The sequence below is a fragment of the Echeneis naucrates genome, chromosome 3 (assembly GCF_900963305.1).
Source record: "Echeneis naucrates chromosome 3, fEcheNa1.1, whole genome shotgun sequence".
In the NCBI taxonomy this organism is placed as follows: Eukaryota; Metazoa; Chordata; class Actinopteri; order Carangiformes; family Echeneidae; genus Echeneis; species Echeneis naucrates.
In genome coordinates, this window is record NC_042513.1 from 24865607 (window position 1) to 25009785 (window position 144179).

The 144179-nt window shown below is 44.6% G+C and overlaps 1 protein-coding gene across 2 annotated transcripts; it reads right to left on the bottom strand.

Moving 5' to 3' along the window:
* Nucleotides 1–9539: 9539 nt before the first annotated feature.
* fto (FTO alpha-ketoglutarate dependent dioxygenase) lies at nt 9540–121378 on the bottom strand. 2 transcript variants are annotated; one of them, XM_029498862.1, is made up of 10 exons: nt 121322–121378; nt 101805–101882; nt 100666–101707; nt 97838–97963; nt 93178–93257; nt 92574–92717; nt 86629–86748; nt 70398–70522; nt 11360–11500; nt 9540–11049 (listed from the first exon to the last, which is right to left on the bottom strand). In XM_029498862.1, exons 1-10 carry the CDS (start codon nt 121361–121363, stop codon nt 11043–11045), a joined length of 1905 nt encoding a protein of 634 aa, XP_029354722.1. In that variant the 5' UTR covers nt 121364–121378; the 3' UTR covers nt 9540–11042. The 2 variants fall into 2 exon arrangements, with proteins under 2 accessions (XP_029354722.1, XP_029354723.1); XM_029498863.1 differs by lacking the exon at nt 121322–121378 and adding an exon at nt 103593–103642.
* Nucleotides 121379–144179: the final 22801 nt, after the last annotated feature.

A 144179-nucleotide genomic window follows, 5' to 3' on the forward strand; every position in this document is an offset into this window, starting at 1 on the left:
CGTTTCCCTTGAACAGAAACAAGGGCGGCTTTGGAGCTTTCGGGGGAGAAGATTTTAAAAAGATGAGGTGGGCCGGAGGTAAACGGTCAGTCAACAGTGTTGCAAAGAAAGGTGCAAAGAAACGGTTAAACAGCGATTAAGTTGAGTGCCGTGTAATCTGATGTCCATATCCGCACTTTCCAAGATTTTACATTTTCAATTTGTGGCCTCTCACCGCGTGTGCAGCTAAGTTCTACTCCACATTATACCGACTACATAGGAGCGTGTCCAGAGGAGTTTCACAGCTTATCCATATTTAAGGGCTGGAACTTAGTGGCAGGGCTTAGCCCCGGGCGCACGAGCAACTCAGCCATATATATACAGGAGACGGCAGTTGAAGAGGCCACTGTTGACCATTTATTTATGAATTCAAAGCTCTGTGGCAACAAGCTAGTCGCTCTGAAACAACTTAAAGTGCTTATATTGAGGCTGAATATTTCATCCGCCGATCGCGACTTCTTTCGAGTCTTTCTCAAGGTAAGAAGTGAGGAGAAGAACACAGGGCGAGCGAGAAAGAGAGAAAGAAAGAGAGGACACTGCAGGTGAGGCAAGACCCCTCTCTAACCCAGTCAAAGTAAACAGGTGGGACTGTTAAAGCAGGAGGAGGAGGGAGGGGGAGCGGGTGCCGCTCACAGACCTCTTCAAGGTCAGAAGAAGGAGAAGCTTAGTATTCTCTCTCTCTCTCGCTCTCTTTCTCTGTCTTGTCTTGAGCTTGCGCCAGCTCATTGTTTTGTCTCTTACGCCTTCTCTGTCGTCCTCCTTTTCCAGCACAACCATCTCGGAAACTAAACCAACACCTTTTATGTGCTGAGTGGAAGAAACAAACCCCCCCCCCCCCCCCCCCCCCGCAAAAAAAAAAAAGAAAAAAAAGATGGGGGGCGCTCAGAAAGCAAAACGTTGTTGGGCACAGATTTGACAACATCCAGGGAATCTCTCAGTCTTTTGAAAGGACTCGGTCTGTTATGAAGCCCAGATACAGAGCAGAGAGCCCAGGCTCACTGAAAATGTAAATGTACACAAGGCAGGCAGAGAGAGCAGACTTCTTCTCCCTCCTCCTCCTCCTTCACTTTGCTCTCTTTCATTTTGATCTGTCTATCCATGGTCTGTGTGCGAGAGGAGAAGCGGCTGGCAGGTGGCTGTGTGCAAAGGTATTGAGGCCTATGAAATATTTACCAAAGCAATAATGACTCCCTGGACAGAGAGAGTGGAGGAAGAAGGCGAGAAGAGGAGAGGGGAAAAAAGAGCAAGAAGAGAGCGATAGGAGAGTGAAGAGTGCCTGTCTTTTTTTTTTTGTCAGAAGCAGGGATGAACAAAGATGAAGAAGGAAAACCTGAGACTTTCAAACTTTAGCGAGTCCCTGAATCAAGTGGTGTCACACTAAAATGCTGAAAAATATTAGACAGCGGTGACAACAATTTCAAAACGGTGAAATTAATTTTTTTGTGACCTTTGCTAACAAAATCAAAATAACTTCAGATTCTTTAAAGAGGGCTAATCACTGGTTAGTGGTTTTATTCTTAGAATTAGATTAGATTCTTATTCTTCTGCACTTGCCAAGTTCACCTGTGTCAAGTGCGATAGCATCTTCTTCCTTCGGCTTGCTATTTTTCAGACAGCTGCCTTTTGCTTGGTGCTCAGCTCTTCTTTTTTGCTCACCATTCAATGGCCATTAGGGGGATTTCTTCCAGGAAACACCTACCCATCACCTTGTGTAATGACAAAAAGTGCTGTGACTCCATCTCACTTCTATCATATGAGGATAAATAGTTAAAAAAAAAAAAAAAATGACATGAATTATTTTTAAGTTATTAAAAAAGCTCTTTTGTAAATGAAATTAAAAACTGAAAACATACATGAACCCAAAATCAGGTGCATGCACACAGAAACTTTCCCTGTAACATTACCCTCTCCGGGGCTCTCGCAGAGTAATATTTCTAGGGCGAGAGCTCCTGTGGCGTGTCTTTAATGCGTGGGCCCCCTCTTGTTTGCAGACAGGACTCGGCGTCACACTGCGGGCCGGTTTGATCCGGACAGCCAGCAGAGCCCGCTTCAGATGAGACAGGGGAAGGAAACTCCACTGCGGTGCTGCTGTTTTCCCTTCATAGCACTACCAGGATGCTGGGGTGTCTCAGAACAACAGTGAGCTCCCCAACCCAAGACTCTGGATGAAGGATGGAAGGAAGGACTGCCTCAGCGCGGCGAGGTAGGGGGTCCAAATGAATGTGTCTACAGTTGGAGTGAGCCGCGGATAGAGAGCAAGGGTTGGGACAAACAAACATGAACCTTTGCACTGCTTAACTCTGCATGAAAGTGCCACAGATGGGCGAAAAAGTACTGGAATATTTATGAATGAAGATGTTTATGTATACGATGAGATTTTCTCAAGTTTATTTATATATTGAATTGGCCAAGGAATTGAAAGTAGAATAAAGATAAATCAAATTAGAGAAAAAATATTCGAAACTACATGTTTATAATTGCCTCCAAATCTGCTTAATTCATTAAAAATTACCAAATCAATCAGACTGCCAGGAGAGGTGGGAATTTATGTTAGTTATAAAACAGGTAAATCTTAAAATGTACATCAATTAGTAAATTTCCAACCACTTAACAGTCGTGTAGCAGCAAATTTCAGTGTCTCAGTGGCAATTACAATAACAACATAATCTGCAATTATGAGCCACAAACAACAGTCGGTCGCACGAGTCCAATAACCAGTTCTTGTACTGTTTCCTTGAGTAGTTGTTGCTGGCACCTTCTCACTGCTTTGCTGCAGTGCAATGACTTAACAGGGAGCTCCACTGCATGTAAGCATGGAAGATTTATGTCAGAGTGTGAGTATGTGTCCAAAACATGACACTCCCTGTGTACTCCCTGAAGCGAGAGGCTACACTTCCTGATCAGCAAGCCTGACACACTGGACAGCTGACCTTTGACCTCTAATTTCACCTGAGTCGCAGAGCGACCCCGCGGCCCATTCTCTGGCTCCTGCGGGGTCGCCGGGGTCACAGTTGACACAGCAGTACTGTGTTATGCTGAGCTCTGAGAGCCTCCACACGTCAGCACCACCCCTTCACTCAGGAAGTCCGTGTCAAGCCAAATGGACTCTGCAGTCGTGTGAGTGTGTGAAGTGTGTGAAGGCTTCTTTTGCTACTTCTTCAAAATTTCCGTCAAAGAACTGTTGCCATTGTTACAGCAATCATTGGGATACTAATAATACATTTAAGTCATCATTCAGCGGTTGTACTTGTGTGTGTTGATGTATATTGAACTTGTCTCACCCTCACATGAGGAATTCCTTCCTCTGCAAATATTGATTTTTTTTCCTTCCACAGACCTTTATTAATACGAACATTAATTTTTCCCTATGTAGATATTGCAAAACTAAGAGGGATGGGATGAGAGGGGGGTGTGGAAAAGATTGAACACCTTTTAGAATAAATGCATCATGGGGGCCATTGCAAACGAGTCCATCTGTATGATCTGTAATTGATCAGCGTGACAGAGTGCGGGGCAGCAGCGCTCGTGGGCCAAATCTGACAAACGAGCCAGCTCGACCTTAAGAGCTGACCTCGACACAACCAGGAGGGTGGAGAGGAAAAAACACTCCCACCCACCACAAAAAAAAACTAACGGAAAGAACGTACAAGCACGCCTAGGAGAAAAATCTATGCAGCTGAAGTGAAACTGCATTTGGTCTGATGAGCGATGTTAAACAACAACTGGACCGGCAGGCAATTACAATTATTGGAGTGCTGCGTCTTGTGAGAGCCGTCAAGATAGAAGTAGAGTATCCCCACCTACTCTCCCCTCCGTCGGCCACTGAGGTCCAGTGCTCATTAGCATGCATGCTTTTACAGGCCTGGCCATACCAGTCAATGCTCCCCACTTTATTTATTAGTAAATAGAGACAGATGGCGATGAGGAGGTGATATTGACTACCCATAGCCTTTTAAACAGGAATCAATAGCAGGGGTGGAGCGCTGAGACTGGGGGCATTAACTCACTAATATAGCCTTATGAAATGAGGCAGGGGGCTTCTGGTGCTCTCAACCTTCAAAGCCACCTTTATAGTTCAGGATATATCTTTTTTTGTTTTATCATGGTAGGCGGTCAAGATGACTTTAGAACAAATAGCCACACACAATGCACAATCCATCCGATTGATTAGCTGAGCAGTTGTGTTTGCCGGCTTTGTTTTCATGGGAGAAAAGCTGTAGCACCTAATCACGCACATGTTGTGGCTGGAGGTGACAAAGTGGGGAGCTGCATTTAAAAAACAGACTGATGCTTCAGAGAGGACCGCAGAAGGTGAGCTAGAGATAGATAGATAGATAGATAGATTGACTTGATTGATTGATTGATTGATTGAAGGATGGATGGATGGATGTGTGGAGCATGCAGAGATCATGTCTGCAACACGCTGTGGAGACTCGCTGCAGAGTTACTGTCAGAGGTCATCTCCGACATCTATATTAATAAGTCTTTATCATCTCCCAGCACTGTCAGCCAGCACACACCAGTCACAATCCAACACAGAACAACCCCCACCCCAATAACCCCACGTTTCCCTGCACAGGGACTGGCTGAGCTGCAGTGAGCCAGTGCCTTAAACCACCCACTGCTGAGGCAATTAAGAGTTTAACCTGGATGCAGCCCAGGGAATCCAGAGAGAGACTCCAGTCAAATAGTGCAAGGCTCTGTAGAGAGACAGGCAGGCTGCAGGAAGAGAAAAAGTCAGGTGAGAGATGGAGGAGAAGAGAGGAGAAGATGGAAAGTGATAGGAGGAAAAGGGAAGGTAACATGTCTGAGTAAACAGACAGATTGGAGAATGGCAGAGGCTGGCGGAGGCAGAGAAAGTGAATCTCGGCACAGTGTACACAGCCCTCTCCTCCAAGAGAATAAGGTCACCATATCTCTCTGAGGACTCCCTTAAATAAAGTCGCCCCCCCATCCTGCACTTTTCTGGGCAAACAACCTCCTCTACTCTTTATTAACTAAATATGAGGGGACTTTGACCGGGGGACAAAAATTCAATATTTTCCCCCCAACAAATATTTAAACCAAGCAAATAAACAGACAAATAAATAGATCTCCTCTGCCAGGGGAGAGGGGTCCAGCCGGTCCCCTGGATGTAATTTGACGGCCCACTTACTTGGAGGCCCTGAGCCCAGCGCTACTCAGACACTCATTTGAAGAGCTGTCAATCAAAGGGCAGCAGTGTTGTTGATGGGGACAAGTGTGTGTGTGTATTTGTGAGGCCTGGCCAGCAATTCATCCTCAAGGCGGGAGCAGATGTGCAAGGTTGAGTGTCTCTTCTGATGAAAACATCGCACCGTCCTGCTCTCCTTTCTGCTGCTTTTAAACTGAAGTGTCTCACCACCTCCCTTATATCCATCCATCACCTTGTCGTTGTTACGTATTTACTGTCACTTTGCACTCCTTCCTCTCATATTGTGCTAACCATACGCACGGACCGAGGGAAAAGATAGTGTGACGGTTTTTGTAGGGCAAAAGTACAACAAGGTCACGGGAAATAGTCAAATGGTCGCACAAGTGCTTTGTCTTACTTGACTGAACTGAAGTACTCTCATGTGTGTTATTGCACAAGCGGTGATGGCTACCTTTTTAAAAAGAAGTGATGCTAGCCTAAGCCTTTTTCTCTTGCCTGCTGGGTATTGGGGTGGGGTGGGGGGGGGGGGCAAGAGACTGGTGATATCAAAAAGTCCTTTCATCCATTTTAGATGAGATGCAGATGACTCAATTATACTTGGCCTGACATCAAGACCACTTGGCGGAGAAGCTGCGGACGCTGGAAAACGATCCATTTAATCCTCCTGATATGAATGGCAGGGCGCTAACAGGGCTCGCAATGGTAAAAGGGTGAGACAGGTACGAGTCGAGCTACTTCAGCGTCACTCGGAAGGAAGAGAGCTCAGTGTCTGTGAAGGGTGGGAAAAGTAAGGAGAGAGTGAGGCCTTGATAGCAGATAAGCAGCAAAGAGGATTTAAAGATACACCGCACCGTGTTTTGATGTCTCAAATTCGAAACCACAAAGCCAAAACTGTTTTTTCTAGCCTTTTGTTACTCTTCAGGCCTGTGAACTCAAAAAGCCGTAATTATAATAATGGCAGATTCATTGACTGGTTCATTGACTGGTAGAAGTGGCATATGTTAGTCTGCCAGATTTCTGTTGTCGGATCAAATGACAGGCAGTTTACATCATGACAGTTTCTTCTTGTTTACAGCAATTATGATTTCCACTTTTATTCCAAATGACATAGAAAGAGTCAAATTTTTACGCCACAAAGTGCCACAAATAGGACATAAGAGAGCCGCATTAGTTGAGACTGACAAAAAATGGAATGGACGACTCGAGAAAAAAACATCAGATGAAGATTAGGAGGGAATGAGAGAAATGGGTCAGCCACTTCAAATTGGAAATGCAAGCACCAGAGATAAAGAGAGTGAGGTCCTACAGGACAGATGATATCAGGGCCGCCGGTCACCAGAGCCAGGGCCACAGCAGTGACCCACAAGGATGCTCTACATTTGATCAGACCGCTGTTTGATCTGCAAGGCCTCTCTCCCGCAAGACCCACTCTACATTCTCCTATCGTACACAAACAACACACAAACACGCATGCACACATCACGCCATGCCCTCCGCTCATCAGAGCCGCTAAGCTGCCAAGATCTTGACAGCATCGGCATCAGCATCAAGACTTCACCATTGCTTTGCTCTCGGTCTAGTTCTAATGCTAACTGAACTGAGGGGCAGCGAGCCTGTCAGCGGTGATCACGCCGCTCACCGATGGAGCAGCTGAGCTGCTAGTTTGGAGGGCGCTTGAAATTTTAAGACTCAGCACCAAAAGCAGCTCCGGATGAGAAGAGAGCAGAAGAGATCTTTTGCATGGAGGGATACATCCGTACGGATTTTATTAATTTGATGGTTATCTCAGACACAGACCCAACTAATGGAATGAAGCAGTAACATCGGCTGCTGATGATGATGATGATGTCGATGCTCAGGCAGGCTACAGAGTTAAGTAATTCTGCGCATTTAGCTAAATCAGAAGGAGCTGTTTGTTTTCCTCAAAGCCAACATTGTGATTAATGCTGTTAGTTACCACTGGAAAAAAAAAACAAAAAACAAATGCTGCGAGTTCAGGATCAAAGTGATGTCTCTCATCTCCGGCACGTATTTTCTTCTTTTGAGGTTAGCATGCAGCTAACTCCTGCTCGACAGAGTCTCATCAATTTCTGATAGCGACTCTCTGTAGCCTCCAATCACGGCTTGATGACAACATTTCAATGATATTAAGATTTTTTTTTTTTTTTTTTAGACACATGCAAAGTCACATATGAAAATAAATGTCTCCCGCATTAAACCGAATCTGAATTTTTACATTCAATGTCTTCATGACCTTTAGCATCAAAACAGTTATATAGCTGCTGCCTTGTACTCCCACTGATGTCAAATTTGTCTGGCTTGGCTTTTTACGACCTTAAGTGTAATTAACAGTTGCAAAGCGTTCAGGCTGGCATTGCTTCACATGTGTTCAATCAAGTCGCTGTTTTTTTAGTGATGAGTGGTGTTTGTTTGCGTTAGTGACAAATGAGTGCAGCCCTTCCCACTGCTGACAGCCGCGCCTGAGCTGCGATGCTATCTTCAGCTCTTCACCCTGCTTCTACAATTACTACAGCCTCTCAGGCCCCAGGGCTTTTTACACCAGGCTGCACTGGAACTTAGGACACACACACAGACACACACGGATACTTTACACATACCTCTTCATTTGTACAACATACACATTGACAATTTTACACATGTATTCGATCTTAAAGACACAAAACACAAATACTGGAATGTGCATTATATGAGCACAGAAGAATGCATGGTCCTCAAAAAAAAAAAAAAGAAAAAAAAAAGGGCAGTTTACACAACCTGATAACATTAAGATTGAAGTCAGATGGCCTCAGTTCTAAATGTAAAATAAAATCATCCTTCACTCACATCGATGGGATCTTTATTCACCAAACATAATGTGATCATTCTAACGTTTTTTTTTTTTTTTAATGAATCAGATAAAAAAATTTGGATTCAGATCCCTTCTCCTATTTCATTAAACTGCCCTACAATCAACCCCTGTCTCAAAGCCGTATGCCGGAACATTTGACTGGGATATGACCTCGAACCGGTACCTTTCCCCACCACACACCTGGTTATTTTATCTCTCCTTGCACCTATTGTTGGCCTAATTGAGACTGGCTTGGCTGGATGGCTCGCGGCTGACCCCGGTCAAAACAATGCATAACTGTGGCACTCACCAGCACTGCATTATTGTCTCTTCAAGTGGGACCCTTTTCTAGTCGGCCCCTGAGGGGAGAGCGCTCCACACTTATCCATCACTCAGTCACTCCACCACTACAGGAAGTAGTTAACATGGGCGACCTCTGCGATGGCTGTCCACTGGGGGTGGGGGTGGGGGTGGGAGGGGGTGCAGTCGAGGTTTTGGAGAGACACAAAAAACATCACCCATCGCTTCATCACTGGTGGTGACATCAACCAGTCAATCAATCCATCAATCAATTTGTCGTTTGCAAAAGCAGTTTGTTCTGCTGGTCCAGTTCCTGGTTCCTTTGAAGTTTAAAGAAAACAGAAAGAAGCAGCTGTCAAAAGAAAAAATAACACAACAGTCTAGACCTGAAAAGGTTTACTTGATAAGTGTAAAACAGACGTACTCAACATGTCATTGTCTCGTACAAAGAAGTTCAAAAGTCAGTCAAACGGGTTGTTGGCTGCTGTGTGTTTTTTCAGAGGACGACAGACGTGTTAGTTCATTGATTCCATTACATTCATTGTTTCACTCAACACAGTGGAGGTCTGCCATGAAAATTACTCGAGCATGAATATTAGAACTACAGTTCAGTTCGTTTCAACATTTATTTGAACTTTGTTGGAAGACCAAATGTTTGGCCCACGGGAAATGACCAGAGATGTGTTTGTATGTCTCAGTGATTGACAGCTTTACTGTAAATTACCCAGATAGGGGACAACCTGACCCCTCCGGTACTCACAACATCATCGTTTAAATATTTGGAATTATTTCTTGGTGCACCGTGCATGTGGGCTCCATCTGGCCTTGACATGGAACGGAAATTCATTTTCATGTCAGTGAGCTGCATCACTCAATAAGGGATCTTTGTCCGTCGCCAGCCTGTTTATCTTGAGCTAGGCAGAGGTTTCGGGGGGGCGAGCCTGCTTCAAAGCAAAAAATAATTCACCGTGGTGTGAGAGTTAAGATACACGTGTATATCCTGGGCTGGCTAAGTTTAAGGTCAGGTCAAAGATAATGAGGAGGAATACAATCAAGCAACATTTAAAGAGAAACACACACACCCACATACACGTTCGACTTTTGTACCTGTCATATGTGCGGAGAAAATAATTCACAAAGGCACACAAATAACAGAGGGATGCAGGTTGTTGGATAAAACACTGTTTTTTTTTTTAATTACTGCCATTCCTATTGCTTCAGACAGACAAGCTGTGGCGCAGGGAGCACAGAGTGATTCAAACAAGTCAACGCTACTGCCGATCTACAAACAAATCTCTCCGACAACACCAAACAACAGAGGCGCAGCAAAAGAAGAAGCAAGAAGAACAGTGTTTGGCAACCATTAACATCTTGGAAAAAACTTCAGAAGTAAAAAAAGGAGTGCATTCTGCATTTTTAATAGTAAACAGCATCTCTACTTCATCATGAACTAGATAGAGAAAGAAATCAAACGAGGAGGGCTGCTACACTGCTTTGACGTCGGCCCCCTTTTCCACCCTTTTTAGCTTTTTTGAAAGTGGATATTGTCAGAAGTGCCGGATCTTTCTCTCGCTTTCTCGGATGGCCTGCAGCATTACAGGGGAATGTGGTGCTCAACACACTTTAAGAGTAATTAAAAGCGATTGAACAGCTGTAATTATGAGAAACGGCGGTTGTGTTTCGGGTCATTCTATCAGTGCTGCCTTTCATCAGAGCAGAGGCAGAGGGGGCCCCGCTGCTAGTCTCTGTTTTCTCCATATGCACATCTTCAAGAACAAACAACTGGCAGGCTGCCTACAGGCTCACACACACTATCACACTCTCACACACACACACACACACACACACTAGTCTTCACGTAGACAACGTGGGTGAGCGAACATGCACAGGCACAAACACACATGATTGCATCTATATTCATATGACTCAATGTACATATACAAACACGCGCACGCGCACGCACACTCTCGCACATCAATATGGGACAAACACGCCAAACAACACATTCTTCATGTTCTCCATTGGGTGACATTCATAACTTTTTTATCACAATCTTTCTTTGGTCTCTTCAGGCTCATTCCACTTCTTAACACAATAAAAGGGATTACACTATACACAAGTGAAAAATGCAATACCATGTGAGCAAACTGACGTTCTTTAGCCATTGTATACTGTATTATAGCACACCGTGTGTCGAGTAAAAAGCATATATGTATGTACTGTACTGGACTACTGAGAATGGGTCAATCTACTGATAAAAGCATGACTGGGTTATATGAGGTTAAGTAACAGAGTACACTGAAATGATAAATACTTGCACAATGTATGCCAACACTGAAATGTAGGTTTCACTTATGTTTCGTTAGACCGATGTGAAACTAATTGCTTGTCGCAAAAGCTCGCCTTGTTAGCATGTTACCGAAGCGCTACGCTGATTCTAATCGTGGTGTGTGGTTGTCTGGTTTCCTTCCAGCCAAATCCAAGCTAGAGTGAGCTGAGATGCTAGCATCAGTTGGGGAAGTGAAAAGTGGAGTAGAGGGAATGGAGATGCTCCAATCAAAAGAAAAAATCAATCTTGAAGTGATCAAAACGGAGCTGTCTTCAGTGGTCTGTCCCCTGGTTAACGTGGGGGGCCATTCAGAAAAGCTGGTGGGTTTTCTTCTTTCTCACTCCATTCACCCTTCACATCCTGTTTAAAAAGATAACAGGAGAGATAACTGATGATCAAAATACATCTGTGCTTTAATAAAAGACTGGACAGCCACTTTATTGCACATTATAGTTAACACTGGCTGAGATGAGGACCGAAATGCATTTTATCAGTGTTCATATCTGATTGTGTTAAACAGATTACACTTTAAATTACAATTTAGAGCAACTATGAAATCATGTAGAAGCAATGAACAAACTAGCGAGCCATCTGTGAATGAAAATATGCCGGATAGGCGATATATAAACGTCCATAAGCACATTTTTACACCTCAACATTTCGGGCCCACCTCCAGAGAAGCGACTCCACTCTGTTGATGATTTCAGAGAGATCAAACGGCAGCGGCATGTTAGGGTCATCCACGCCCCAGAAGGGCCGGTCCACCGGGGCCTCCTCAGGGGGTAATGTCTGGGCCAGACTCGAGTGGCACCTGAGGCGACAGGACGCAGGAAGCAAATGTGACCATTAACTCCTCCCTCCTGTCAAAACCAACTGGTGGACTCTCCACCAGCAAAGCTCACTCACAAGAACTTTCTGCTGGTGCTTTTAATATGCTGCATTTATATGAAGCTCAGGAAAGTTTAAAAAGAATTCATATCTTCAGATCATTCCAGATCAAATATATATATATATATATATATATATATACATATATATACATACCTGACATTGCCAATGTGTGTGTGTTTTAGCTTGTCCCTAAATACACAGTGGGTGTTTTGTGTTTGACCAGGAGGCAGTCAACTTGTGTCTTTCCTCTCCTTTTATGACTCCTAATAACACTGGGCCCTATTAAAACCTCCAGGATATGAAGGAGTAAGTGTGTCTGTGTGTGCAAAGGAGACGTAGTACAAATATGTCAAATAACGGTTTTCCTGCAGACGTTATTTAAGGATATTTGAATTATTGATTGCTGTGCAGCTTCTATTTTCTTACTTTAGCAACACGGTTACGAAACTTTCAAGTCAGTAAATCTGATGGAGCTGAACAGAGCAGAGGGAGCGGTAAAAATGATGTGTCAGTAAACTAAAACCATAAATGGCTGTGACAATGACACGCTGATGAGAAACCATGATTAAAACCCCATTCATCACACACACGTACACGCAGCGGGATGCTTTCCCAAGAACATCACTCTCTGTTGCAATCATGACAGTGCGGTGAGAGAAACCAGACCTTTTCATATCACTGCATGATTTTTATATGACTAATAATCTGAGGTTAGCTGCAATTTCTACAGTGTGGAGAACCCCCACAGACCTTAGCCACATCTTTTGTCAGACCAGTGTAAATATTTACTGCGGTGACTTGGTGTTGCTCTCTGCTGTCATTGTAAATCTGCCCTCCCTCTGCCTCTTGACAGATGAGTGACCCTTGACCTGGAGGTGCAAGAGGGAGAGGCGGAGGACGGCATTTGTATGTCACGTGTGCGCTTGTGAGTGGTGGCCCAAGAATTTCCTTGTAGAGCCGCGAGGCCGGTTATAGTCCCCACTCAGTCATTATGCCAGGGTCTGTCCTGTCATATCTCTTTACCTCATCCACACCAAAAACAAACCTCAAATACACCCCTCACACGCACACTCACAGACACGACCACCACCACCTTGTGGCCAGCAACTAAAGGAGAGGATGCAGAGGACACCGAGAGCCATAGAGAGGGATATGGGGGCCGGTTATAGATGAGATGAAGGGATGTTAAAGTTGTCTAGGGACAGCCGGGGGCTGCCACAATTTGTGGTTATATATTTTCACCGGAGCCACTTAATGTTCGACTGGCTCTCAGCCTAAGTGCTGCATTTTGGTGCGGTTAGCCCTTTATAGAGCTGCTGCATTACGGCGGTGAAGACCAGCATTAACAGCCACTGTTCCAATATATCTTCTGCACTCTGGATCAGGGCCTGATAATAGCATCTGTTAACATGCACTAAGTACCATTATGTAGCACATCACTTCATAAATAATACGATTAGGCGACCTTGGGGCTTTGCGACGAGCCGTGTGTTTAAATGTTCTCATCATTTATTTAGGGTGCGAATTAAAGGAAGCGCCACTTCAGAGGAGGAGGACCTGGCTGGCATACATATATACAGAGCATGTGTGAAAGAGACAGGGAGTGCAAACCGATCCAGACAGCACACGCTCACACAGAGTGTGTGGTTCCGCTGACATCAGCTCGAGGACACCGTAGGCTGAGGGAGCCAAGGCCTTTGATTTGGTCCGATTAAGTATTCATACAGTGCAGCTATGAGAGAAAACACTTGCCTCTTTTCTGCTGCCCTGACTCATAATGAAAGGCTACATAAAGCAAAAACCTGACCAGCTGCCTTCAACAGAGCTGCCGCGTTTATCTGACAAGAGATCTTGCAACATTAGCTTGCAAATAGAAGGCTCCTGGTTTACCAGAGATATAAAAGATATCAAGACTGGAAGACTATCAAAGATAATAAAGTGTAGGTAATTCAGCACACACTTTTACACAATCTACTACTGTTCACAGAGTAGCGTCCCTTGACTGCTAAAATGGAACCAAACAAAAAGTCAATACCGAGCGAGGTGCCTTAAGCTCTCCAGGGCTCTTGCTAGAAATTCAGTGTAAGCCACAGTGGCGTACAAACAAGGCTCACCAAAAGACTTTCCCATGGCAGAACAGCCCACCTTAAAGTTAAGGTCAAAGACAAAGAGGTGTGTGTGGGAGGCTGAGGAGGGAGAGAATGTGTTTGTGAGTGCTGGCTGTTCCAATGGATTAACCCCAGACAGATATGGGCCTAACTATCCCATCTGGCGCTCGGTCAAGAGAGATTGGCAATACAATCACTCATTTCAATTTGCCCTGAAACCTTATAGCCTGGAAGGCCCCCACTCAAATGGTATGCTAATGTGAAAGGTATCTAGGATTCTATCGCCTCTATTCCACAGAGGCCTTTCCCTCCATGCAGCACAGTGCACTTGAACTGCGGCTGGGGCGGCAGCTCCACGGCCCTCGCTGCAATAAGGGGCCGGAGCCCCCTTTGCGCTCAAACTAACCACTTTAGCTAAAGTGAGTGTTAATTATGGACAGGCAAAGCAGTCAATAAAAGGTTAATGTAAAAGTCAAAGGATAAATTCCTTTAAGCATTGCATCATTCCACCATCTCTGTGACCAACACACTGCTCACAGGTCTCCTAATCAATACGTTTTACTGTAATGCGCTCCGCATCGATTTCCTCCCCGCCCCTTTGCTCCGTGGTCAGAGCTCCATCACTTGGTAAAAGAACGGAAAGGGAGAGGGAGAGAGGGTGGCAGGGGAAGGAGAAAAACGAGTAAATAAAATGATTAACCTCGGTTTCACTTTGTTGTTTCACTCTTAGTCTCTCTCTGAAAGGGTTGTCGGACGAGCGTCTGATGGTCCGATATCGCCGCCGTCGCCACCGTCCCGACCATCACGATCATCGGCATCATCAGCCCACTCAATCTCAGGCCTGTGTGTAATTGTGCAGCAGTACACTCAAGCGGGGCCATACATTAAAAGGCCCTCTGCTCTTAACAGGATGGAAATCCGCCTAATAGACAACATCAGTGCTTCCGACTCATGCAATTACACTGATAAATGCACAATTGTGTCAGACCAAGTGAAAAAGAACCCAGCCAGCGTAGAGGGGGGGACAACATTTATTGCATTATTGCAACAGGAGGTCATATATAACCACATGGGATTAGTCAGGTCAGGCTGGGCTGTTCATCTTAGAACAATGGTGGAGTCAAGCCAGGATTTTGGAAGGGAATTAAATATATTTAATGAACATTACGTAATTTGATGATTCGATTTGGGATCTATTTCTGTTTGGTACGTGAACGTGCATGAGCATGTGTCTTTTAAAACTTCTGTCTAATTTTTTAGATCACAATGGTAGATGATTTTATGAAACCCGCATTACAAATCGCTCTATCTTCCCGACTAATTTACCTTAATCGTTTATATTTAATGGCTTCAAGAAACTGTGATGATCATAATTTGAGAATTATTGTTAAAATTACACTTCTATACAGTTACACTGCTCTTTGCCAATAAAACAGAGAGAAGATAAAAATATGTGATAAGGGATTTTATGAGACACTGTTGTTTGCCACTGTTAAGCCACAATGAGTCATGCCATCAATCAATCACTCATCCATGTTAGTTTTGAAACTGCGTTATGTTCCTGTGCTGATCAAGGGAAACAAAATACCTGAGATCACCTGCGCTCTCATGCTCTGGCTGTGCCTCATTTGACGCTCCTGCAGAGCTGTGCAGGTGTGAATTTTTATGGTTTTGGCAACCGAGGGCCTGATACTGAGAATGCAATCAAACACGTCATGAAAAAACTGGCCCGTGTCTCATAAATCAGCCTGACCCTGGAGGTAAGGCATCAGTCACGAATCAAGTTGAAAGAAAGAGGTAAATTATCTATGTACATTTTGTATCTGTGCAATGTTGAGTGAGAAATTAGCAATTGGTCACATCAGTCAGACAGACTGATAGCATTTATCCGAATACTTATCTTTTTACTTTGTTGTGCAAGACATACAAGTGATGTCACGCAGAGGGCTTTTCACGGGGGAGACATTCAGAACAAGGCCCAACCTGTGAGGTGTCGTACCCTGGATCTGAACCTATGCCACCCAAGACTCCAGAAATCCTGTGAGCTCTCGGGGCTGTCCTTTTTACAGCCTGAAGAGCGCGTCAGATCCCCAGCCCGCCATCCCAAATTCCTATTATCCCAATCGCTGCCACATTCAGCGTTAAATGTAAAGTGGTGCAGAATGTGAGCCAGCCAGCCAGCCAGAAAGCGTGGGCTGCGCCGCAACTTAAGCGTTTCCTTAGGATCAATCAAATGCTATTGTGTCTGCAGACAGCTGCTGACTGTACACTTTGTGAGTGTGTGAGGTGGGCAATTGTGGAGAAAGAAACAGAGAGAGAATGCGGGCTGCGGGGGTGGGGGCGGGGGCGGGGGGCGTCATCAAATGCATGACATATGTTCCTTTCATTTTGATTCCCTCTAAGGAGCCTAGCCTAATAAAACTAACATCTGATGCACTCTTTTCCCCTTTAATTAATGGTTGTGGAAACCACGCAAAAATGCATTAGCAAGAGAGGCAGCGTCGGCGGCGGCGGGTGGGGTGGGGGTGGGGGTGGGGTTGGGCGGCCGGGGACGAGGTGGGTGCTGCTTTGCTTTCAACACTCTTCCACGTGCCACCATGTAACTGCTCCTTCTGGGAACAATAATTCTGCTGGGGACCGTGGGTACCTTTGGGCGGGGCAACCCTTTCCTCAGACTCTGTGAGGTCTCCTCGCCATCTGCAGTCTGGCCTGTTCATTAAACCACATGAAACAAATAAGTCTCTTTATTGGCATCAGTCGGGAATGCAGGACCCTGAGTTTGGATGGGGTTCTGTGGACTGTGCATGGAGGTAGCTATACCTGAACAGGCCCTGCCGGCTTCCATCAGGAGTGCTTGATGTGGCCTGGCTGGCTGCCCCGTCTAGAGCACGGTGAACCAGTTGTAACAGAAAAACACACACAAAGCTAGGTAGCCTCTAAATAGCCTTCATAATTGGAGGCAATAAAACACTACTGCAGTCTGGAAGTGCAAAGGAGGCAAGCCCCTGAACTACAGCCTCTGCTCTCAAAAACCAGGTGGACATCCATTAGGTGCTTAACAGCGTAACAAATTACTGAACACCTTGGTCTGCTCCTTCTCCTCCTCAGGCTAGGGGATGGAATGTGGCCTAATGTCAACACTGGCGCAAAATTTACGAGCAGCCAACTATTGTTCAAATGCAATCAGGTTCTAATAATAATAAAAAAAAAAAAAAGAAGCGGCAGGAAAAGAACAAACAGATAGGTTCCTCCTGGTCATTTACTCTTCCGACAAGGGGTGGAGAGACACATCACCCCCCGAAGGCTCTGGGTCTCTGTGTGTTAATACGTGTGCGTCTGATGGAGAGAGAGAGACCACGTGTGTGTGTGTGTGTGTGTGTGTGTGTACGCTCCAGGCTGACTGGGGAGGAATGAGAGTAGCTGAGACTTTTGGCCTACTAGCCACCTGTGCCACGCTACGGGCTAGTTCAACAGAAGCAGCTGGCTTGAAGGAAAAGTAAAATAAAAAAACAAAAAACAAAAAACAAACATGTACTCCTGACCCTGCCAGTTGCACCCAAAGGACCACACTAAGCAGCGGTGGATGCCTAGCTCAACACAACAACCCTCTCCATCATCGTCCCAAATGATCCACACGTGGCCAAATACCAGAGTGAGACATTTTGATAAATATACAGGCAAAACTAATTAGAGTTGGTTCTGAAGAGACACTGAAGTTTTTCCTGATGACGCTGTTTATTTATAAAGCCCAGGAGAGAAGATGGAGCAATAAGAGAACTTGATGGCGAGGGGAAAGAGGTTACGAGCCTGCGAGTGATTGCACTTTTTTCACAGTGTGGCGTTTGGAGGCTGTAAATCTGCTGTTAGGGAATCAGGAAGAGGGTTACTGTGGCACTGGGAGCACTAACTCTTAGTTTTCCAGGGCAATGGCACGTCGTTGCTGTGAAAACTTGTTGTTCTGAGAATGTTCTTGTAAAACGATCATTTTTAACCCTCATTCCACCCCTTCATCATACACCCCCCGCCTCCCCACTCCCTCCTGGCCAAGCGTCAGTGCCTTGTGGGCATCATCTGAATGGTGCTATGAAGCCGGTGATGGATGACGCTCACCTCAACAGCTATGCAGCCAAGCCATTGGACGACACCTGACCCCGGTCACATGATAAGGGTGATCCAACGTGGGCACAATTCCCACCTGTCTTCAGGTGACAATGGCAGGGTCAAGCTGGGCCAGCTAATTATAGCCTATTGTAGCTTCAATTGCCTGGCTACAAGTTATCCCTCTAGCTCCAGGGGACACGGTGTTGGGTTCTGAAGCTTTTGTGTGGAGTTAAACTGTGAGATAGAAGCTTTAAACTGTTGCACAACAGATATTGGGTTTCAGAAACATGTATATTAAACTGCTTTACACACATGGACACAGTGACTTTTCTGTTCCCTTCGCACAAAGCACAGAAACAAACAGGAAATTCTTCAACGGTGAGGAACAGCAGCAGCTCTTCCGCGAGTTGATGTGAAACTGTGCTCAAACTACATGTAGCCACTTCGTTTTTGACATCGCTTGTTCCAATTAGATCACATGATGGGTACACACCCCACTGAGAGAGTCGTAAATCTTAAAGCTCATTACCTCGACAAAGAAAAGGCAGGCCTGTAAAAGAAAACTGTTCAAAAATTAAAATAAGCAATTCAACACTTGATATCAATCCAGAAAATGTCCTAATTTCTGTTATATGTAGTTTAAAGGGTGTTTAAAAACATCTACATTTGAAACAAATTGTAATAAGTCTCACATAGTTTTGCTGACCCCCCCCTCCGCCCCGCCCCGCCCCCTCCTTCTAAACCTCTGACCCCCACCTTGACCTTTCCTCTGGTGCCACCATCAGACAAAATTTAGCACCTTCAGACAAGAACTGCCAGATCATAAAATCTAACAGAAAGACTGTGATTTATGAGTTTTTTCGGGCAGTTCGTTTGGCCTAATTTCTAACTGCTTTCTTTCTTTCTGTTGTCAACCCCTGAATCGATAAACAAAGGAGCGGCACAGAGTAACTATGTGATGTTCACGTCCCCACGCTGGCAAACATGCCAACAGGTGCAACCACAATTACTCATTACGTTTACTGTTGTTTGAAAATGTCTGACTGGGCGCAACATAACTTCTGCGGATGCTTTCGTTATTATTATTATTGTTTTCTCTCCCTTTGCACAAAGTGAGGAAACTTTCCCAAGTGCGAGCGCGATCCCGAGGCGCACACGTGCACACTGTGTGTCCATGCCAGGGTAGAGCTTTCTGCCAGGTGTTTGAACTTCTGCATCACCTGGTGCTCCTGCTGCGTGAACATGAGTTCTGTTTCACCCTATTAAGTAAATAGTGTAATTAAAGGACCTCAGTGTTTAAAACGGTGGGAACAGCCAACAATTTGTTTGGAGGAACAGCCAGGCTGGGCCCTAGGGCGCTTTACCAAACAGGATGCAAAGAGTGCACACAGAGAGCTGGGGAGCGCCATATAATGGTATGTGTGTGTGTGTGCATAGATACATATAGTAAGTATCTACCTAACCGATGAGCTGGTGTGTGTTTGTGTAGGTGTGCGTAGCGTCTAAGTCATCAAAAGTTGACCAGTGTCAGATAAAAACTGTTTGTGTTCTAACAGGTATTTCATAATGTCAGTTTACAGTGACAACAATCAAGACTTGATGTAATAACTGTAATACCAGCATCACTAAAGGACCAACCCTTTGTCTATTGTGCCTGAGGCATTGTTCTTATTGATGCAGATGTCAATGAAGTACAGGGTGGGGTTCATTGTTTAGTTAAATTGAATAAAGTCAAAGTGACATACAGCTTTTTAGTCACATGGACAACATGAGCTGAGCTCGGTACTGTAAAAAGATTGAACTTAGATCAGTTCTCTGCATTTGCGCCTGTTCTAAATGTTTCTGGGGTTTTTTTTTTTTTTTTTGCTCCACAAACACTCCTGCTCTGCATTACCTATCCCAGCGAGGTTGCATCTTACTAAATTCTCTGCCATTACTTCTGATCCAGGGTCAGCTGTGGGGAGTAAGAGAGGGATAACCTCTTTCTGAGCCCCATAGAAGCCCAGATGGCTGCGTGGAAGCTCTGATCCAAAAACTAGATTACAACTCAATCACTTTGGCCACATCTCCAAGTCCACAGTTTAACCCCCTCCGATGTCAGCCAAGGTCACAGATGCACACTTGAGAGGCAAAACGAGCCAGGAGTGAAGTGCTGCCAGAGTCGGAGGAATTAGATCCGGGCTGAGTGGCCCTCATCTGGCTAAGCCTGGTAAGTAGCAAGACTAACAGGCTGAGGCACGGTGGTTTGGGTTTGTAGACACACACTTACACCCACACACACACACACACCCATGCTTGTTAGCTTGCACACAAATGTACACACACAAATAAGGAGGTAAACACACTTATATAGTCACACACACAGGCAAACGGAAGGACTCGGAGGGCTACAGATGGCGTGCCCTGGGCCTGGTGACTGGGGCTCTGAGTGAGCTAGTTTTAGATCCAGTGTGGCGGCTGCCGTGATGCACAGGGCTCAAGGGTTGGGGCGGAAGACAAAGAACAGCGGAAGGAGTTCACAAGGGGAAAAAGGGGAGCAGGCGGGGTGCAACTCCTCTCCCTGCAGAGGGGGCTCCAAACATTTTTTTAGTACAACATCAACGTGTCACTGTCCATTCGTCCCTTTGACCCAATGCCCATTTCCTATCCCCGCACCGCCGCCTACCAGTGCGAGTGCACCGCCGCACTCCCCCCACTGCAAATACACAAACGCTAACATTCAAACAGATTCTCTGGGAGCCAGTGGCCACTTCAGCCATAATTCTGCCTGACTTCCGCTGTCTGACTGGCAGGAGACAGGGAGGGTGAGGACAACAAGCTGTGAATACGGAAAGAGACAGAAAATCATTGAGAACCTTGCCTTTATGAATCTTTGATGAGAGAGAGGGTGGGGGTCGGTGAGGGCTTTGCCTCTAGTTAAATCAGAGCAGAGCGTGTATGGTGTGTGTATGACTGCCAACAGAAGTTCAGATAAACAGGTCCTGGACCCGGCCCAGACAACTGCAAACCCAGTAGTGGGGAACATTTGTCCCTGCAATTAGCCCCTGTCCTACTTGTTCACGTTGCAAGTGAATGGTATTGGTGACTTGCAGCTGTGAGTGATGAGGAGCCCGGGATGGGACGGAAGGTTTAAAAGTACTATGAGTTCCTGGTGCATGTGTAAACAGTGTGTTTTGAATTAAATTATGCAGCTCGCAACACCCAAACGGATTTGCTACATAATATATCAATTAATCAATACAATATCAAGGCAGATACAATGTCATCAGCACCGCATGGGTCACATAAGGCTACATGTCACACAAGTCACATCACGCTTCAGGCCATTTCATAAAATGTAACAGCTTCCCTGAAACTCCCATGTAATTGGCTTTGCTTTCTGTAAGCCGTTTTGCTTCTCATTCAGATTGTCTCAGTCATCATGTTTGGTGTTTTGTTTTTAATTACAGCATTCTTCAGTTATTAATTCCTTTGTCTTCTCTGACATATGCACCTGGATTTATCACACACATGACTGGCAGCCTTTGTTGTTTTTTGGAATTCATCCTGCCACGGCCCACATTTAAAGTTACAGCACTTCAGACACGTTCATGAAATGAATGAATTATATAGTGTATCAGCTATCACCATGGTGAATGGTCAGTAAATATATTTTAAGATTCTCCTGAAACCGTGAATGCGCACAGATTTTTTTTTTCGCTCTGGTACCATTTGACCTCAGCTTGGATTACTTCTCATAAGAACAGTTGATCATGGCCATAACTTAAAGTTTCACAACTTCACGTTACTGGATTTTCTGAACAGAACTCCACTCAGCCAGATTTTACAGGCACCCCGCAGCATCAAAAACAGTTTGCTTCTTGCGAATGACATTGGTGATGATAGCCTCCTTTTCTCATCATAGAGAATGCCACTTTGCTTGCTCTCAGCCATGATGAGTGACTATGCAAAAAAAAAAAAAAACGAAAACAATATGATGGACTGCAATTATTGTGTCCTACATAGTAGTTTTCTAATTAACAATGATAAAGCATGTTGCAATGCCTTGTAAAGACACACCGACTTCCAATTCAAGCGTGAGAAGTTGTTTTACACACACACCCAAGTGGTATTCCTTTTTTCCCTGCTCATTGTTTCAGCCTCACACCTGTTCTGACTTCGGACGTATGAAAAGCCGCCGATGACTCAGAGGAGGGTGTTTTAATTAAAAATACAAGACGTGTTACAACAACCTTCTCTCACATCTCAGAAACAGCTTTTTAATAGATGTCAAACAGGTGCCAATTTTTTTTTTTTTTTTTTTATCATAGGTTGGGTTATGTTACGAAACAAGCAGAGCCGCATTGTAGTTTTATCTCATCTGCCACCTGTGACAGCTCAGAATTCAGAGTCCTCTCGGAAGCTCGGCTCATGTTAATGTGTCACCGATGAGGCCTTTTGAAGGCTCGATTCATCTGTCTGTCTGTGAGCACTGAGGCACTGCTGACTTCCGAGCTTGGCAATGAGATGAACTGCCTGTCTTAAGCTGATCAAGAGTTTCCTTGGCTTCCATCTACATCTGTCAGGTTCAAGCTTTACACTTCACTACACGTGCTGATCACATATCGCAAAGTACGGGCAAAATTTCAAACTGGTGGTCGGACTAATCCATGTTAGACTTCAATTAACACAGGACTTTTTCAGGATCCTGAGATGAAGGATTGATAGACACCGAAAGCGCCTTTTCTCACAGTTTAGAGACCTGCCGTAGCTGTGAACTCATTGCTTCCTGCAATCTCTGGAAAAAGACAATGGAGAACTATGCCATCTTTGGGTTGGGTCGCTTACAGGGTGTAACAGTGAGTCTAACAGCGCCCCCTGATGGTTCATACAGGCTTTGTGCCAGCAAGAGAGGGCATCTGTGGGTCTGACGGTGTGACAAGAAAAACAAATGGAAAGGGAACCATGTCACCTGACATCAAATGGAGTCTGTGCCCAGCCTTTGTTTGCAGGCAGAGGGAGGTGAAAAGAGCAGTACTTAGCAGAGTAGCTAACCTGTAGTCTTATCTGCTGGACAAATCAATAGCAGTGTCTGAGAGCAGAACAGAGTGTGCTGGGGGGCAAGCTGGAGGGGCTACCCTTGGCCTGCTGCCCCCCGGGCCCCTCCTGGGTGGTACCTGCCTGTCTCCTCAATCTCCATCTCTTCTGCGTCAGTGCTCCCATCCTGCAACCGCTTGCTCACACACATACACACACTCTGTAAGGGACGCGGTGACATCTTGTAGCACCATCTATACCATGAGGTGCAACAGGAGCGCCGCATCATCGAAAATGTCTCGCTGCAGGTGCAGACTCGTGAAAGGTGCATAAGAGCATATACAAAAAAATTCAAACATGTGCATGCACAGACAGAAACACACACACAGAGATACACTTTTTAACATGTGCAAACTCTGTTGGTCCCTTGATACCCAATAGTACATGGACCACAATACGAGACGAGGTAAAAGCAGCTCCCCATTGTGGCGGTCTTTCATGAGGGCAAAGGAGTCCATACCTAATGCACGACAGAAAACCTGCCCCGATCTGACCCAAAAGCCCTGGAGAAAAGCAAGCAACAGTCAAAGTGGGACCGCTCCATAAGGTAGGAATCCACTTCTCTGAAAAGCACAGACCCTTTCCCTCAACACCCCTCCGTTTGCTGCTGCCTACTTACTTTCAATCACAGTTTACATCACAGAACAAGAAGTGGAGGGATGGGAGGAGGCGAAACACAAGCCTGCTACACAATGCGCTTGTCTGGCAGCTGCTTGCTCTGACATTTGAGGCCATAGGGACCTTGTTGAAAGAGCAGATGCTCACTGATGTAAAGGCACAGGAACATGGCAACTACACAAGTGGCTGAAGCAGAAAAAAAAAAAAAAAAAGAAGAGGTCTGCACAAACACATGACAGAAAAGTACAAGAGGAAAATGCCGAAGATGGCTGGCTCACGCGTTTGAGAGTAGAAACAAACTACACGCAGCAGAGCGAACGTGGCAGACTGATGTATGAACTGTATGCAACGATGTCGCCAGGAGCATCTTAACGAAAACCATCGAAAAAGATATTTGCCCACTAATGAAGAGAAATTACGTTCAAATTTGAATAAAGACAATCATATACTTACACATGAACAAAAACAAGACACATTTCTATACAAGGGGTACACAGAAGACTACAACAGTGACAAAAGGAGACACACAAGTAGCACAATGAATACAGATACAGTACAAAATAAACAGAGTCCCACTAGATAGGAGGAGAACAAGGTGCCCCTGTCTCCACGCACATTAAATATCCAAACATAAATCAACCTATGTGCGACTTACTGTATACAGAGCGCACCTTGTAAAGATTATCATGGGATGTCTTATTACAATGCCCATGACCTATTTTGGCTTGCTACCCCTTGAGTGACAATAGGCTCCTGAAACTGGCAACAATCACACATTTGAATCAACAGGAAAGGACAGACTTGAGTTGGGGCTGGAAGAATGCCAAGAAAAGATGAGAATAGAGGATGATAGAGGGGGGGAAAAAAAAAAAGAGAAACACCAAATAAAGGGTGATGGAAAGATGAGATGAGGGCAAAGCAGATGGAAACAAAAGAGAGGAACACAAGACGCTGAATGCAAAGTGAGAAGTGTACAGAACAGGCAGCATCATGGTGCATCTCCGGCAGAGAGAAATTAGTTTCCGCAGTGGTCCGCAGGCAGCGTTATGGAAATGGGTGGCTGGCAGCCTCTTTGGCTGACTGTAAACAGGATCTTGGTAAGGCATATAGCCTCTGGTGAAGCCCACAGAGCTTGGCATCATCGCAGTGCTGTGTTAGGCTGCAATACTCCCACGGTCCCTCCTTCTATCTGTCTGGTTCCTTTGCTCCAACCTGCCCGAACTCCACTCGTGAGTAATTTATGAAGCGGGTGGGGGTGGTTGCGGAAGCGGTACGCGCACATCCTGACACCAAATACACGACATGTTCCATATGTCTTCCCACGAAACTACAAAGAGCCCTTTTGTCTCTACAAAGAAAAAGAAACATTAAAAAGTAGTTGAGGCGTTCGTGGAGCTTGCACGTCGTGAACTACTGAGAACCAGGTAGTTAATGGCGACACGAGCCAAGACACTTAACTAAAATTAAAGCAGCATTCTGTACCAAGGTTTGGCCCTTATTTAAGTGGTCATTCAAGGGCTACGATACTATCTGGCAGCACTGTCGTCTGGTTATGCCAGGGCACAGACATTACACAGAGCCAAAGTTCGTGAAGAAAAGTAGGTCAAAAAACTGGTCAGGAGTTAAAGGACGTTAGCCTTAGGAAAGCAAATTAGTGCACAAGAGAATACCTAACAAGAAAGGTACCAGATCTCTGCAATTTACTTTATTAGGTCAAACAAGCGATCCTGCCAAATTTAAAATTACATATGTTGCCAGTGCAAGTTAAGAAACTCTTACTTCATTGCCAGCACATGCAAATCAATTCCTTTCTAAAAAGTCCAAAGTGTCCCTTAACGTGTGCATGTGAGGCTACTTGTCTACCCCTGCGTAGTGTCTGGTGCTGACCGCTCACTTTCCCGCTTCTTAACAGCTGTAGCTAGCACAATTAAGCCTGCATTGTCTTTTGCCATGCTGCAAAACAAAGTGTGTTAGTGTAATGCGAGGTCTCACACAAAAGTAAACAACTTCATCTTGTGTCTGAAATGTGTGTCACTGCAACTGTGCAAAGCTGCCCATCGACACAGCCGAGTCGGGTTGAAGGAGCGTCTCCTAATTAATGAGAGAGAGAGTCAAAAGAAAGAGAAACTCTCTCTTCCACAGTTCTCCTTCAAACACATACTTCCTGCGGGACCCCATTGTTTGGACTGAGGCATCATGGGTAGCCTTATTTACAGATTTTAATTGCTCTGGTGATCTGTGGGTAAAACACCCTGTCGTAATCACCCCACAATAGAATTGTTACTCTTTCTGACAATTGTAATAAAATGCTCTACAGCGTCCGGGGGAAAATGAAGAGAAAGGAAACAGAAGGGCAGAAATAGAGAGAAAAAAAAAAAAATAAAAATAAGGAAGGGAAAAAAAATATATTTTAGATGCAAATTTTTCTAGGGAGAGAGGAACTAATCCGAGCGGGCGGGAAGCAGGGATGAGGATGGGACTGTTGTCCAAGGAAATGATTGCTCTCCCACCTCAAAGTGACAACCATGAGAAGCTCACCATTCCTGGACCTCCAAAGCGTAACCGCAAAGAAGACATGCGCCGCAACCATCACACAACAAACACACACACACACCTACACACAGACAGATTGGGAATGTGGAGGTAGGTCACCTACAGGGAGAGATTAGTGTCACCAGGCAGAGGTACGAACATGGGACTGTCATATGCAGGTGTGCCTAAACTGGAAGGAGTTGGCACAGCCTGCTCTAGTGTGCTTTCACACTGCTTTCAGAGAGATGGTAAAACACAGTTTATGCCAGCGATAAGACAGAAGGATTCCCAATATCAGAAATGAAATGTCCTGAATGGGAATAACGCCTTAATTTTAAACAGACAACTACAACGAGCCGCATGTGAAAAGAAGCTGCTGTGTGTAATGTAATTTATTAGAATAGACTACAGCAGCAGTGCAATATAAACACATTGATTTTTAAATGTTTCTTTTTATATTAAGAGTACAGTTTGGGACTGTACTGCGTGGCTGAATCATACATTTGAGGCGGAGGAATATTTCAGCAGATTAATTTAATGAAAATGTGACAACATAATCTAATGAAATCCAGTCCGCTGGTAAATTTAAACTAAAATATTCAGCGCTCACTAAAACATGCCATGGTCACCTGCACAATGAAATATGAATCGTTTCCTTAAAGGGTACTTGGCTACAGAGGTGAGCATCTCAAACTGATGCACATCATTTGATAGCAGAGGCGCTAAGGTTCATTCACGCTGAGACGACGAGCAGAAGCTGCAGCTCCTCTTCTCTGTGGAAAAGCCTGTTTTACTTAAGTGTGTCAAACTTTATCCCATTATTATGCCTGCTGATAAAGGTAATACTAACACCCTGTGCATCAAAGGTCCATGAAAAATTAAACAGCCAATCAGCTGGCAATTATTCTCTTTAATCTCCTGGAGGCAGCCAATGGGGATATGCCTCCGGTGGTGGCGCCCTGGAAGGGATTCTTTGCCTTCAGTTCTGCACATTCCACAATCCAAACACTTACTTTGCATTATGCTCAGCTCAGGCTAAAATAAAGTACGGAGGAAAAGTTTTCTAAACTGCTTCACGTCTTCGTATTTGTGAAAATACACCATCTCGAGTATCGATACGTTAAAGCCAGATAATCCGCTTGGTCTTTGTCCCTCCCAGGCTATAGATCGGTTAAAGACATTTTGAGCGGACATGAAGACACCCTGTTCACTTTCCAGAGGAGCTGATCAATGGCTCATTTGAGGCCGCAGGATGCAGAGCCAAGATGTTTAGAAGAGGTGATGCTTTTGCTATTACTGTCGGCTGAAGTATTATGATATATATAAGAATCCACAGAAATGTGTTATTGCAGCCGAAACATTAAAAAAGAAAACTGATCATCATAACAATCTGACGCTGCCAGAAGCGATGCTACAACCATAAGGACAGAGGTGGTGTATTCACAAATTCTAATGCAACTGTATCTACCGTTTTTCACAAGTCACCTGCACCTGATTAAGACATTTCCTCCAAAGATAAAAGGAAAGACTGAAAACATAATGGTTTTCTGGACCATCTCACTGGATTCAGTGTCAGAGTGGCTCTGACTCTACCCACCCGCCCCCCCACCCTCAGCTTGATTCCTGTCACCCCTGTCCGCACTATCCTCACAAACACTGTCTCCCTCCCTGCCTCAATCGATGAGCATGTGGAGACACTCAATGCCAACGATTCTCCCCCTATCTTAATTAAAGAAACACATCAGATACAAATGACATCTCAAATCAATCGACAAGTACAGGGTGAGGCGACTGGAGCCTTTAGCTGAGACGAGTTTCAGCCTCCTTTCCCACAACACGAATTTAAAACTCCACATCCTAAATCCTGAATTTGAACTGAACAGCTTAAAAGGCCTCATTCAAAAAAAGGTAAACAGACCCCTCCTTGCCAAGACTTCTCCCCTGGATTAAATTAGTCAGAAACTTGCCCAGCATAATGACTAAACATGGTTCCTAAAGGTGCTAATGAAATATAAATGGAGAGAGATTCTATCCAATCCCTCTCTGACCCCACGTTCCTACATTTACTCCTCATCTCCATTTTCCACTCCATCTCTTCCCTGCTCCGTGGTGGATGGGAGAATGGTGGCGCAGAGTTCAGAAAGAGGCTGACAGGCTCCTTAGACGCACGGCTGAGTGCATAACGAGCGGTATTGGTGAACACCTCCACCAAAAGAAACCCATCAAAGACGAGTGCGTTTAGTTTGGCTTCGAGAGAAACACACACATGTGCTGACGTGCACAAAAAGTGACACACCTGTGTGATGATTTTATTGGCGCATGCTTGTTTGCGCAGGGATATGTTGCAAAGGTACACGTACACACACACACATGCGTACCACTAAAAAAGTCAATAGTGCTGATTTTCCTTGTCAGCTCCTCGGCAGGCACTGGTTTAAAGAGACATCAATCTGTGATGTCAGCACTTACCTAATGAACCCGCTCAGATCGATGGAAGCACTGGTCCACTACACAGCCTGCCTTCATTGCTTTTATGTATACTCTGACTCTTTGGGGATCCATGCTGGGCCAGGCCACAACGTGTCCAGGTGCGTGTGTTCATGTGTGCATGCAGCCGTACAGACCTGGAAAAAAGGCGCTGATATACCCATTCGTCCTGTGCGTGTCTGTTCCTAAAGACAATGTATCGGCTCTGATAGCTGAAGTAAACAGCTGCTAATGCGAAAGCTGGCTATGTAGCTCGAGCAAAATGTACACGTATTGAAGAATACATCGTAGCACATCGTAGGTGTGAATGCAAAGCAAATCCATAGCTGTGTTTGTTTGGGCCAACATGAAATGAAGGCCTAAATTTTCACATGGAGAGAAAAAAAAAAAAAGCCTGGCTGTCTCTGCAGCAGCAAAACTGTGCCATCCCTTTGTTTTTCCCAAAATGGCAATGGCTGTGGCTGTAGAGGTGGCAGTAGTGTGAGATGGTGTACAATTAGATTAGTTCCATTTCCTTTGATCATCCTCACCCTGTCCCATCTTGCATGTGACACTTCAAATGCAGCAGCCTTCCTGTGCCACTTAATTGACCAGAATAAACATATTATATTGTGATAAGTGTCACGATTGTAACAAATTGTACGGCGTGACTGACACAAATCATGGCATTAGCCTTGCCTCTCTTATCGGCGGCCTCCTCGTGGCTTTTCAATAAACAATCTCGTAGACCGAAAGAGAAAAGCAGAGCCAGGGAGGGAGAGGAAAGGAGAGAGTGAGGGATTGATGGTGGGTGAGGAGAATGGGAGCTCTGTGGCCGTGATCTAACGTTTACCCACTTAACCATTCAAAAAGTCATCTTCTTCCATCAGCGCCTCACCCTGCGCTGCATGAGAAACATTATCTTTCCACAGGAGCTATCATTCACAGATGGCTTCCCCTTCTCAGCAGCCTGCCACCATGCATTTCCAACACTGGATGCTGTGTGTGTGTGTGTGTGTTTGTGTGTCTTTAGTGTGTAAATGCCGGTGGTTATGGGCAGGTGAACGGTGCAGGAAGTTCAGAGAACAAAAAAGAAGAAAGGTTAGAAAACAAGAGGGAAGGGATATGTGTGGATATGGATTTGCTTTTATACGTACGTGTCTATCTACGAGTGTGAAGGTTTGAAGGAAAAGAGGAAAGGGATGCAGAGAGCTGATGGAGGCATAGGAAGGGGAGGCGGGCAGAGGAGGTGTGCGAGGGAGGCTGACGTGTTAATCAGTGAATCAGCGTCCATCCACTAATGTCTGCCAGTGTAAATAAGGCCCTCATCTCCTGCCGTCACATACGCTGGCTTTCCAGCCCATTAGGCCCGAGCTGGCTGGCTGAGGCGGCCCACCACTCGCTGGAGACTCATTTACGTGTCTATAGGCATCTGTGACTGGTGATAGGGAGCCCACGTGAAATTAATGGGACTGTGGGTGCTGCCAGCCAGCCAGCCAGCTCTCCTGCACCCACACACACACACACAGACATATTCTTTACACACACCAATCAGCAGCATATACGCTTGAATGCATGAGCTTGCACACCTTCATGTGCGCACACACACACACACACACAGAGGGGCACTGACACACACACATGCAGTGGTTTTTATGCATGCTGGGTAAACTAACCTTTGCAGTAAAGATTTAGCAGCTTTATTAGTTTAGGAAATGGCTGTAATTAAGGATAATTCATAATGGCTGCTTCCCCCCTCTCTGCGGTATTAAAAGGGGGCCGGCCTAATTTAGCATGCTTGCGTTTGTGCACTAAGGCAGTAAAATGGGAGGGATGGGGGGGATACATAGTTGTCTAGAGTGAAAGGGAGGCCTTAGCAGGGCTCAGACATACTGTACGGTCAGCAGGGCAGCTGAGGGTTGGTCTTTACACATCCTTTATAAAATTCAACCTTTTGCACAGTAACATTTTATTTGTCCAACATTTTCCAAGAAATCCTTCATCTTTTACACGTGAATCGGAATGTAAAGTAAGAGAGGCTAAACATTTCCTCATCTCCAGAGTTCAAACCTCTCGGAGAGACCGTTTATAAGGCTCCGCACTTAAACACACACAGTATTGTTGGGAAAAATTGCGAACTGATATTTTTCCATTAACGCTGACAATGGAGAATAGATCTTTTGTCGTCACAAATGTTGAAACAGTCTCAAAAAAATGGCAAACCAGGGCACTCTTGGCACAATTCAAAACAATGAGACAGTAATGACTCAGTGCCAGGTGGCCAGCTAGCTGTGGTGGAGAGTCAGGGGGCTAGGCTTGCTCCCCAGGCTCCAGGGAAGAGGTGTGTCCGGGCTGTGCCCACCTCCCCTTCCTCACCTCCCCCACCGGAGGTGAGGCACGAAACCAGAGGAAAGGATCAATAAATCCACAGATGCTGCTGGTTTCTCTCACTCATTACCACTGATAAATAATAGAGGACAGGCCACAAGACGCTCAAGATTCTTGTCCTCTCTGAATGTGTGCACACACAGAGGCACACATTAAACCACACACACTGTAGAGGGAGGCTGATGCAGGAATAAGAGGACAAGAGGCAGATCCAGTTCAATCTCAGGTGTCAATGCATTTCATCAGCGACCTTCCACAGGTCAAGGACAACTACGTCAGCAGGAGCAATAAATGCTGTTGGAACATTAAGTTCACCATACCCAAACATACACAGAGAGTGAAAAGTAAATTCTGATCCCTCAAAATAAAAGAAACTCTGAGAGAAGAAAGCCTGAGCCAGGAAAAAGGGAAACTACAATTGGCCCAGTAAAAGTCAGAAAATCACTCCCTGAAGGCACCTCACTTTTGCCTTATCACCATCTTGCATTCCTTTTACATCTTTAGCCATCGAGGTATGAACCATAGCAAAACACTGGAAGTAAAACAAACAAACAAACCAAACCCCATACAAAGGGGCTGCTTAAAGCTACACCCAATCAATTAGGGAGTAGCAACCTGTCCAAAATGTGATTTCCACACTGTTAGCTGCATCTTTCACACCATTATTGATTACTTTCGCTTGTAACGTTTTCTGTTAATTCTGTTCTCCCACACAAAATCTATATGTGTGCATTTCAAAGCAAGCATCTGAGCATAGCAGAGGCTGCCTCAGCTCTGCAGGCCAGACAATCACTGTCAATCTACCTAATGACCAAGTGTCTGCTGATGCATGCTAGTGAAGTGGGGAGAGTCCCCAGGTGCAACATGAAGCAGAATGGAGAGCATCCCCCTGCTTTATAAAGTGTTGAAAGGGCATGTAAACTCCCCTGCTGGAGCCTTCCCAATGCTTCACACTTTCCTCTGTAACTTTAGTTAGATCAAAGAGAATAGGACCCTTAAGTAGAAGTAGTACAGATCAACTAGGTTTGGGGTAAGTCACATAAGGATGCACAGGGAAAGCCGAATGATAGCGTATTCTGTCAGAGTGCGACTCTTCGGCTAACGAAACTGTGTTTTAACAATGTATGGCGCAAGAAAATCCTCCCCGAAGGTTCAGGTTCAGAGAGCAGGAAGCCGTGAGACACGAAGGCCTGATGTTCCTGCTGTAAAACCCTGCCCCCCCCCCCACACTGTCTTCATGCCTGCCAGCACCATCGAAAGCGGCTCTGGCTCTGTCCGGTACATCAGCCTCAGGATGTAGGAGATTGAATCAGACCTGCAGGTTGGCTGGCTGTTTCAGCAGCAAAATAAATGACAAGGCAAGAGCTGGGGGAGAGAGGTGCGAGGGCAGCCAAAAGGTGTGACCCCACTGATGAGATGAGAGGCAGTTCAGACCTGCCAGACACACTATTAGAATCTGAGACAGAGATGGGAGACGGAGAGAGAGAGAGAGAGAGAGAGAGAGAGAGAAGGAGATAGTGGTGGAGGGGCAGTGTCACTTCATCAAATTCCTCCCTGGCACATGGTAACAGAGGTCAGGGGAAGAAAAGCATGGGGGCAGAGTGTAAAGCTGAGTGAAAACACAGTGCTGCTCTAATACCTTTCATAAAGAGAAAAGCCTCCTCATCTGCCAGCCATGATTAAATATAACCTGAGTGCTGAAAAACTAAGCCCCACCACCCCACCCAGGACTAAGTGTGTGTGTGTGTGAGTGTACACTCATGGGGTGACGAGGGTAAAAGCAATTTGAGGAGAACTTTTTGGGTGAGTGGAGAGTATGTTTTTGTGGCACTGGGGGTGGATGTGTGCATCCTGGCCTGCAGCTCTCTCGACACCAAAACCAACAGATAACATGTTGGACTGCTGCTCTCTTTAAATTAATGCTGTCATCCTGTAGCTGGAGGACGAGAACTAAAGTGAAACAGCGTCACTTTTGTCGAACAGCAGCCACTCCGCCCCGTCGTGGGAATTGACTTTCAATTATGTTTCACATGCTTTAAAGATAACATCAGGTAACTTGAGAGGCCCCGCAACAGTTTAACAACGTGCAAGTTTGGGAACTGTGACATGAGCGCATTCCCCCGATTCATCTCATCAGTAAATACCAGTCTGTTCTATAGGAGTCCTGCACTTACTTGCAGTGCTTGCACAACAATTTATTCATTCATTCATTCCTCTTCTGCTGCTTGTTGTGGGGGGAGGGGGGTGTTGGAGCTAATCCCAGCTCACACTCTGGACAGGTGGCCAGTCCATCATACGGCCACGTGCACAATGTGAAATGTGCCATTGCTACCTTTGCAATGGAAACCGTGCTCAGAAGTCATTTTTGAAAAACAAGCAAATGAGAGTGACAAATCTACATGATGCTGTCTAAATGTTGTGAAGCAAAAGGCAGCGACTGAAGGTTGTTTTCTTAACAGCTTCTGACTGCCATCCATCTACTGTTTGCTAACAAATGCTAACTACCATTAGCCACCATAAGCTATTGGTCATACCAGACCAAGTAAGCCTATAGGCCTACAACTGTGAATTTATTTACTTGTGAAGTCAACTTCTCCTAGATTGCATAGTTTATTTTTATTTTATTTTTTTCAGGAGTTCCATTGCCTAGCTTTGAAAACTTGCAGTCTCTGCGGAAAAATTTAAATATTATATCACACATTCATCTTCCGTAGAGCCAATGTACACATCAACCTCACCCGCCCATGAACGCCCCCTGACCTCATCAATGGCGTGTGTGTGTTTGAGACAGATGTGTGAATAATTAAGATTTTCTCTGCGAGCGCAAAGTCAGTAACAGAAGGGCAAATTCACAAAAGGAAGACAACACTGTCGACACTTAGATGTGAGGAGCCAATATATACAATAACCTTATTTTATATATGCCTATGTGGTCCTTGGGGATGGGGAGAAATTGGGCCATCAGTGTCACTCAGAGCCCCAGTGTGGAGGCTTGTTTTCTTGATCTAATAGAAGGTAATGATCCAGAGAGTGGGGCTAGGCTTCCTCTACCATGGAGCAGGCCTCCGGGGGCTACTCCACCCCTGACAGCGGCAGTGGTCGTGGCAGTGCAATAAGAATAAACACATGCAGGCGGGGAGTCTATTTGGCTGAGAGTGATGGCTAGCTTGTTGCTTATCCCAGCCCAATAAATCTCCATATAGGGCCAAGAGATGAGCGCCGCTTATCTCATCAGGCTCACGTCTGATGCCTCCGACCGAGCGCCGCTGCTCAGACCCCTGATTTATCATGAACAGGGAAGGGGAGAAGTTCTTCGCCGCAGTGAAGCTAAAATAGAGGGGGAGAGGGATACGGCGGGAGATGTGAAGGCAGGGGAGGGGGGGGGGGGAGAAAATGAAATAAAAAGGGGGAGAAAAAAGACATATTGAAAAGCAGAGGGCAGAGGCAGATAATGCAGAAATATAGAGAGCAAACAGAAAGGTTTTCACAGGAAAACATGGAGGCTTTGGCGTGAGGCGACGCAATAAACTAAAAATAAAAACTCCCAAACCTGGGGAGGAGGAGGAGAGGGGGGTGTGGGGGTAAATGTCACCATCTCCGTGTCAGGGAGTGGTGGTGAGGGGAATTGCACTTGACGGCTGGATTCTGTGGGATTCAGCAGTTTTTTTTTCCCCAATGCAGTGAAAAAGGATATTGAGGGACACTGAGCTGTTATATTTCAGGGGAACCAAACGCAGTCCGTCTTATAGGAAAACATGCCCTTTCTTGACTGATGCTGGTAAAACACACGCTGTGCCGCGCTCTCAAGGGCGCTCATTATATAAAAGAAAGACTCGGGCAAAGAGAAGCTGGCTGTTCAAGGTACAGTACGCATACGACTTCTAGTCTACTTGTTACAGTAAATGTCATTAAACAAATTAGTTCACTCTTGATATTTGAGATTTGTGATCATTAATCACAACAATAGAAAGAAACAGTAATGCCTTCACTCGGCCTCCTTAAAGAGGAGTTTTGATGTGATGAAATTTCTCCATTCGGGGTGACACTGTGACCCACCGCCTCTCCAGTCTGGCATCACCAGCAGATTAACCCAATTAAGATCTTTTTAGCGGTGTCCGTGTGTGTGCGCGTGTAGGTTGGGGGCTGGCATTGGTATTAATGTTGCTTTAGAGCGGGAGGGACAATAAAGCGGAGTGAGTGGGACCCACCGAAATTATGTCAGTGTGGAAAAGACGGCAAGCTTGAGGGCCAGCCTGTGTCCTGCTGCCTCGCTTTCATTTTACCTCGCTCTCTCTGTCTCTCTCTCTATCTTGTGGCCATATGAATTAGTGTGGTGAGAGGAGAGAATGAAGAAGGTGGGAGGGGAGGATGGGGAGTGACGGGAAACAGACGGGTATAATATTCTCATCACTCTTCGCTCGGCAGTTGTTGGTGAGGAGCGTGGCCCAGGGCACTCAGCGGCCCAGCCAGCCGCCTCGCAGACCCTGCAAATATTCCTAAACCTCAATTTTTCATATTTCCCTGTATGCATAAGGAGATGAAAAATCATCCGATCATTTGTATTGTCTGACTGAGGTTATACACAAATATTAGTTTATCTACCGCACCTAAGATTGCCTCCCTAAGCAAGACGGATTGGTCTTTTGGAGAGGGCAATATTCCCTGGGAACATATTCAGTCCATCTTTTATGTGCTGCAATTCACAGAGCAGCAGGTATGAGTTCTATCTCCAGACAGGCTCGATAAAGCTAAACACCCAATAGAGACACTGCTTATTATACACTATACGCTTTAATTGCCAGACAATTTGCAGCAGGGAAAAATTTATACTTCTCAAAACTGATCTCACGCGCAGAGGCTTGGGACCTAATATTCATATTCATTCCCTGCACATTTACTGAACACTTACCTAAAATGAATATTAAAACAAAACAAGCAAGGGAATCAATTTGACTTTAGAGGGGTGAAAAAGAGGGGAGAAACAAAACAAACAAACAAACAAAAAAAAAAACCAACAACAACAACAACAAAAAAAAAAAAAACCTCTTCAAATCACAGTCTCAATTGATTTCCGTTACCTCTTCTGTGAACCGCCGAGCGTCTGGTCCTCGGCTCCAAGAGAGCGAGAATGGGCGAAAGTGAGAAAAATGAGAGAAGGAGGGGTGCGAAGAAGAGTTCTGGGTCAGAAATCACTGGGTGATTATTCACCACTCAGCCATGTGTAAAACTCATTAGACAATGCGTAATGCCTTTAATCAAATCAATGACACAAGCAACACCAAACTGATAGCTCCCATCAAAACTTACATAAAGCATGGCTAATTTCTCATTTACTTATAAAAATAAGTGAAGGCGAGGGAATTATCCCCAAAATGGGCCTAATTGTACTCTGTCTTCGAATCAATACTATGGTGGAAAGTGAAACAAGAAAACAGATAAATAACAAAAGTTAGGAAGAAGGATGAGCAGGAGAGAAGAGAGAAGGAGCACTGACTTTATTTTAAAGTGTTTTCTGATCAGTGAGACATATCGTCCCGGGTCAAAGTGATAGAACTGCCATGTAAAACAGTTACACTCTAGAAAACCGGTGCGGTACAACAAAGCTTTCAGGACTAATCATCTCTAAGGCTGGAAAAATTAAGCCAGGGAAAAATGAATTATCTGATGAGAAAGACCTGGTAAAGGGTAACACTCTTCTCACCTTCCCCGCTTCCTTCTCCTCTCCAGTGAGCTTTGAGGTGGTGACAGACTAGGAAGCGGTTGGGCAGGGGTGTTGTGGGTAATTAGGCGGGTGGAGGTACAGATGTTGAGCTGTGGAGGACCCTTACCGGGACACTGAGAAGCACTGGAGCACAAATAACCCTGCATCTGCCTCCCTCTGCCAGCTCTAAGTACCTTTCTTTGTTAGGGTGTGGGTCTTCATTTTTTACTGTTGACAGGCAATGTTATTTCAGTTATTTGGTGGCATCTGGTTAGGCTGGGTGTGAAAGAAGGGGAGGAAGGGAAAAAAAAAGAAAACTGCTAACACACCCGCACACACACACAGAGGATGCACTTTAATTAATTGCAGGGAGATTACATGGTCTTCCAACCGTGTAGTTTGTCATCAGAGCCCATTACACACTCCTATTAGATGTTTCTTCACAGTGTCAAGTGTAATTTGAAGGACAGTCTTGGTGGAGAATCTCTGAGCACAGTGAAAGGCCTAATCGGGGGCCGAGTGAGGATGATTTCAACTGAGCCCAAAATAACAAACTTGGCCAAACCTCAATTAGCTGAAAGCAATGTGTAAACAAATAAGTCTTGTTGGAGCGGTACCTATTTCACGGTGCGTCATTCACTCATGCTGTTGACACTGGGCTGTGGTTGTCTCCAGGCCTGGCGCTGGTCCGCCTCTGTTGCCCTGGTGCAATTGCTCTTCATTTCAGCGGGAGAAGCTTTATTTTCATTGCCAAGCAATGAAGTGTCTTTGTATGACTGTGGAACACACCACAATCAATCTTACACCAGCGGAGTTAACAGGACAGAAACCAATGCAGCCGTTACTCGGCACAGAACATTACCAGTGTATGGACTCATTATTCATCACAGGCTCCATTAGACACCGCTCACTACACTGCCACACTGGATAGGAGACAGACAGACAGCAAGTCAATGCTGTGTCACACACAACACTGCCCAGAGTGGAAAAACACAGCACGGGATACTATTGTATCTGCTGCAGCTTTTACGCCGACAATCTTGCACGTTCACGTTACTTTCGGTTTTGTGCGGTCCTGTGCAAAGTTCAAGCAAGCACCTTTTTTCGTAATAGATATTTTCAAAATGTAAGAGGTCAATTTGTGTAGTTGCCTTTTTCTTTTAATTAGATGGCAGCCACATAATGCGTTCTTGGTTTACTCTACTAAAACTCCCCAGAATACTGTCAGCGTTTTGCAGGCGCATTCCTGTGTCTCATGCCATGTGCCCACAGAGAAATGTGTATGACAGACTGTGTGCCTTCCTGTGCCGCTACCACATTTGGTAAAGTAACTAATGACACAGCAGTTAATGGTCACCAATCAGGGGAAGAAGGAATAATAGACTATAATCCATACATCAGCCTCATAACCCCAGCTCTAATTGGCCACACATACTGAGTAAACTGGAAGGAACACACAAAACTTCAGTCGCAGCGTCACATACGAGGTTTTTACGACATCAGACGGCAGTTAAAAAGTGGCGAGGAGACAGACAGGGGGAGCAAGCTGCTGAGCAGGACCAAGGTGGCAGCACACAGCACATGAGGAGTCCCCTATAAGCCTGTCTGCTTCTTCCTCCTCCTCGCTGTCACCGTAACTATCTCCTGCCATCACTGCCAGTGGGGCCTGGGACAGCTGCTCGCCAGAACAACCTCAGCAAACGCACGCACACACACACACACACACGCACACACACAGCACACAGCACGTAGTACACAGCCCTACTACAACTGTAACCAGGCACTGGGACCCATGGTAATTGGGCTTTCTCACTCCAGCAGCCAACAACAAGCAATGGCACATTCCTGTCTTGCCACAATGGTGGTTAAAAAAAAAAAAAAAAAAAAAAAAAAAAAGGCACAATAAAAGACAGCACAAACAAACATCCCAGAGGACCTCGGCTGCAACATTCAGATGGTTGCAAACCAGGCGATAAACACCAGCCCGGGAACAGACGACCAGAAGAACATGGTCAGGAAAACAGGAAGCGCTCCCACAAACAGGAAGTGACACGGCCCCCGCTCATCAGGATCCTCTCGCTCAATAAACGTGTGGGGGGAAAGCTAATGAGAACAGAAAAGACATAGGTACGGCTGTTTACAAGTGTCTGCCTTCAATTTGAGAGGGAACTGAAATGGAAATTGAGGACAAACAATCATTGCCTCATTATAATCTCACATCATGTACACAGGCTTGTTTTTATACCCCCTGTCAGTTTATTGTAAGAGACTAATTTTGGCTTGTGTTTGTTGTGCTACCGCTATTACAGGCTGATGTGTCCTCATTCTTAATTTCTGTCCCAGTTACTTTTTTTTTGCTATCTTGTTTATCTTCAGCTTGGATGTTTACTTTGAGTCAATGGTACATCTTCAGCAGGATCCATGTGAGTCCCCCCAACAGTGAAATAGTTAAAGTGGATGAAATACCTCTCTCATGATTTATCTGCAACTAAATTATCTTTTTATTCTTGTTTTCTTTGCTATGAAGGGGGTTTCGCTGATGTCTGCTTACTCAACTCCTACTATCAGTGGAAACCTGCAATTACTGCCATGTCTATCTCTACCTTAAACATTGCTTAACAAGAAAAATATGCCAATGCGCCACAAACGCTTTAATTTGGGCTCTGAAATTAAGCAATCTGCGCAGAGCCATGTTGTAAATTACCCTGAGGAATGTGCGACTGGGTGCAGACACAAAGAGCACATCGTGCAGACTCCCACAGTGGATGAGCACTTATAATTTGTAACATTTTAGAGATATTTATTATTCTTGAACCTGTTCTTTTGTCTCAGTGGCCCTCTCTGGCCTTGGGGTTTGGCTCTTATCTGATTAGTATGTCATGTCGGAGATTTGTCACAAAGCCATAACATATACTTCGGCTTTCCGGGGGAGCAGAGGCACTTCCTTGGCATGTGAAGACACGGCCACGGTGTTGCTGTTTAGTGTCTGTCTCTCAGCAGCACTGTACAGGAGCATCATTAGTATCACTCCAGCTTACGTGAGTAATATGGGCATGAGGTTTAAATCTTGCCAACGTTTGCACAAAAACATTTTAAACAATCTACGAATGTAACTTACCTAATTGAATACAACCTGAAAACTACTCAAGTAAATGAAATTTGTTCAATTTTCTGTGCTGATGTGCTGAAACTTATATTCAGTTTAAGCTTCATACCTTGAGACACGTCCAATGTATGCTCCCCACATTTCCCACAGGATGAATTTGCTTGGACGCTGCTTGAGCACATGATTTGGCACTTTGTGCAGGACACTGCAATTATATTCAGCCGCTGCTAGCTTGGCCACATTACTCGCCACAATTAATTTTAACCTGCCGCTTTGGTTGGCTGGTGGGCGTTAATTTTAAGTCCCGTTCACTCATGACCACTAGCACCCGAGGGCAGGACTGGGGCCTAAACAGGCTTTAATACCTGGCTCAGTGTCCTGCCCGAGGGCGCTGTCAGCGCGTGATGGATCAGACACACCTGATGGCTCTGTCTCTAACAAACATCTCTGAATCCTCATCACAGCACTTACTGAAACGTGATTAATTCCATCCAACACTGCTGACAGACAAGGTGCTTCATCTGTCGCTGTTCACTTGCCTGGTTGGGCCCCGAGCTAAAACAGACAGGCGGAGATGGAACGATACAGACGGAGAGAAAAAGACGGTGTAATGCAGTTTAGCTTCTGGTAAAACAAACAATATTGAGAGCAACGTACTGTAAAGGCGTAAGAACAAAGAGCATGATTGATCTATTGGCAAACCTTTCATTTAACAAAAGGAGTAGTGTGAGAACAGCAGAGGAGAGAGAATGATAAAGCGTAAAAGAGACAGAAAGATGGAGCAGAAAAGAAGAATGACAAGAACAGAGCAGCAGGCAAAATAAAGAAAATGGCAGGCAAACAACAAAGGGATTAGGGGAGAGACATGACGAAACGAGGAGATGTTTGTCGTGCGGAAAGCGGGGGAGACAAAGAAGATCAGCTCCTGACACCTTTACACTTTAATTGCCAAAATAAGAAATTAGTGCTGGCTCTTTGTGTTTCCTCTTGAGGAAGAGGGGGCAGACAATGAGCAGTCAGGGATGTCAAAGCGGAAGCCTCTATCTTAAGCCTTATGTGTCATACACATGTGAGCACTGTAAAGGAGCAACCTCTTCTCAGAAACTCTCGGAAGTCATAAATGCAAATCTGGGAAGTTTATATCCGCTGTTATGAAAGGAGCAAGAAAGAAACGCCCCGAATCAAAACAGAGGAGGACCCTTACTTAGCGCTTCATGCAGCCCTCAATATCTGCAGTGAGTTTGTACGTCAGAGGCCTTAACAGATTAATGTTTACTAATCGTTTCCAGGTAGTGACGAGTATGTTGCGCTCGATTAGCAGGGAGATCGGGAGTATCAGGTGCTTTGATGGTCGGTCTCCAAGGCTGAAATGGAGTAAGGCCGAATCAATGCTAGCTGCTTTACCCCTGTCATCACTGATATCATAAGAAAGTGATAATTAACTTACTGAAACCTCTGGAACAGCTCTGACCAGAGGGCTAATGTAGCCTAATCGCGTGTGGGGCCCTGTGCTTATTTCCCCACGACTTTCTCCCTTCCCAGTCGGAGTTAATCGATTGTAAACTGCAGCTGGGGTCATGAAAGCCCACAACTTCCCCTGGTGACCCCTCCACACCCCCGGGCAGGACCTTAATGGAGCCATGCTCCCTAGAAATCAATACTCAGACTGGCCATGGATCACTGTATGAGCCCTCTCCTGATGGGATCTGACAACGAGGCTAAGCTTTGTCTAAATACAAGAAGCAGTTACTAGAATTTATAGGCAGCTGCCTTGTATTTTTTCCCCTCTCTTAGCGACTTTGTAAAACCGCTGCAAAAAAACGAATAAGTGGAGCTGCGGAACATATGAGGAGTGAAAATTAGATGGCTCGTTTTCTCCTCTTACATTATTTTCCCCTTTTTTTTTCCCCCCGATTCTGGTGTCTTCTCCAACTTCTGTCTCAACACGGCTTGTGCAGAACATATGTCGGCTACCGGCCGGTCTCGTCTATCAAGAATCCTAAACTCAGGTGCCAAGCGAGGAACAGCCTAAAAGACAACAGCGGCATTAACCAAAACACAAGCAGCCGCGTTAATTCCCTCTCACCTTGGGAGGACCTGTTTGAGTGGTTCTGTCCTGTTAAGATTAATTCCCGCCTAATACTAATTGGTCCTTTGGCTGGGAGGGCCCAGGGGGAACGGTTCCCTTTGGTCCACTCTCACCGGGGCTCGCCATCATTGGAGAGGTGCTGATGAGCTGGCGTTTTTATCAGCTGCAGCATTCCGCCAGAGCTCCCCCAGGGCTCTGCAGAAGCTATAATTAAGTCTCACACAATCCATAATTGCTGTGTTTACAATTACTGTAGAAGAGGAAGAACACAGAGGCAGAGCAACAGAAAGATGGAGGAGCGTGCACAAGGAAACGGAATAAAAGAGAGAGGATGAAAGTGAGAAAAGAAATAGCCTGGTCCTGTATTTAAAGGTGCAAAATACATATTAAAACCTCTTTTTCTGCTGCCCCATCTCCCTTCACTTTGCCTTAATAAGCTCACAGGGCTGTTTGGCAGGGGCAAAGCCCATCACTTATTTATTTTTCCCAGATAGCCCTATTAATTTTCCTCAGGCCTGGAGTGCTCCGGCAGACAGAGATGTGGACTGGATCTGCTGTCCCTCGGGTGCTCCTCGAGGAAGAGCCGTAAATGACCCAAATAAAGGGTACTTTTGAAGGCTGCGGAGAGGCGCCGGCACCATTAAAACTAAATGAAGTGTTTATTAGCCGTGCCGACAGCACTCTAAACACTGCCAGATCAAGGGCAGTTACAGTTAATGTGTCTCTCCAAAGCATTCGCTGTTTGTTTAGCCTCACCAATGGGCCTGAAAGAACCAAAGGACGGGCTTTTTCATGCTATTTTTCATGCATTTCTTTTGCCCAGTCGCTCCCTTTCTCACACCTGCTCTTCGCTCCTCTGCCTTTTTCTATCTCTTACTTTTGTTCCATCACTTAGCAGCCAACCTCCCCAAGACAAAGTTCCCTTTGCTGTCTTTCCGGCAGGGCGACGTCTGTATATTGTGGATCTGGTTTTGGATCTGGGAGCCACACAATGTGAGGGAGGTGTGAAAGCAGCAAAGTTCACCCATTGAAGGTAGAATAAAAACAGAAAGATGTGTGTCTCTGTGGAGAGAGGGGGCCCGTTACGCTGTGTCCTGACACTGTCTGCGGCTGGGCAGGAGACTCTCTGATGAGGGAGGGGGCGGGCGGGGGGGACCAAAAGCTGCTTTTAAGGCTCTGATTCCTCGACATTCTGAAATTCCCCTTAAAAGTTTCCCTCCCCTCTAATTACATTTTTCGTTTCATTGCAGCTTTTAGACAAACTGCCAAGGAAGCTTTAGGACGACGCAACAAAAAAAAAAAAAAAAGGGAGAAGCTGGGCTCAATTTCACTGTTATATATATTTTTTTTTTATAAGGGTTGAGTTTGTAATGAAAAAAACGTGCTGAAATTGGATAAAATGGGGAATAAACTGTCCATTTATCTTCTTTATATTTTCCCTCTAATAGGCAGAGTTATTACGCACATGACATAAAACAGACATTTGCATTTACAGAAATACATTTCACAGGAAACGCTGCACCTGAAAAAGGCTCAGTGGAAGTTTTGATGAAGCCTAAAAATCAGTCGCTGAGTGTTATTTTCTCATTAACTCATATTTAACATTTTAATGTGATTTTTTTTTTTTTTTTTTTCCCAAGCGCTCATATATTTTACTCCACAATAATATCATGTGTGAGTGAGAGTAATGACACTCATTTAGGGCTGAATTAAAAGTTCAAACAATGAAAGCTGCAAAAAAAAAAAAAAAAAAAAAAAAAAAAAAAAACTTTCATATGCCACCTCAAAAACACATTTTTTCCCCCCTTCCACACTCATCTCTAATTATTTTTCATAACCTCAAGCGGTGTACAGTAATATCACGGCTTCCTGTTCTAACTTGCTTGTCTATGGCTGACAGCGTTGAAAGCAGCCCCCTTTTCTGCCCCGTCTCCTCCTTAACAATCCGCTCTTCTTAAAAATGAGCCAACTTGGAGACTCTTCCAACAGTTGCAAATGAACTTCTTCTCCAAATCGTATGAAGATTGATGCCGGGTAGACTCCACTTCTTAAGTCAGAGGCTTCCATTACAATCCAGACCGATTATCCTTGCCCATTAATAGCGGCAGATAGCATGTCACAATCAGGGATGTGCATAATTAATCAGCGGTTACTCCTTGCACCCCCCCCCCCTCTCTCCTCTTACCCCTTTTCCTCTGGGCTATTTTGAGTGTAAAACAGGGTTACGGACAATTCTCAGAAGTGTAACTAAATGCGCCCGCCAGAAGATTACAAGACGATGTGAGTCCTGCTATTGATAAAACATCACTAACTAGTAATGAACACAGAGAGGGCTCTAGTCGATTCTTTAATTTGTCATCCCGACACATTATCTCAAAACACATACTTGCAGGAAAGATCAGTTAACAATAGGGAAACACGCAGACTTCCACTGGAGCACAGCTTCCAAGAAGACTTTATTTATGTTCTCTCCCTTTGTTGATATATCTGTGCCCTTTTTAATGAGAGCAGCCTGATTTTGTAATCCAGCGTTATTTTTCTCATTTTCTTTTTGATATCAAAATAAAGCCCTTCAGGCAATGCAGGCAGGGAGGAAATTCACACAAATTCAGCTCCCTTTTATATTTTTTTTATAGCTTTACCTGTCCTGGTCTAACACACATTTTGTAGATCACTATCAAAGCTTTCCTTTCTCTTTACTTGACCTTCCTCCCCAGAAGAAAACCTCAGGCTGATTCCCTTCGCAACAAAACAACACTGTCAAACCCAAAGCCCGCTGACTTTCAAACTTTCCCTCAGCATACACAAGACTTTCTGCTCACCAGTCCTCTGGAGAACCAGGCCTTCCATCAATGCCAAGCCCGAACCGTGGCGCTCCAGCTCAGTCGCTGTGATTTATATAAGTTATTATAGCCCATTACAGAACAAAAAACAGGACAAAAACCCACTTCACAACAGAAGCCGGGCCAAACAATGGGACCACAGTGGTGAGTGCTGGCGTATAGACGGGTGAAGTCCAGCACATGCCTGAGCCGCCACTCACCACACATTGTCTTTAATCTAATTCTACACATGGTTTCGTTTCAATCCGAATCAAAAGCTCTCATGTTAACAAACCATAACAGATCTCCCCTAATCCGCCTGGCAACAAAAGATGGATGCAAGAGACACTCTGCCTCTCCGTCCCTGAAATCACACCTCATTTGCATACAAAACACTCGCTTGAGGTAAGGGTATATATTAAAGCCATTATTTTGCGTTGTTCTCGCTGAAGAAAAAAGTTTGCATAATTGTGTTTAGCATTATGTGGGATGGAGGATCAGCTATCCAAGAGCAACTTAGCAAATCCTTCCTGTTGCTGCTGGCCATCCATACTCCTGCAGTCTCTTGATAATGCAGGAGTAGACAAATAAGGACATGTCTCTCTTGCAGTAAACCAAATTGGAGACACCACAGCTTCAAAGGCTTGCATACTGCAATGTTACTACTCATGACCTTCTTAAGTGGGTGTCCTCCAAAAAAAATATTATAATAGCTGCACAGAAAGCCTTGTGAAAAAAAAAAAAGAAAGAAAGAAAAAAAAAACTGTTGACACAGAGCACATTTTCAAGTATGACAATGATGTATAAACATTTGTTGAAATTGAGATTACTCAATAAATACACAACTATCAAATGTGAGTCACATTTATTAGTGTAGACATTAGTGATTCCTCTCAACCATGAATGTTTGACATTATGCAAATGTTTCCCAAAAGTAATAGACAGACGATGAAAGATGCGTGCCCATTCCTTCCATATGCCACAAGTTTGAATGCTGGCCGTGTGATTGACAGCTTGGTGAGGGCATGTGCCCAACTGATTTGTCTCAAGAAAACCATACGGAAGAGGGGTAGGATTCAAAGACTTAGCACAACTATAACAATCAGACTGTGACAGCAGGCCTTAGGAACGTGTGCTGTTTCCAAAACCCACAGCCAGGGGAATTAGTCAGTGCTAATGTGGCCACTTTGCTAGATCAAACGGTGGAAAGGTTAGTCACTGGCAACGGGACTGGGTAATAAGCATCCAACGGCATGTCGGTGCAGGAGGTCTGCTTTGCACAATCTTCATACTCCAACACTAACAGCAGTGATGAGAACCTGACTTGTACATCTGTTCATGACAGCCACCTCAGGCGAAATATACGAGGGCTGAATCAAAACACAATTCATTATGTTGATATGATGCTCTTTTCTATTTTTACAATCTCCTCCACCTACCACACACACACACACACACACACTAACACACAAGTGGTTCTTCCAGTGATGTGACATTTGTGTTGATTTCTATCTCTGGGATACAGAGTAATCTACTCAGCCTGACTTGCTGGGCCATGTTTTGTCCCAGGAGCCTCCGGGGGTTTTACCGCACACCTGTGAGTCGAACAGGACTCGAGCTGTCCTGAGAGGCTTTTTTGTTTTTCCCCCCAGCGCTGTCCCTGCCTCCTGGTGGCTTGGAGCAGCAGCGCCGAGCATGAAAAAGCATAAGCCTCAGCTCTCTTCAAACATATACATAAAGGCCTTGGTGGATGCTTTTATCGTGTTGCATATTAGCCCTGCCCCATTCATACAAGCGAGTGCATTACCTCAAAGGTGTGCTCATATCGTGTGTGCACAGGCCTGTCATCTGCTTTGGAGCACACGCACAAAAACACATACACATTAGCATGTCGTCATGGGTGTGTGAGCGGCAGCTGGGTGTAAATTGCACATGGGTCTAGTGTAATGAGGACTGATGGCTTATGCCTGCTGTATATTCCAGGAGGGTGTCTTCTGACAGCTTTGGGAGCCGATAAAGTAATAACTAATAATGTGCAGATAGTGGCGCCACTGTGTGACAACTGTGCTGAGAGAGTGTGAGGTTGTGTTTGAGTGAGTGAGCGAGAAAGAAAGAGAAAGGGAAAAAGAGAGAGAGAGGGTGGCAGGATGAGAGAAATGGTGGAGTGGGGAGGGGGGGGGGTGGTGCTGCTGTGCTATGGGGGCTTCCTTTCAAGTTTCAAACAACCTCTGGTGATGGTTTCAAACCTAATTCACTACCTCCAATAAACACACAGGCAGAAAGAGAATACATAAACTGTTTAACAATCAGTCACTTTGAAAAGAAAAAAAAAGAGAAAAGAACAGAAAGGGGGAAAAAACAGAAGGTATCCATTCAGCATTGCTTTTTTATAATCTGTCAAAACTATAAACAGAAATTGAAATAAGAAGAGCTAAGATAGGTGTGTACGAGAAGCACTGGGGACAGAGGAGTCTCTCTCCCCCTCTTTCTTCCTGCAGAATCGAGTGATCCTGCTCAGGTTCTTACAACATGGAGACTCCTCCATATATCATAGTCCCCGCTGCAAGAAGACTGAAGAGTGTCTGGCGATGACAGAAGACTCTCTGTGCATACTGCTCTGTCTCTTCTTTTTTTTTTTCTTCTTCCATCCTCTCTCCTCGCTACAACTTTACAGGAGTCAAAGCCACCGTCTTACTGACAGGGTCTTGTGACTCAGTGCTGCAGAACAGAAAAACCTCCGCAGAACAAATATAGTGGAGTTCTGTGTACACTGGAGGGAGAACCGTGGAGAGCCACGGGGTTAGCAGAAGTTGGGACTGCAGCTGCCACACTGGAGCTTCTATACAACTCCGAAGATGCATTCATAATCAAAAACGCTTGCGCGAGGTTAATGATTGTGCACGTGTTTCTCGTGAGATTTAATGTGTTCACATTAATAGTGTAAAGGATTAGACCCAAGAGGGATTCAGACTGAAGTCAAGGTGAATTTTAGTGAGAGCAGGTTTTATTGACGACGGAAAAAAAAAAACAAAACAATATATATCCCAAAACTGCAGCGGCCTGAGTTTGAATCTAACCTGCAGGCCTTTGCTGCATGTCTTCACTTCTGTCTCCCCAACTTTCCTCTCTCTTCTAATAAAATGCCGTGAAAACTGTATGTCTCTACTTCATGACTTGTACGCCAACAAGGAAATTGTGAGTCTTTTGGAAAATAACAAAAATTAGTCAGGGCTGTAGCCTCGACTCTGTAAACAAACACTAATCTAACTGGAGCTAATATATGTTTTGTTACAGACTTCACAGTGGAGCTCAGTGATCCCATCATGTTTGTAAAATAGGTCATAGGTATCATAATTCATAGAAAAAATATTCTTATCATGGCAGAGCTGAGGACACAGGAAGGACAACATTTATCTTCTTTAATATATTTGTATATTGTAATGATATAACTTCTTCTATATTAAAAGAGCAATCTCAAAAACACTTGTGGTTGTTTAAAGGGGATTTAAAGGGGCTATTTCTAAGTCACTGCTGCCAGTGGATGCGCTGGGGGCGAATAACGGTGACATTTCTTGCCAAGTGCTTCAGGTAATATTGCGTTACCTATAATACACCTTCCGAGCTGCATTAGCTCTACAGGGAAGCCTGCCCACGACAGTAATTCCCTTTTGGAACGAGGGGACGGTCCAGCTTGGACCGGGGAAAGCTGGGTTCTCTTCAGTCAAAGAAAAGAGAGGCGATGGAGAAAGCAACAAAATAAAAGTTGAATCCCGATTCATTGTCCGTTAATATCGGAGAAGGAATGAACCTTGAAGTTGAACTTGTGCTATTTTTTTTTCAGACTGACAGTTGACAGCTGATGATGTAAATGCTGCCTATGTAGTCGGTATAATGAGAAGTTGATAATTACACCTATAAATACTCTACTTTATTTGGATGCCATTAAATTGCTATTTCGCAGAGTCACCGTCTGCGGTTTAAAAGGAGAGAGAAAACGCTCTCTACCCGTATGAATGAAGCTACGTATTGCAGCACCATTCATGTAATCCATGTGAGCTGTCAGACCAGTCTTTCGCTCTGGCATTAATGTATTTATTTGCAGACACGTGTGGAACAGCGCAGCTGCACAATCAACTTTGGCCACGTTTGGTTATAAAAGAGAAGATTCATGACAGGAGGTGGAGGGAACGACAGAGTGGAAGAAGAAGAGGAGGGGAAAAGAGAGAGCAAAGGAGTGTGGTTATGTTTCAAGAGGTAAACCACAGGTTGGGTCTGGTCTAGCAGGACTGATCCGTCTTTTCCCTCTGTGTGATTGGGTCTCTCATTAGGAGCCAGGCCCTGAAACCGGAGCCTGGCCTAATGCCTTGCCGTGTTTAGAGAAGCACAGAAACCATTTGGCTATAATAGCAACCTTTTCAAAAACAAACCTCTGAAATGAAAGGCGGCCAGACTTGCAAAAACCGACAGCCGATTATTTTGAAAAGGAGGTAGGGGAGACATGACCATGAAAAATCGTAAACTGCAATTGAAAATAAAGCCAGGCGCACTGTACGCACCACCCACTCCCCTCCTACCTTCTCTTCCATTTTCCTCTCCGCCTCTCTGCTTTTCACGGTTATTCATTTGTGGCTCTGCGTTTCACTCACCTTCACCCTCACCGTGGGATGTGTCAAAGGGTTAACGCACTCTCACACACAGACACACACCAGGCCTTCATTCCACACTGATGCTGTCACACGATAAGCTGCTGTTTCTGTCACTTATTAGTAATTTACTGCTACTTTTTTCCCCTCTTTCTTTCTTTCTGTCTTTCACACTAAATGAGCTTGTTTCGCCCGAAGCCATTACCCAGGAATTTTCCATACGTATGAACACAGTTAGGATGAGTGCTCAAACGCACCAATGTAGTCGTGCCTTAACTTGCAACAATCAACATAAGCACAAAGCTGTATGACCTGTGTTTTGATGCTAATCACCAATCATACTTATGTTGGACGTGTCTGTTCCGATGACTGAGGTAAAAGCAAAGCCAAGGGGTAAGTGGGTTTTAGGGCAGGGGTGCCGGGTGCAAATTCATTTTAAGTTCAGAGCGCCACGCTTCGGGCGACAGGCCATCAAAGAAAGAAGGCCACCCTGTTCTGAACAGCAACCTGGGCCTTAGGGGCCCCGCCAGTGACAGCTCCCATGACACAGCCAGCCCTGTGGAACACAGGTAATGCACCCTGGGGGCCTGCTGAGAGATAAAAAAAAAAAAAATCACCAGGACACCTGTGTCTGAAGCTGTAATTTGTCTTCTCACATGTTCAAGGTGTTTTATGAGAGCAAAAGGACAAGGTGAAACAGCGAGCAAAACAAGCGAGCCAAAGTGCTCCTCTGGAAATCCTCCGCCTCTGTTTTTGCAAGCTGCTCAGAGCATGTCCTTAAATAAGCTTAAGCACAAATAGAAAGATGCACGCACAGCATGCAGTTCATCAAGCTGAGTGAGTGCTTCAATGATACGTAGAACTCCGCTCGGCAGCGTTTTTGGGAGGGTAACATAGTTCTTGCACCATCTCGCTTGAGTCATTTACTGATCCATCAACTTGTAGGCAACACGAGCAAAAGTCAAAAAGTTCACTGGAAATACTTTTCTGTTGTTGTTTAAGTAAAGGGGTGTGTGTGCGTGTGTGTGTGTGTATGGCTTGGGGTGACTGGTGATCCTTGCCTCTTGCCATATATCTTATTGCTGCGGTATTAGTGAGGGTCCCTCCCAGAGGCAGTGACTACACAGGCTCTTCTGAGAAGGCGCTCATCAACGCCCCTGCTTTCAAAGGCAGCTTTAGCCAATGCCACTCAAAGCAATCAGCCCAGTCAGGGTCTGCCCATCCAGCCCAAATCCCTTCATGGCTATCAGAAGAACTCTGAGCTGGGCCTGCTGGGGGCAAGGCAGGGATGGGGGTGGGATTTGCTCATAAGGGATTGTGAAAAGGCCGTGACACACGCTTATTCATGCCCCAATAACCCCCAACAAATATATATACTGTTCATGAAATAAATAATAAAAAAAAAAAAGATACCCTGCTGCAGAAGTAATGGAGCCCATCTTGAGAATTGCATACACTTATGTTACACGGGCATGTACGCAAACCGGCATGTACACACACGCGTGCAGTCGAGCTGCTATCTGCCTCGGCGGATGAGCCAACCCTCTACGTTACTCAGATGCAATGGGACGTTGGTTTGGAGTTAGGGAGTGATAGCATGGCACGGGGTGAGTGCCAGAGAGGAGACTACTGACAAGCCAGCAAAGTGCATGTGTGTATCAAAGTTAGCAGAGAGAGCTTTCCTCCTACTTAAACCACTGATTAGCCAAGGCTGATAACTTCTATGTCTAAACCTGATACCTCACCACATATGACCTTGGTCACCATTTGCACTCCCAAGCTACTTATCGAGTTTGCAATTAACAACAACTTTCTTCAAACTGAGTTGTTTACCGCAATGAATGCGTCTGCAGCTAAATCACTTTCAGAATTATTTCAGAAAAACGCTACGACAACTTGACAGTCTTTACCGTTTGTGGCAGCAATTTTAAAGATGGACGTACTGCGAGATAATGAAAGCAAAGGAAAAAAGTTATGAAAGTAGCATGTTGTTTGAAACTACTGTCTTAGATTATAAAAGTGAGCACAGACCTAAAAATGGTCCCATCTGTAATCTTTTAGAATGTATTTATTACAAAATAGTTGACGCGTGTGAAGGAAAATTGCAACGCTCGAGTCTGTGTTTGTGAGTGTTTGTGTGTGGAGGGGGTTCACAGGGAATAACACTGGCCAGAATTTACCCAGGAGAAACAACAAAAGATGCCTCAGAAGTATGTCAGCGTGCCCTCATATCTCCACGGTGGGGGCAGAGAGTCTATCGAGTGCAGGGAAGAATCAGCCAATTTTAGAGAGTGCCTTGTTTTCTATCTGCATCTAAAACCAGAGGTTCTCTTTGGGCAGCTGCAGTGAAATACATAACAAAAGATCTTCTTGAGAAACACTGAGCCAATCAAAGCAGGCATCAGAAGCTAAATGCAGCAAATATGAGCCAGATATTTAAAGTTTGAGGTTTTCTCCAACCAAACAAGCTCATTTACTTTTCAAGCTTCAAGGTTTATGGCAATTTCCCATAAAAGAGCAGAAAAATTGTTGCACAAAACAATTGTTTGGGTTTTGGACTCAGATCATAATACATTTCAAGTATGTATGAAAAACAAACATGTGACAAAGACTTCAACAGATGCAGGACAGCTAAGCTCCAGCTAAGTAGAAATGCAAACTGAGATGGTTGACGGAAATTGGTTTATTAGTGTGAGCAACACTGATGTGTGAAATTAAGCTATCAACACAATAGAGTTTTGCCAATAATGAGTCTTTGATTTGATTTTTAGTATGTTTGGTGTTTTTCAACATCTTGGTCAGGCAGAAAAGTGCCTGACAGCAAACCAAAAATGTGATTCCTTACCACTGATGAATCCCTCATTTTGTGAAAAAAAAAAAAAAAAACTTGAACAGAGAATTGACCAAAAAATGTACCATCAATCTGCAGTGTTTAGAACAACCTGTGTCTAGTCCTGGTGTCTTTGCAAAGTTAAATAGTTAATGATGACTTCACATATATATAGACAAAATAATTCCTCCTTCAATGGAGAGGCAGAGAAACTTCCCAGTCTTTGCACACATCTACAAAATATCCAGAGTTCTACGACCTGATAGATGGCACTGATGATGGGGGCTCTGTGTGGGCTAAGACCATGGATGCTTTCCGCAATTAGCTGCAGCTTTTCCAAGGTTGATCCACCAGTATGGAACCAAGGCCCCAGCCTCATCCTGCATTTGGCAACCCACAACTTTCAGCGTAATTACCCCAGCAACTGTGCTCCTCCTCAGAGATTTGCTAATCTGCGGAGGCTGTGGCGCTCTCTGCCGTCACTGCCACTCGGTCACTGAGAAAGAGGGAAGGAGGGGCGGCACTGCATCACGTACACCCTCGCTACTCTGAATCATAATGTATAAACAAAGCAAAAGAACAGAGGACATCTTGACCTAAAACAGGATGAGAGACAAGGGAAAGGGCACAGACAGGAAGGAGGCTATTGGCCCAAACTTTGAAAACAACTATCTGCAGAGGAGTCGAAAGAGGAGGACTCCAAATTCACCTACTGGAAGCTGAGCACACTTTTGCTTTCAAGCCCAGGACAGTGGGGATGTTAGGAAGGTAAAGGGCCTATTGAGTGCTGAGCTATCTTGCCCTGGCACTTAATCAAAGGGATTAAAGCATGGGAAGCCAAGCCCACAGGTTATCCTCCAGGAAGCATACCAAGTAGTTATCAAAAACACCAAAGTTCAAAGAAGCTCAATTTTCCTATATTAGAAGTGTTTTGGTCACAGCCCTCAGGCTTGTTTCTAGGTAAAAGAACTGTGTTAGAAATGTTTGTGCTTGCATGCTCGGAGGAGTAGTGGGCGGGTGCGTGCAATTAAGTGATGGCTGAATGCAGCGTGATCAATCCCTCTCAGTCCAAAGAAAAACCTGATCCAACTGTCTCATATTCACATTAGCGTCTCCCACAGACGGAATAAGGCTGGGCAGTGCATATTTTACAATTAACCTTAACACTTTGGGTAGGTGCCAGTTGGGGATATTACAGTGTCAGCCCTTTCATTAGGCTGTGCAGCTTTGGGTAGCCACAGTAGCAAGTCCAGGAGCAATCACATCTAAAAGCGCTAAAAAGGCTGCACTGTTGCTGCCCAGGAAGGACCAGGATCAGACAGGAAGTAAGAAGACTATCCCGTAACAGCATACAGGAGTGTGGCCAAGCTGTTTACACAAATGCGCTAAGCATAAGGGATCAGCATGATGCGTTTTGTGAGATTTCCTTTGACATTTATAATTGGACAGGCATAGGGTCAGCGGTTTGAAGCTTAATGTGAGGAATCCAAAAGTGAAAGCATGTGACAAATCCCATGACTCTTCAAAAGTTGCAGCAGTCTCTCCGTAGCGCTTTGTTGCCTCTACAGTGGCCCTGCACAGCGAAACCAAAATTAGGATTGCATGTCCCTCAAAATACTAACTAACAATGTTGAGTTTAGTGGTTGGAGGCCCAATCAGGACCGGGTCTCTTCATGCTGAAAACATGTGCCTTCAGAGTACTCTGAGGTGCTAAAAAACATGACAATATTAGGATAAACACTACTGCAGATGGATGCATAATAATCACTGTCACTGTGGAATACCAGACAAATTTCTTTTGGTCATGTACATTCCAGATGGTGGTTTGTCAACAATAAAACCATGACTGAACCAGTCTCTGGAGATTTAAGCACTGGGGTGAATGAAATGGGCCCAAAAGGCAACCTGAAACTTACACCGTGAGCGACAGATACCTCAAAGCAAGCGTACCTATTCTGGTTTATCACCAAAGCTAAAGCATGACAGCTTAGCTTTGTGACAAAGAATATTTAGCCATTATGGCCCAAACAGGCCTTGTTATGATGAAATCAGCCCACTCGCATGCTTAGCATGTTCATTACTGAAGCCTCTAACCTGCCAGGGTCCTGGTATGGCTTCAATAGACAGATCCCATCTGTCTGATGTTAGGACCATTGGAAACAGATGGACCTTTAATTGTATTTTTGCCCAAATTGCAAAATAGCTACTTGGGAAAGAAGCTAAAATAACATACAAACAACAGCAACTATGATAACAACTGCATCTGGAATGAAATGAGTACAGTACGGGATCAAAAACAGAAGGCATACAAATTCAGCTCAGCTCTTTGAAAGGGGATCCCCCTAACATTACTCGACCAGTATTGATTTACTCTGCAATTTCGCGTTTCTCTCCCCATTCCAGCTACACAATCTCTGTTGAGCAGGAGGTCCAGCAAATAGCACTCATCAGATTTTTCCAAAACATAAAAGATTGATGCCTTGCTTCTTCTCAGACAAAAGAATAATTGAGGAAAGGTTGAAATTGGTATTTGGAGAAAGAAGCACTGAAACCAAAAGTAGATACTCAGGCCCCAGAGGTAGTTTAATAAACCATAATGGGAAAATGCTGTATAAGGGCACTTGTGTGATGAAAAATCTGTACCTTGTAAAAAGCCCATTCTTACCTTTAGATCCTTCAAATAAAATACCGGTGCAATGGCACTTGTGCAAGACAAAAGTACTAAAATCAGTTATGGGCACTCATGAATGATGACACCGAAAATGGATATGGAGAATATGTCATTAAAACTTTTACAATAATATTTGTTAGATAACTTTCCACCGGATTTAGACACTAAAACTAAAGACGATATTTCTTTTCCTCCAATCCTTGCCAGCAGTGCACTGTATCTGAATAGCTTTCCTTTCCTAAGCCCTGCAATTTTCAGACATGGACAAGAGGGAGAGAACAGATAAACAGGCTTTTTTTACATTTCAGTCCAAATCACATCAAGGTATAAACAGTGAGCCCAGAGCACATTGCCTATTCTTTTTCAAAGTAAGTTCTGCTGTTCCATTTCAAATACCTCGGGGTTATGGGTCATAATGCTGCTTTTCAGCTTCTGAACACGTTTATTCAGGCATCCTACTGTAAATAGGGGGAGATTCAACATCAAATACCTCTATTCCCCATGCTGGCCCTTTCGTCTGTTCTGAGTGGATGTGAGCTTTTGGCTAACAAAGTAATGGTTCCTCCTCTTCTCGCACCAGACTCTGAATACCAAGTGGCAAAATAATTGAGGCAAGTGAATATAGTTCTCTTTGGTGTCGCAATGTATTAAGCAAAGCCCTAAATACAACCAGGTATGAAATCAATCAAGTTGGCAAAATAACCAAAACTTAAAGATGACATGAAGCCAATATGTGTCAGGAAATTAAATTAGTGTTAGGTTATGTTATGGCTCACAGCTCTTCAGCCATTAAAGAGGTAATAAATGTGTTATAAAGCTCTTACAAGCCCCTAAGGCCATTAAGGGCTGAGCTGCAGAACTGTTTACGAGATTGTTTATTACAGGCTAGGCTTATCATCATTTACCACGCAGAGGTGGCTAAAACGAACTCCATAAATAGCAGATTCACTGGTACTAAGCCAAGCTCAACAGGGTTGCTATAACGGGAATGTATGAATTGTCACAAATGCATCCATTGGCAAGGTGAGGAGAAAGGAAGAGGAGAGGAGAACGGTAGTAGAAGAGAGCCGAGGAGCAGAGCAGAGCAGAGCAGAGGGCAGAGTGACTAGCAGGTGGCTTCATATTGTCTCTATCCACCACATATGTCCCGTCCACTGTTGAACTGGCAGGCAGGGACACAATGTGTTGACCTGAGAGCCTGTTAGAGACCTGGAAGTGGGTAAATATAGAGCAGTGGGAGAGCAGAGGTGTCTTAAATGACATATCTAATGATGCTCGTCCTGTGCAGTCTATTCCCTCGGTCCAGAGGAGGACTGCAGGAATATGAGAGCCCAACTGCTGTGTGCTGGCAAAGCCACAGCCATAAAGGCTTGCTCTTTAAAGTAAACACCGGTAGCAGCACAATTGTGTCTTTTATTATATCTTTCATGTGATTTGACCGACACCCATCCTTTCTCTTCCAGCAGTCGCATGCACAATATAAACATAAACAGCCCTATGCCTCATTTGGATTTGCAGTGAATGGGAGAGATTCGTATTAAGCCTTTGCAGCCGTGTGTGTTCCCTTTTGCATATGAGAGAACAGTTTCAAAAGGCTTGTCTATAATGCATAAGAGCCTTTTAGGCTGTGTTTACTGCAACACTCAATTCCTCCCACTGACAATCCATGCACGGGTTTGCATCATTTTGTGAGACATGCCAGTTTTGAATTATTCAGTCACTCATCTCATCTTCCACAGCACCTCATTTAACAAACACATATGCACATTCACAAATAAAAAGACGGAGTGGTCTACAAGGGTACTACAACAGCACCTCAGTCAGTCCCTTTGGAGAGGCGGGAATCCTATTACCTCGCCATCAGAACCTGTCGGATGCCTCTCCTCATGCCAAACCCCCTTTTGTTCAAGGGGAATACAATGTACACCATCAGTCCATTTAGATGCTGTCTGCTCTGTGTACTTTAATGGGCCTTGGGCCTTGAGCGTCATGAGCAGAAGAAAAACCCAGTTCAATTTCCCTTCACAAGCGCACAGAACAAGCCCCTGCACTGTACCAGCTCCATGCATAATTCACTGCCGGTGATGTGCGTCTTAAACGCTGCTGAAATATACATGGCGGCATATGCAAATTTGGCAGGGCTCTCACATGCTGTACTCGCTAAACAGACAACAAGAGAATATAGCATGCCATGCAGACAGCCCTTCTGGACACAGACAGTATGTAGTACAGAATGTAACTGTAGGTGTGCGTGTTGAGGGGGTGTTAACTGCAGGTCTTGAATGTGTAGAGAAATGCGACAATACTTGCCGTGCTCTCCTTCAACTTCGCTGCGGTGCTTAAATCACGTGGAAGGATTTGCACGCTGATGTGGAAAAACAAAGACATAGCAGCTACGAAACTGTAAGTAAGACACTCAAGGTTTCTGAAAGGACATTTTGAAACTAGTGCAGCTTTACCATTTCAGCTAAGTTTGTGTTTCCTGCCGCCACAAATCCAAAAGTATACAGATGGATACACCTCTCCATCACAACCAATTTAGCCGTAAAATAATATGTAAAGAAAAAAGATTAATTCGTTTAAGATTGTCACGGCTAATATATATATATATATTTATTTTTTTATTTTTTTATTTTTTTCCTTAACGAAGGCATCTAGTGGGTACTGGGGGAACTGCAGACTGCAGCTTGGATTCCTGCTGTATCTGCACCAGCGTGTGTGTGTGTGTGTCTGATCTTTGTGGAGGGATGTTGATGAGGGAGGAGGAGAGGGCAGACTGGTGGTGTCAGATTTTATAAATGAGGGAGGAAATGTCTTTATCCCGGGTTTGGACACCCCCACCATTTTTCCTTACCAATCCTTCACAGAGTGTGTGTGTGTGTGTGTGTGTGTGTGTGTGTGTGTGTGTGTGTACATAGTTCGGGCCAGGCACTGGCTCAGTCCGATTCCCAGCAGTATATCTTTAACAGGGCCTTCCCGCCGGGCTGCCAGCCTGTTCCCCCCTGACGGGACAACAGCCCAGCTGACGCCACTGCAGCCCTGCCAACACAACCCACGCCTTCGACCCACAATCTGCTCCCCTGATCCTGATGAAGGGGAGGGTGGGAAGTGATTAAAAAGAAGACAACAGCAAACACAATATAGTAAGTGCTAAAATATAATATATAAATAAAGGTAGTCAATCTTTACAAAGCACACAAATAGCAGGACTACGGGGGAGCATGTCATACACAAAAGATACTCACATTTTAATGGTTTAGTAGAGCAGACTTTGACGGTAGAGCCACATAAATGTTTGGTACTGGTAAGGTTAAACTGCTAAATTAATCTGATCAGAAAGTGAATATAAAAACCAAACCATGAGGAGGAAAGAGCCTCCTCCAGGGCTCAGAAATCTGAAACACTTAAGTGGTTTCCATTGTATGGAAATTAAAGAATAATCAGGATTTGGCACTCCAAATAAACTGAGAGGAGACCAAGAACCTGATGGTCACCCCAGCTGAGCTTCACAAAAATCACTTTGAAAAATGCTTGACATTTGCAAACCAGCTTAAGGACTCTCCAACTGTGAGAAATGAGATTCTCTGATCTGATGACACGAATATCAAACTATATATCTGCATGAAAACAATCACTACTGATCATTACTGTCCAAACAGTGAAGCATAACAACAACAAGAGCAATGACATTCACTAGATTCACATATGGGGAGAGAACATGCAAACGCAACACAGAGGATCCAATTAGAGCAAGGAATAATGGAATGACCAATAAAAAATAAGCAATAATCAAAGATTTTATAACATACAAAACATAATATCGACCCAAACAAATCGTGGATGTGGAGCCGCAGCTGTGCAGTCATTAAAGTTGAAGTTGAGGAACACTGAGCTGTTAATGTGCTGTGGATATGCTTTGATTTGACATTTATACTGAGGTGGCTTAAGTTTTCATAAGAAATATTTTCTCTTGTTTTGATGTGAATCCATGTTTTTTTCCATTTTCTCATGAGTTTATTTAGTGACTCCTACTTCAACCTTTCTATAAATGAGAGCAATTACTGCAATTGCATTAACGGGCATCACTGTAGTTGATTTCTACTCTGAAATCCCAACACAGAGGTGAAGAGTGCTTCATTCTCAGAATGTGATGCCAGACATCGATATATGCATACAGCCCTCTGCTTTGGTACGTCACACTCAGACGTACATGCATATTGCATGCATAAACAGAATGAAAGTCGGAGTGCATATGTTCGTTTGTTCAATCACATACATACAATAAATCTGGCCCATGGTGACCGTGTGCAGCTGCCAAAGCTGTGGTGTCGCTAGTGTTCACTGGTGTCGAACGGTGTGTTAACAGGATGTGTAATGCGGTGTGCTGGTCCTGTGCTGCAGCCAGGGCTGGGTGGCAGCAGCACTGTAGGCTACAGTAGGGCAGTTATCATGAAGCAGTCATGTAGCTGCTCTGCCGGGCCAGTCTAATTACAGGAGAACAGCGTGCACCAGCCTGGGCCTCCAAATGGCACCATATGTTTTCCCAGACTAACCAGCTGAATAAATGCCATTTACCCATTCAGGATGCACTGTGCTCTGTGTCTGGGAATCAGTCACTCACACTCATATAACCCACCCCCATCCCCCGCCTTCCCCAAAACACTCTACCACCCACCCTTGCCATATAAAACTCAGCTGTCGGGGATTTACCCTGCTCACCCCACCATGTAGCCTCACACAGCTTCCTGTTCGGTTTAACCATTTACAAATCCTATTGTCGGTTTGTCTGTGGCTCTCTAACAGACACAGACCTGCGTAACGACGTCGCTGATTGTGCTGTAACCAGTTTAGTTAGCCAAAGGAGGTTTGGTTAATCAGAAACAGTGTTTTCAAAAGGCGAGCAACAGTGTTAGGGTGTGGTCGGATCCATTCATCTCTTCTTTGTCGGCGTGAGCCGCACCCCACGCAGAGTCGTTAGTTAGTCAGTGACCTGAGATGGAGCAGAGGTGGATTATTTTCCATCTGAGTTATTCAACTTCGAACTCACACATCATGTGTATCGATCGCATCCGCCTGCTACTTCGTTGTTGCAGCTAATCGTGCTGTTAGCAGTTTGTGGTGCTGACACAAAAGTTCACAAACTATTCAGCCAGTGGCTCTTGAACATTTTGATTTGAGGTGATATGATATAAAGTAATCTCATACTTCTTTGAACAGAGAAATTTACATTCTCAGATTTTATTTCAGTGACGCTCAATGCTTTTTTGCCAAGGACGTAATAATAAAATAGCATTTTGTCCTTTCTTTCTTACAAATCCTCTTACATCCCGACTGAGTTAGGAACCTGTCACTTAGCTTATCATGGAGAGATGCTACAATTTAATAAGGTTCTAACACAAGCTAATGGTGATGCTGTTTTTTTTTTTTTACTTGGCTTTGATTTGAACATAGAGCACTTCCCCACCAACACTTGCTGGCAAATTTACAATCGCAGCGTCACTGATAACAACAACATAATTCTTTGTGGTTGCAGAAAGCTGACAACATTTGTATCGTGACCTCTTTCTTTGGAAAAGCTCCCTGTATCATCACTTGATAGACCTATCACACATCATCAGTCTGTTAATGAGAACAGCCGAGGCAGAGGCACTCACAGATGCCTATCGAGGGCAGAAAACAAAAAGAGAATGTAAGTAAATATGGACTGTAATTAGGATGACAAGGTTGAAAAAACAGATAACACACCGTGGCAGCCTGAAGGCCTACTCTTTCACACATGCACGGGACATACACAGGCACTCGCCTGTATGCTCTCGCACACACACACACACACACACACACACACACAGGGAACAAATCAAATGTTTTAATCAGCTTGCTACAGCACATAATGAGGATCCACTAAGCCCCAGCTATCGGCTGCCATCGGCCACTCACTTGTGCCTTCAAAGAACTGATTTTTCACTTCTAATACAGCAGCTATCGAGACTGAACACAGTCTGGCGTGAGCAATAAAACCTGAAAAGTGCAAATTGTGTTTCACCAAGTGAAATATATGCAGTGACGCAAGGAAGCAATTATCTGCAAGTGGACAAGACAGTACAGCCTACGGGGAAACGTGTAGCGGCCGAACACACCCTATTTGTCACTGCTATGATTTACATCACTGAAATAGTACAGAATGGCGGTCTAAGATCTTCGCTGCACTCGGTAGGAAAAGTGAATGAGAAGGTCACAGCTCATAAATCTAACATCACATGCTACGGCCTTACATATGCACACAACCCGACTCCCTCCTAGACTAAAAGATACTGTGTCAGGTTTACCTCTCGCCTTGAGAGTTCACTCCTTGTGATGCTGCGTAGCGTGCACCTGGCTCGGCCACACCTGCTGCATAGCACAAGGAAATCACATGAATCAGTCAAATCAGTTACTGCCAGTCTAGTTTCCACAGAACTGCAGAAGTATGTGAGAATTCTTTCTCAACCATCCAGGTGTGGGCGTGTGTGTGTGTGTGTGTGTGTGTGTGTGTGATTGACAGTGTGTGAGTATGCGTAAAGTGTACGTGTGGAGATACAGGGTATGTGCAGGTGGGCCTCCTGGTGCAGTTTCTGGCCTCCTGGCATAGCCCTGACCTCTGTGAGGAGGACTCACAGCTCCAATCCTCCAGCTGGAGAAGAGATGACCTGAGAACTGCACAAACTACGAGTCCTTCTGTCCTTGTCTTCTTTCTGCCCACCTAGTGTGCCTTGATTGGGGGACATGCATCTAATTTAGTCCTGATTTCATATACTGACTTTTTTTTCCTTTTTTTTTTTTTACTGTTGCTATTTTCATATATTGTCTGCATTCAATTTTTAGACTATATGCGTTTGAATTCATTTCATCACCATAATCAATATCATTCCTCAGAATTAGTAAGGAAAATTATAGAAACAACGTACGCTCTGGCGAAGTCTGGCTCAAAAAGATCTCTGAAAAGCTGTCCTGTCTTTGACAGAGGTTGCCATACATGTCAAACCTAAGGTGAGCTAACTCGAGCCTCTGTAGCAACATCCGGTGCAGCCTGCTGTAAAATAAATGACGTTGTTAGCTGCAGTCTCACAGGTGAAATGTGCTGCTGCTACAATTATTCTAATGCCAGCATGCCAGAATGCCAGTGCTACCAAATGCTGCTGTCAGCCCAGGGGTTTAATTAGTTTGGCACGTGTGCCACTTATAATCACCTGCCATTACCAGTTCTGGCTGCATCTGCTTACACGTCTGTCAGTGCCGAGCCGGCTCGCTGTGTGTGTGTATAGGCTTGTGGGTGCGTTGGATGGTGAGCGTATATTTTTGCCGACAGAAAAGACGCCCGAACCAGCACGAAATCTGGTCAAAAAAGGAATCATTGGCACTATTTTTCTGTTATACCTATGAAATTTAAGGCGTATATCCAAACTGACTACAGCCAGGACAATTGTATTAGTGGTACAGACTTGTCAACAGTCCATCTGTACAGATGCATTGTCAAAACAGAGGGGAGCAGGGCTTCATAGTGTCAGACTGCACTGCGAATAGAGCTACACCTCAGGCTGAATACATCACATTGTGATTTCATGAGAGCTGGAAGAGGTGAAAGATGAAAAAAAACTTCAGGGCGGCTGCTGAATCTCAACCCAAAACAGGAGAAATGGAAGTTAAAAGTGAATCGTTCACTCCCCCTGGCGTAGCATTGGCTACCTTTAGGGTTGGAGTAGGAGGAGGAGGCACAGGAGGAAAAGAGAAGCCCCCTGGCTCTCACAGTCATGTGACCGCTGAGCTCAATATCTGAAGGATGGACCTCAAGCTGTGTATTCAGCTATCAGGCCATGAGCTGTTGTGTGTGTGTGTAGGTTCGACACCATAGAGACACTCCCACAGACAGAGCAGCAACTCCGTGCTTCACAGTCACCTATGCCTGTCACAATACAATAGCTCCAACTATCCCTATTATTTTCAGAAAGTTCCCATTTAGCACTTAACCGAGGCTTCAATATTGTGCTGCCTCAAAAACATCTGTTGGGACTTGTGTGGCTACACTAATTACAAATATCTGCAGTAATCCGGCGCCGATAAGAGAGTCATTACTCCATCAGACATTTATCACTATGGGATTGATGACCCATTTCAGAGGCAGCCTTTGTACGGGGAAGGGAAATCGCTGATATCCCTTTTATCCTACATCGCTGCTGAAGCCATCCATTTGTCAGGAGGCAAGCTAGTTAGAATTGTAATTAACAGCTATGGACTTTAGCCCTAATAGAATTTTTGCAGGAAACAGCAGATTGACGTTGGAGAGAATGATGGGTGAGTTTTCCTGGGGGGGTTTTTTCCTTACTAATTGCCACTTGGAGTTGCTGTCTGTCAAAAGGAGCTGCTCTACGCTCTGCCAATAAAGTACCGACAAATTTTAGCTGCCGAGGTGCTTCAGTGCATTAGTGTGTAACAAACACAAATGCATATTCATGGGTCAAACGCGAAAGATGTACTTTCCTGTTCGAGCTCATAAGTTCCGGTTTTCCTCTGACTCTTTTTCACTCTGAAGCTCGCTTTCACACCCACAGACACACACACACAGAGCGGAGCAGCAGATGATCACAGTGGGTAAGGACTAAAGGTCTGGCCACCTGCTGGCCACGTCCCGTCTCTGTAGCGGTAATGAACAGAGACAGCTTGGGGACCGCCCTGCGTGCTTGTCCCCTTCCCAGTCGCCCTGCTTCGGGGCAGAGCTGGGGGCCCCGGGGTGACAGAGACGCCAGAGATGTTCCCCATACTGACAGGCTGGGTCTTACCTGGCCAACCCACTGTACGCACAAACACACACACAGACACGGGTACAGGCACACACATACACACAAGGAGGGGAGGGGGGGGGGGGGGCAAATGTGGTGATACACAAAGACGTGCATGTGTGAGTGCTGTATACATGTGCACAATGTAACTATTCGCACATGTTTATGCATCTACACATACGCACGTACACCCACACTCTCACACACACACACACACTCTGACCCGGTGTAATTCCTCCAGCACACGGCTGGTGACAGGAGCAGCTGCGGCCACTACGGCAGACAGATGAAATTTTCATAACTATCTCCTCCAACTTCCATCCTCACCTTCAGGATAATTTATGACCTGCCTGCCAGCCTTGAAGAGACAATATGCTAGCTATGAAATGAAGTGTTCAAGTGGTGTAGGTTATAATTAACAGAGAAGGATGTGTGTATGTGGGGTGGTGGGGGGGCTGCCCAGGTGGGGTGGTGGTGGTGGGTGGAAAAAAAAAAAAAGCAAAGGATGGAGGAGTGGCGTGTGCGTCTGCACATGTATAATGTGCACTCGTGTGTTTAATCACAACATAACATATCTGATATGACTTTTGTGATATCAGCATTAGCGTCAGAGTAGCAGAGAGAAGAACTACGATGAGAAACATTACAAGCACAGTACAGCAGCCTACAGTTCCAATAACTCCCTGTAAAGTTTCAACTGCTGCTCATTAGCTCACTTTCTACAAACAAGCACAAGTACATTTAGTGTCGTATGATATTTTTCAGGAGAATTCCCATCAAAGAGTAAAAAGGAACGCAACAAGAGTGTTTTTGGTGAGCACAACCTCCTGGGACGCCACGTTCCTGCAGTTTGTTTGTTTCACAGTCCCTGCCACACATCCTCACCCAATCATGCCCTATCAGCTCTCTGGGATGTTGGGTTTGACCAGAAAAAATGTCCTGGTTTTCCTGACTACCAGTAAAACACATTCCCACCCACCTTCTCCTCACCACATTGTCTTTTCCAAACACAAATTTTATTTGCATATTAAAAAAGGCAGCATTTAATGGGTGACTGTCTATGCAACAAGTGTGTTTAAATGTCTGTGGGACTTTTAATGACATCTCCAACCCTCTCCTTCTCCGTTTCTGTGCCGCACTGCATTGCCAAGCTCTGACTGTGAAATGCATAATTATGAAATGACTGTTTCCATTAAAACCTGTCAGCAATTTAATGCCGTTGTGACTCAGGCGAGGACATGTGAAGAAACTTAACAAAGAAAGTGTGATACTGATGCCTGCCAGCTGTGAGCGTTTCATTCCCAAACCCAACCACAGATTGAGAGAAAGCACGAGCCTCAGCAGCTAATTACTAACGCAGGCAAGATCGACATACATGCACATTTACACAGGTACGACATGTTTGTACAGTAAGCAGAAGGTAAAGAAATAGCATCGTCAGCCATCTTGTTCACGGCATATTCCTGCAAGAGTAAGACACTGAAGTACTTTCCAGTACATAGGATGAGAGGACGATTACGACGGCAGCAGCAGCAGCAGCAGCTGTGAGGTTCTGCTGAGGTCAGGACATGTCATGCATAACTGAGTGATTGCTAAACAGGGGTGGGTGCATGAGAGAGGAATTCATAATTTACAATCCAGCACACACAAACATACACCTCACAAACACCCAGGCCACAGGCGATCTAGCTGCACGCATGTAACTCGTCTCAGGGACCACACAGACATGTTTTAGATAAAGACAGACAAATTAGACGACAGCGTCTCAGGCTAACCACTGCGCTTGCGCTAATTACAGGCTGGCCGGCGATGAAAGAGACAGATGACATGTCCTTATTTGTTTTCTCCTCCAGTGCCCCGAACCGAGTAAACACAGCGATGCATGACGGCAAAAGTAGATGGTACAAAAGAAAAAACAAAAGAGACGCACGGACAACGGAGATGAAGAACACGTCTGTGGGTTGAGAGTCCCACTCACCACACACACAGGTGTTCGCCCACCATCACAGTAAACAAGCCCCCGAGGTAAAAAGAAACAAGGGCACAGCCAGCAAAACTTTTGGCTGGCAAGCACTGCCAAGGAAAACAGACTGAGCTAGCCCTGTCTGATCTGCTTGCAAAACAGGACTGCTGTTGTGGGGGTGATGTCGAGGCAAATGTGGGGATGCTGTCTGGGAGATCTGATTAACCTGTCACCTCCAGTTGCAACTTACATCACACAGGCCTGGTTGACAACATGCCCGGACTGACCTGCCGCCAACCAGAACGTTGTTTTGTGATGCCAGCTCAACCTTACTAATTAAACCTACTTTATTAACAGCTTGATGCCATTTTACTGTACTCCACAAACCCTGTTACCCAGACCCATCCATGTGGGCCGGTTGAAATAGTGGGAGGAGGTCATGAAATAACAAAACTGCCTACAATGCAAAATTTCAGAAACTTCTCCCAGGCACAGTTGAACAGTTGAACAGATGATGGCTTAAGTGGTGAAAGGCGTCGGCAGCTCCATTTCTAACTCTTAGAGTGCCACATTAGACAAGGCTGTCTGTCCATCTTTATTGTGGACGAGACACTGACAATATTTCCAACTCCCATCTGGGACAGGGGGCCTCCATTGTCTCCCAACTCCCTGCCCTACCCCAGAGCAGGAATTGGGGCGGGGTACGTCAGTGAAAGCACAAAAGACATGTCACATGTAGTTGGAATGAAGTGCCAGCCAATGAAGGTCTCTCTCCTCTTTTATCTGTGTCACTATGCGCCTACACAGGGGTGCAACTGGTAGCTCATAACACTTGCGGGGTCATTCCTGGTTGGGCACAGCTTCAACCTCGGCTCTGTGGCCTCTGCTGGCCCCCGTTGACCCTTGGTTTTGATGACAGACTGGGCTTTTTGTGTGGCAGAGCTCTGTCCAGGTGAGGACAAGAGAGGACGACAATGGCAGGAAACATAAAGCTGATGGAGGCTTGGAGACGGTCCTACGGGGTCATGGGTCAAGCTGGACAGCTGAGTGATGAGTGCAGCTGCGGGCACGTGGACCCCCTTCCCTCTCTTCTTTAGCTCGGCTTGCCATGTCAGCTGACGTTGCCTTTGTCTTGATATAAAGACTCACTAACGCACAACAGGCCGAAGAAAAGTAATCAACACAGGCAACAGATGTACTACGCCACAAATTCTGAGTGTATGGCTATTATACTGACAACATAACTCTGTGCAGTCAGGGTCAACTACTTATCTTTCCAAAGGTTGGCAGGAATTGAACTCGATAATGAAATGTCATTTCCGAACAAATGATTAATAATATTAAATGGCTGAATGGGTGAAATAAAATTTTTAGAATAAAACAAGAGATAGACAGTTCTAAGTTCCCTCCTTGAATTTGAACAGCCAGTCTGCTTTTCTGCCGTTTTATTTGTGCCACCGTCACCAGAACTTGCTGGCATTTCATTGTCAGGAAAATTGCTGCAGCTGAACAAATTGGCCAGTACCACGAGGAGGATTATTTTGAACCTTGTTATGTATCACCATCTAAGTCTATTAGAAAATAAATGCATAATTTGTTCCAAACTATCCTGAGCTGTCCAACTGTTTCTGGTGCCAAAGGTCAATGGCTGCCGACTCTCCAAACGGCCCTCACAGAAATGGGTGGATAGGGATTGCCAAGTCAGGCACAAACGCTGCTTTGGGTCATAAACACCTCCGCCTGTCTCTCCTCCACAGAGGTGAGTTGGGATTGCACTCTGTTAATCTTTCACTACGGGCCTGCTCGTTTTTACACTGGCCCGCCGCAGAACAGAGGAGGGGAATGAAAGAGGGGTAGTAAAGGACAAGAGTGGATAAAAGAGCAGGAAGAAAAAGCCATAGAGAGGGCCAGATGGGCACCTTCACAGTCCATTTATCAAACCCAATGTGGCCCTCCCCTCCCCTCCCCGCTGCTCTCATGTCCTAAACCCCCATGTAATTCTGTAATGATTTTCATTATCATATAATGACCTTACAAAGCCTACAGCAGTTTGCATGGTCAGTACAAAACTCACAGCTGTTCAATTCAGACTTTGTTCGCTGGCTGTGACAAAGCTTTTTTTTTTTTTATTTTCTCCCCCTGTTGGTCAGAACAGTGACCTCTAGGCTCCAGAAGGTCAGCATGAGGTCACCCCATCCAGCAACCGGGAGGTTCAAAGGTAGCCGTTAGCATACACACGCAAGGTAGCGTCACACTAAGTAGCTACTGTGCATCTGTTGAAATGCAGCACTTTCGGAAACAAAACAAGGGAAGATGATAGTGTAGATGTGAAACAAGATATATGCATTTTCAAAACCTAACCACGCCGCCATCCGGATCCCATCCTGAAAGGCTTGTTCCCCTGGGGTTTGTGCCTTGCTCTTCAGTCTCCACTTCCTATGTGGCATACTCAGCCTCTCTACTACAGTACATTCACATAACAATCCATCTATTTCCAGGGTACTCACGGGACATTTACCAGCGGGACACGGAGGGCAGCATCTATCAAAGAATTCACCGTGTGCATCGGGAAAACCCAGTTACCAGAAAAGCTCATAAGAATAAAAAACCCCACATAACTTTGTTGGCTCAGAGTGAATGAATGGACTGCATCTGCTAGCAGGGCGAGCAGCGGCATCACTCACTCTGAGCGCCCATAAGTCACTTGTGAAGAACCGCTGGTCACTGGGTCCAATTCCTCTTTCTTTCCTTCCACCTAGTGCTAAAAATGCCCCGGAGGCAGAAAATGGCAGCTAGCAGGTCCGTGTTCCTGCACAGAGTGCTCCTTTAACTGGTATTTGAGAAACAAAAGTCAGCGAGAAACTTAATCAATCAACGCTGGTTGTTTATGTTTATGTGCCTCTTGCAAGAGTCATCAATCATGCTTTTTTTTTTTTTCCCCACTTTTTTCTGCCCTTTTGCAAGCAATATGTGCTGGATGGAAACCATGGAAACAAAAGGCAGCATTATGATAAAAGCCTTCCTGTTGCATATTGTGTGGAAACCTAATTAGGATGCCCCATGAAAAAGAAAGCAGCAAAATGGATCAGCAAATTAATTTCAGAAGTCCTATTTTGGTGCATGCTTTTATGAAAATAAACAAAGGTTTGAATACATCTGACTGAAGTGAACTAAATTCACTCACTGTGTGTCTGATTCTTTAATATACTATATCTTTAATTCAAAACAATGACTCCGCTTCGGAGTAATACGCATGAAGGAATACTAAGTTTTCCTTTCTTCACAAAGAACAACCAAAGAAACCCTTAACTGACATCAAACACAGATCTCTGATCTCTGCCAGTACGTTCCACTTAACATTGCACACAGCCATGTGTTTGTGTAAAAGCTATCTGTTGACAGCCACTTGACAGGGTGACCTCTGTCTTTTTCCTAAGTGAGGGAGGGGCATACGTTTAATGTGTGCAGCCCTTCCAGATTAAATGTGTGTAAATGTGAGGGTGGGTATCAGGAGCAGCTGGAGTTCAAACATATTGTGTGGGATGCTTGGCCTTTACCAAAACTAATCTAATCAGTCTTTCACTGCTGATCGAGTAAACGTCATGTCTGCCGACGAGGACTGAGCATTTCCCGTCCTGGTCGGAGATACTAGTTGTCGTGATTTTCAGGGTGGGCCGAGCAGAGTCTGGGCTTAGACGTGGCTGGTAGGAGCTAACTGTGCATTGTGGGTGGTGGGGGAAAAGGGATGGCAGATAGTGCTGATGTGTGTGTTTGCGGCGAGATGGTTTCTAGCTTTCAGCACCAGCAGCTGGAATGCACTATCAGCGCTGTGAGTCGGTGGTCGTCAACACAGCAAAGCAAGGTGTGTGGAAACAGCCTGTTTACAAGGCTCATCTGGATGGGGCACGGGCAAAAGGTCAACCAGATTGGACAACTCATTACAGAGGGCCGCTGGGAGGATAGGAGGGTGGCAACGCTGCTGCAAGTTCACACATATTTTGCAAAAGGAAAGATGCTTTCAGGAATTCCTTGCCTACAGATTCTGCCTGTGGCGCTTCGGCTTTCTCTTGGCTCTGGATCGTGTCTGGTCCGCAGTGTGTGCGTTTGCGGGTGACACTGAGGTCAAATGTGTCAATAGAGACAATAAACAGGGGGACATATGCAAGTCTAGTGTTTACATGCACGTGTGTGTCTGTGTGTGTTCTTGCTGGTGCTGAAGGGCTGAATGATGAAGAGAATGAGCAGCTAAAATAACACTGACTTGTGTGTGTGAGGCCCTTCGTTATCTGAATGAATGGTCAGCAGTCAAATCCCTGTGCTCTCCACTCTTATCTGAAAGGAAGGAAGTTACTGGGCTTATCCAAGACACACGTGTCATTCTGATAGTGGTGATATCTGCCAGGCCCAAGAACCACAAACGAACACCAACCCAAACGGCTCTATATTTGCTCACTGTCGAATTCCTCTTAATGAAACTACGACTCAAATGACTGTCCCTGATCATTTTTGGCTCTTGGAGCTCCATCAAACATTGGTATTTCACTCAGGCTTGTACATGACAGTGTAAAGGGAAGATTAAGCTCCTGTTGTTTATTGAGGCTTGGGATTGACCCTTCATCCTAACGGGATCAATGAGGTCAGTCATATGGTTTAAAAAATGCAAGTCAAATCTACACGGAGCATATATCTCATGTATTTTTCTAGTTTTAAATGGTAGTTTATAAACTTGTTTCTCGCTGGAATGAAGCTTTATTCATGTGTGATGGTGTTTCCATTTTGACTAGAAGACCTTGCTTGTGTTTCGGAGAGTCTTACTTGGCCTGTCCCACACATCTGTTTGAGATTTATCTTTCCAATACAGGGAACAAAGTTGGTGCTGCGTTGTGTTACCTGTCTCTCCAAGTCTGTCTTTGCTGGTGTCTGTCTGTCAAGGCAGACAGCAGAGTTTCTGCCATCTCCCTCCGTCCTTCCCCTGCTCTGCCCTCCTCCTCCACTGTAGCCAAGAAGAGCATGGTCTGGGGAAAAAAAAAAAAGAGAGAGAGAGAGAGAAGTAGAAGTAGAGTACAGATACATACGAATGTTGCTGCAATAACACTATGACCTGGGCCATCAGAAAAAACATGATACCCCCCCAAAAAAGGTCAACGCTGTCTTCATCTACTTCAAACAGGGGTTAAAATGAATTCGGCTTTTCTGTCTCCCACTACATACCTAAGACACATCGATACTACTTGGCTCTAAGAAGTCTTCCTCCTCACTATTAAAGTGTGTGGAACTGAGGAGAAAGACTACCTGAAGCGATTCCCTCTATCGTTGAGCTTCTATGCTCAGTGTAGAAATTACACAGCTCTGAGGCAAGGCTCCATTGTAACATCCCTAGGACGGCAACATACAGTAAGTCTAGTATAAAGCCAGTTTCACATCAGAGGATGGGCAAATTACACCCAATATTAGAGTGTGAGTCAATTAATCACGTCCTGCACAGCACAGTGTAATGTGTGAGTATCCCCCTGTTGAACATGAATTACAGGCCGGCTTAAAGTGTGACGTGGCACATCAGCGCTAATCTGAGACATCCTGGCAAACCTTCGCCTCCAAGTCCTCCGCAGCCTCTAAGCTGGTTGAGAGGGAGTCAAATGAAAAAGGATCTGGCAGCCCAAATTAAATGCAATGCTGTCAGCCACAGTCAAATCCCTCTTTCCCCTTACCATCTCCCTCCTCTTCTCTACCCTTCACAAACTCACTCCCTCTCTGAATATCCTTATATGCCCCCCCCACCTCCCCTGTGATGGATCTGTAACTCTGACTGACTCTGACGTCTTGTTAAGAACAGTCTCTTCCTGTCACATCCGCCAGTCAAGCGTGTTCATTTCTTCCCATTAACAGTCGCTCGCCTCCGCAGTCATCCACCCCTCTTAAAAAAAAAAAAAAAAAGAAACCCACAATGTAAAGAAACCTTCATTCCTTTTCCTCTCCCTCTTTTTTTTTTAATCCCTTACTGACAATCCACCTGTCTGTCTTAATTCATGTGAAGATAGGTTTGATTGTCTGTGTGCGTGTGTTCCTGACAGAGAGGAGTGTGATTTGCCGACAGAGTAATATGCTTACTTCCTCCACACCACACAGGACAGGTGTCAAAACACGTGGCGTTGTGTGACTGATTACACCTGACTCAGAGGAGACACCAAATATTACGTTGACCAAGAGGAAGCAGGGTCGGCTGTACTGCCTATGGAAACTGTACGTTTTGGTTTGGATCAAACTCTGCCTTCCCGGGATGAGTGACGGGCTAAGAAAGTGCCAGAAAGTGCATTCAGACTGTATCCCCATCTCAGCCAGTAGCCATCGTATTGCCACGTCGTCCGTGACGCTGAAGAGCAAATGATTTGTAGTAGATCTGAAACCTGCTCTGATGTTCGTTTGTGTGCACTCTTCCCAGAGCTGGCCCGGGAACAGAAACAAGTGGCGAGGAAAGAGAACGGGCGAATGGCGAAATTAAAAAGCAAACAATGAAATAATAACTCGCTAAATAAATAAAAATAAACATTCATCATCACGTCATCACCTTGCTTTGTTTTGGAGCCAATAAAAAACGGATGATCAAACCGCATCAACCAGGCTTTTGTCCCGACTCAGTGATGATGATGGAAGTCACCGAAATAGACCCCCCCACCTCCAAACGCACTGAAGTCTGCACACCTCCTCTTCCGTGAAACACACAGATGACAGCTTGTGCTTTGCTGGAGTGTGCGTGCGTTTGTTCGTTTGTAAGCATGCAAAAGCCTCTTTTTTGTGTTTGTTCTCAGCTAATTTTTGTGAGGATAGGTGTGCCTCTGATAATGAATGCACGGTGCAGTGAATGCCCGATAGCGCGGCTCTCTCCATGAAAACGTGTACGTGTGTTTGTGTGCCAGAGCGCCTGTGATGCTGTTTAGGCGATACGGTGCTGAGAGAGGCCTTCAGGTTTAGCCCCAGGCTGATCCCCGGGCCCTTTAGACACCCCACTTGTTGTTTACTGGTCAAGCCCAGCCTCAGTCAGCTGCGGCCACACCACAGCTCTTTGTCTTTGTTCCTGCGTTCGCACTCATCAGCCCCCTCATTCTTCCTATTTACTGTTTGGTGACAGTAGCTGTCCTCAGCCTCCTGATGCTGACCACAGATGTCCCCCTGACCCAGGGCAAATCCTGAGGTGAACAAGAGGACATGCAGGACTTGGGTACCCTCATCCCCGGTCCCATGGACCCCAAAAGCAACCTTGTCTATTTTCCCACTGATAGGCATAAACACTTCCGGCCTTGTGCAGAAGCAGGGAAGGTAAACAAATACACGGTGATAGTTTGGTCGGTGATGATAGCCTTCCAAGTGAAGGCTGGCTGGAGGGCAGCCTGGGGGGTGCTCACTAACACCTCAAGCCAGGACTGTATCTTAAAACCAACAAGCATCTGTCTATTCTATCACACAACAACATGTCACTCATTCAACACAGAGAAACTGAATGGGAAGACAGTTGCAGAAAACAGTTCAACATGGCTGGTATCCCTCATAACTTCCCATAATAGCTGTCACAGGTCGCATAATGGCTGAGGAGCAGAGAACTCAAGGGGAGGAAGGTTAAAAAAAGATGCAGAACTGAAGGTTTACACTTCATAAAACAGAGCTACTTGCTGACCACCAGAGCATCTGAGAAACTGTTAACACCCCATGAAATGTCTTAGCTGACTTTAGACCGGTACTTTCAGGGGACCCAGAGCACTCTTAAGCTCACTGGCACCGGCTTATATGGGAAACCTTTTACATCTGCAGGCCACAAACGCTTACAAATTTACCTCCCTTCTTAACTATTTCAGCTGACAGGGGCGGATTTCCAGACCGGAATAGACCGAATGATTGACGGTTACCTAAAAAAGAGCAGCTGGTAAACAAACCCACCAGTAACACCAAACAGGTTTTGGCTGGTGGCTGATGTTACACTAATTTGGCACCACGATGCCTGCCCTGCTACAGTAAGTGCACCTCTGTCTGTCACACTGGCAACCTCCACAACTGTCTCCCTGCCACTAGCATGTGTAACGGGCCGAGCTACAGGCCAGCAGACTCCCCTGTCTATCTGTGTGCCAACACGTCTGTGTGGCCATATGGAGGCAGGCGTGGCCTGAACTACTAATTCATTCTACTGTTTGGGACTGTTGGGGCCTTTAACTCACAGAAACAGCCTGCGAAACGTAGAAGCTAGTTTGGTGTTTTGTTAATCAACTGCACAATAGAGCAGATGTAACCAGGTCTGACTTAGTCTGAAGTGAGTGTGCTTTTGGGGGAAACTGTGGGGAATGCTAGTAATTACCAGACAGTGGCTGAAGTCCTCATGATTTGACTTTAATTTGGTCAGCAGGACAAAAGCTAAACGACACATTAATACGCGACAAAAACAGCAGCTGAATGATTCTAAGAAATCCCCAAACATCCCGGACAGAGAAGCACTTGCTCCGACCATGGCGATTATGTGAGAAATGAATGATGAATAACGTGTAAGCCCCCCCCGCCCCAAACTGAGTAACTGGCAAGCACTTCAACAAGACATCTCAAGCTTTAAGTTTGGACTTTTTCTCCACATCTCCAGACATTCCACTGCTGTTTGCCACAGCTAAAGCTCAGCTGCTCTGACATCTGATTTCATAGGCCTTACGAGTTGGAGTTTGGCAGACTCTGTCTCCACTTGCCCCCCCCATTCTTCCTCCCCCCCCTCTAATACGAGAAACCAATATCACTTTGACCGCTGGTGGAAAAAGGCATCAGGCACCTTGCTCGAGGTAATGGATAGCTTCTGCTCACTGATATAAACAACTGGGGAGCTGTGATCCTGCCAGGGCCAGTTCCAGTCAGGACAAGGGATGTGTGTGCGTTTGCTGCATGCCACCGCTGAGTTACTTTGCTCTTGGGGGGTTGGGGGGGGACTCTCCACCGGTGGAAAAATTATATTAGCCCAGGAAGAAATAAGCCCAGACCACATTCACTTTTCTGTGACATCACACTTTAAGTCATAAAGTGCACGTGTGTGTGTGTGGGGTCGGGGGGGTTTCTCGCCGTCTGCCTGCTGTCACATGATTATAGATGGCTCAAAATTGTGGCATATCTGAAATTAAATTTGCTCAGTTTCCATTACGTAAGATTGGTTGATAACATGTATGTGTCTGTGTGTGCGTGTAGTCGAAGAGTGATGATTGTCAACATTGCTATTCAAGAGTCGTCTTTCACTCGTCAAAGAAGCATGACCTTTGACATTATTAGAGGAAATATGGAAGACAATGTTTCCATTAAAATAACAAAATCAAAATCTTTCTTTCTCTTTTATGTGTTTGTCTTCTGAATTATTTGTCACATTTAAAGCGGCACTGACTGCGAGGGACTTTTCAAATGGTTTGTTGTAATGCTTCTTTTTTTTTATTATTATATATATTTATTTTAATTCTGTTCACACAAATAAACAAAATATATTACACTTTTCTTTGAATATAGTTTCATTTGTACAATCAGTAATGGATGATAAAAGTGTTGTGAATTTGAAGTAGAAATATTTGCAAAGAAGATTTTTTTTTTTAACATCTGGAAAGATCTAGTCTAGATGTCTCCGAGATGATAAAAGTTCTTTATTGAAACGTCACCCAAAGATTTTGGCTTACCATGTGTGTGTGGCTGTGCATTTGTGTTTGTGTGCTAATGTGTTCTCGCGATCTCCGCGGCGATAGAAACCTTTTCTGCCAGTTTGACCCTTGCAAGGTTGCGGGCACCATCAATTATGTCAGCCAGTAAAATGGGCTTTGCTACGCACAGCAGATTATATGGAGTGTAAAACATTAGAAAAATGTGTCTGCAACATCAGAGTAACATGGTTGAAGACACAAAGGTTTGGGGGTGGAGGGAAACCTCCCAAAACGGGAAGACCCTTGACAAGTGATTTTGTTTGAAGGCATTGTAACACACTCAAGTGGGCAGGGTTGTTTTCTATGGCCCCAACGGCACTCCATCTTCTGGACAGAATGCGAGCGGGATGGAAGGACATATGCTTTCCACGGGGTCAAATGAAGCAGAACTCAAAGGCTTTTGTGATGCCTCTTTTTGGTGGCTAGAAGAAAAGGAAAATCTGTTGTTGGGTCTTAGTCCAGTGGGCTCACAAGTATCACATAAAAATTCACCGGCCTGTTTCTCTCAGGGCTTTTGTCTCCGTCTCATGATAAGGAGTGCGGATCCAGTTGGCCTTAATCGCTAAACCACATAGTTTATAGTTTGAATGAGCTTTGCAGCAGGAAGGGACAGAGTGCTCATACACACACAATCTACTGGCTCCTCACTGGCCTTGCAAAAAAAAAAAAAAAAAAAAAAAAAAAAAAGCACCATCCATCCATCACAAGAAAGCTTCGAGAGGTGCTTTGACTAATTCAGGACAATGAAGACAGAGCTGGACAAAGGCATTTGCGATGAGCGTGACACTAAAGCACCTTCTGCTCTGTTAAAACTCGCTTACTCTATTCCTTTCTGTATGAAAACTGAGTCTAGATTCGAGCTTGATAGCAGATTGTGATCAGCACATCGCTCTCCTGCCAGTAAAAAGCTTTTTGCTGATTGGGGCCAAAGCCAGCTTCTTTAAGCCCCGGAGTTAAACCGTTACACACACTGCACCATACTTAAGGTCCTCAAAAATGCTAAACCAATAAAAAGGGTTTCCATCCATCTAGATATGCTCACATAGAACGGTTTTGTTTTAGTGAGGAGGGGGCATGCCTGCAGGGGCTTAAATGTGCTACGAACAAAGTTTTGATTGACTACAAAAAGTCTGAAGTGTAGTGATTCTCTCAATCTTTGCATCTGGCTGAAGGCTACTGGAGTGAAAACTAAACAAGCCCTGTTGTGCGTCTAGTCTGACATCAAATGTGAATTAGCTACAGTGGAAGACTATGTCTAAAGTAGGAAAGATTGGATTTCTAAATCTGCAGGTTCACCACCGTGAAAATACTTCAGTCAAGTCCACAAGGTCCATGTAGTATCAGAGAGACAAGCTGAATACACGAGCTGACATTCTTACATCAGTTGTGTTTGTTTGCTGATTGCACAGTTCAATTGTGAGAGCTTTTTTTTTTTTTTTTTTTTTGCTAAAAAAAACAAAACAAAACAAAAAAACAAAAACACAAAGGTTTTGGGGATATTGACACAAAGACAGGCCTTTCATACAGTTCTCTCCACACCAAATGGCCATGCAGCAGCAAACAAGGTCCAAGCATCCAAGCGTGCTGCAAGATCATTGGCTCACTTACAGCAAGCAGATTTACTCATTCACTCATTTAAATTTCACACTTTGGACAGTTTTCAATCCTCAACAAGAAGTCTGTCCATAAATGTTTTTACCCTCAATTTGCACATGGCACCTGAGGATTTTTCAAACAGCCATACATTAAGACATCTTCCCGGTCTGAAGGGAACAAAACATATGAACTAAATCATGTATAATCTCAGCATTGCTGAGTATCAATTTAGGCTAAATGGGAAAATCTGATACAGCTATGGATGACGGCTAAGCCTTTTATCACACAAAGCTGATATGGTTTTATTATTATGAAAAGTCCAAAAAGGAGACATTTTAAAGTTATTAAAGTCTGCAAGTGTTCCTAAACATACATGAAGACTCCCTCCCCTGAGGGATGTTGATGAGAGCGGCTAAAGGGTGTTTATGAGACTGTTAGCCAGGAGAGGATGCCGCCCTGCAGCTCTCACCCAAATAAAAGAGCCATTTATTACATCCAACATGACCCTCTCATTACACACAAATAGGAATTAATGAGCGCTATATCGGGCGCTCCCAGCGGAGCGAGGCGGGGCTCGCTAAAGGACCAGCGTTAATCACACTGTCCTACATCTCACCCATTTAACACCGCCCATCAGATCGCTCTATGCATGGGGAGGATGGGGGGAAGGATCACTACCTGCAAAGGTGGCCACTCTCAGGTGTCCTCCTGTCTGAAAACAAAATAACTAAATGTGAGAAATTTTATGCCGCATGTTTTTCTACTCTTGTAATCGTCTGGGATTCCAGTTCACCAGTTCGCTCGCCATTCATGTTGTTATGGAACATTTTTCCATCAACTTTATTGATTCAGTGTGAGGACAAACAAACAGTGTCAACAGAGCTGCTATTTCCATTAGTGGTCAGACGGGTTTTAAGCAACTCCAGTAAAAAGGAAAATGTCAGCTGTAAAAGTCAATTAGATGTGGCACAGTAACTTCTTGGTTCTTCTGAGTTAACATAATCTTTGTAATAAGTTGTGCATGTAAAACCTTAATGTTGAATGTGCGTAGCTCTAGCTTTTTGCTTTTCTAAGCCCTATGTTTTTCTGCCCTGTTGTATTCGATTTCCAATGTTGGGATCACTGGTGGGAAAACTGCATGCAAAAAAGGTTGTTTAAAAAAAAAAAAGATGGGATTTTCCTTTTGAGCTCCACATGGGAAAATATCAGCTTTAGCAGAAAACACACACGTCAGGTTTGATCTGTGTTGGGTGAGCCTCATTTTACTGTACTTGTCTTGTTTTGAAAGGTGCACAGACCAAGAAAAGCAGGCAGGTAAGTGTAAATTCCCTGAATGCTCCCTGGACTTGTACTCTACAGCCTCAGCTGTTCATTTCTTTCGGGTTTACTGAACTTAAATCTTTACTGTTCTTTACAACCCCCCCCCCCCGACCCCCACATATCTTTTCTCCCTCTGCACCCCACCCACCTCCCCAAAGAAGTGATACAATTATCATCAGCAATCTTTTCCCATATATCTCCCCTTTCTTTGCGTCTCTTCAAGCGAATCAAACAATTTTACACTGTCTTCCCATTAGTATCTCCCCCTTCTCCCCACTCATTGTGTTTGAGGAAAGCTCTTTGTACGTCTAAAACCCCAACATGATGGCCGCTCCGCTGATTTTGAAGCATTAGAGAGCTTCTGGGGTATTAAGCCGGCTGCTATTTTTCTGCATTTGGTGCAACAGTTGAGCAAAAAGCTGATTATTGATCAGCTCTTCGCCACAAGACCTCCCGCCTTTGCCTTTCTCCGAGACATGTGAAGTCAAATTTGGTGTCATAGTGCGATTTGGCTATGTAGCTTTTGGGGCCTTTTGTGGGCTTTTGTCGGCTTTTTGTTGTGTTTTGATTGTCTGTTTTCTATTTAGCATATGCCGTTTTTACACTTTTGGCCACATCTGTGTGCAATATTTTCTGGGAATTGATGCCCTTTTTTCCTTTGTTAGAACCTTAGGTGGATGTGTTCTATTTTAGTCCCTAATTAGGTCTAGGGTGGGATTTTTTATTGTTCACTTTGAGGATCTATAGTTGGAGTTGGCTTTCATTTTCATTAATCAGTTTAATTTATTGTTTCACCATGTGTGGGCGATACGAAGCCCCTTGGAGACTTTGGCTGTGATCGGCGGCTGTACAAATAGATGTGAAATTAATTTCACCTGATATGTGAATAAACAATAATAAGGATATCAGCCAGGATGTGATGAAGATCTAGAGTCAGATTTAAATGATTTCATTAAAAAATGCGCAGACAGGGCTCAGAGCATGAGGGCTCTGTTTTTATTCACTTCGGTTTACACAGCTCAGTACAACTCAGCGTAAATATTACTATGTGTGAACATGAGCCATATTGAACCAATCGCTCCATATTCAATAAGAGTCATACTGCACTGAAACAACAGAAATTTTACTTTGCTGAAGTTACTTTCTTTGTTTTTTAGTGACAAATCAATGTATCTTCTTGTGTCTGTGGGGATTTCACTCCACCGTTTTGACATGATTACCTGCAAAAGTAAACAATTACACCCGGATCAAAGTGGTGGAATAATTATATGTCGAGTTCTGGTTAGTAGTAATGTCACCAGTCAGCTATAAGAGGGGCGGGCTTTGCTGTGAGATGCTGTGAAATCTCTCTTTCATCTTTTTATACTTTCTCCACCATCAAGGCGCTTCTCAACACAAACACACACTCCCTTGCATCTCTCTTTCTCCATTGGTATGACACGGGAAGAAGCCGGGCCCTGCAGCCAACCCCACCATCCGCACTGAATGCGATTAAGCTGAGCAGTGATTAATCTGGGCTGCCCCATAATTCCTCTTTACCACTTTAATGGATGTTATCTCCCCTCCTCTGAAGGCTTATCTTGCTGATCAGGGCCAGGGATGAAGAGCGAGCGAGGAAGAGGAGGGGGGTGGCGGCCGCGAGTACACGGAGAGAAATCAAACCAAATCCATACAGGGGTAAATAAATGAATGAGTAAGTAAATAAGTAAGTAAATAAATAAATGCAGGGATTGAAGGAGCCGCTAAGCGGATAAGGCAGATCAGTCTCTGTAAAGTGCTCATTTGTTTTCTAAGAAGACGAGACAAGCCGCCCGCAAAGCCTGCTGATACAGTAAAAATGCTGTCAACATCACAATTCACAGACAAACAAAATAAATTATCCAAACCGCTGTCAATAAAACTCCCCACAGCTTTACTGTGAAGATGAGGTGTGCTCCAATCACGGGTACAAAGACACACACACACACACACAAGAAAAAGATTTTTTCTTTGATTAGCTATTCCTCTTTCACAAATGTCAGTCAGTAAAACCATGACATAGTTGAATTAAAAGTTTCCACCTTGCCTCATCCAGTCGATAATGACTAACTTCCTCTGATACATTCCTGCTTCAGTCATCCGCAGCCTGAGAAAAGACTGCACTGGTCTGCATTTATTGGGGGAACTCAGCTGTTGTCCCCACCTAAGGTTGCAAGAAAATGAGCTACATCCTGTCATTAAGAAACAATTACGCACTTAGATGATTAAGCTTTTAAATCATTTTAAATGAGAAATCACTTCACAAGCAATTGTACTCAAGAGGAAGAAATGAGCTGGTACATTATGAACTATGACAACGCGAGCAGTATGATTGGCAGCTCAGCACGCATCACGCACGCCCGTGTGCATGCCTGTACGTGTCTAATAAAAGTGGCAATTTTATTCTACTTAGAATTTAAAAGTAACTAGATATTGCAGCATTGCAATCTAGCTTCAAAATAAATCCACGAAAAGGAGACCAAAGAAATCTCATTTTCAACAGCAGCGATGCTCTCCACTTCAAGCCGTTACGCCCCTGTGTTCGCAGAAGACACCAGAAAGTTTCTTTTAAACTTTCCCTTGTATTCGGAAGTGCGCGTGTTTACTAGTGTGTCTCTGCCAGTGTTTTTTTTTTTTTTTTTTTTTTTTTTTTTTTGGTCCTTTCTCGTCTTTGTTCACATATACATGCACGTGTGAGACGCCAGCCGAGGAGTGACAGGGTTAAACCTGTTCGGGGCTCTTTTTTTTCCCCCGCTCTGGCTTACAGCGATGTTGCAGCGAGATTCTGTCATAGACAAACCTCTGTGGGATTCCATTCACTACTAGAGTACATCTTTAGGTACAAAGCTGCGGGCTGCATTGGCTCCAGGTAACATAAACGCTCCCTTCAAGCCACCGCGTATCTGCCCATGAAAATTCTCTAAAGGGCTTTAAGCATTTACGCCGAACACTATCAGGCAGTGCTGAAAATTCAGCTTACCCTGTTGAATAGGGACTTCAAAGAGAATTGCAAATACCTTTGCACTGCTACATTTTCTCCCTTCTCTCTTTCTCCTTCTCTCCGTCTCTCTTCCTGCTTCTTTTCATTTTATATTTCCAAACACAAGCTGCCGTGTGGTGTAAAATGTATTATCGGCCATATATTTCCTCTTTAAATGAATAATAACAATAATCTTTGAGTAATTTCTTTTTTATACAGCTCCGTCTAAATAGGGCAAAGCAAGCAAGCTAATATAGAGCCGCAGGTAAACAAGGGCCATGCAATAATGAACGTCTGGATTAGGCCTCTAGTCTATGTCGTGTGATAAGGAAAAACAGCTGCTACTACCCAGGTAACAGCACGTATTGACTGTCAATGAAGGATAAACTACTGTGCAGCTGCACATTTACTTCCTTACAGTCACAGTATGGACACGCTGTGGACATGCACACCAAGATGCGCAGACACAAACAAACCTGCGGACACAGAAACACACTGTACACAAGCATGAGAACCGCAAAGAACTGGGATATAATAAATGTTTAAGCCTATTTGCACAGTATAGAGCCTGAAATGCAAAACAATGTGTTGCATAAACACAGTGTGATTTAATGTAAGAGATAATAAATGGCTTCATAATGAACAATAAAAATGGTCTTTAAACAGTTTACTGCTTAGTTCACACTTATAATTAATCTGGGTTCCATGTGTGCATATAAAGTGGGTATAAAGCTCTGCCTGACTGTGAGAGTAAAACGGCAAGCAACAGAGAAAAATGACTGGCGGTAAACATCTGCAGCATGGTTCAGCCACCGGCCCGGCTTTTCAAATACGCAGTCTCCTTCCCTCAGTCGGGCCGGCACGGCAGGCTCTCCAAATAATACATTACAAAAAATTGCTCCCTCAAATTATTTACGGTGAAACGCACAACAGAAACCATAACATTTATAATGTTTTACAAAGCCATCAAATAAGTGGAGAGGGGATTAATTGCCCCAGGCCGACCTTAAAATAATTATTTTGAGCGGTGCAACTCTAAACTCCAATGAAATTGATACACTTTGATAATTAGATTCTTGGCACTGACCCGCTGAAGTCAATAAAGGTTATTAAGGCCAATTGCTGTCTAAACGCATTACGGGCAGGGTAAACTGTCCGTCGGAGGCCCCTGCTATTCCAGCGCCAATATGATAATCCATTCTCCGTCCTGGGGGTTTCTTCCCCAGCGCCTGTGTCTCCACTCTGCCATACAAAACCAGATTGGATTCGCTTAACCTTTCCAGGACTTTGATCAAATGAGCTCACACAGCAATAACATTTACATTGACCCCCCAACCCTCCTACCCCCAACACACACACACACACACACACAACCCCACTCTCTGTCTCTATCGTTTTCTCCTGCCCGCCCCCCCCCCCCCCCCCCCCCCCCCCCAACATGCTGCCTCTGTCTGTCCCTACAGACTCTCCCTACAGCTCACTCCCTCCTCGGCCACCTCCTGAACACCCAACCCTCCAGACGCTGGACCAATAACCTAATCAGCTATTGATGGCGACCGGGCCAGACTGTGTACAATTGCAGCATGAACCCCCCCCCCCCCTCCTCAGCAGCCCAGATTGTTTCCTAAGACTGTTATGAAAGTGAGGAGGAGAAGATGAAATGGTCACTGAGCACATCCCACACACACACACAGGTATGCATACAAAACAAAAAGGCAGCCTCTGTTATAAATCAGTGGAGGATAATTTTGTCACACAATGAAGAAATAAAAGAGCTTCATATTTATATTTGTGTGACCAAACCAGTGGAAAACAGGGAGTGACAGGCTGGGTGAACTGAGTAGAGGAAGACATGGCCCCGATACCACTTCCTGTTTTGTACATCTTGAAGTATACAAATGTATTCAACTCAGTGGATCCCATTTATTATGAAAGTAGATTAATTTCCTTGATATGTGTTGAAAAGATTTCCATCTACAAGGCTCGTTTTCCTGTCAAATAACGTGGAAAGTGTGAGAAAGAGACAGAGATGTGGCGAGATAGCGGGAGAGAGAGAGAGAGAGAGGACGAGAACAAGAGAAAGAAAGAACACAGTGAGAGAGAGACAGAGAGAGACGGAGTGCACTGAAATCTCTTTGCATCTGCGGTGGCTTTTGAAGTTGCGAGATGAGCAGCCACAGAAGTCAGGAAAGTGACAAATTAGGGAAAAAGCTGTACTGTGCAAGCAGAGCTAAATCAATTAAAGTCATGCCGAGTGCATACATTAACATCAGTGGTGCGCACACACACACATAAAAACATAGGACAGGGGAAAAATAAATAAATAAAGAGGTAGATGTGCTCATGGGCTCGTCGCTGTCGCTTCTCCCCCACAGTGAAAAGAGGAAAGATAAAAAATAAAATATAAAAAATAAATAAACCACGGCGGTATTTAAAATATTCTGCATAAAGCCGAGACTCTGCGTCTATTGTCAGTCAGACGGAAGCTATTCATTGTTGCCTGTTTAAGGAAATGTCACTATTGTACGATAGCCACGATAGCAGAGTCCTGAGGGAGCGTGAGGCTGCGAGCCTGGGAGGTCTAAACGGACTTCAGCACCCTGGATCACAGGGGAATGAAACACCTTCAAGGTAATGTCATTTTTCCGCCCTCCAGAAACAACCTTTACCTTAAATACATTCTAAATAGCCCCCCCGCCGATTCCACTGGTACGTTCACACGTATACGTAGACTTGAAGTTTATTCAGATGCCCGTCTCTTTGTTTCTATCAGGGAGCCACGTGAATTCACGAGGTACCAAAAGAGGCGAGCAGGCGAGTGGACTTGTTTTGTTTCGATTCTTTATAGATTTATTTATTTATGTATTTTTTTATCAGAATGTCATTCAAATGGAAGGATAAGCATTTGCATGACAACGGGGCTGAGGAGCAGAGAGAGAGAGCCCCAGGGAGAGACAGTATCCATAAACAGGAGCCAGTCCCACCACATTGCAATATTCCTCATACAGACTAACAAACGCATACACAGCCCTGCACATCCCACAACACCGTGTGCTAAATATGACAATAAAGAGAGGAAGACTGGCTGTTTGTATTGCTATTTTAACAGGATAAAACAATAGGCTGCTTTATTGCTACAGCACCATGTATAAAACAACAGTGTCATTTTATAAGCTCTATTTAAAGAGATGTATATTTGTTATTCTTAAAAAAAATGGTGATATCAAATTTGACAAAAATAATCTTATATTAAAACATACTCTGCAGGCAAGAGCAGAAAAATGTAAAATAAATAAATGACATACAGCGTCTGCACACAGTAGGTCACTTGCATTTCACTGAATTACACCATGCTGTCAATTGCCAGATTCATAATGTAAAATATATGCAATAAAGGAATGTACAGGGGGAACCCACATAATTTAAATAACTCAAGAGTAATTTAGAGAAATGTGTTTTAATCTAACTGCAGGAAAGCCACAGCTATCAAATCCTCCAAAAGCAAAATCTATAAGTCACATCTATAAAGTGCTTTTCGTCAGCATATCCCAGGTCGATGCATAAATGTAAATATTGCTTGCTGGAGCAATAATGTTGTCTTTCATCACAATAGTGAATCACTACACTTACGCGCTCACCACTGTATTACTTCTGCAGACGTTCAATAAGCATTTCTGCAGAATACATACTTGCTTTTGTGCGATTTGACACAAATAAAATTAACGATCCGGTCAAGGAATCTTGATTTTGAAATAAATATTGTCATAAACACACAACAGCATAATTTGATATGTAAAATCTAAAATTATCAGGTATAATTTCATTAGGATAATTACATTATTAGATATATTTGCGTACTAATTGTTGTATTTATCTGATATTGATTTAACGTTTTTATTCCTTAAAAAAAAAAATGCTAAGCGTAACAGAAATCCACATGTGGACACACACACTCACACTCACACACACACACACACACACACACACACACACACACACACACACACAGTGGATATGGTTTACTTGTCCATTAGAGTGAGATGGAGACAGAGCAACAGAGATAGAGAGAGAGACCTCACATTTCACTGATGCCCTTTTCTAAATACAGGTCCAAATCACACACTTCATCGGTGCCCGGAGGTGGAGCTCTAGATGAGTTTAGACCCTGTCTACTAACTCCCCCACACCCACACACACCCACCCACCCACCCACCCACCTTCTGCCAGGCTGTTTGACTGTGAGTGAGAGAGGGAGAAGGAAAGGGGGAGAGAGAGAGAGAGACTAGGACTAGAGCCGGGCAGCGTCAGCAGCAGCAGTGCTGTTCTCCTCCAGCCCCTGTCTTTATCCCCGCCTGAGCATTAGATGTGATTACTGCTCAGCACTCGACACTGACAGAGACAGAGAGCTCCCAGAGACAGAGGGAGTGGGTGAGAGACATAAAGAGACAGAGCGGGAGAGAGAGAGGGAGAAGGAGCAGCGAGGAAAAAAACCAGAGCACAGCTCTTTCGTTTCCGTCGCTCCTGCTACAGTGATACAAGAGTGCCCCCTGCTGCTTCCAGCGTCTGGGTGTGAAATACACGCACACATGCACGCACACGGACACACACACGGTGAAATTTAGCTATAAGAGAAGGTCTGTGTAGAACCTGCAGGGAGAGAGAGAGAAGGCAACACATGTAACTGTGTGTGTTTGTGAGCTTAATAGTAATAATGTGTGTGTGTGTGTGTGTGTGTGTGGCACGTATGTACAGAACAGAGCTGAGTAAAGTGACTTAATTATGACTCTGACATTACTAAGTGATTCATTTCTAACTAATAACTGCGTGCCCACACTGCTGCACAATAAAACTACAAACACATGACCCATCTTTAATAACGCACCACGGTGAGAAGTCAAGACAATCCATCATGGAACTTTTAAACACACCCTCCCTTTTTGTGGTGTACTATTGGACAGCATATCAATTATTTCATTTGTATAAAAGGCACAAGCAAAGGCATGTTGAGCATTTAGAAATCTGAAAGCCCTTATTAAATAACAAAGTGAAAACGAGCCAGTAAAGTTGCTCAGATTTATAGGAAGTCGTAAAACGCCTGATCATTACTATTATTATTATTATTATGATTTACATTTTGATGGTTGATGTGGTTTACTTTCAGAGTATAACATTTAGTATGGTCTTCGGATTTTTAATTTCTTTTTTTTTTTTTTTTTTAAATCAGGGTAATTTTTTTTCTGTCTACAGAGTTTTTATCTATAGCTTTGGACTATAAAAAGGTAAATATTGGCTTCATGAATTTTCTAAAAAAGAAAATCATCAACCTGAAGCCGAAATGATCGTTTACAAAGTCATCCCCAGTAGAGAAATTAAATTTGAGCTAAAACTACATGCACCTATTTCACAAAACACTCCTCGTGTCACCACTAAGGGATGAGTAAGATAGAGTGTCCGGCACTGAGGTAAGGACATCCAGCTAAAGACAGCAGACATCGCTGAGCGGCCTCACCATGGTCTCCATCAGCCTCCAGTCCTTTTCCAGCTGCTCCATCGGTCTGGTCCACCAGCTGCAGAAGCGGGTGTAGCGCTGGCCCTGAAACCAGTACTGCCGCAGCCACTCGAACTCCACCTGCACACACACACACACACACACACACACGCTACTTTAGACAGACAATTTTTACAAAACCTCATTTTACATATATATGTTTGTGTATAAACAAACACACAAAAAAGTAAAACACAAGGTACTTAGCCTTCTCTAGAAATGAATTGACATGTTGCAAAATGTTGCAGTGAGTCTTGAGTCTTTTATTTCAACAAGTAAATATTTCATTTTTTTAAAGAGCCATACTTTACAGAGTATTACAAAGTAAACAGAGTATTGGCCTTTTTCAATTTGTAATAAAAATGATTCTGAAGTTTATAAATTCTATGAAAAGAAAATAAATGTTGCTGTCAGAAACATATTCATTGGTTTGAATTGATGCATATGTTATATGCCAGAAATCATTTTAAAGTGCATTAAATGTTTTTTATGAGGTCTCTGAGAGGATCGATAGAGCAAAGGCACATTTTTTAAATTACGTGCATGAAAAATAGTCCAACAACACACACTAGAAACACTCAGTTTGCCTGCAACCGCATTAACACCTTGACTAAACAGACAGATGGACAGCATTGGCACACATTGTGCATTCACAAACAAACATAAATAAGTCTATGCACACGCACGTAGACAGACACACACACCTTCCAGTCAGTACACCTGAAACTCCACCCTCTTCCTCTTCTCCTCCCTCCTATCCCTCGTCTCCGCTCCCTCGCTCCGTCTAAAGATGACAGTCTCGGCTGCCGAACTGCTCCCCTCTCCTCCGCTGGGAGTGTTTTTCTTTCCTGCTCTTTTGAAGTGCTGATTTAATCCTCACAAGGATGCTTCATGTAGCCAGGTGTAGCCTATCTATTTCTAAGTATGTCTTTCTGTGTGCGTTTGTGTGTTTGTACCTGCATGAGGATCAGTGGCGTTTGAGCCCTTGCGTGTCTACATACGTGTGTTAGTGGCTTTGTTAGCGCCTGTGCAAATGTGAGTGTGTGTGTCAAAGATTGCCCCAATTGCCGCCAACGTAAAATTCGAGATGCTGCAAAAGGTTCCTCCCCCAAAATGTCCTACAAAGCATCATCCACCCAAAACAATACAGGCTCTATTACATGTTGACGCAGACAACTGTACAACATAAAATGTAGTTGCATACAAAGGGGTTGCATATCAGATGGGACTGAGAGAGCTTTTGTTCTCTTTGTCGAAACTGTTTTTGTTTGGGGTTGTTTTTTTTCTTTAGTGTTCTTCTGAAAGAGCATTAGCTTATGTGTACAGCATCCACGCTTTAGAGCTGCGGGCTCACGAACAGCCGCTGTGAACTCGGAGAAAATTTGCTTTATTAGATATTAGATATTAAAAACTATCAGGAGAAAAAGGACAACGTAGATATTTTCCTGTGTCCGATCATTCTGCTCATGTAGCACAATTTTTTTTGATGCATCTCATCTAACCTTGTCTCCTACAAATTATGTTCATCTACAACAAATTTGTACTGGCTAACAAGTTCTGATCAATTTTAACACAGCATTACAAAAAAGGATCCCTCTCATTCAGTTCAATAAGGCCAGCCCATTGGTGCTGTTGGTTGCCAACTGAGGTGACAAGGTTCAAAAAGGTCACATTCATCTTGCAAGTCCAAAGTGGATTACTTAGTATAGAAAGGCTGCAGCATTTGTGTTACAGTTTACCTCACAACCAATGCAAGTGATCATTTTCCAGGGCAGCAGAATCCTGTTTCGCAGCATTATAAATCACATGCTGGTGATGAAGCAAAATGCTCATACAGTTAGAACGTCCGTTTCAAACTCAATATCCTTAAACATGCTACTTCAACAACTTTGGAAAACTAAGTCCACATAAGTAGTATTATAACATGACAGTCAAACATTTCTAGTGGTCACTGCTTTTTATTTTGTTGTAGGTCGCATCTAACATCCAGCCCCCCGAGGAGGTTAAAACAAAGGCTAAGAAATAATATTTGAACGAGCAACTTGAGTCAGCTCTGCTTTGTGCAGAAGCTGCACACAGAATCATCCTGCCATTTGCTTCCAAAAGGCATTGATCACAGCGGGGATGACATGCAAGGACTGAGGCATGTCAGGGAGAATACACAGCCAGTGGCACTGCTCAGCAGCCTCTCAGTAACTCCATACAACCCACCCTTCAAAGAAATGTCATCCTTTATGGTCCCCTCAACACCCTCCAAATCCACTCCCCTTCGATCACTACAGCTCAAACACACAACAAAGCCTCTGAACGCTGATATCGGACGTCCTTTCCTCTCTGTCTGTCCCTCCTTCCATCTCTCTGATTGTCTGCCTGTCCTTTAGTGTGAAGAAACCAACCTGTGTCTACACTTTGAGCTGACATGGCTGCCTGTCCCCCACTGCGTAGGCCAGGGGCAGCCACAAAGCCGGCCATCTAAAGCGACCGAGGAGTGCTGCCCAATGTGGCATTTGGAGTCCGGCAACCCAGCTGAGAGTTACCAAGAGGGGAACTCCGACTAAATGCCACCTATCCGGGCAGACAGATCGAAAGTGTGTGCAAAAGAGAGACCGGGTGTTAGGGCTAGTTTTTCTCTGAGCTGTCGTCAGGGGTGTGAGAGGGGAGCTCGCGGCTCCCCTGAGGCAGTCGCTGTCATCTCCCCAGGTGATGGACACAATAACTACACATTAGCCCCACGTTAGCTGACCGACCACCCACCCAGCCTGGCAACTCCGGAGTTAAATCCAACCAGCAACTACTTTTGTTTTTTTTTCTCTATCCATTTAATGAGACGTGATTTTTTCCACACCTTCTCCACGGTATTCCCTGAGCGGGTCCAATCAATTTCCAGGCCAGGGCCCTGAGGTTGGAGCTGATGAGAGTGGGATCGATCCCACTCCGCCGCCCTCTGTTTACCTTCCTCAGCCTCCTCGCACATCAGCCAGGAGAACTGGTCCACCCAGCTCTCTGCGAATGACCAGGCACACAATTTACTGTAATCACACAATTGCCAGAGTGGTCATACAAAGGTTGAGTGATACTGTAAATCCACACATTGCTGTATGCATTTATAGGCCACAGAGGTAGGTAAAAGTGGCCCTGTTTGTGCTGCAGCTGGAGAGAAACACTTTCACATCAATGTGACTAATAACATTAAAATGGAATCGCACCAGTTCATTAAATCTAAAAGCAAATATCTGGCTAAATTGTGATGCAGAACTCAGAGCAGGGGTAGATCTTTATTTGTTTAGCACTTTCAAAACAAACTTACAGAGTGCAAAGATATTAAGAAACCCAATAAACCTGCAGGATGAACAATAAAAATGCCTCAAATGGATTAAAAACCCTGTTAAATGCTAATAAAACCGGCAAATACAAGAGGAATAACAAGCGCAGACTACTACTGGGGTGATCTATAAGCTCACCATAATATAGAAACTGTAAGCCCCCCCCCAGCTGAGGTGCCCCAAAACCAGGAACAGGCCCGGGGACACACTCGGGCCTGGGAGTAGACTCAGGAAGGTCACACACTCCTCCACACAGTTTACTTTCTGCCAGAACATGTGCAGAAACCTTGTACCACCCTTCAATATTTACTGTTGGGGGACTAGCATCATTAGAGGGTGTCCCTCAGGGCACTCTGTCATACACCCACCTGGGAAGTGACACAGTGGCTTTAAATGAGACAAGACGTTTGTGTCTGGGATTAGCATTTCAAAGCCGAACATGCACACGGGGGCGGTGTGGTGATGCTATGTTAGACTACCCCCCCCCCATCTCTTGTCCTCCTAAGACAGGAGGTAAGATTAAAAAAAGACAGTGGAAAGGGCCGTGCTTAACAAACAGGTGGGAACTTCAGTTTTCCTCATTTCTGTATGTGTCTCCCATCAGCCGCTACTACAACTCGACATCCCACGCCATCCCCAAACACTCTTACTCAGATGGCAGATGCTCTGCTTCATCATCGTCAGACACGCCCACGGCCACTGCCAAGTGTCAAGCCCCCCCCCCACAATTCACAGCATCCCCAACACGGCAGCCGCTGCTACCTTGCTATTTAGCGCTTTTTAAGTTAAGGCCCATAAGGCACTGCCCAGGTCAGGCCGCCGGCACATCTCAGGCTTGTTCGCTCCTCAGTCGTCCATGTCAAACACGGTCCACACAATATGCGCCCGCCAAGTGCCAAAGTGTGCCGCCATCATAAATAACTCCACTAACAATGCATCATTTAAGTGGGTGTTCTACTCTCGTGGGCAACTCTAAACAAATGGCCACATCGATCATTGCTAGTGCCACGTGGGGTAGGCCCGAGCCCACGAGAGCACCCCCCGCCCCTCCTTCACTTAAATGCTCACACGTACATCTGCTATTTTATAAATAGCATTGCGTTCTCCCCAAATAAACCTGCTTTGCCCTCCTGGTGGGAATCTACGTTTGGTAATCCTGTGGCGTTATGCGGCACACTAGCAGGAGCTGCTGGTTTAACTGGCGCGGCGCTCCTCCCAACACACACACACACACACACACACACACACACACACACATCCCTATTGTTTGGCAGTGCTGAATAATTAATATTGTCTACAACCTTTAAACAACCTTACGTCAGGCTCATCTGTCATGGCGTCCTGCTGCGGGGCCCGGGTGCTAGCGTCGGCTCGGATGTGTGCTTGGAGCCCAGGGGTGTGAAAGGGGGGAGAGGTGAAGTGCTATATTAACTGTTGGCCTGCGGCAAAACCAACGGAGGAGGTTGGTGGCTGCACAGACGGCCCCTCACGTCCCTCTGATTTTGACCTCACTTCATCCCTCAATACTCCAAGCCAGCATCACTCATTGTTTTGTGTGAAAAGGGGTTAAGGAGGGGAGCGGGCCGTGACTCCATCTTTAGATAACATATGGAGAGGCTATTGCCTTACAATCCATCACAGGCCAGGACAAATGAGAACAACCTGGATTTCATATTGGAGGCATTTCCCTGAGTGGAAACAACAAGGTAAGTAGAAGGTGGAAAGCTGGCAAGCTCCCATTCTGTTGTTTACAGAGCTTTAACCTGTTATCAGAGGGCCGCCAGCACAGTCAGGAGCTCCCATGATGCAAAGGAAATGGATAAAACATATCAGGAACGTCCATATGGCATATGGTACAGCAAGCGCATTTTCAGTAACCAATTGCTGCATTGTTTGAAAGGTCGATGGTTGTATTTCAATTTATCTACTCAGGATAATGACAATGTAATATCAAATTCATTTTTACCACCAAAGTTTTCTGGATCAACCGATTGTTATTCCCTCTCAAGTGTATGCACCGGTGAGTAAATCCAAAGCACAAATGAAAGTTTGCTCCAAAAAACTGAGTTCCTAAACTAGATATTTATCCACGTTGTCCGTCAGAATGCGAGAAGTTTCAGCAGCTCTGATTTCTTTATACTCTGCATTAATTTCTGTGATCCCGTCCTGATGAAATCCTTCCTGGACTAACAGATGGTTAAGGATTAAGGCATCAGGACAGTTGAGATAGTGTCAGAAAGGTTCACAATCACCGAAACAATATACACAAACTTTCAAAGATTGGGATGTTACTTTACAAGCCGTTTTTTTGGCCCGTAATTTCTTGCCTACTGCAGAAAACCTTTGTCATCTGCAAGCATCAGATATTTCCAGACAGTTGCACATAAAAAGGGGCAGTGTCAGTGTAAATCGGTACGACGGGAGGTTTCCTGTTCTGGGTCTGATTAAAAAAAAAAAAATCAACACCTATACAGATTTAGCAGTGCCAGTAGAAACAAATATTAACAGTTGCACACACTCACAAAAGACAACCACAAACAAAAATATGTGCAAAGGCAAAAACGCACACTGCCGTGTCCCCACCTCATTGTGAATCTCCTCACAGTGCTGTAGCGTTGTCGGCAGCAGGGTCAGCAAGCTGTGGGAGCCCGTCTCTGGGTCAGTGTGCAGGTTGGACAGGGCTTCTTGGCAGCGTGACTGGATGTAGGTCAGGGTCCCACTGGAACACTGGTAGGAAGGGCACAGTGTTAAACAAATAACTGCCATGCAGGGGTTTACCTAAAGCCTTGAACCGGCGAAGCATGTGAAAAAAAAATATATATATAAATAAATAAAAATGACAGCTAAACTTAATTGATTCATCGTGACCTCGACGATGCGGCTTTTTGTAATAAAAAAGGAAACAATTATATCAGTGCTTGTTTCCGAGGAACTTATATTATAAGTTATGCACTTAAAAATTTCCTTTCCAATCATAAGATATCGCTTCCCATTTTGCTGAAAAACAGTCACTGGTGTTCACCCAACACAGTGCTAAAGGTTTTCATTTTCACCGGTCGGCTCCTAAAACAGCGTGCACTAACAGCAGCCTTCACTGAAACCGGAGGGGACAGTTGTGCTTTGACAGCATCTTCACAGCAGATCTGAAACTCTGTGTTTTCCCCTTTTAGGCCCGTTTGCTTCTCACCTCGGCCACTCTGTGTGTGGAGCTGAAGCGTGCAGTGTCTCCGGCGAGGACGCAGTGCTGATGGGTACTGTTCAGGTCATCTGGCAAATACAGAGGAAGGGGGGGGGGGAATCTATCAGAGACGAAGGCCAACACCTCCAGCAGCAATCAACAGAGCAGCGAAGAGAAGTAAAGGAGAGAAGGGTCGAGAAAACTGTGCTCATCAGGCAGAAATAAAACGATAGCAATCCACAGCGGAACAAAAAGAGAGCAGCTAGGAGAAAAGAATATGGGTGAAGTTTTGATATTTTGATGTGGCCTGAATTAATTGCGATAAAGAATAAAATAAACCATCAAAAAAAAAAAAAAAAAGAACTCATTACAGCGAAAAAAAAAAAAAAAACAGATGAAAAGCAGAGCAGGAAGGAACATGACAACTAAATCATCTTGTTCTCTCAGACAGATTGCGCTTGGTCCAGCACCGAATGAAATAGAATGAGCAGCATTGTACTATAATTTTAATTACCAAACAAAACCAGATCGCGCTCAATCTGTCAAGATGGAAGAGCCATACCAACAAACATTTGTCCAATATCACAGGAGCTTTACAAAGACGCCTTACTGCTGTTTCCTGTGTATCCCTCCATGTGTTTCTTTGTGTGTATAGATGTTTCGCAGCTCTGCCATTATTTGCCTCATACCAATAATTAATTTAGCCGTGACAGAGCTGTCATTCACAGCACATGTGCATATTTACACCCGCCTTGAGCAAGAGTACACCAGCTAATGCCTGTGATTTGAAAGTCAAACAGCCAAATGCTTTGGGAGAAAGATATTATTGTTTGGTGGGAGAAAAAAAAGATGGTGACAAACAAAACAACTTGCCGGTGTTTTCTTCACCCTGATGAGATTGTGAAGGATTAGGTCTCTGGGCAGAATTACTCTGCGTCTTTAAAACTGTTTATATCCAATAACAAATTATCTCCATCAATCTGTTCTTTTCTTGGCGCGTCTGATGCGTCAGTGGGATCAGGAGGGAGTAGAGGCAAACTCGATAACTGTAATAAATATTTATCTTTCTTTCAACCCCTGCGCCTGCTGCCACTTGTCCTCCTTTTCCAGGAAGCAGGCTTTTAAATATATTGGGTCAACTCTTTTCTCCAGTCCCCCTGTGCATTGGGAGCTGGAAATCTGATTATTGAACAGGCCTGGTGTCAAGACTTGCATTGTTCTTTTTTAACCACTGAAATTCCATTTGGGTGGAAATGATGGTGATTCAATTTGCCTCCAGCAGCTCAGACATTAGCAGTTCAAAAGGGCCAGCCGGCGACAAATGGTGCTGAAAAGACATTACAGTGTCTGTGGTCATACACCACTGTCGCTTTCTTTTAATACCACAAAACTACTTATCATATGGTGTGTGTCACTAAAACACTGGTACTATATATTTTAACACTCTGGTTTAGCTCTGTGTGTGTGTGTGTGTGTGAGAGAGAGTGTGAGTCTGTTTAAAATGGAAGGGGAGGCACATCCTCCCTTCAGTGGGCTAGAGGCCACATTCTTTGCATGTGCGAGGGTGTTTATTTTTGAGCATGGTCGTTGTGCAAATTTATAGGTGCGTGCACATGTTCGTGCACCGTGCCAAGGCTTTAATGCAGGTAGGCCGACAAAGCGACAGACGGCCAAGGTCTGTGCGAGCCGCTATCGTTGTGCAGCAGTTGGCCTCTCAAGGGCGTACTCACCAAGTGGAGCATAAATCCCCACTGATCCGCGACAGTCAGGTCCCATTAGAATGGTCTGCACAACAGCCCATCACTCTATTATCATGGTTGGCCTGAAACTGACTGTTCTATTGTAAATCTTATCCAGCTAAAGGAGGTCGGCTTCAAGCCCTTTCAAGCTGAATATTGGGTACAGACATCACCGCACTCAGATGAAAACATAGCGGCTTCAAAGAGTCAACTTCAGGAATTCATTAAAACCTTCCTATTCCTGACTTGCAAAAAAAAAAGAAAAAGAGATGGATTGAAAAACACTACCTAGCGGCCTGTGTGAAAGCTACTGCCACTGTAACATAATAGACAGATAATCTAATGTTCAGTTAGGAAAAGCTGCTTCAGGAGGAGGCTTCCCTTTAACTTTATTCACCCGAATAAAGACAAATATTCTCAATAAAGTGGAAACTTTTTTGTTTTTTTTGAGAAAAATTGATAGAAAATCAAAAACTGAAGTCGCTTATTTACAAGAGCATTTGGTAAAGACCTGTCAGCAGCAATTATAGTTTCTAGTCTCTACAAGTTCACTTGGATTTGGGCACTTAATCCCGTTCTTTCTGGCACATCCCGCCAGGGAACGTGACATCGGATGGGAAACGTCTGCGAACAGCCGTCTTCAGGTCTCTAAACAGATGTTCTATGGGGTTTGAATCTGGGGGTTGTCTGTGCCGCTCGAGGACAGTCAGACATTTTAGCCTTCAGTTCTATCGAGGAGGTTTATAGAAGGTTCATTTCACAGTTGTTGGTTTTGTTCTGTTTTTTTTTTTTTGTCCTGATATTTGAGACTACATCCAGTCAATTCAGTTGACCACAAGTGGACTTGAGTTCTGAACACATCTCAGAGACAAAAAAAGCCATGAGGAGCTGCCTGACTTCAATTTGGAGTGACTGCAAATTCTCTAGATAATTATTTGCAAATCTGACATTTCAGTTTTTTGGTTTTTAATACATTTGCGAGCATTTCTGAATAATTTTGAGGGATCTGAGTACTTTCTGAAGGCGCTACAGATGTGTTAAATCCATCACCAAATTATTCTGTGTTTTCTTTGTCTTACTGTTATTATGCAAGAAAGAACAACAATCACATTAGTGTCCAACTAAGCTCCAAGTAACTCAAGCAATTACATTGAGATTATCTCGTGATTATCAACAATAATCTTTCCACTGCAAACATTTGTAATAACTACTGAGAACCAACCTCAAAGAAGCCCACTGCTTCCAGATAAACACATAGTTAAAAATAGATTTCACAATTATGTTACATGTTTGCAATTCAGATGTTTTCCAAATGTTAAAATAACAGTAATTTGAAACCTGCTGTGTTTGAGTTAATGACTCCAGAATCCAGGCATTTATAAGACAGCAAATTCATGCAGCATTTGATGTTATTTACCTTTGTGGGAACCAGGTACTGTACTTGTCCAGCATCTGGACAGTCCTCGTGTGTGTGCATGTCCATACAGAAAAGAAAAGCAGAGTGAAACAGCTCTCTTCTTTTTTTGTGTTCTGCCTCTGTACAATAAATGACCTGCGCAGTAAATTTCCAGAAACCCTAAAACATAGATAAGAATAAAGGGCTGAAGTGTTTGGTGAAATACTGAGGTACATGTAGAATTTCCACATTACTAATCCGTCCCTCTTCTTGAGGAACAGTGTGGTTTATTGTAAAATATATTACCATAGATAAAAACAGGCTCTGCTGCCATAAAACAAACTTAAACTCAACAAAAAAAGAAAAAAGAAAATATAGCAACACAGAAAAGACCTAATATGGAGCAAAAATGGATTTGATATTAGATCAGTTACATTGTCCTGACTGTAAACTCCTAACGTAGTTTAAAAAAAAAAAAAAAAAAAAACTTTAGCGAGCCGAAAGCTGTTGTAAATCTTAGCAGTTTATTAGCGACATTTACACAGAGAGTGCAGGTAGGGGGTTGAGTCGCATCATAAAAACACTGACAGCATATGTGACTCGACACCAGATGGATATACGAATTTGCTGTTGAAGGGATAAGAACGGTCATCTTTTAATCACATGAAAACCTCTCTAATCACAAGGTCAAAGACATATGCAATGTATTATCACATATGTCGACGGATGACAGATTACAGAGAAAGATAAGAACCCAAGTAAATAGAGAAATTTCTTTTGGGGCGTTGATTTCAATGTAAACATCCAAAACAGTTAATAGTGACAAGGACTGCGTCACCGGAGAATTAGACTGAAGTTAACTGAACAATGAAAGTAGATCAGTTCACTCTGGGTCTTTCTTCATATGCTTATGCAAGCAGAGTTCCCTGAAAAAATAATAAATCCCCATCCATCCAAGCAGAGGCCCTAACTTCTCTCACTGCTGAACACAGATTCTGCTGTGATGTGGATAAATGTCCTCACACTCAGAAAATATGAGAAATCCTGGAAGGGCCCGTGAGGCCGAAAGGAGGAGGACGGAGGTGTCTGCTGCAGCCAAAAGCATTAAGCTATGATTTACACCCCTGTGGCTCGCTGTCTGTCCTCTCCATTGAGACGTAGTCAGCACTGGGTCAGAGGACTTCAAAAAATAACATTTGGTTTTCCTAACCTCTCTAATGCACACAATTTCATGGAACCTTAAAGCTCCGGGTTCGGGCCAAGTTACCTCGCTGGCTCACACACACACGACTGAGCTACACTTCTCCTGCTGAGAGGGTAGAAGAAGAGAGTAGAGCAAAGGAGTGAGAGTGAAGCGTGTGTCCTGCCGGCAACGGTCATTTGGGACAAAGTTCAAGAAATGCTGAAACAAAGCGTAATAAAAGTGCTCAATCCTCCACCGTCAGACATGGTGGGGAATGTGGCTAAGTTGCGTGACCAAAATGCTTACATCCACGTGTGTGTGTGTGTGTGTGCGTGTCTTCTGATTTAGTACCTCTCATGTAATAGCAATCTCCAGACTCCAGCGGCAGCATCAGGCCAGGTGTGTGGATGTCCCAGGCTACCTTCAGCCCAATCCTCCAGCAGGTCTTCTCACCGCTGCCCCCCTCGCCGCTCTCACCTGTCAGCCACACACAACGCAGCTCACTGTAACATTTGCATTTTACATTTACACTGGTAATGTCATCCAGTGAACTGACTTTAACGTAACACAGTTAAAGTCAGATTTATGGAAACAGTTTTGGGGTTGTTTTTTTTTTTTTTTTTTTTTTAATCATTTTATAAATCAAATCATTCATCTTCTACCGCTTATCCATTTCCTGGTCACAGAGGGTGCTGGAACCAATCCCAGTTTACTCTGGGCGAGGGCGGGGTCTCCAATCCATCACAGGGTCAACACACAGAGAGAGACAGAGACCAACAACCACTCACACTCACACTCAGACCTACGAGTCACCAGTTCACCTAAACATGTCGTCTTTGGACGGTGGGAGGAAACCCATGCAAACACAGGGAGAACATGCTCTGCACAGAAAGGCTCCAGGCCCAGGAACCAAACCCATCACCTTCTTGTTGTAGAGCTACATCGCCAAACACGATGCCGCCATGCTGCCCAAATCAAATCATTTAATATAGTAAAAAATTTTATTGATTCATTTTTGGACTTTTTTCACATCTGCAACTGAAAACAAAACAAATGTAAAATACAGTGATGGTGCCATGTGGCCATTTATCAACAAAGATATTGTGAAAAAAGGTAAAAATAAACAAAATAAAGGATTGTGATGATCAATTCCACACCACCCAAACAAAGGATATAAGATGTCTCCCTTCAGAAAGTGAGAATCACTTAAAAGCCGTTGCTTTGATCATGCTGGCTGTTAGCACAGGATCTTTATGCTATCATTATGCTGTGCAAGAGGAAATAGATGGATAAAAGCCCTTGATGTTGTTTAGCATGTGTGAAAGTCTGTTATTAGACATCAGGTATCGTATGATATTCCTGTTTCTGAAGCCATTCACTGTAACCACCTCCCCTGTTCTTCTCTCTCTCCATCCACTCTTACATGGCATATGAAGAAAACAAGATTTGGCCCGGCTGGCCAACACCCTTCAGCAAAATCAATACTAAAGTCTTTCCAGGCCTCTCTGCCCCACAGCTGCCTTTTCCTTTGCTCAGCACGGATAAATAGTAACTTAATTTCCAACCATTTTGCTCTTAGAGCCAGCTAATGACAGCACTCCCCACGGCCTAAGGAATGGTTGAAGATCATCCTCCTTGCTGGAAAACACTCAGATTCCTTTGGATCAGCGCAGTTGGGAAAAAACGTGGCTCAGAACACTTTGCAGGCTAAAGCAAAAAAAAAAAAAAAAACAAGGTGAGATTGCTCAAAGAGGGGTTAAAAAAAAGGCCCCTTAAAGGAAGCAGGTGCCATGCAAAACATCTAGACTCTGTAAATCTAAAATATTGTGTGTGCCGTGCGTCTTTCTTCTCTACAAGTGAAACATTCCTCAAAGTAACAATTTCATTAGCTAGTCGTGGGAGCCCTCAGAACCGGCAACTGGAATATATCTGGATGGCGCTGCGCCATCAGACTTTTCTCTCTAAAGTCTGTGAGAGCTGTGAGAGCTGTGGGGTCACTCAGAACTAGAAAAGGCACAGCTGCTGAGCACGGCAAAGTGTTGTGCCGCGGCGTTTGAAGCCCGTGTTCACAGGGTCAGAGTTGAAATGGCTTAAAACAAATCATCGAAGCAGACCTCCACAGCAGGTGTTTCTGGTTAAGGAGCCCCCCAAATGAAGAAAGCCCAGATGTAAAATGTGTTGAGGATGTCGGAGCAGTCGATGCTACACCTGTGTGACGCTGTAAAATTACAGTTTCAAGACGCAGACGCACACTATGCAGCCCTGTGCGGTATGTTTTCTGAACCACAGCGGCACCTTCACCTCCTCCCGTAACAGGAAATCGGGTATTGATCTTTCTTCACAGCTGTCTGTGGTCCGGTGAGCGGCATGAGACATTTATTTTAAAAATCCACTAGATCGGTTTGAAAGTAAAGAGCAAGGAGCTTCTTTACTCAGCAGCAGACTGATGATTATTATAAAGAGAAAAAATTGGTTGTGCTAACTTTACATTGACCTTGTTTCATCTAAAACCTTTCTCTTCCGTAGCTGTTTTGCATATGCTCTAGAAAGCAAAGTTTCTCTCTCTGCGAGATTCTCTATCAACTCAATCAGCAAATGCGATCAGCTCTTGAAAGAGAGCGCATTCCATAATTAGACAACACATTATCCGTACAGTACAGTTAGGAACACTTTTCAAAGCGGGGCTCATTATTCCATATCAGATAATTGCACATCGATCATTTCTTGGGGAAATGATTTAGATGAGATGCAGTCTGTGTGATAAGGCCTGTTCGTTAGACTGCGCCATTGAGTGTGTGTTAAAGGCTCAGATCCAAATGTCTGTGATCTCCCGACGCGCAGTCGGCGATAAGGCTGTCAGCAGCGAGCCGGCGATGACATTTGATAATGCCCTGACACTATCACAGAGATGGATCTGATGGTTGCCTCACCAGAGGCCATGTCTACAGCTGCTACAGCACTGCTGTAGGGCCATAATACGCAAGGTTAGCTGCATCTGATCCACCACAAAGCAGCCGAGATAAGTTGATGGGGTATTGAAGTGAAGGAGTAAAAGTGGATCTTAATTTTAGAAACAACATACGGTGAGCTAGCATGATGTTAAAATTGTTGGAAGCATCACGAATAAGTTAAATTCACGGTTCAATCACAGTTATGGAAAGAGCAAAATGTCACCTTACCTTTATCATCATAACAGCTATAGCTGTAAACAGCCACCGGCGAATGAGTGATCAGGTTCTCGTCGTGGTGCCACCCTACCGCCATTTTCCCCATGCCGTAGTACGGCTCCTCTTTTAGCTGGCTCATAGCTGCTGGGTCCATGTAGTTGAGTAAGGTGACGTTGAACTTGACCGGCCCGGTGCATACCTGCGGCGGGCTGGGCTGGGAACAGCCTTGCCCACTCGCCTGTTCCTTCTTCTCATCGATGTAGTAATCGGACAGGGTGTGCTTCAGCTGGGCCACGGGTTTCCCATGGGCCCCAAGTCCCACGGGTTCAGTCGACGTGTCGCCGCCGCCGGCTTTCGGCGACCAGCCTGGGAATTTTCCTTCACTTTGTTCTGGCCCTGCTGCAGCACTGGTGTCCCCTGGTTTGACCTGGGAGGACTCCCCCTCCTCACTGCTGTGTTTGGACTCAGTCTCCCACTCTCCTTCTTGTTTTGAACCGGAGCAGCCTTCTTCACTGTGTTTTGACTCAATGTCCCACTCTTCGCTGTGTTTGGACTCCGTGTCCCCCTCCTCGCTTTGTCTGGACTCCGAGTCCCCTCCTTCGCTGTTCTTGGAGTCTTCGCTGTGTTTGGACTCCGTGTCTCCCTCCTTACCCTGTTTGGCCTCCGCCACTTCCGCCTTTGCGCACTGTGTCAGCCTGTCTCCTTCCTTCAGCTGAGACACGTCGGAGCAGAAGAAAGTGTTAAGCTCCCACAATGCCTTGCAAGCAGCTCTCAGGTCAGCGTCGCAACAGTTTTGCCCTTTAACCTCAGTGTCCTCACTGTGCCAGGGGATGGCAAAGAGCCGTGTGTCCAGATAACGATAGGTGTGCCCCGGCTCGCCCAGCAGAGCCCGCGACACAGCAGTAAAAACATCTCGGTCTCGGATGCGAACCAGATCCCTCAGGAGACATCCCTTGCTTCTCAGGGTGAGCAGGGCTGCCTGCACCTGACCGTGGAGCTCGGCGGGCAGCGAGCAGGATCTCCTCAGAACTAGGCCGGAGTAACTGGAGTCCCACTGGAAAACAAAAGTCATTATTTTTTTTTTTTTATCATAACGAAATTGCGACAAATGCTCAAAGAGTGTTAGTTGTGTGGAACTGTGGCTGGCTCACCAGTTGCTGAAAGCCCTGGTCTGATGGTCCCAGAAATGGGATCTTCTGGTCTCCCAACTCCTGCAATAACTTCCGCCTCTGTGGAACAAGACACAGTAAAATAGGCTCATAAGCAGCGGCAGCTTTACTCATGTCTGCTCTACTGTATCTCAGCAAATTGTGCGACATCTCTGCTGCTCTTTCCGTTGCGCCATAATGTCTGAAATCTCATTCATTTGTAGATTATACTAAATATGTATATCTTATATTTGTATATACTTTAGACTTTGAATTTGTTTAGTTTGAACTTTACTCTAAAGTGCTGTTTGTGATGAGATATTTCACCATCTGGATTGTTACTCAACATTGTCGTCATTTTACCTACAGTTTCTGTATTTATTTAGATTGAAGTGAACAGTTGCCTTGACGTTTTCTTTCCTGTATAGATTTTTTGTTCAGGGTAAGATTGCGCATGAGGGCCACAATGTACATGAGGTAAAATTCAGAGAGCCTACAGAGAATTCCGCCTTCCAAAACCGAAGTATTGAAGTTGAGAAACACAAATTTCAAACACAAGTCCCTATTGAACTGCAAAACTGTTAAAAATCTCCAAAATGATTACACTAATTGCTCTGCATGGCCCACATGTTAATTAATCAAAAATATTGATATCTGCAAAAAAGCTTTGCTCATAAATGAGGTTACTATCAGGAGACAGCGAAAGAGTCTGGTTCCCTCTTTCACTTTAGCACTGAAAATGTGTGAATACGTCTCCAACCATCTTAGCATGCTCCTTAACAGTAAACAGTCTAACTCCAATAGTCTGAAATGTACAACAACAGCCTGTACGATGACAAGTGATTTAAAAAGAAAAAAAAAAAAAGCCGCACAAACTGAATTACTCAAATGAGCAAATGATGCAAACGATGCAAACCCTAACCCTCAAACTATCACAGAAACTCAGTAACAGGTCACTTTCATTGACGTCTCACATTTTTATGATATTGTGAAGGCTGCTGTGGGGTTCCTTGCAACCTTATAAAAGACGCCGTGTGCCACGCAGGGCTCCTCCAATAAAACCGTCAACCTGGTGGAGGGATCAAAGCACCTTTCATTGGGCCACATTCCATTCTGACCACTAAATCCAACGGCAACTGGCATAAAAACTATATGCCCAAATAAATTTTGCAACTGTTTCCCTGCCCCGCTTCTTCCTCCCCTCCTGTACGTTCTGTCTTTGGACTCATGACCTCATATTCATTCCTAATGGGTGCAAACACACACACACACACACACACACAGGCAGGCCTCCACATGGCATCTCAAGCTGGGGGGGTTGGGGGGTTGGAGGAGAAATGTCACCGACACACCACTGTCTTTTTACATCTCTTAAAGTTTCAGGCAAATGGCCTGGGGATTAACTGCCAAGTGCTTGCAACAGTTTAAGGGGGACCGAAGCCTGTGAGTATTTCTGAGACATTTACAGCAAATATCTCACATTTCGGCTGCTCTGATAATGCGAATAGTAGAACTGGCTGCCCAAAACCAAAATTCCTCCTGACTTTTAGAGTAAAATAAAATGTCCTGTTAATAAGAATAAAGTGCTGATATAAAAAGATATGCATCCTGACTCAAAAGGGGAGGCTGGATCAAAAAGAGGGCAAACGGTGAAACCGTGTGCATTAAAGGAGAGGGGGAAACAGATTCCAATAACAGAGGCAGAAGAAATGGGAGGGCATCAGATCTGAGGCAGTTTGGTGAATTTACCTTCAGGTCTGAATCTTTACCTTAGGCTAAACAACAACACACCTGCTGAAAGTTTTCTTTAAGGATGCACATGAGCGTACAGGCCTTCTGAGTTATTCTGAAAAAAAAAAAAAAAAAGAAGACTTGCAGTCAGTTGGAATCTAAAAGACAAAACAACATGCACTATTCATGGCCAGACTGCATCCAAAGCCTGTTGGAAGAAATTGACAACCTGACACACATTCATTGGTGTCAAATTCTAACTCATGACAGAATCTCAAGATATCAAGGTGAAGCTCTGGGCTAGTGTTGTATGTGTGCGCTTCTGTGCGTGTTTATCCATGTCCTGCTGTGAGTCTGTATCCTGCCATCCATCTTACTGCCGCTGTGTGCACGCGTACACACAGCGGCAGTAAGATCATTACAGTTGGCTTTATTCAGAGTGGGCAAAGCACGACTCTGTACACAAAAAATGCGCCTGCACACTGTGTGTGTGTGTGTGTGTGTGTGTGTGTGTGTGTGTGTGTGCGTCATGTCCTTTCTGAGCAACACACAGGCGGCGTAGCGAGCATGATGCCTCAACCCCAAATGCACACAACCAGGGCTGTCACACACCTGTCAAATACATCAAGCTCCTCAGAAATTCCACAGAAAAAAAGAAAGACAAGAAGTTACCGGAGCCCTCTGAAGCAGATGGACTCTTGCAGTGTCAGAGAACTGCCGTGTCTGTCTTCCTGTCTGCGCCTGAAAACCGCAAAAAAAAAAAAAAAAAAAAAAAAAAAAAAGGTCTGCGTTTCCACTCAGACCCAAGAAACGAGATTACCAATCCCATAATAATGCGGATACTTCACGGTAGCCGTGCCAACCGTCTGCACTGAGTGATATATCTGATGCTTTTTTTTAATCTCTCTCTTCCTTGATGGGATTATTCCCTCAGCCGGACTGTTTATCACAGAAAAACATATTAGGTAGAATAGAACTCAATTGGTTTGCTTTGATCTTGGCCTATAAGAGATATCAAACTGTGTAGCATATATTTATTAATTTCGTTTATTTCCCATCTGTGACACTTCAACGGACACTTTCTTCAAAGCGTTCTTCGCAGAGTAGATTAATGTCCAGCGCTAAGCATCAATAGCTCAAAATAGCCAGATAACTCTGCTGCTGTGGGGATAAAAGCGCTTCCAGTCTAACTCATGTCTGCCCCAGAGGTTCTACTGGAACGTCCTGGAAGTGGTGCGACAGTTGCAGGGTGGCAGGGGGCGCTTGAGTTTTAGCGGGCTTGTCTAAATTTGTTTAATGCATCATAGCTGCAGATAAAAGCTGGAGGCTTTATACGCAAAACTCTCACCCCGTGTAGCGTCCATGTCTCTCGTTTTTGTTGTTTCTTTCTGACCTTTCAAGTTAAAAATTGGCCTTCATTGCTATTGTGCCTATTATTTGTGTGAAGTCAGTATGTTCCTCTTACGCTACGATGCGAGACAGGACAGTGATCCAAGCAGAGAAGGGCAACGCCTCCATCAATGCCGGGACCTCAGAGTTCAGACAGACGGAAACCTTTGGATCTCCAACAGGTCAGCTCAACTGTGATGAGAGATGTGTTTAAACAGCAAGCCATTGGTACTTGTGTGACACCCATTTCAGAACTAGTCTTCCTCTGCAAAAGTGATGGTGAATCAACAATTTTGACAAGCCGGCTGTAAAACGCCGGACTCAAACGGACAGACTACCCGTGTACATCAAAGGCGCTTCCGCCATGCTCCATTTGGCACCGGATCGAAGAATGTAGTGAGCTTGTGCGAAGTGACAGAGGGTGCAGAGAAAGGCAGGGAGTGCCCAGAATAACTACGTTTGGATATATGATTCATATAAAAGTTTGAGTAAGCATTTAATTCAGCTTCGACCATGAGCTGCGGAAAACCCAAACACACGGAGAGAAATCTGAAAAAAAAAAACAACAAAACAATATCTCAGCTGTCAATATTCAAGTTTTCTACTTCAAGGTCTATATAGGTCAAGGTCTACCTCATCTTCAGAGTATGTCACTCACTTGAACCATAGTGAGATAACACAGCACCTAGGTGCCATCGCACACACAACCAGGCAAATACACAACCACACATCCAGGGAGAGGTTGCGGCAAAGTTTTAGCATTTCTACCACATTTTGGAGAACATATCTGAAATAATATCCATGCTCCCCTTTTTCACTAACAAAACAGCAGCTTGGGTAACAGATAAATCATGGAAAATTGTTTTTCACCAATTAGGCTTCTTCATTTCACACTTTGCCACATTCAGGGCAAAAAATTAACTATTTCTCACTACTAACATTTTGCTTACATCGTCCATTTATTTCAAGCAAGCCAGGTAGAAGTTGTCGACCCGTTGTGATGGCTAACTGGGCGGGAGAGTCAATGGCTAACTGGAATGTGTGGGAGTTGACCTCAGAGCTGGGGCATCAGTAATGTGTAACCCTGTGCCTGCACAATCCTGCTCGGAGCTATGAATATGAATTGGACAGCGAGAGCCAGAAGTCGTGGGAGGATCATGCCAGAAACATCATTGGCTTTCAGCTGCTAATCTATTTATTCCATTTTTTTGTATTTCTATTGTCCTAAATTTTATCTACAGATTCAGTTTGGCATGTCGGTTCAAGCTCATATATCATATGGTCGCACTGTTATGATAGTTAATTTCTTAATTTCTTAAGTTAATTTCTTTTCATTTAAAGTTGGTTTTAAAAAAATACTAAATATAATAAAGAGAACTGAGAACTGATGCTTTTTTTCATTAACCAATGTGTATGTTTTTTGCAAATCAGTGAAATATATAATCGACAGGCGTATTCAGCATGTGTTCGGGGTGGGGGGGCACAGGTGGGGTAAGTGATGACAAATGGCAGACAGGCCGGCTCAGGCCCATTAATTGTTGTTGGAGGCTGAAGGCTCCGTTGTTCATTTCACCTCGCGACAGGTCGGCAGGAGACGTGATCATTAATATCAGAACATTTCCATCCATCTACCTGAGAGCGCGGCCAGTCATTTAAAGGACCGGTGCTGGGCAGACCTTTCACACCCTGTTTATAACACTGATCTAAGCACATTAACAGAGCTGTGGGGGACCGCTGCCAGTCATTAATTAGATTCACACTCGTACGCTAATACACACACAGGAACACACAATGTGACCACTTTTACCATTCACATTTGAAAAATATCACACATGTGAGATAAGGTAAACCATCACACACCTGGTCTGCCCGTTTAACTAAACATCAAAAGGCCCGTCCTGCTCTCTCTTTACGAGCTGTGTGTACACTGTGTCACACACATGCTTATTTAAAGCTGCTCTTCCAGTCATCCCAGGGTACATGTAATTCTGTCAAGTATAGAGTATTTGTGCATGTGAGAGAGAAAGAGATGAAGGAAGTTAAAAAAAAAAAAAAAGGATTGGGCCTCATCTGTTTTTTTGAACTTCCCACTCTCCATCTCTCTGACTGCACCTGACAGGCTTACAGAGAGACCCGGGTTTCCAGATCAATCATTAAAAAGTATTTACAAATGCACAAAGCCAGACACAGACAGGTTGGCACATGGCCACTCTGTTTAAGTGCTTTTCAATGTGTCTGTGGTGTCAACTTCTATTTCACACTTATCTACACCTCAAAGGGGGGAAAAAAGATGTTTCTGTGACCTTTAGCAAGTGTCAAATCTGGAGAGAAAGAGAGGAGGAAGGAAGAGAATGCAAGGAGGGCGATTTAACAGATCTGCCGATGTATGCCTTACATAACCTTTTTTATTTATCCAGGAGGTATCGACTGAGCGTGCTCTTTATCAGAAACACACTAACTGCTTCACACTCGCACGCCCACAAAGTTTCCGATACAGAAGCTGCCCGGCACATCTGAAGACTCCTGCAAGACAGTCAAAACTTTCTCTGGGGGTCAAACATCTCGTTCAAGGGTATCTTGAGCTTTACGGCCGGAGAAAGGCTTTGAACCAGCAACCTTGTCGTGACAAGCGACAACGTCCCATTTGTGTGAAATCTTGGCTACCACCACCAACATGCAAGGGCCATTTGCCATTTTGCCTTAATTGTTAGTTTGCGGCCAGGCCATAATGTTTCCATTAAGAGCGTGTCGATTGAGAAAAGCTTTTTAGTTTTCTCCTTCAAATTACAACAGGCTTTCATGAGGTCAGCTCTTTTCCATGTGGAATGGCCAGTTTTAATGCAGACGCAGTCCCTTGGTATTCAGGAGGGGTTAAGCTCAGCGAGAGGAAAGGAGTGAGAGAAGGAGGAAGGAGGAGAGCGATGGAGGGCGGAGGGAGAAGAGGGGAAGGAGAGCGTTGATTGAAAGACTGTGATTAGCAGTTTTCTGCAGGGCACCGGGTCCATTGAGTTGTTCTAACAGGGTTGTCGCGTCTCGAGGTGCAGTCAAGGAGAAGTCAGTGCTTTAGAAAGCTCCCTCGATTTCTCCATTGACCCCCCCCCACCCCCGCCCTCTCTTTCATCCGCTCTCACCACCCAGCCACACTTTTCCTGCCCCTCCAAAAAAATCAATATGGCTCTGCAAAGTGCAGCTTGGCCCAGGGGGGAGGGCTGGCTAGTTGCAGGGGCTTGATGTGGGACTTACAGGGAGGACAAGGGGTGTCCTCCAGGCCTGTCCCTCAGGCGGTGTCAAGGACAGACCTAAGGACCAGTGGACTGGGGCCACCACATTGCCCTTCCCCTCTGTATCACGCCTTCTCTCTCTCTCTCGCCTTCCCTCTTTGTAGCCCGAGTTCAGCCAGCTCAACGGGGCAGAAGAAATCGATAAGCAGGCGGAGCGTTTAAAATCCCCAGCTCCAGAGGCTGACGTTACGTTCCTCGGAGCCCAGAGGAACGACACATCGCTCAACATAGAGCAGCTGGATGGACGGACACGCGGGGGTGTGTGCGCTGGTCGCACCTGGCCACTGAAAGGGTTTGTGATTTGTGACAATAAACAATTCAATAGCACTTAGCCATACAGAGTGTCTGAAAGGTGTCGAGCCAGACTCTTCACACACGCTGCCATTGTCTCAACATGTCACAGATCAGCAGCATCCAGGCAGGTCAGGCAGCAACAGACCAACACACCCTGGCGGTATATTTAAGTCAAAGGCAGTATCAGTATCGGCAATGCATACAAAAAAAAAAAAAAAAATGCCACCGACTATCATCGTCAACAGCGGTGTTCATCATTTCCATACAGTAGGCTTGACGAAGACGCCTGAACATGATGTGGATGAAGTGTGCAATGAGGATTTCAGTCCTGCCGCGTGTCTCTGAGAGTGAGTGACTGATCACAGTTGAAGTGGCTTGTGTCTCTAATCCAGTACCACTGTTAGACAGTGCAAAGACCCGGCTCTGTGTACCGCAGCACGGGTTGATCAAACCCATCATGTGACAAGCAACCTCTTCAAATGATGATGATTTCCCAGCTCTGTGTCCTTTCGGCTCCACATTAGATCATCTTCTGACACTACCGAGTCTGGTACTTCATCTGGGATAAAGATGATGTGCAATCCGACCCGAGGGGTTGGGAGTCAAGGGTAAACGACGGGCTAAGGCAGGGGTACAGTGCCGAAATGTCTGACAGCTCTGACAATTGTCGAGTGGTATATCATAAACTTATGCTAAACATAAGATTTAATATCGTATGTTGCTTGACAAAACACTTCCAAGGATATTTTACCATCAACTCGGCTGTCTGTCACATTCGCTGCTGCATAAAATGAGCCATTTTGCAGGGAAAACATCACAGGATCATACAATAAATAAATAAATAGAGAGGATCCTGTCCACTTAAATTTTTCCTCAGCAGTGGCCTAATTTGCCATCCATCAAAATACGACAAGCCGTTTTAGCTTTCAGCAATCAACTCGATCGTGTATTTTTCTGAAAACAACCTCTTGAATTATTTTAGATGTATTTTTGAATACGGCATAATTATCAAGCTACGGCACTGACCTATGTTTGAATACAGACAATAATCTAAGGGAGCAGAAAAACATATGGTACAAAACAGATGTGGACTGAACATCTAGGACAGGTCCAATTCTCTGTCATGTAGTCTTTGACCCAGATAAACTGGCTTTATGATGTGACCTCAGATTAATATTGAATTAAGGACCAAATATCATTTGAGGCTGTTTACACGACCGTCAGCCCGTCTTCCTGGAATCCTGAGTGCAGATAAGTTTGCTGTAATGGCATTAGCCAAATCCTGAAGTATAGCAGACGGCACTTGTCTTGCTTGAGAAGCCACCTCATTTCTTTATTTATTTTTCCTTCACTCATTCCGAACAAAGGAAAATATTCTACCAGGAATTGAATAGCTTAATCCTCTTTTCACTCTACCCAGTAGCTTGAATGGTGACAGATTAACATCCTGGAGGTTTACAAACCCAGCCATTTGAAAATGTAATTGCTGGCGCCACACCGCATGCATGTGTTTAAGTTGAGAGTTAATATTAAAGCTCAGAATACCCACATGTACCAAAGTCAGGAGGGATGTGGCCAGACCTGAGTCGCTAAAAACCAGGCCAAGACGGACATTTCTGTCACGTACAAATCAGGGGAGTCGCCAGCTGTCCCAAACCCTCGCTACACACCATGGTTACTGTTCACTTCTGCTAATTATTACAGCCAATCAGAGGGGTTAACAGGGCGGAGCCTGGCCAGACCATGTTCTGGGGCATTTAACAGCTGGCAGGAACGGAGGTGAATGCATTACACACTGCCCTCATCCAATAAAAATAAAGCACTCTGACATCTGAGGTGTACTTAGCACGCAGGGGAGGGAGGAAGCGAGGAAGGCGAGGAAGGAGGGAGGGGGAAGAGGCTGCTGGTGGGGGTGAAGGGAGAGCAAACATCTGATAACACAATGTCCAAGTGCCATCTAGTGACAACTTCCAAGCTTCTCTGCTCCTTAAAGCACGGACACACCAGGCATGTTGAGGCGGGGGGGGGGGGGGGGGGCTGAGGAGGTGACACTAGGTTTGGGGTCAATGTCAACATCAGCAGCATATTGTTGTATTCTTCTGATCAAGACATCTCATGGAGATCTTTCCAAAGCACAGCTTCAACCATTCCGTTTCAAGTCCGAGCTCAACGTTTGAGCTTCAACAATTATGTCGATTTTAGTGTTGATTTCAAAACCCAATCGAGCAACGACCGGCCTTCCTCCAGTGATCCCACCTCCTGTAACACCCCACCGGTACGGCATGGCGGCCCCACGCCTCCTAGGTCCCCTCCTCTCATTAGCCCAGGTATAAATCACACTCTGGCAGTGCCCAAAGGTGACAGGGATGAGAGTTGAGGTGAGTTTGAAATAATGCTTATGTCACGGTGGGTCAGCCCTCCATTACGGCCGTTTCAAAAACTATTAATCTTGCTTGTAGTCAGTGGCCTAGAAATAATTACTTCATCTAACCCATGTAATACAGCATGACCAGCAGTCGAGCCTGGTCAATTTGAGGCTGGGGAGGCAGGATGAGGGTGGCAAGGAGGGGAGGGGGGTTATGGAAAGACCAACACAGAGAGATAGATAAGAGAGAGAGAAAGAAGGAAAAGTGTAAGGGGGGCAGCCACAAATTACCAGGCCCTGTCTCGTGCCTCTGGGTGACTGATGTCCTCCTCACTTCAGCTGTGGCCTTTTACACTCTCAATACTGATTTAGATAGATACACGCACAGACACACTCTGAGAGGCAGATCATGTACAAGCCACGTGTATGCACATTAATTCATGATTACACACACACTTTGACAGAGGGACGCACAAACAACATCATTTTAAACAAGAGCTCCCACAGACTCACAGGGGATAAGACAGAATTAGATTTGTTGTAGTTAGCACACAAAACTGACCCAAATAAAATCAGACTGTCCAATCCTAACTAGATAGGAGTTTTTGTAGTTTCCATGTAAATGCCATAATTATGCAAATTTGTCTCATGGCAAGTTGTGCCACCTGCAATCTCTGCGAGCTTCACGTTTTCGTTTTGTCACTTAACAGGAGAGCAAAGTTGGTGCAAAATGAGGGAAATGTATTTGGAAATCACAGAAGATAGATTTACACTGCAAAAATATGCAAGAAAAAGAAAACATGTTTGTAGTAATCCGTCAGAATCAATTAAGTGTTAGCTAAAATGTTATGCACACGATTTAGTGAGCGTATGCTTTCATTAGCTTCCTCTCCCTGCTCCTCAACAGTGCCCTCTGCAGTGGCTATGCAACTACAAATACAATCATCTGTCTCCATGGTTGAGGACTAACCAACAACCCCCCCCCCCCACCCCACCAGCATCATGGCAGGTAGGAACACAATAAAGACAGCTATTGAAGAAACCCACACTGCGGGTAAACAGAGGAGCTGGTGCAAACTCAGCCTCCATGAACGTCACAGGTAGTATGTATGGAATGACATAAATAAATGCAGCCCTCCAGTGGCTGTCACAGCTGGCATTGCAGGTGCAAATTTAATTAGTCAAGGTGAAGTCTCCCTTGTTGTCTGGGAAGGGAGGGGGTGGTGGTGGGTGTCCTCACCATGCACGACTGTAAACACGCTCTATATCCTAATCAGGTGTCACCGCGGCGTTTGATCAGCCCACGAAAACTTGTCACGAATCCCCGGCAGAGAGTGGGCCGAGGGGGGAGAACAAAGGAAAAGAGCTGTCATGACAGAACAGGGTGGTGGTGGTGGGGATGGCAGAAGCGGTGGATGAAGAGAGTTTGCCCATTAGCAGTCTCTGTCGCCTATCTCTCTCCAACTCCCCTTTACGTCGCTCCTCCTCCACTTTCCTTTCTTCCTCTGTGTGGCTAGAGTACACCTCACTGTGTCCCATCGCAGCTCTTTGCTAGACAACCTCAAGCACAGTTGTCATACTCATGCCGCACAACCTCCAAACAAAGCTTCCTCAAAAAAGAAACCCAAACTAGTACACTTCTTTTTCTTTTTTTTTTCTTTTTTTTTTATTACGCCCAAAATATCCACACATGTATAGAGAGACAAGCTGTGCTCATTTTGTTTTTTTATCATGTACCGTTCTGAGGAGTTGGGTCCTCCGGAAAAGCCCAGAGAACCCGGAGGCAAGCGTGCCGTTCCTCTCCCGCCCTGCGCCACCAGGCTGCGTCGACTCAGCGCGGAAACACGCGCGACATTAGATACTGTTTACCTTTCAGTTTGGGCGATATTGAATACATTAGCCAATTGAACCTCATAAGAAACACAGGCGAGTGACAAGGCCCAATCGTCTTTGCGACTAGCATGGAAACTGAGATTACAGGCTAACAAAGAGCAGACAGGGGGAAAAAATATTTAAAACCCGAATAGTGATACATAAATTAATTAAAGGACAAAAAAACAAGTGGAGAATTAAAGTTGGAACATCTGTCAGCGACTTAGCTTCCCAACGTAATGCCAGTGTTAGAACATTTATACCCTTGAAGTTAATGATCCCCTCTTTAATTGACAGTCAAGGAAAACTGGCTGCGGCAGCATCCTGCCGAGACTCCGATAAGAGCCCCCCTCCCCCTCCCCTTATTCCCCCCTCCCAAAAATAAAATTAAAAAAAAAAAAAAAACTGTTTAAAGAACCTTGGCACTAATCCCTATTGTCATCCCAGCGCAGCAGAAGGACTTACAAACACAGATAACTCTGCTGAAGCTGTCTATTTCTCGGGAGTTATGGGGACAGCCGAGCTGCTGCGCGCCTCGAATCAGTCACTCAGATTAGCCCAATCCCTCTGTGCTGTCAGTCAGACGAGACACTAGCCTGTCATCGCATTTACATGAGTCCATCTCCTGTGTGACAATGCCCCCTATATATGACAATGGCTGCGGGGAAGGGGTCCACTCGCTCGCAGAGAGCGGGCGTACAGTATGGCAGACAGGCTGTTGTTGGATTAAGCTCATGGCTCATGTGCCGCGCTCATGTCTTCCCTGACACTCCAACAACAAGTTTAAGGAGTCTTAACCATTGCTGTTTTTCTATAGTGCAGAGAATGTGGGAGATGTATGTCAGATGAAACGCATACATACACCTACAATGACAAGCACACACACATATACACACAATGGGATAAACTTCAAAAAACTTGGAAGTACAGAATGACTTTTTAGGAAAAACACAAGCTTACCTAGTTTATGTCTTTCCAAAGTTGGCTTCAAGCATGACTTTAATCCACCTACTTCACTTAACATGATGAAGCTCAAAGAACAAAAGACAAAGTAACATAGAAATGTGCTACACAAAACATCTGGATGAGTCTCCATCTTCAATATGCACAGTAATAACAGAGATTAAAGGGCCAGCCCTGAAAAAAATAGCTCTAAATAAACCACAAACTTTTGACTGTCAAACTAATGAGGGATTAGTTTCTGCAGAGCAGAAGTTTGTACTTTTAAATGAATTTTTTGATAGTTGAAGGCACCTGAGAACTCACAGTGTGCTGACTGTTTTTATGCATCTGTGACTCACTTCACTTCAAACAGTCCTGCAACAAATGACAGTGGATGCCCTCAACATAACAGGGCCAGGGCAGGCATGACACCGGGGTTGACAAGTGAACCCTCAAACTCCCTAACCCCTACCCCTGCCCCTGCCATGGCGCAGACACACACACACACACACAGCCCTGAAAAGAGCCCTGACATGACCACTCGGCAGCCCTTCCTAACCCCTCCTTGTGTTTTTTCTCTCTCCACCTCACTGGAGACAACCCTCGATTCAGGATCGTTTTAGCAAGGCAAGTGGATGTGACCCGCTGCCCCCCAGTCAGGCTCATCTGAATAAACAGAGTTGAAGAAACAGGCAGAGGAGGGGAAATCTGCCTACATTATTATAGGAAGACAGCGGATGGGATTCAGCCAAGGGGTTCCTTTCTTTATGCACGTTTGATCAAGTGCTTGACAGCACCAGTGATAGAATTACGGACTGTTGAACAAAAAGTTGTGGTGCGGGTGTGTGACTGTGTGAGCGCACTTCAGCCTGGACAGGTGGGCTTCCGTGGCCTGACAGTGTTAAACAAGCCTGCCGCACCACCACATGCAGAAGCGCAACTCGACCACCAGCCTTCGCAGTCCATCACTCTGGACGGCCGAGGGAAGAGCTGCGAGAAGAGGTCAGACATGGAGGAGCAAGGGAGGGAGAGAGGAGAGGAGGATGAGGAGGAAGAGGAAGACGGGAGGGCTGGTCAGGGGTTAAGTGTGGAGAAGACAGCGATGAAAGGCAACTGTCATGCACCAGTGCTCACCCAGGAGCACCTGTCTCGAGAAGAACATGCAAAGTGTGTCGGTCACGTCCTGACAATACCCCCACTTTTCTGCACAGACACAGATCAACACACACACACACGCACGCACACACAGATATAACACGCCGGAAAGGGGCTGACGCTCCACCACTGAAAAGGCATCGCCTGTCTGACAGAATGCCAGTCAAGCTGACATTGGTTCCTTCGCATATGCAAAGAAAAGTTAGGCTGATGAGGAAAAAAAAAAAAAAACCACACAGGAGCCCAGAGGAAGAATCACTGACACATGGACACTTCTACCTGAAGTGAGAGGACACTTCTCGAAGACTTGATGCTGAGTAAATGCTGAAACGACAAATACAAAAAGCTCCATGAAAGCAAACTGGTACAACCAGAACACCGGCAGTCGACATGGTTCTCGGATGGAAGCAGTTACCAAAAGCGCCTGACGGCAAAAGAGCTAAAAAACATTTTCTAAAACCTGTTTGGTTTGTGTTTCATTAGTCCATGTTATATTTGAGCCAATTTCTATCCTCCTTTTTTTTTTTTTTTGGCTTTGCCGGTGCTAACTGCTAATTCTGTGACATACGCTTTTTACGCACAGCAGGTCAGCAGGGGGAGGTCAAACGTACCTCCACCTGGCAAGGCTGGCTCCGCTAACAGCAGTGCTCAAACCTGTTCAGCCTCGACAAAGCATTAAAGCGAGAGGCCAGGTATTTCAGCATAGCTCAGGTTTATGGAAAAGAACTTATGATGTACAAATTAACAGTTACTGTTTACAGCACCTTGTGAACCCAGTCTCCTGCCGCTTTTGTGAATGGAGGCTTTTGGACTTTCCATTGAAACCAGATGTTGGGCAGTATCGAAGCGGTAGGCACTTTTATTGGAAAGGTGAGTCATTACAAAGGAAAATAAATTCGCATATAAACATACAGACGGCTCTGTCCCACGCAGCTGGCTCTACAGAGAAAAATCACTTTTATTGGATTTAGCTAAAATTAGCCAGAGCAGTTGGGTTGTATTCTGGGCTCCACAGATTATTACTTATATTTTCCTTTTGATGATGGAATGAAATAAGTCCACATTAATACTATTTCTATAATTTTTCAAATACCTGCAGCGGTAAATAAACCGAGAGTTGAAGAATTATAGCATGTTACATTTGCTTAGCATTAACAGAACGGCGCACACACACGAAGAAGAGTGTCAACCTACGCAATATCCCTCATCTCATATACACACAAACACAAACACACAGAGCCAGTGTGCCAAACAAACAGAAGTGGAAAATAACGACTCATCCGGATCATAGCCTCGAGTGGCTAATGAACTCCCGGGAGGCTGTAGCCCCCGTGTACGAGGTGAGAGGGTCATTCCCATGTTTATTCAGCACCAGTCCAATGAGCCACCACATTCTATTGATCGAACTGATTATTCTGTGTCTCTCTTGTGACGGGACACATGCATGACAGATGAACCCGACTTGGGCAGGTCACATTCGGTGTAATCTCATTGAATGTGACAGCTGATCTGGTCGGCCAGTTTGCATGATCCACGTCGCTGACATCTGTGACTAATGCCTCAACACTAATATGAGGTGCTCAGTAAGGGCTGTCAGACACATAAGCTGTCAATGGCTGTTTGGACAATCCCACAGACTGCTTCCACTGGAGAAAATCTACCGCGGCGTAAATGCTAAATACTACCAAAGTACTGGTGCCTAAAGCTGTAATTCATCGGCAGAATATTTTTCAATGTATTTAAACAATCGGGCCTCATTTTCCAGAGTTGGGAATAATACAGACTAAAGCTCAGAGAAGACATCAGCTGGTGGCTGGAGGGGAACCTCTGTGCAGGACCCTTACAGTTGCAGTAGGACTCACAAGGGTATTCAATCCCACAGCCGCACAGCAGTGTGATGCATAGCATGGTCTTCCATCAAAAATATCACAAGCGCATATCCACATATGGCGGGTCATCGTAGCCACCTACCCTGAGATAATGCAGACAGGGCTGTAAAAGTTGATATCCTTCCAGATGCACACCAAATGTGAACATCATGTACGTTTAAAATGTCATGAATACAGACTGTCTTTAAAAAAAAAAAAAAAAAAAAAAAGTGAGAAGCTAATCATGAGAAGCTAACACAACATCTGTGTGGCTGATAGCATACTGACATCATCAGAGAGCATGCATGCATTGAGACTCGCGTGTCCTGTCTTGGTTTTACTCTGAGGTAAGTTACTGTGACAGCGCACCAAGCTGGGACATAAATACAGTAGAGTTTTAGTGTGTTAGCCGAATTAGTGTGAAGAGAGGCTTGACTAACCACGCTGATCTATAAACACCTCAATCCAAATATATGAGCCAAAGATCAAATGGGAAAGACAAGGTAAAGACATGTAAAGGAAAAGCTGAGTAGCAGACTAATCAGCCCCCTCTAACACTCAAATAGCAGATCAATGAAAGACCTGGGGCCTTGGGCCTGCACTATATTACACACCAAAACTTCATATTCATTCATTGATTTTACTTTTCAGAATAGTATATCATTGAACTCCAATGGGAGGGAAAAATGGAGGCTGGGGCTGAGGTCAACCCTCGTGTGGACGGATGTTTGCACAATATTGATAGCGCACGCAGAAAGAAATGACTAAATATCTGGATCAATAGCTAGTTTCCATAGCCACGACAGGTTGTTCCAGATGGAAATATATAAATACTTATTTATGGCTGCTGGAGTGGCCCTGATGAACAGGGCTAAATGTGCCCCTTAAGGTAAACTCTTTGATTAGCTAAGGCCAGAGGTGACAAGAGGGGTCTGCTGATGTAAGGATGCCACGCTTCCAACGGCCTGAGGATGCTAATGCACACAGGGGCCCAGTAAAGGGACAAGGACATGACGGGTCACAAGCCCTGGGCAAAGCGCTCTGTGCTACCTGACCCTCTTATTCATTTGTAATGATAATGGGTCTGGTCTATGCTATTCTCAGTCATGTTCAAATAAGGCATAGCATGAATAATTTATAAATCTCTCTTCCTATATTTTATCTTCATACCTCACGTACAGTCTCCGTTCTAATAATTACAATGAGAAATTGGAAGGTCCACTACAGCGAGGCCCGTGTAAATACATTTGCATGTGGAGTTCTTCACTTTGCAGCACACAACTTTATGTATGGCACCGTATAATTAAATCAGACCAATGGCCTGGTGAAAAGCTTGCATCCTGCTGTTGCTGATGGCACATGAGCTTCCTGTACTTATTTACAGCACAGCACAATTACTGAGAACAACACCCAACCTCACAGCTTCCCCTGCTCCTCGGTGGCGAATGGGGCCATAAAGAGGGAGGAACCACATCATTGCCTGCTCCTTAATTAAATGAAAGCTGTTAGGTTCATTTGCCTTCTTTTTTTAACACATTGAACTGGCCAGCCCACTGCTGAAGACCTCCCAGACGCCATCCCTGCTTGGCCCTAAATCACGAGTGCATAAACGGCACACTGGGTCCCTGCTGGACACGCAGCGGCCGCCCAGCGGCGGGGCCAGAGCAGGGCACGCGGCGGATCGACACCTAGTCGGCGTTGAGTAATTCTGTAGAGGATTAGCAGCATGATAGCCTGATCAATACTGTGTGCTCAGGCCATTAGGAATGCAGCGAGGAAATGACCCCCTCCGGTAATAAAGCAGGGCATCTGGGTTCTCCTTCATTTGCCAGCTCCATTAGTGTAATGGTATCATTATCTACCACAGCCGTATTTTTCTGAGGCCTGGCCTTTCCACGGCTCAACTGGCGGGGGTCTGATGAAGCTGCGAGGGCCCCCATGCCGTGCTTCCCTTTCTACCATTCTACACAGAGTACAGGTGTAAATCTAACTCTGTTGGAGCTTATGTGGTACCCTGCCTTAGGTATCCATATACCCATGTTTTATGTCAGCATCCAACACTATTTCTCCATTATTGACTCATTAATAGAGCAAGCAGCATGTAGCTTGAGCTAAAATGGAGAAAAAGATGGCCGGCAGAGCACAAAGCTGCTGAATGTGCTGAATGTGCTGAATGTGACACCCCCCTCTTGCTAAAACACCGGGCCTGACATGACAGGACGTCAGCATTAGTCACCATAAATCGTTTCCTTTACACTAATTCACCAGCTAACATTTTGTGGGGGGAGATTGATTAACCATGTCTGGATGTGTGGCCACATAATCACCTTTTACCTCGCTAGTTGTTAATTTAACAGAATTGCCAGGGGAAGCACAAACCATTTTAATGAGTGTTCAGAAATTAAATACCCTAAACAGCTTGCACTGGGTGACACAACCAGAGCAAACCAATGAGGCTGATCTAAGCAATGGGCAGGGCCGAGCCCGGGACCTCACAACATCTGGTGACCCTGTGTGATCATTACTTAGCCTGCTGCTCGCACACACACACACACACACTTCCTGTTTCGACACAGCACTTCGTACTTGTCATCACTGTCCAAATGGCGAGCTCGCATCAAAGACACTATTAGAACATCGGGTTAAGGGACGGGGTCAGCGCCGTTTTCACACTTGTCGAGGCATGAGTGGAAATTCATCCTGCGATGACAACGCTGATAAAACATAATGAAATGCTTTTCGATTCATTACGGTACAAGGCGGGTTGAATGTTGCCATGTGGAGGAAACTTGTGAAAATGTAGCTCCCTGAAAACACAAAGATTACACTTACACTTAGTGTGTCATATCACATAAAACAGATCCATCTCCTAGATTTTGTAATGGAAAAAAATGTATTACATTTTTTTTAAAAGGCTTTTTTTTTTTTTTTTTTTTTTGTGGGTGCTCCCCCTAAGCAGTCAGGCCAATGTCCCGTTAGATTCATGCTGGATATACTTCGGCGTCCCACCTGTCAGTGCGGTATACTGACTCTCTGCAGCAGGATTTTCTAAGATGATTGTGTATTCATTTGGCACTAATCAGTTGCTGCTTGAATTCTCTGGCTCAGAATGACAGTGGACCCGTCACAGCACATTTTTCACTGTGTGCAGACACTCGGTGGATAAGATGAAGCTCATATCCAAGTTATTAGTCATCACAGTAACTCTATTATTACAAAAAAAAAAAAAAACAAAACTACTGATATTACAAAGATGCACACAGCTCCTTTACTTGGCTGCTGCACGGTTGTGCAGTCATTTTGCAATTACAATTCCTCGTGTTCATCTTTTTTATTTATCTAAAGAGAAAGGAAGCTAAGCCATTAGGTCTGTGCTGCCTGCCTGCCTGCCTGAGGGCCAGCTGGAAACAGTTCTCTCTCTGAGCCACTCATCTGGCCGCCATGGCTGCTTTCATAAACAGGAGGAACCGCGTCCTACATAGTTTCACTGCTGTCTAACATGATCCAAACACATGTGCCACAGCAGACGACATCCAAGTCAGGAGATAAGAGGAGAAACAGACGGAGAGGTAGACAAGACAAGTCAGCGAGACTACAGGAGGAACACAGCTCAGGACGCCTGAGGCGCAGCTGAGTCCCTTTTTCCTTCCTTTCCCTTAGAAAATCTCAACAAACCACAAAAAGTCAGAGTTATACGGCATGCAAAAGCCTGATTAAGCCCAGGTCAGCACGAAACACAGCTTAACGCATCGGCACAGCAAACAGTTGGTCCTCACATGTCACGGACAAAGCAGCCTCATCTCTGCTCAGATCACAAAGAAAAATAGTAAGAATAACAATAAAATAAAAACGAGCCTGCACACGTCTCACTTTTCTTACTTTAGCAGGTTCTTCTGGTGGCCCTGAACAGAAGTTAGCCTTTGATTATCACTTACTCACAGCATTAAACCAACATGTGATCTGGTGCATAATGTACATGTGAGCGCCAGGATCGGTGGTGTTGGGTGCAAAGCCTCAAGCAGCTGCAGACTTCTGGCCTGGCAGCCTGCCAGATGTGACACAAACTTCAGCATTTGTTGTTTGTTTGTTTGTTTGTTTGTTTGTTTGTTTTCACTCTCACCTATCACTTGGTTCATTGTTCGCTGCGCACACCAGGGTGACGCGCAAATTGAGCTTTAACGATGCCGTTTGTTTGTTTTGTTTTGTTTGTTTGTTTCTTTGTTTGTTTGTTTTTGAAGTAAGCCACACAACACTGATGCTTCCCTAAACTGCCCTCATCACAAACAGCCCTCAGTCTTATTCACATCATCGTGCTCTCTTCCTGACGTTTCCCCTGCGAGCTGCGGCTCCACATCAGCTGCGCATTAAACCTGATAAAACGCCCTTTTTTAATGCAAACTGTACATCCTCATTGTGGCAGACTGGTGAGTGGGGAGGGGAGGGGGAGAAAAAAAATGGAAAACACAATAAAGGAAACAAGGGAAGGTGAGGTATGCGCTGATAGTCGCGGCTTTCTAGGCTCCAAATTGCGGCCGGCAGCGTCACATAAGGAGCGTTAGATATTCAATGAGCGACAGGGCTTAGAAATATGCCAGACCTAACGGAGAAAAACGCTATCAATACCTTTCTTCTCTTCTCCCCCTCACTGTCACCCGATCTTTTCATGTTCCTGGAGTTGTGTTTACACTGCCTCGCTTTCATTTGGGGGCGACGCCGGTCGTTGTAGTGCCGCATGGAGCGGCGGCTCGGTCCGTCTGCGCGTCCGGGACGACGCAGCAGAGAAACGCCGCCCGGATCATTTGGGCCGGAGCTCAGCTGTTCATATTTCGGCAGTCGGGTTGTGTTTCGGGGTGATGTTCGCGAAGGAGAGGCTGAAAGCGAAGCGAAGAGGACTACAAGTCCCACAGAGGGCCGCGCGTGTCTCGGCGGAAGCACTTTCGGCACGCTCCGAGCGCCGCACTGCGCATGTGCGGCGGTACAGCGCTGCAAAATCCAGATACCGGGGTCAAAACATGGTTTTAAATCAGCGTTCAAAATGGCTGAAATTGCTATTATTATTATTATTATCATCATTATTATTATTGTCATTATTATTAATATTATTATTAGGCACAACTTTGAGGTTTCATTTTCCTTTTCTTTTCTTTTTTTTTTTTTTTCATCCTGCTCTTCCACATGGATATTCCATATGTTTCCCCCCTTTTTTCTAAATCAAAAGCAGTGGCACTTTCATCTCAGACTATGTGTAAAAATAGCCATCATGCTTTGAACGTGGTCCAGCTCAAGTCCCGCCAACCTTCTTTCAACTCACATGCATCTCAAATTCAGGTGCTTTTCTGCCGGTGTGGGCTTCAACCACGTCAGCCCCCTCCTCCCTCCTCATGAAAGGGGGCTGGTGCCTGTGAGGCCTCCTTTGTGTATCACCCACAGTTAAAACCCCCTCGGACGGTTCACCCAGATTGCTCATAACGTGTTTTGAATCGTGCTGAAATGTGTTCTGTCCATTGTTCCCATTAAAGCACATGTGAAATACATGAGAGAGTTTCATGGACGGAGCAGCAGCGGTGGGAGGGCGCTGCGGCCCGGGTGGATTGCAGGAGTCTGAAACACCTGCTACATATTACCATAACAGACTTTGATCAGTGTCTTCATTAGTTTCCTTTGTAATCTCTTTTCTTTTAATGGTAGAGCTGACCCAAGTGAGCCGGTTACAGTGATTTAACACACATGTTTCTTTCACCTGTCTTGTAAAATGCTCAAAAGCTCTACCACTTTCAAAGATGTCAATGTCTCTGGCATCCCATACTAATAAACGGAGCGGGTTCTTTTGATTCCTGTTAATAACCTACATTTCCTCTCCTCTGTCCTGGTCGTCCAAACGGGGAAGACTACATGTGAAAAATATCTTTGGAAGCCTTTCGACCAAACTAGATCCATGTGCATGCATTGCGTACATTTTTCAAATGAACATATGTCAGCCTAAAGTGCCTTTTTAGATCATGTTGTATATAAATTCTTTCTTTTTTTTTATCTTACAGTGTCAAAATGTGCCTTCATCCAACCCAATCCATGCAATCCAACACTCTGTTCACTTTTATGCAGCAAACCATCATTCACATATTCCCACTGTCAATCATCTTCATGTCTTACCGTTTCAGGGAACAGAGGGTTCACTGTTTTACTTTCTTTTTTTTTGGCCAGGTTTGTCAGATTTGGGGCTCTTTGCGTGAACTTAATATCGAGGCTGTTGTCCAACAACTGCTGCAGAGGTTCGAGTTTTAATGCCATCGCATTAAATTATTCCCCCTGTATATAAACCATTTAAATCACACAGCAAGTTCCCAGCAATGGAGGTTTGAGGAATCATTTCCCAGCCAAATGGCGAGGAAACTGCTTTTATTGTAATTAGTTTCCTCAGAAATATACTCACTAGTAACTGTGTTAAAACTACAAGGCGATCTATGAGACAAATCAGAAGTCTCATTACTTGAAAGGAATATTGGATATTTGGGGAAATATGCTAATTCAGTTTGTTGCTGTGAGTCAAATGAGGAGATCAATATCGCTCTCATAATAAATGTACAGTAAGATCAGCGTTATTGATATTTTCCTCTGAAAGTCTCAGCTGTAGAAAAGTGTGTTGAAAAGCTATTTTGAGATTGTTGTCATCATGTTATTTTCATGTTTAGGACACTGAGCCTTTCTGCGAAACTGTAAATGCTCTTTTCTTGCCCCGGTGATGTAAAATGTTCTGCAAACAATCAAAATATGGGGGTTCTTTACGCGGAGACAAGCCAATTACCTTCCTCAGCTATGCCTGTCGTTTGTCCTCCAGTTAATCATGGCTATGAAGCAGGCACCTCTCCTCTCACGGCCGACCTGTGGGGTTCAGCGTGAGGAAAGGTCAGGCGGGAACACGCTCTGATGTGGTATCATATGGGATGGTGGGGAGGGAAAAAAAAATCACTTTGAACTTCTTCTATCATCTTATAGCGCTGTCTACTGATCTGGCCAATATGTTTGTGCTCACGATGGGGCATGTTTTCTGTTATTGTGCATTGCATCAGCTCCGGATGACCCTTTGACAAGGTTTCTTTTTGTGATATAATGGGCGTCTAAAAAAAAAAAAAACTGGGGAGGAATAAAAGATGAGGAGAGCATGTTGCCAGAATGTACAAAAGCAAAGTAAAGGAAGACAGAGACCATTGTGTTGTGTCTGTATTAAAACCAGAGCCCACAGCCCTGAAAGCACCCCCCTCCTGTTCTTCAAACTATTGTATGGCCTGAAATATCAGAAATACAAGAGACAGGCCTCTTTGTGAAGAACGATATCTGTCCGATGCAGGAGTTTCTTTTGGGCCACCTAGATTTTATTATTGCGTTATCAAGTTAAGCTGTGGTGTCTGTTTGAAGGAGAGGAAGCAAACTACTGGGAAAACTGAAAACAATACAGTGAAAGCTTTGTCCTGCACCACGCGGGACCTCTGGTGAAGGTAATGTTAAGAATTGTAAACAGCATTTTTTTCTCACCACAACTCCGGCCAGCACATTGTGCTGCATAAGTGAAGACAAGCTCTTTTGTGATTTTTATTTATATCGAATGAGCATATGGAGCAAGTATGCGCCTTCTTTGCTTGCTAACCTTCAATGCTTAGCCTTAGGAAACTGTTATTTGTCAGTGCTATAAAGCAGATTGCTGCCCAGTGGTTTCAATTAACATCAAAGAGCTCTTTGCAGGCAGTAATAGTTATATCAAAACCTGAAATGTATTATTTAGGTTGTGTGCTGGGGTCCCCTGAACGATTATGTTCTCATTCAAAGGAGGGTTTTCTTCTTTTGCTGACTTTTTTCCGTTCCCCTATATTTCACCGCCTTCGCCTTTGTCTCTTTGAAGCACCGTCACATCATTCCTGTACGCTCTCTTTGTAGCACCAGGGTACCTGTGTGGCTCACGCCCGGTGGCCTATTAGTCACGGCGCATTAAATCTGGCACTACAATGGCAATGAAAAAGATTAAAAGTCCTGCGTTGCCACAAGTAGGTAGATTCTGGCGTATTTTGCAAAATTGTCCCAAGTGTAAATACTATCAGCGTGCTCTTTTACAGGTTATAGTTATTAGTGCAATTTAGTTATGTCTACGATTTTGACAGCAAAAAGCCCAAATATAGTGTTTAAAATCATGAAATAGTTGAGCAATGGTTGAAATATTTCAGCAGCAGGTCATCATTATAAATAAATGGCCGGGCCCTGGACTCTACATTCAGCTCTTAAGGCAATAAACATTGTTGGAGAAAAAATAAATAAAAATAAATTTGATATGTGGTTTTGGCTCCAAATTCTTTTTGGATTTTTTTTTTTTTTTTTTTTTTAAGGAGTTGAGTGGTTGTTTTTATAGGAATTGATTTATTGATTTATTATTCTATTTATCCCTTGTCATGCTTCAGTTTAAGCACAGCCTTTTTCTTTTTCGGATTCTCCAAGTAAACACTGAAAATAAAGTTTTCTGGCAGGACTTTTCAGAATGATGAAAGGACGTGTAAAATGTTGCTTTGACCAGTTCAAACAGCTTCCCTCCTTCACACATTTACTCAGTTTTATATCTCTGAACGCATGTTGACTGATCTGGATCTTTATGAGTTAACTTGGGTTTGCTCCTAAAGCCTAAAAATGCAGAAAAGCCTGGACTGAGTATCACCTGCCATGCAGCCAATATAAATACTTCCTTTTTGATTCTCTTGGAAAAAAAGAAGGATTCTTAGAGACACTGTGAAAGTTGTGAAAGGACCAGAGAGTTTTTTTCCTATCTCCTTTTTTATTATTTTGTTGCCATGAACCACGAGCTGGAATATCTAAAAAAAAAAAAAGAAAAAAAAAAAAAAAAGCCTCTTCAACACCACGGCCAAGGTTTAAAGTGCACTGAGGGTCCTTTAAAATGGCTCAAAAAGTACACTCACTATTCAATGCATGTTGATTAAGCCTCAATAAATGATCATATCGCACCGCAGGAAAAATCCCTTTGGTTAGCGAACAGAAAGTCCGTGCAGCCTTCGTCTAAGATGTGGTACACCTCCCTGCCTGGGCTCACTTCCAGACACAGAAATGAGGAAGCGCTTTGCTGTTGCTGTGATTTGAATACCATGATCACGGAGCACTTTTATAAGAAGGCCATTAAAAGTGGGGTTCTGACATACAAAAGAGCCCCTGTTTAAATCTCACGCACAATGTCAGGCTGAAAGGCGTTATAAAACTCTATACGGAAGCATACATCCTCCATGTGTGTCCTTACGTGGCGCGCCATCGGGAGGGGAGCGTCTTATGTGGAGGCAGAGATGGCCTGTTCCCCCGCAGAAGCCTGTGCCCTCTCGTTCAGCGCTGCGCCGCAGATTAATCGCACATTTGTTCGGCGTGATAAAATCGCCCACTGCGGACTTAACTTTTAACAAAGACATCTGCATGAAATATGCTGATTTGTCAAAATACTCCATAATCTAAGAAAATAAGTACCTCTGAATGGGACCAGCTGAGGTGGACACAATGGCCCAGTGTGACCCCCTTTGCACCACCTGCTCTTGACAGTGTTTATAAAGTGCCAACTCCTCTCATTAGTGCTCCTATTACTCCAGAGTTATTGCAGCCCTGCAGATCAAACGCAGCCTGAGAGAACAATGGCTGAAATGGCATTAATATGATATGTAAGAGTTCAACAAATATTGGGAGGGATCTCTTTGATGGGGACTGCTTTATATTAGAGGCTTTTTATTAGGGCTTTTCTGGTCTTTAATGTGCATGTTTTCCCCTTGAGTCAGTGTTACCAGGTTTAGGTCTTATCGTGTGACCGGTCACTGAATTCAGTAAAAGACAGACATCCAGAGCACATATGAATGCAATTGTTAGTACACACACAAGGACACACACAGTACATTGGTGTGTCTTTGGAAGCGGCACCATTTTCCTGTGCAAATCTGAAACCCGATGGGTTAATGAAGATCTGTTTCCTTGCTGTGCACACACATCCACCGAATGAATCTGCCCATTTGTTCCTAATAAACGTGCGACTGATGAATGTGAAACTGATTCGAGTTTGGCAAGTGATCAAGAATTCGTCTGTTCCGAAAACCCGCCAGTCTGACCGCTGACACGGACACTGAACTGCGTTTGTTGATCCACACACGTACCTCCTCATGTCCTAATGAGTCGACATGACGGAGCGTGCTGATGGTGACAGGTACGTTACACACTGACTGAAAAGTTTGGGTCACGCCCAACTTCCCGTATACAGAGCTTCTGAGGCTGCCTTCATTTCTAATCAACGCATGTGGAATTGAATGACAGGTTGGTTTATAGTAGAACATAAGGACTTTACAGCCTTCCCCCCGCCAGCCCACCCTCAAAGGTTACATCATGCAGCGGGGTCAAACACGTGTCACGTCTTCTTCGGTTTATTTCTCGTTCGTTTTCGGTGTTCCTCTTCTTTTCCTTTCTCTTTGCTGAGGGTGATGGAGCTGCACTTCCATGCAGAGGGAACAAAACATGAGTGCAAAAAAAAAACAAGCTGTCACTGTCACAAAAGAGATGAACTGTTTTCATTCCACAACAGAAATGCTGAGTAATTTTTCAAGGGGGTTACCAATTTTTCCATCGACTCAACAACTGTTGCGACTCTTCTATTTTTCGTGCCATAGGTCTGCTAAGGAAGACTCCGATTAGATGTAACGTAGCTATAATTGTCTGAGCGGTACTGAAAATCTTTTGGACTCAGTGCCACATGTGTTTGCATGTCTGTTTGATTTGGCCAGAAACTGACAGCAGCTTCTGGTTATCCAGAACCCATTAGATGCTTTGATCCCAAATGGGCCTTGTTTCCATTTGCTGAAAATAGTGTTCTGTATTTGTGCTGCGGTATATGGATTGGACCTCTGTGATTTGTTTCTAGGCGCTAAATATGATGTTTTGCAAGATTATTTTAAGATGCACAGGATTTCCGTAATCTACATCTTCCTCCTCCTTGTTCTCATTTTCATTATTGCCATCATCAGTCACCGATCCTGCTGTTGAAATGTAACAAATAATGATTAGCAAGAGTGGGAACATTACTCTCTTAGGGGCCTTCTAACATTTGTAGGATAATTTATACTGCCTGTCAATTGACAATCTCCCTTGGAGATCTAGGACACTCTCTTTGTGTAATTACTGATGTTTTGGTGATGTCAGAGAGTCAGACTAACATCCTGAGCTCTGCAGATCTGTGTAGCATTCATCACAGATGTACCACACACCTAAAGGTAATATTTTCCATGCACCTCTGACACAAAAGCAGTTTCCAGCCACAGTTTGAAGCCATCGGGCAATTCTGAAAATTATATTATGATGTGGTATACGGTGAAGGCACATTATTAAAGAATTTGGACTGCCTCGCTATAGGCTGAGGAAAAGTAACTGACAATGTCAAGAAAAAAAAAAGTCCACAGCTTTGGTACACATGTAGATCGTATATGTCACGGAGCCAAGTGCCCATTTCAGCACTGTGTCAAAGGCGGCTCTGGACCGCATCCCGAGCTCTTTGCTTGTTTGTCTTTTGTAAAAAAGGACAACTACCCCAGCAGTGCCAAAGCACCCCAGGCTCTTTGATATGTGAAAGCCTAACAGTGGGACTGCTCCCTGCTCAGCTGGTACGCAGATGTGTGTGTGTGTGTGTGTGTGTGTGTGTGTGTGGAGGGGGAGCCCGCTGTCTGAACTGAACACAGATTAGTGACTCCTTTTTTTTATTCCTAATAAATAAACCCCAGTGCATGCTGGGGTATGTGTGAGGGGAAAATAACATGCCACTAGCCAATCAGAAGCAGGTGGTAGGGCTTGGTGGCTGCAGACCCTGCAGCTCTTATCATAAAACAACTGCACTTTTAACTTTAATTGTAGTTGTGGATAGATTTTGGGGTTTGGGTTAGAAGTGTTTTATTACGTCGGACTGGAATCAAAGCACCAGAAATATAATTATGTTAAAAGCAGGCAACAATTTTGTTGTAATGGATGGTGTCCAGGTTTCATGGTGAACTCAGTCATACTGTCATACTGTATGTTATTTGTGTATTCCCATAATGCGACTTTATGCGTCTATATTATACTTTCGCTATACTTACTTACATGTTTCAGGGCAATAGGTCAGCTTTTGTTCTCCACAAACATTTGAAACTCTACACTACTGACGACAAAACTACCCGACAAAAAAAAAAGTGAATAAAACTCCATACCTTCACATTTCGGGCTGGAAATGCTGCTCACACATCAGATCAAAGTGCTCCATTCACTTTGTACTGTGGTATAAAACAAACTCTTAGCATGAAGATTTATATTCGAGTCACTCTTCAACGCGTGTTTTCATAATCATTGCAAGCGGTTTTCAATTCAGCTGGACCGAACGTTGTTGTTCTTTCTGGTTGCAGCCACAATCTAACCACTTTCATTTGCTGGATGTGAATGGCAAGAAAAGAATATACTAAGTAAGTGCAACAACTTCAGCTTTTTGTACGTGTGGTTTTAGCATTTGTGTGTCTGTGTGTGCGTGTGCGCAGTATGCGGTCTGTCAGTCGTCAGTTAGTGCAGAAAATAACAGCTGCACGACAGAGGTGGCACTTGTGTTCGAGCAGTTCGGAGAGTTTCTGGCTGCCCCGACCGTCGTGTCACCTCTCCGACACGGTCACATCCACTACTGTACATTTGACTTTCTTCGCTCCCCTCCGGTCTCAAGATGGAGGCTGTTAATCCGTAAACTGTCTGTGTAGCAAACTGCTCAAATAGGCCAAAGGTAGATCTTCAAGGCTGCAGTTTGGGGTTGATGGCCTCCTGTGAGCTTTTCTCTGAACATGGTGGGGAGAGATTGTGATGAAAGGAGCAGAGAATGAGATGACACACCCTGTCTCCATAATTCACTGCTTCATCATGAACAGAGGCATTAAGCAACCACCCCCCCCCCCGCCGTCCTCTCTTTTTTTTTCTTCCTCTCCAGAGAATCGTACATGTCACACCGCACAGTGTGTCTGTATGAGTGAGTCACCTCAGGTGTTTCGCACGCACATCAACCGAGGCATGGCACGTTGTCAGATTACTTCATCCACAGCATCCGAGATCACAGGGGTTAAAAAAAAAAAAAAAAAGTGTGATTGATAACGCCAATCAATGATGCCTCACTTCTTCGCCAAGTTTCCTCCCACTGATAAGGGAGGGCGGGAAGGGTGCTGAGATTTCAGTGAAGAGTTTTTGGCTTTTCTTTGTTTTAGCGCTAAAACAGAAGCCTTCCCTCCCTGCCAAGAATAAAACTCTTGGGATAAACCTGCTCAACAGATGTATGCCTCATTTTTCTAAGTTCCCACATTCATACATATGTAAAATGTCTAATAACGCTATGCTGTCTGCCCTCCGAGTGCTCAAATATGTGTTAAAACCACATTTATCAAACCATTGGTGAATTTGTTTATTTATGGAAACAATTTACTGATCAAATGCTTCTAAATGGGGAGGAAGCCAGTTTGCAGCATCTCTTACGAGTTCATTTTCTCCACAGACACAGAAGTCTGCTATAAATATGTGTACATATGTGCATTCTTTTCAGTTTGATTTATTCAGTATGTTACGGCAAAAAAAAAAAAAAAAAAAAGTTGACCCTATTTTGACCTATCTCACATCTGACCCCGGTTTCACACACCGTAAATTAACAGACAATTTTAAAAAAAGCTGTGATCCAAATGCTGAACCACAAAAACATCAGACTGCCATTTCTGGGTCTCTTCCCATCATCCTTTGCTCTTGGTAATTAGTCAGCAATCAGAGATAAAGCGTGTGATTGGGAGTGAAAACGGCGTGGGGATCGCAGACTGCGGTTTGGAAAGGCAAATTGTTCCAGGAGACACGAGACTGTCAGCGAGGGAAACGCTTGATTTAAAGGTGTTGATTTGGTAAATTGCGTGCTCTGAGAGACAGCGCAGGGCTTTTTAATTGCAAACATCAAATTACAGACTGAGAAACTATGGTGTGTACAGCGCAGTATGTATTTAGGCAGACTTTGCAGTCGTAGCTTTGGTCTTGAGCGTCTGCGTCATCAAGGCGTGCGTTGTGTTTGTCGTATTTTTGATGTGCAATGTGTGGATATAAGCAACCTTTGGAAATGGCATAGACATAGTGTTTATTTGACTTTTTTCGTGTTGTGTACACATTTTCCAGGTAAACAAATGTGTGCTTTCACGAGCCTCTTCAATCTGCTGGCTACTCTCTCATTCGCCAGCTGTGATATTGTTAAATTATCACACAAAACCGTTCAAGTTACTGCGTATCTGGCACCTATTAGTTAGTGGTAACTCATTTGTATTGCACAGTTAGTATGTGGCATGTGACTGACTCATTCTCCCTTTAAGAGAACAGCGTTGCTCTCACATATGCACCAGTTGTGATATCTGGTCCACTGAGATGTCTACATGGTGTTCTCTGGTTTTCAGTGCGGTTGGACTAATCTCCAAGCGGCACCAAACAGATTTGTGTGTCTATATTGGGCTCAGCGATGGTTACCGCATCAACTATGTTGATCGTTTTGTGGACGGATGTGTGTGTGTGTATGCAAAACCTGAACCTGGCAGTACGTGTGAGTCGCTTGTGCGTCTTCCTGTGCGGCGTGCCGTCACACGTGGGTGTAAATGACTTGGTCTCGATTTGTGTTTGTCTGAACGTGTGCGTGTGATAAGTGCGTCGTGGGGAAGGACTTTGTAATGTCAACAAACAGCAACAACAGCAACAACAACAACAGTCACGCTGGCTGCCGCTGAGCCTCAGCTATGTTGTAATTAGAAGTGGATGAAAATGTGGGGCAACAGTGCCGTTTAACCCTAACCAAACATTTCTCTCAGGCGGAGGATTACACACAGAAATTGAATGCGGTCTGCTCTCCCCTCTGCGTGCCACATGTCGCCGCTGCTCTGGCCACTCCATCCCAGCCCTCTCCTTCGCCACCGGCCATTCGGGCCTGCACCCCAGATGTGTGACATGGTCACCCTCAGCTGCCGTGTATGACTCAGCCTCAGTGTGTACAAGCATGTGAAACGTGCGTGCGCTGCAGCCGTGTGATCCTCCAGTCTGTGGTGCCTCCCACTGGCTGGGCACGATACTGACACAATGACACTGCAGCCTCTCTCCTGAGACACAACCGAACCAAAGCAATAATGCAAGTAATTCATTTTGCATTCATGTGAACCTGCTTGGAGTTAACTGCATCATCACAATTCAGATTGACTGTGAACTGTAATAAATCACTTTTACATACTTCACATACTGAGTCTCAACCAGCTGGAAGTTCAAGAAATTAAATAAATACTTACTAGGAGGTGCAAATCCAATGTTGCCTCACATCTGTATTTTCCACTGTCAGGAAAAAAAAAAAGATTTTTCACTGCAGCTCGGTCTAAAACACGACCACCACATGCGTGAATGAGTTTCAGGCTCTGAGCTCTACCACCATGTCCTGGCATGGAGAGTACATCTGAGAAACCTTGTAAACAGTCAACCATAATCATATGTACCCTAAATGAAGACATGATTAATCTAATCCCTGCCTGTCTGAAAATGCCAGAAAATGTCTCTCTGTTGGAAAGCAATCAAGATTGGCTTGCCCCGTGGATATACATTGCAACGGCTGTGAAAAGATAGAGGCGAAAGAGTTTGATCCAATTTGCCGAGTCGATCAGGTTACAGTGAAGGCATGCTGCATTTGACCCAGTGAAATCCGCAGCCTGGGGGGATTATGGAGACCTGCTAACTGCTGCCCCTTCTCTCCTTCCCTTCTACATCTCTGACTGACCTGTGTGCATCCTCTGAAAGATACGTATCGAGTTTGGGAGTTTAATTTGCTGCAATTTAAAAAAAGAAAAGAAAAGAAAAGAACCAAAACCAAAAAACAATAACACAAAGAGTGCTTTGTTTTCCAAACACTCCGTCCAAATAGGCGAGTCCGCTGCCAGTATCCTGAGCCTTGCATGGGACTGGCGCTCAGCAGGGAAGCCGGGCTGCAAGATCAACTTTTTGGCTTGACTTTCTACATTCCTGCTCCCCACGTTCGCCCTCCTTAGCCTCCTCTGGGGTTCGGTCAGGTGGGAGTGAGTGAGTCCCTTCGCCCTTACAACCGCAGCAGCAGCATTACAGAGAGGTGGTGGTGGTGGGAGGGGGTCGAGGGGGGGGGGGGGCGGTTGGATGTGGACAGAACGGTTTGCTCAGCAGCCTGTTGCTTCGGTTTGTTTGGAGCTGCGGTCCTCGCTGGAATATGTAACCAAATTCCTTACCCTGTCCCACAATCGGAGTTCGCTGCCAGCTTCCCTGGCAATGAGGCCCTGAATTAGGGCCAGTCCTCCTGCTCATCCCACAAAGCCTTTCATGTTCCCAAACCGCAGCCTGAGCGAGGCGCCTTGGTTTCAACAGCAGCAGACCAGCATATGTTTGCCTAATTCCTGAGACATGATGACAGTGGTCTCCCAGCCACGAAAAGACAGCTTCAGTTTTTTTTTTTGCTTCATCCTGCACTTTAATTATTATTTTCTGTTGCTGATGACTTCCAATAGTTACACACCACATGTTTTCTCATTACACATGTTTTTATTCTTTCTTTCTTTTTTTTTTTATGAGTAACTACACCCGCCCCCCATTACCCCCGCACCCAACCAACCAACACCCTTAATCTATTCCTCCTCTTCCTTCTTCATCTCAGTCACCCTTCTCTATCCACAATGCTTTGCTAGTATGACCCTGCAACTGGAAAAAAAAGCGGGGGAGGTTTTTCATTGCACAGCAAGAGATGGAATTATTACCCACAACTGCTAAGTGGAAGAGCGTATCACAGAGCTGAGAGGTGGATGCAGTCTTCCTGCCACAGGTCACAGCAGATTACCCAAAGCCAGACCTGATCTCATAAAGGCAGGGCGTCGGAGAGCAACACCCGGCGTTGCGCTTGGCGATGCCCTTTTGAACTTCTCGTCACACTCACTGGCGCCTCGTACTATCAGAGCCTTTGTTTGTCCCTGTCTGGGCCGTTTCACTGATACAATTTCTTTTAATGAAATAAAGAGCCCCTTTAATCACAAAATATAATTAGGAATATGAATTTAATATTTTTGACCACAGTGGCTGGAGGCAGCAGCCAGCTGGAGCAAGTCGGTGTTCACTGAATCTCAACAGTGATGGATGAACTGGCTGTTGCTGGAATCAAACTCTTGCGACTTTACAGTATTAGCGTTTTATGCCAGACGCAAGGCGTGATAGTCATAAAAACGAGAACAACACCCAGCGACATGCCACGATCCCTTACTGACCTTCTCTTCACATTTACTGGCGCCTGCAAAAGCGCACAGCGTTGGAGATTTTATCTTTGGCGTCAGAGGAGACTTTATTGATGGCGTGAAGATCGTAAAAACCCACGAGAGACACCGGCTCCTAATGCCCACACAATCTTCGGTGTAATCTCCAAACCTCTGTCTTATTAGGCACAGCGTCTTTTTCCCAGCGAGGTGTAACGTAGCTCGTCAAGTCAGTTCCAGAGCCAGAGACGAGCTCTGAGCAGCCAAGAGAAATAAGCACCAGATTCACACTGAAAATAATCAGAATTTAGTGGCACATAATGTTTCGCTTTGAAGGGGGAAGGCATTCATACTTTCTGCTCTTTATTGCACTTATCAGTAGCACGGCTTTCCCTTCCCTGGGGTCAGTCTTTTGGGAGCTAAGACTCCTTGGCCCGCATCAGCTGCCTGTGGCTGTCGTTGCATGTGTTTAGTTTCACCGCTAGTTTCCTACGGCTTACTGTGGCCCTGCTATCCTCTCGGATGGCGTGTGACACACACTTATCCCAGGCAAATCTGCCCGTACCCCTCTGCCAAGTCAAACAACTCAGGGTATACTGCTGACGTCCAATCCAATATCTTTGGACTCCTCAAGATGTGTGCTTTTTCTGCTTTTTCATGTACAAATCTGACCATAGTTTCAAATACTCAATCATTAAATTCTCAGCATTGCTTGCTGAAACATTCAGAGTTTATTTTATTCCTGCATGTACAGACAGCCGCAATACATTTTTAGCAGCCACGGCAGGAGCCGTGTGTATTTTAACGCGCCGGCCATATGTGGCACCCTGACCTCTTTCATAAACAGAACAGTCTGCAGTGCACCATGGGTCTGTTCACCCGCTTGGGAAAGGAAGGGAAGGGGGTGGTAAGGGGCTGCTTTGCTTTCTCTTGGGGTAGTTTGAATGGAAGTCATGTTGGAGCCATCCCCCTTTGAGGAAAGATGGGCAGCACTTGAAACTCGGCATTCAACTGAGGTCCAACTCATTCTTGTATTAGTTAAGCTAAAGACTTCATCCGTCTGCTCACCAGAAGGTTGTCAGAATTAACTTGAAAAGGATTCGCTGTCCTTAAGCTGTCAGGCAAAATCCAATCCTTCAGGCAAGTCCAAATATGTTGGACTATTTCAGATCCAGCCCTGCATCCTTTTGTGCTTTGTATTACAGTCTTGGATGCAGAACAGTGGCTAGGTGGAACAATTAGCTTTTCACGAATAAACAGCTCTTTCTCCTGAAAACAGATGATCATCTCTGTGTTCTGGGGTCTTTGATTGATGTGGGTGGCCAGAGTTGAATGCTAGTTACTCTAAGTGGGCTCTCGGGCCTTGAAGCCCTATCATTGCAGCGGTGCCCCTGTGGTTCTCTACCTGTGGGTATCAGGTGAGCTTTCATGTGGGGGTGGTGTGGGGGCAGGGTGGGGTGTAATTACACATGCATGTGAAGGAAAGGCCTCTGAGGGTAATGAGGCTTGGAGGATGCTGCCATCTCGGCGGGTGGTCTTTCCCTGCCACTCTGACACCGAACCCACCGCCTCTCTGTCTGCGGCTGCTCACGCGCATCCCCTCGGCCCTCCCAGACAACCCCCCCCCCCCCCTCCACACACACACACACACATACCCACACCACCTCCCCATGCTTGGACAATCGGATGGGCTTCACTGGGGGGCCGAGATATCGTGCCCACCCCGGTCGCTCCAGCCAAGCGGGCTCCCAGATCTGCTTCCAGGCATTTCATCACATTACATCGGATCAAAAGCAATAAGCTAATTACAAACGACTGTGGGCATGCAAGCAGTAAATACAGAATCAACATAATTGATTTAATCCTCTCAGTGCTAAGTGAAAAACTTATCAATGCTGGAGACAAAATTACAGCCCTGTTTTCCAGAGCAGCTGCAACAATCGGATGAATTAAAAGATCACATGAAGTTCATTCAAGCAAAGTAAACTCCAGTGACACCAACGAGGCTCACACAGAAATGCTCGGAACAATCAGACACATTTAGACTCACATGTTTAGTTTGTTCTGTTTTCTTTTTGCCGTGAAGAGTTTTTTGTTTTTTTTTTCTTTTTTTGTGCATGAGTTTCGTGGTGGTGGAGAAGAAGGTAAGAGAATGTTTTATGCATGCTTCAATATGCATCTTAAAAGCACAAGCATTAGGAGCGATAGTGAAAATGCAAAGGGGGTTTTCGCCACCATTTACTTATTCATGATGCTCCGAGAAAAGCAGCCTATTTTAGAGCAAATCCATGTTATCATTGGAGAAGCTCCCCCACTGAAGTCATTTTCCACCTGAGGACATGCGCTTTAATGACAGTTTGAGGCGGTGCCACTGGAACAGAGATACAGACTCCATGTTCACAATGCATGCAATATCAAAGCAGAGGAGAGGAGACACACACACACACACACACACGTTTGTATAAACGCTATATGATAAGGTTTCAATTCCTCTGTCCTTTTTTAATTATCATACTGGGACAAACATACAAAATTGATTTATTGAAATATTTATTTTCAATTATTGTTCTTAATTTGATGTTCTTAATTCACCTTGTATGTAATCTAATACATATATATATTTATATATATCATTTTAACCTGCATCTTTTATATCGTTGGCACATATCTACAGTGCTGCTTTCCAACTTTTTCAAGTTATCGTTGTGCAAGACAACGAAACAACACATCAGGAAAGTTTGTCAGTAGTACTTAATGATGCAGTGGTTGTGTTTCCTTGCTGTGCAAACATGTGAGTGGAAAAGTGTGTGTGAGTCTGTGTGTGTAAGACAGAAAGAGAGAAAAAAGAAAGACAGAGAGAGAGCAATAATGTGTGTCAAATTGGCTTGCCCCCTTCCTTGTCTTTTGGCTCCTGCACTGTGGTGGCAGCCCTCTCTCTGACCTCTCATATGTCACACAGCACTCTTATCCAGCATTGTTTTCCTGGAAGATGTCGACCGTGGCCTGATCATGAACTATGAGCCCCCAAGCTCACCAATATCCTGAGAGTTCATAGTACAAGTCAGCCATCTAATGGACAACAATGGAAGCAATTTAGGTTTGAAAAATCCATCAATCTATCTATCTATCTATCCATCTATCCATCCATCCATCCATCTATCTATCCATCTCTCTGTCCTTTGTAGTGCTTCGAAGGATTAGCATTCTGGAGGGGAGTAATTGCTGCACATGAATGTCCAAACAGCCACCAGTGTCCTCTGTACTCGCTGTCTGGGGCTCGTTATTTTCTTATTTATCCTGCATAAATAACCTCAAATTATCCATAAAAACATAATGTCTTAGAATTCTTCCCACTTCATCTGGCTTTGATTAATGTTTTTACAGCGTGGAATTAAATGTGCTGGAGAGACGACCCGTGCATGTATGGGCCCCAGAGGAGGAGAGCTGCGAGTCCTTAAGAAGAGGGAGGGAAGGAGGGTGGTGGTGGTGGTGTGTGTGTGTGTGGGGGGGTTCTCTTTGTTTTCTGTAAAGGGACACGTAGTTCTTAACTGCTTCCATGTGTCCTCAGTCAGTGCGGATCTGAGGAGTGAGGTGGCAACAGATAATAATGCAAATAAAACGCATGGCAGTTAAAGCAAATATACCAGCTGTGCTGTTTGGAATTGCTCTTCGTCACTCAGCCGGCTGCGTAGGCGTGTGATTGCTGGAACGGGACAGAGCGCCGTGTGATAAACTTATAGTCTCACTTATGGAAATGTTTGCATGAGCTCTTGACGGATGAGCGGCACTTGTGTTCGCTGCAGCCTTAAAAGAGTTCCTATCTGTGTCTACCCACACCACAGTAGCAGGTGTCTAATGTGACCATTCTGGTTATTCAACACATGAGTCCATTATGGCCGCTGAGCCGTGAGAAGAATTGGAGGAGGGTGGGGGGTTGGAGGGGTTGGTGGTGGTGGTGGTGGTGGTGGGGGGGGGGGCTTCTCCTTTAAATGGAATCTTTAATTTCACAGGCCTCTTGATATCCCGCCGCAGTTGCGATTGTGTAACAGAAAAGGGGGAATCAAGGCTTTTGAAAGCACATTAAGCAGAAAGCAATTAACCAACACACAGTAGTTAATTTTTGTATTAATACTTCAACAGCTGGTGCGGATTGCTTCCTCGTTTTTATCTCTGCTCCAGCTGTTCTTCCACCGACAAGAACATTAAAGAGGATTTGTCCGTAATAAAGTGGCTCCATATATAGATACCTCGCTGAGAAACGGAACCTGTGGGGAACACGGATTTACATACGGAAAAAGTTGGGGAAACGGACTTCTTTTCAATACCCTGCTGGTCTTCTTTTCAGCGATCGCCTCCAATGGGAGCCGTTTCAAAGCCCCCTTTTCTTGTCTACCGACTGTTGGTATCGGTGTACATTTCAAAGTCTTTTTTTTGACATCCTCTACAGATGTGCTGCTCGGAGGAACATTAGCTAAATTGTGAATTGGGTGCTAAGGCGAGGCCTAGCAACATTTGATTAATGCTCATGCATATGGTGTACAAGGGTGCAATGCATGTGTGTGTGTGTGTGTGTGTGTGTGTCTTCTTTCTATTCTAAAAAGCTAGAAGGCAGGGGGAAAAAATTAAATGACTTTTTTTTTTTTTTTTTTTGCCTCTGGGGCCACAGTTTTCCACATTTGAAGGATAATGTGGCTTCTATTTCTGTCTCTGAAAACCAAATGTATTATGTTTTTGGATCAGCCGGGGTGAGGAGGGCCTGCCCATGGGGGTCTGAGCTGACTGTCAAAACGAACATACCAGGAACAAGTTGAGACAGGCTGCCACTGGTGCCACATCCATCCTGTCTTAAACCAGCATAAACCACAAGACATGTACTTAGGCACCCAGGCAGCTGCCACACCATGCTACATGCCTGCTTGATTAAGTGAGTGGTGGGTACGGCTGAGTGACAAGCCTCAGGCAGGGGAGGGAGTCCTCTGCTGCCCCCCCCCCCCCGCAAACACCACCACCAACATCCCAACCTCGTGTCACACTCCTGCTTCTCTCTCAGATGTCAGATTCTTGTAATAAAGAGGTAAAGCAGGTCTGATTGTTAAGTGGTCCGACAGATTTTATCCTCAAAAAGAGAAACTTTCGAGGTCGCACAAACTCTAGTGGGTGAATTATGCATTTAGTTTGAGGAGGTAAAGAAATAATTACAACCCCCTGCAGCAAACTGCCACGAAATATGAGCATTTCTTCAAATGTTAATGCGCTGTTAGGTTTTACTTCACAAATAAATAAATAAATAAATAAATTGATGGAACAAATATGAAACAGAAGTTGTGGCAAGTTCAAATGTTTGGATGCCCTTGTACTCGTACAGCAGCAGAACTCTGCTGTCTTGTTGGACATTAATTTAACTCTGAAGGGGTCACTAAAGGTCAGGTGATGATAAATCCAGAGAGGCTGATTTCTGATTCAACAATCATTGGCTCCTCTGAGCAACTCAGCGGTGAATGATCACAAAAACATATCAGAGCACTTCCAGCTTGAAATTTCCACTGTGTCTTCAAGTCGAAGTCGAGGCAAGATTTGGAAGACCGAGAAAACCTTGACATAAAACTTCCAAGTGTGTTGGCCAGAAAAGTAGAAAAGTAAAACGCACATATTACTAACAAAGGACCTGCAGCTAGGTTTAGCTCACTGCACAGCAGATTTATGCACAAACAGTCTATGTGGGCTCGTCATCAGATGAAACCCTTACCTACCAAAGTCGACATCTGGATCAGTGAGAGACAGTTTGGGAGCAAGTGTTACAGACAAATGAAGTTAAAATTGAGCTCTTGGGGGGGAAAAGGAGCAACATCGATAAAAAAAGGGAACGCCGTGCCAACTGTCAAACATCAGATTGGAAATATTCTGCTTTGGGGTTATGTGGCAGCCAGTGGCACATGAAACACTATGCAGATAGAGAGAAGAATGGATTCCTCTAACTATTCCCAAATTCAGTTCAAATGTCCTGAAGCCAGTTTTTTGAGAACTTGAAACTGGAAATATGCTGGTGTCTAAAAACAGGACAATGATCCAAAGCAGACCTCAATATCCACAATGAACTACAACAAAAAACACAAGCTGGAGCTTTTTGGAACGGCCTTCACAGGCCCCTGACCTGAACATCACGGAAAATCTGGATCTAGATCTTAAACATATTGTGTGAGCAAAGAGGCCTAAAAATATCTCAGAGCTGCACAAAGAAAACATTCAAATGGAAGATAGAAATAGTCTTAGCTGGACACACAGCGCCGCGATAGGTGTGAATTTGGTTTACCGAGAAGTAACCCACACACTCGAACGTACCATAATTACCTTTTAATTTTATTTTCTCTTCTTCGAAGCTAATAAATGAAGAGTAGCAGTGAAAAAGTAAAACAGATGTAGATTTTCCGAACCTTTTCCAACCAACTGTAGGTCGAGGCTCGGTCTGTTAGCCAATCAGAAGAAGCTGTGTTGACACAGGACTTTCTCTTTTACGTGATGACACGAGCACAGCTGGAATAATGGGGAGATTTTGGAGGATTTATGTCACGCTCTGTAATTGTTAGTCTTTAAGTCAGATGACTTATTTTGGCTGTTTATGTACGAGATTCACAATTCTAATTATAACAATATTACATGGGCAACTTCTCTCTCATTTAATTAGCTCACAGAAAAAGATTTATGATGGGAAAACTAGTGTTTTTCTTGTTGTTTTCACGACACACAACATCTTTGCTTTGTTGCTCGGTGTTAATAAGAGTGATGCACAGGGAAGAAAAATGCGCTGTTGTGACTTTTTGCAGCGCAGAATTAGTGGCAAACATTATGAGAGTGCAAGCCATTAAAGTAAGAAATAAGTTCTAATTTATAGCTCTGGTCTGTTTGTCATTTGGCTTGGCTACTGCTTTGTTGCATAAAGCATGTGTGGAATAATTACGGACACAGTGAGATGGGATTTATTGTGGGGTATGGGGACGATGAGAACCGTGGAGGAGGGGGACCGCCGCCTTCTGCAGCAGCGCCTCCAGATGTGCAGACGGCGGCCGCTAACGCTGTGTGGTTCCACTTTAAACGCAGTAGGAGAGGAACATGTCCTGTGAAGTCGATACGCCAAGTCCAGAGTGTTGCTCTGTTGTGTGTGCGCGGTGGTACCAACTTCACGATCAAATATTTCATCTCGCGTGTCATATGTGCGTGTTTTCGGAGAACGTGTTGGCTGGACTTTCTCTTCTTGGACTTTAGTTTTACAGGAATAGCCAGAGAAAGATGGGCTGTCTGTTAAACATATGCGAGGGACACAAAGATTTATTCGTGACAGGTAACCCGATTTCACCCTGCTAGTTCTGACACACTATCAAAACACATTCTTTCAGTCACTCACACACACTCGTACCCATTTCACCCTGTTGACCCACCTCTCAACTAGATGTTTAAATGACAGTGTTAAGTGCCTCTTGCCTCACATCATCTGCTCAGCCGGTTGTTCTGGTAACACTCTCCAGCATCCTTGATACAGCAGCTGAGCTCGGGCCCTCAGAGTGGCACTGCACCGGCTCCTCCTGTCCAGGGGCCTCGCCGTGTGGCTCCGGGGGGAATCGCGTGTTACCTCCTTACCTTCCTTTCTTTGCCATCACTGACTTGAGGGATGGAAGGCATTAAGAGTCACTTATAGAAGTCGAGTCTAAAGCCAAGGAGCACATTTTGAGTCATTCGGAACCCAAACATTCTTGTTGGGAGTTGTTTATGTCAAGGCTGCTATACTGGGTCAAGGAAGGCAACAAAACTGTGGCTACGCGGGGCACACTTCCAATTCTGGCACCTTTTTGGTCCCCTTGTTTTATTTTTGGTCCGTTTTAGTGTTTAATAAATGGTTTTATTGGGTCCTGTGCACCAGCTGGTGTTCTCAAATGTTAGCTCTGCTGTCGATAATAATAGAAATTCGCGTAGCGTGTTGTCTGCCTGTGGGAAATGTCTTTGACGCTGGTTACAAGGTCCGCCACCGCACGCACACACACACACACACACACACACACCAAAGCACGTTGGCTATTGACAGCACCATAGCTGTGTATTTCTGTGCTTTGGCTCTGACAAGCAACGCTGGATAAATCCCACGTCAGTGCGGGTGCTGTCGCCACCGTTTCAGCCACCCACACAGCTGTGGACAGCTGTTAGGACACGGTGGCCCTCTGCTTCTAACTATAGGCCGCACACCGACTTTTTCCATCACTCCCAAGTGTTGTATTAAGGCTTTATAGCCCTATATTCACGTATATGTGAGCGCAGGCTTTACATGCCAAAACAATCTGCCCTCTTTGTACTCTGTCAGCAGCTCCAACTGAACTTTTTTTTTTTTTTTTTTTCCTGGGCTGCTTTTATTCACGGAGCATGTCTCCTGACTTTCCTCTGATCACCTGTGATACAGTAATCGAGCACAGATCCTTTGATGGCTCCAACCAACAGCTGAAATGATGATTACATACCATGCCCGGTCATAAAGAGACAGCTAGAAAGTTCACATTTTGTTCTAAAAAGCTTTCCTTTGATTTCTCCATTTCAAAGTCTGGTATCATACAAATATGCCGGGCAGAGATTATGCCCCCCCTCTCCACCGCCGTCACCTTTTTTTTTTTTTTTTTTGTACATGTTGCTCTCATCACTGCGGATGGAGTGTATCCATAATAACTTGCACATGTCCCACTTTTGTCTTTGCGGTTTTCTTTCGGCTGTAAATTGAAGGTAGACACTTTTTTTCTGTGGCTCTTTGGGTGATGTGTAAGACAGGTTTAAATGGATGTAATTTCACTTTGAAGCAATTGTGTGACTCATTAAATGGTACCAGTTTGTGTGTAGATTGCTGGGGGGGGGGGTTTTGGGAGGGGGGGGTTTGGAGCAGCACGAGGACCCTCCAAGTCACTGGTCTTCAGGTCCTCAGAGCTGGAGGGGAAAAAAAGGAAAAAACAACAACAACAACAACAAAAACAACAACAAAAAGACATCTGGCATCCATTCGGTGGGAAGGCGAGAGCCAACATGACCACATTAGGCGACGGACCAAAAGCTCTCAACCCCAGTCTAACACGGAGCGCATGACAACCAAAATCGAAACCTTTCGGTAAGCTTCAGCATTTGCACTTCATTCTGTGTTGTGTTCCTCTAAAGATTTCCCTTCCCTGACGCCAGCCCTCTCTGTAGTGAAACTGATCCTTATTGAATTATCAAAAAAGCATTGCACAACCGTGTAGCCCAGCCACTCTCAAATCTGCTGTGGTCGGCATAAAGGGGATGGTTAATTTTTACATTAGAGAGACTAGAGATGATTCGGTGAGTGGCATGTTGTCACTACTCCCCAAATGACCCCTAAGCCTTCTGGTTCTTATTGGTATATCCCATCCCACCCCTTCACAGCTTAGCTGACAAACCAAATCCTCTCGGAGCACAGGCAGCGTGTCCTCTCACAAAGCAGAAACGATAAATATTCATATTGGCTAATATTCCCAACAGCACGATCACTGTTTTGTTTGCAGTTCCTTGTACCTTGCAACATTCGCTGTGGTTTTTCTTTGGAAAACAATTATATAAGTGTTTTATATCCAACTTTTCCATGGTGACACGCTTTCAAACCGTCCAAAGATTGTTTGTGGTTTAAATTGTGCAATTTATGCAATCATAGTTTATAGAAAAAATATTATCATCTGTCACGGTTTTGGTTTTCAGCCTGTTCATTCATTCAGTGCAGTTGTTCGTAGGTTGTGCTGTTGTTTCAGGCCCTGTCGGCGGCCGACATCCTGCGCCGTCGTTCCAATTATCTGATCACCTGTTCCTCATTCCCGCCCAGCTCCCTACGATATGGACCACTCCATCACCGCTTGTGCGCCGCCAGGTTGCCTTTGTATCACGTGTCTTCATTTTTCAAGCAGTCTGTTTTATTTTTTTATTTTTTGACCTGCTTGTTCTGTTCGCGTTTGATTTTTCACCCATGACTGAAACTTTTTTGGATTTTGCTTTGGCTTGACGTTTGGCTATTTGTACTTGTGTTTTGTTCAACACAAAGATTTTACACTTTCCCTGAGTTACGCTTTCCTGACACCCGTGACTATATGCATTTTAAAAACCGACTTCTGGGTTCACGCTTCTGG

Coding starts and splice junctions, on each gene's coding strand:
- fto (XM_029498862.1), bottom strand. CDS start 121,363: ATGAAAAGATCGGGTGACAGTGAGGGGGAGAAGAGAAGAAAG. Junction 101,708..101,804: donor ACCAGGGCTTTCAGCAACTG/GTGAGCCAGCCA, acceptor TTTGTTTTCCAG/TGGGACTCCAGTTACTCCGG. Junction 86,749..92,573: donor GTGAGGAGATTCACAATGAG/GTGGGGACACGG, acceptor GTGTGTGTGCAG/GTGGAGTTCGAGTGGCTGCG.